Genomic DNA, 144,179 nt, shown 5'->3' with positions numbered 1-144,179 from the left:
ATGGAACTTAACAAGTTCTTAACAAGTCAAAGAAGCCTAAAATATCTTTCTTTTTTCATGTTACAACTGATGGGAATTACTCTATGAATTGCTCCCATATGACTGAGTAGCATTTAAATGACTCAGGCATGTTGGTAGTAAATAATCATGCTTGTCTTTCTCTTCAAATCAATAACCTAGAGAGATCTGTATGTGTTTACCCCATGAGAAATGGTCAAGTAATTAGTCCCCACCCAAGGGTGCCTAAGTTGTTGTATCACTGATAATCAAACTGCCAAAAGCCTGATGTAGGTTAACAAAGGTGATTTCCACACAGCAGAAATAAAACATCCTCCAGACGTTTTGAAAAGATTCATTTTTGCATTTTATGTTCCCACAGTGTGGAGAACACAAGTGTTGCCAGTCAAAACAGATCTTTTTTTCTCGCCTGCTGCATGCTGTCAGTTTCACAGTTGTGCCCACCATTTTGTGTGTTGCTGAAGAGATTGTCCATGCCTCAGCAATTTGGTGAAGGTTTTCCTTGGAGGTTTCCTTTTTCTTGCAGCTCATTCATGTGTGATTTCCATGTAAAAAGTAATTATTCCATGTAATAAAGCTTGTTTTTCCCAGTGATCTTGTGCATGTGACACATATATGGGCATATTGCAACGTCTCCAATTGTATCGCCATAGCTTCGCAGACATCCCCTTCAAAAAAAAACCACCCCAACATGTGCACAGGATTCCTAAACAAAACAAATCTTGGTTGCGGTGGGTTTTCTGGGTTGTGTGGCTGTGGTCTGGTGGATCTTGTTCCTAACGTTTTGCCTGCATCTGTGGCTGGCATCTTCAGAGGTGTATCACAGAGGGAAGTCTGTTACACACTATGTCCAGTGAGTTAGGAACAAGATCCACCAGACCACGTCCACACAGCCCGGAAAACCCACCACAACCAGTTGAATCCAGCTGTGAAAGCCTTCAACAATACATAAAACAAATTTTATTCATCTGCTTTTTACACGGAAATCGTGCACAGATGAACTGCAAGCAGAGGAAACCTTAGTGGGAAACCTTCAGAGAATATCTGCTGCAGCACACAAAATGGTGGGTGCAAATGGCAAAAATGAAAGTAAGAGGTTTGGGTGGGAGAAATAAAGCATTTCTGCCTGCTTTTGTTTGCTCAGCAGGCAGGAAATGTCTTCAACTTGGGTTGGGGACAAAAAAGATCACTAGTTTAGCAATTTTGGAAAAACCCAGGTTGAGAGAAATAAAATGATTTGAAGACATTTTGGGGAAGAGACCTGTGTGAACTCTATCCCCCAAAATGATTTTTAAAACATTCTAAAGATGTTTTATTTCTGCTGTGCAGAATTCACCAAGGGAAGACAGCAGTACCTACATAAGTACTTGTGGCTAGGACAAAGCTTTGCCCTGGTTCCTCCCAGAGAGTAAAAACTACACAGCTTGTTTGCCAGTTTGTTATACTTTAGGATCTTCAGCTATTCTTCCCATGAAATGTGATAAAAGGAGCAATCCTAACCATGTCTACTCAGAAAGATATCCCATTTTATTCAATGGCGCTTGCTCCCCAGAAAGCATTGGTCTTTCTGCACAGCACAAATAAAATGTCTTGCAGATGTATTAAAAAAAAAACTGTTTTGGCTTTTTTTGTGTGTCTGCACAGCGCAGACAAAAAAAGAGTTGCCAGGGCCAGTGGGTCGTGTTGGAGGCAAAACAGATTTTATTCATGTCATTTTTACCCTGAAACTGCATGTGGATGAGCTGCTAGCAAAGGAAACCTCTGTGGGAAACCTTCACCAAATGGCTGGCAGGATGTAGAAACTCTGCAGTAGCACAAAATAGTGGGTAAGAACACCAAAAATTAAAGTGAAAGGTTTGGACAGGAAAAATAATATATTTTCTGCTCAACTGCTCTCCGCACAGCAAGCAGGAAATGACTTGACCCTGTCTTGAGGGGGAAAGGATTGCTAGTTTAACGATTTTTGAAAAACCCAGGTTGGGAGAAATAAAGTGACCTGAAAACATTTTGGGGGACAGAGCTGTGCTGAGTTCCTCCCCAAAACACTTTTTATAATGCCTTCAAGACATTATATTTATGCTGTGCAGAAAAGACCATTGTTTACACTGCACCCTGAATTTTGCAAGTTTGTGGGTTAGATTTGAACATCTCTATTTCAATTTTGCTTCTTTCTCTCTTGTATGAATCTAACCTGGTTTTTTCCTGCCACTTTCTTTCCTTGCACCTAATTTTCTGCTGCAATGCATTCATTTGTCTACATTATTTGTGCCAACAAATTAGCATTGTAAATTATATGAATCTGTATTATAAATGGCATATATTGTTTAGATAAATACCGTATCAATTATATATACATGGTATAAATATACATAGAAGAAATGATTCACTAATGCCAGCAATTAAAAAGGACAGACCAAAACCTTTAAGAAGGACAACATATAGAATTAGAAACAAAATGAAATGAAAAAGTGGTACATTTGGCCATACATTTTCTCCCTACCATAGATTTTATAGACAGGATGGACTCACGGCATAAAGGCAGAGGTGGGGTCCAACCAGTTCTCACCACTTCTCTAGAAGTGGTTACTAATTTTTTCTGAGTGCCGAGAAGGGGTTACTAAAGCAACCTCCCTTTCCAATAGGGACTGGAGGTGCGTGTGTGCGGCGGCGCCACTGTTTGAATCCCACCACCATCGGAACCTGTTATTAAAATTTTTGGATCCCACCACTGCATAAAGGGTTCCAGTTCTGGATCATAAATACATATTGGTCAACTCAGCTAGAATATAAATGGGAAACAGGGAAAGAATAAGATTCTGAACACCATTCTGTGTTCTATTGTGACATTTTGCACTTTTTGTTCAGTTCACTCATAACTTTAATCAATTGTCTGTTCTCAATAATGTTCATCTCCATAATAAAGCAGTATATGCAAAATGTGGATGTTTCATTTGGCTGAACTGAAACAAAAGATGGGTATAATAGTAAAGAGAAGGACTCTAATCTAGAGAGCCTGGCTTGATTCCCTGCTCCTCCACATGAGCAGCAAACTCTAATCTGATGAACCAGCACATGAAGCCTGCTGGGTGACTTTGGGACAGTCACATTTCTCTCAAAACTCTATCAGTTCCACCTACCCCAGGTGCCTGGTTTTTTGGGCCGTGGGGGTGAGTGGGAAGGCTGCTTGGAGCCTCCTTAAATGTGGGATATAAAAACCAATTATTCATCTTCTTAATGGTGGTGAGGGGTAGGGGAAACCTTCCTTAATGGTGGTGAGGGGTCAGGGAAAACATAACTCCTGTTCCGGAAATAATTAGGGAGGCCAGCAAAATAGTGAGAACACATAAGGCAAAACAGAAAGCATCACACTTATTTAATCTTGGGCTGTTTCTGCACGGCAATGGAAACACACCTCCACTGGCTTAAATTATGCCAGTGGAGGCTCAGGGGCTGCTTGCATGGCATTGTGCGAGCAGCCCCACAGATCCGCCACACTGGAGAAGTGGCTCTGCACAGAGCAGCCTCCAGTCCATCGCCTCCACTGACCTGCCTGTCTAGCGTCACTCTGGAGGGCTGCAGGGACCTGCCCATGCTGCCCTCCAACCTCTAGGGGTCGAAGGGCAGCATGGGCGGGTCTCTGCAGCCCTCCAGAGCAGCGCTGGACAGGCAGGTCAGTGGAGGCGACAAGAAAAGTGGCGTTTTCCTGCTGGCGCGGTTCGCACCGTGCTGGTGGGAAGACACCTCTTTTCAAAAACCTCGCTCAATGAGTGAGGTTTAAAGTGGTGGCTTCATGCCGCTTTGGGGCAGTTAGGATGGTGCTACTGCGAAGCAGCAGCACCTCCTGTGCGAACACTTCCCCAGGGACGGCTTTTTTGCCGTCCCTGGGGCGCTGTATTCCGCCCGTGTGGAAAGGTCCTTGGATTCTTCAATAAACCTTTAGTGCCAGAATATTTATTTTCTTCATTTACAGTCCACCTTTCTCACTGAGAAACAAGGTGCATTACAAAATATAGAATTCAATTCAACCAGACAGCACAAGGCATCCAATGACAATGTACTAGGACTAAGATTACAGAAATTAGGAAACAGAGTAAACTGAGAACAGTCCACAATGCCAAAAGTGAATTGCAAAGGTAGAAGACAGTGCTTCAAAGCAAAATGATTAATCAAATAAACAATTGCAAAAGCACCTCCTTAGGCTGTTCCATTATACTCCAATTTTTCCTCCTGAACATTTCTGTTTTGCACATTTTGTGGAATACTAAAAACTGTGGGTTTCTGTCAACTAAATGGGACTTCTCACCTTTGCTGCTTTTGCGAACAGGAGATACACCCCTCCCCAAGAACAGCATGAGAGAGATTGCCAGTAGTAGGCTCTTTCATTAGTATAACTTTTCTGTACACTCCAGTCCTTTGATTTAGATTTGTGATTTTATCATTGGAGATACTGAATCATCTGAATGGTTCGATCAGGTTAGGATCAGTACAGTCCAAGTTTTGACAAGGTGTTGATCTGTATTACAATTCATGTATGTTCCAGATTGTCCTGACCTGGATGGTCAAGAATAGCCTGATCTCATCAGATCTCAGCTGCTAAGCAGAGATGGCCTTGGCGAGTATTTGGATGGGAGACCACCAACAAGTACGGAGTAGCTACCCACAGGCAGCCAATGGTAAACCACCTCTAAATGTCTCTTCCTTTGAAAACCCTACAGAGACACCATAAATTGACTGTGACTTGATTGCAAAAAAAAAGTGTTCTAGCAATGTAAAATATATGTATATTCTCTTATGGCTTTCTCACAGATTTCCCTCATTTGCCAGCTCCCTTTCTTCTCTGTTGTTTGCCACTTTCCTTGGACACATGTAACATTTAGATTTCACAGTGAATGCCTAACATTTATTTATCTATAGAATTTGTATGCCATCTATCCAGAGCCCTGTCTAAGATGGATCAAGTAAAAACAAAAGTACGGCACCATTTTTTAAAAATCATATAAAAACCAATTACAAATGAGTCTTTAAAACAAATAACAGACATTGAAACAGGAACAAACAACCACTGAGCAGCCTAAAAATATCCATAAAACAGATGTCTATGGCCACTTGTGCACTTACCATTGGACTCTGTGGTTTCCCTGTGGCTCTCCGTTCTTAAAGGAGCCTCCCACTACAAAGCTTCTTCCTTTTCCTCAATTTTTTTTGCCAGTTGTTTTTTCCTCTTGTCTAAGTGTGACAGTCCAATGGGGAGGCCTCTTGCAGACTATTTTGGAGTGAGGTGTTTTTGTTCATTGAAAATACTATAGATTCCACTGGTCTATTGCATTTTCAAAAGAGCAGCAGCTTGAAGATTAGTGAAGCTGGTAGCGCTCTTGGGTTAGTGGGAGAAGGTGGGGAAAGAGCCACAAAACCTGGAGAAAGAATTATGTTTCCAGTTTAACAGTCTAGCTTTGTACAGAAAAGCAAAGTGGCAGGAAAAGTTGTGTTCTGCCATAAACCAGATGCTGCAGAGCTACTCTGACCTGCACCCTGGTGGCTTCGGAAAGTGCAAAACAAATACATGACTGAAAGTCTAGGGCAAAGGAAAGGTATGCTGGAGTCCGAGTCTGGAACAACTCTTTATTGGCTGTGCAGTGGAGAGTGGCAGGGAAGGAGGAAGGCCCTCAGTGCTGATCAACATCTTTCTGAACCAGATAGTAGCTATGTAGCACAGAGGGTGGTGTGGGCACTTCACAGCACATTGTGTGTTGGCCAGTGAAAGATAGAGACTGAATCTGGAGTCAGGGTAGGACTGCTCAACAATGTGGCAGTCATAGCCAGGCTGCCTAGTACAGCTTGCTCTTTTAAATGTGTTGGCATATTTATGAGATGACATAGATCTACATAGTTAAATAATTAATTGAATGAACTAGCTAAACCCAGTACTATTGTCTCATGCTTTTGTTAGGAGGAGTGCCCAGTAAAAACTTATTTTAAATAAATGTGGAAGTAGCATTCTTGCTTAACTGCATGCAGTTGCATTTTGATTTTGTACACTTAAATCTAAGTATACCTGTAACTGGAACATAGTCAAGTAATAAGTATACAAGTTTCTAGCAAAATTTGAGGTATAAGAATGTAATAGATATTTCCCATCAATATTCATTGACATCCTAAAATATTCACTGACATCCTAAAATTTTGGTCCTGCATATAATAAGCAAAGGGATATGTATATTTATCATTTTACTGATAAACCACAGTAGATAAATAAATAATCCACGTGCAAAATATGTATCTGCCTCATTAGAAGACATTTTTGATTTAGATGCATTTGCCTTGAATTTGATAAGAGAGATATGAGGTAAGAATTATGAGAAACTGACTTTTTAAACATCAGTAATAAAGGATTAAGTGTCCTTTTTGGCCCCTTTTTGTTCCAGACAATCTCATTAAATCTGGGAAGGGTTGGGTTCTTCAATGATGACAACACTTCACAGAGAAGGTTAAAAGCAATTGGATTTGATAGGATTTGTGCCGCTTTGGAAATGCTTTTTAGAAACCCATTAAATTTGGGTAGGATCATGTGCCCAGGCTGGACTTGGTGCTTCTTTGATCTTGCTGCTTAATCTTTCCAATTGCTGACTGAGTCGCTACATTTTTTTAAAAAAAAGTACCAGCATGGGGTGAAGAATATTCATTCTATCATTTTTTCCAGAAAAGCCACCACTCAGCATCTCTAGGGACTACACAGTCCCACTGTGACTTCATCCTTGGATTGAAGATGATTTCTATTATTATCCTCAGTGAGAAATGGGGGTTAGAGAAGTTCTGCATTTTGCATGCTTTGAAGATGAAATTCCCTCCCCCCCCTCCAGAACAGCCCCAAATGCCCTCTGAACAGACATATAACCCCCAGAAAAATTTGGGGGAATCAGAGGCTAAAATCAACGTCCACTGTCTTGTGCCCATGGAAATTCTAGATGGGATCTAAGCCCAGGTCTTCCAATATTGTCAGGGGCTTATATTTTTGTTAAATCAAATTTCTGACATGCTAAATGGATTTATTTCTAATGACGAGCCACTCGTCTCTGTTTCTCTGAAGGCCAGTTGATACACACTGGTCACGTCTGTCATGCCATTGATATTCTGTCTCCAGCTCACTGACATGTTACACCGACTCCCCCTCATATCAGCAAACTCCTGAGCGCAGCATGCAAGATCATAGGGGGGAAATTAAAATAAAGGTTAATGTCATTTTTTATGGTTGACTGGCGCTTTAAAAGACCAAGGAGGAAAAGGTAGGCTCCGAAGTCGGATATATTTATTAGGCGGCGTCCCAATCACAGCTGTCAAGGTTGAGCTCATCATCAGAGGAGGATTACAAGAGGCTGAAAAGGCAGCAGCTGCCGCCGAGGCTGCAGTGACTCATTTCTCTGGCTCAAGTTGACACCATTGAAGTTGAAAGAAAGGAAATGAGTAAGAAACCTGGAAAATGTATTGCATAATCATGGAACTCATCTGTATGAATCCATCAATTTCATAGTGAATATTAGCAAAGAAAATATTACATTAAAAATCTCTTGTAGTTTTATATATTATGAACATACCATTTACTGCCCTATCAGTGCAAATTGGGGTGGGGGGTAGTTGTGCTGTGTCTGGGGATGGCACAGTCATGATGCAGCTGCACCACCTCCTAAAAAGCTCGCTGTGTTGTAGCCATCAACCTGACAATGATGTTCTCCCACCTCTGCAAAAGTGCTGTATGCACTGCAGCACAATAAGCTGTGTCACCGTTTTTGCCGGTACTAAGTTTGCACTTATGTTTCTGGACTGAAAGGGCTCAGGAAGCCAACTAAAGGCAGTCCTGTCCCCGGGAATGATCCCTTTCACACCAGCACAAGCTCCTGAACTGGATAAGTACTACCACCATGGCTACGCTGGCACCCGGCACTGCACTGCCGTGCAGCTCCCAACAACAAAGTAAGTGCTCCTTATACCAACATAAGTGGCATTTATGCTGATGTCAGAGTTTTGCCACCACCTGAACAGTTTTGCTCTCGCCCTCTTTGGATTGCACTGGAAGTGTAGGAGATTGTATTCTACCCCCACCCCCATTTCTCCCTTTATTTTCTATGTTTTGTTCCACTTTGATTTACTTATGACTTTTTAAAGTAACCAGTGATAACATAATGTTCTTACTTCTGCTAGGGTAACCCTAAACAAATAGCCTGGGGTACATTACTTCTCTGGTTGCACTTTTTTGGGGGGAAGAATGCAGAGAGAAGTGGACCAACAACATTTTCTTCATAGGACATTGGCCGTTTACCCACTTATGAAATGGTGGACGATAGATGCAGTTTCCTTTGCTGTGGGACCATTTCAGCATGGGCTCATGGTCCCCATCGCAGCTTCTGCCCCTTGGTCGAATGAATAATGCAGCCACGCAGCAGCTACACAGGACTCCCCACTCCGCTCAGGGGCTGTCCTGATTGGCTGCTGTGCTGTTCTGGGGCGGGAACTTTTTTATTTTTCAAAAAGACAAATCCATGTCTCCAAATTCTGCCGAGGAATCCACAATATGCATCTGCGCTACAACCATTGAGCTTGCAAAGCTTGGAGGGGAGTGAGAGGAAAGCAGGTCCGCTGTCCTCTGGTAAGCCAGTATGGATTTCAGAGGCTTAACAATGAACGGGAGAAAAATGTCTGAGGAAGAAGCTGCAAAGTAATTCCCAAGGGACATTTTATTGCAAATCTTCTCTACACACACACACGCACACTGTAAATTACAAAAGTCTGCAGGGGAGCAAACGAGGGTGCATCTATAGTGGGGGGGATCTATAGTGGGGGCGGGAATGGGGCGGGTATATGAGGAAGATGGTAAATCTGCCCCTGCTACCCGGTCTCCTCAGCAAGCATGACCAAGTATGTCCATGCCCGTGAGAAGGCTGCACGAAGGCTCTGGCTCCTCCACAAGCCCCCAAGGCAGGCGAACAGGCAGAAGCCTCTTCACTCCGTCCGCCTCGGTCCCTCTCTCTTTCCGCCACCTGGTCGGCTTTGCCTCACCTCCTTCAAGATTGCTGCTGGGCAGGACACCAAAAGCGCAGGAAGGTTAGCCGCGAGTTGCACAACTTCCACACTGGGCGCCTATTAAGAACCACGAGCAGTGCCAGCTCCAGCAACTGTGGGGAGATGGGGACTTATTCCTGCCTGGCCGGTTTGAAGGTTGGCTGCTCACGCATCCGCCCCCTCCCACTGCTTCCTTATTGGGCAAAAGGCTCATGTCGCTACCAGGGGCAGGAATCTCAATCCCGGAGTCACCCCTGGACTTTCCCACTGCCCTGCGCTCTGCGCCGGGTTTTCAAAAAAGTGCACTTTCATCCAGGATCGGAAAAGCCGTGCGGTGAGGGGGAAGGAGAGCAGCAGATTTTGGGTGGCTGTGTTGCTGCCACAAATGCAGTGAGGAGTGCGGCTGGACCCCGCATTACTTGCAAGTAGCACGCATTGAAAGGTGAGTGGGGAAATGGCCATTGTCACTTTAGTAAAAAGTTTCCTTAAAGAAAAGCTACTTACAACTTTACATTATTCCAACAATTTTAAGTGTTCTGGACAACATAACCATTATTGGTAATTTGGAGAGGATCTGCTTGACCACAAAAGATTATGATCTTGGAGCAGAAAAATACTTCAGACGAGCAGTATTTTTAAAAAATGTTACTATTAATACAATTATTGTCTGCCTTTTCTGAAAGTGAGTTTTTAGATTCTGGATATTTGAGTATTGTAAAACACAATTTCTTCTGGGACTACAAAATTTTGTTAGAATTTTTTTTCTGCTCACTAATTCACTGGAATTTGACTTGGGGTAGAAATATACCCCACAATTCAAATACTTCATGGGGGGGTTTTTTGTCTCTGCTGTTCACAAAAGACTAATTAAGATTGGCAAAGGCTGGAGAATCCCACATATTGAAGGGAAAAAATGGCTTACTGCTTTTAAATAGCAAAAAAGTTAGTAAAGGAAAATGTAAGCCCTGTTACACCTTGACAGAGGATTGGTTCCATTTGAGGCAGCCTGATTCATCATGGGGCTGGTCTTGTCATCCTTTGTAGTCAACTGCTGTCTCACCTTGTACACAGCCAGCTGTACATGAAGAAAGAAGCCCAGGTGCTCTCTCCAATACCCTCTGCATGGCTGCAAGGGATTCTGGAGCTTGCTGTTTCTTCAACCTAGGAGGTATTAAACTAGACTAGCACCAAAAAAAAAATGTAAGACTTATGTTTCTAATGTTCTGCCAACAAAACCAATGTAAGAAGGCTCAAAATTAATTAGTACAAAATGTATTAGATTTCTCTCTATATATTAAAATATATATAGTCTTAGGAAATCATGTAATTTACTAAGTCTGCATGTGTGCATACATAGGTACATATAAATATATATATAGAGAGAGAGCTGATGCATAAAAAGTATTGATTTGTTTAAGTTTTTAGATGCTTGCCTTTGTAATAAATTGGTGGTCCGTGATTTGAAGCGATGAAACAACCAGTTCAAAGCATGCTGGTCTGCAAGGCAGCCAGTGCTTTTTGATTATTGCCATCTGGGCCTTGCTAGTTTTGAATTTTAATAATACACAGTAATTGGCTCACATTGCAAACGTGTTATTTGTGGGGGGAAATCCTGCTCCACTTCACTTGTAAACATTTCAGTAAGGTTGAATGGGGTAGGTGAGCTTTCTGAGGATTCCGTTTTATCATCAGCATTCTTATTAGGATTAGTGCATTTTTTAAAATACACCCAGGAAGAAGGAAAGTCAATAATAAAAGAGGGAAACAACCATCACATGAATGTAATAAAAATGGCAGACAGCCAGGAAATTTTATTTTTAAATGATATTGCTTTCCTGCAGAACCTCTCTCTTCCCACCCAGGTATATTTTGGAGTCATGCTAAAACACTATGAAACTTTCCAAATGAACCTCAAAATGGATCTAAGTAATTCTAAGGGTCGGTGAATGCATTCATTAGCTGATGCAGCATTTGATGTGGAAGGAGCTAGGTTTTTTTTAATCAACAAAGCAGGATCTGTTGGGTGATTCCCCTCCTTACCACCATTATTAAAGTTTTATTAATTTCTTGTGTGGGCTCTGTTTCCTTACATAAAGGCCTGCCCAGTCTGGGACCCACATACTTGCAAAGCTGCATCTGTGTGCATATTTCTGTCCTTTAACTTCAGTTAGACCCCCAATTTTTGTTGACACTCCCACCTGTGTGCCAAACTTGGCTTACTCATTCCTTCCAAGGGATGGCTCTCATAATTTGCAATAGTCTCTGAGGAATGTTCCTTTCCGCCATGCTTTTCTCAAGACTTGCAAATCAGTTCTTTTTCAGAAAGACCTGGGGAATTAGGTGGCTGTGCTCTTTGTATTACTGCATTGTTGCTGAATTAGCTTTGCTTTATCATTAGCTTTGCTTGTATTTTTTAATCTCATATATGTGTGTATTTTCATTTGGTAAATATAATTTTAATTTTTCTTTGGGTAAGCCAACTTTGATTTTTTTAAAAAGGCATTTTCTTTTTAAAAAAGTTTTAAAAGCTCTGAATCATTAAGGATAGTTGTGAAGATGTCCTCCAACACCACCCCCATACATATATTATGCCTTACAAAGCAAAGTTAGAGAAGGACAAATCAGCTTCTTTTGGTAAATACCAGCTTTGTTGTGACCTCAGTTTGGTTCAGAGATATGATGCACTGGAAGTTTACCCATTTACCTTGTACCTTTTTTCTACTTCTGACTGCCCGCTGACAATTAGAAGGGGGGGGGGCAGACCTTAAGTTTATGAAAATGATTCAATTAAAAAATTAAAACCCTTTTATGCCACTAATGGTTCAAGTGACTCTAAACTGGGGAATACTAGAGACTCTACCATGATTGAAAAGCCCTGGATCATTACTGACAAAGGATTTTGCCATGTTTTGAACACTTTTAACATCTTACCAAGGTTATGCAATACCCACAGAGTTTTCCTACCAATTTGATCAGATAGCCTGACAATACAATTCAGACTATTGAAATGTCATTCCAAAATCCTTAGCTCCATTCTAATACTGCTTTCAACGTACTTTATCCACTCCTGGAGACCTCCCTGAATTGTTATTTGAAAATGTTACTCAGATTCCTCCCCATCCAATCTCGCCCCCATGCTTTTCAACATTTATGTAAAACCACTGGGAGGTGTTATTTAGAAATTCAGGCTGAGTTGCCACCAATACACAGATAACACTCAAATCTATTTCTCACTACCAGCAGATCCCAATGAAGTTGTGAAAACTGAGAACAAGTATCTAGAGGCAGTTTTGGAATGGATGTGGGTTAAAAAGTCTAAAAAACTGAATCCCAGCAAAACGAGGTGTTAGAGGTGGGGAAGATTTGATACAGGAAATGGGATATCTCCTATTCCAGATGGGGCTGCATTTTCTCTAAAGGAGGGGAATTTAACCTACCCATACACACTGGCAATAGTCCCTCTAACACCAATAGGGAACTGCAGGGAAGCTCCTTACCTCTGCACAGGATTGAACCTGTGGGAGCCCCCCCCCCCCTGCTGGCAGCTGCCTGAACTGAGCAGCACCAATACAGTGTCTGCATGGCCACATGTCTTACAGGGAACGTTGCACACTGGTCATCTTTGGAGGTCCTCCTTTGAGAGTTTGCCACACAAGTAGCACCCTGAAACAGGGCCTTCTTGATCATGGTGCCAAAACTTTGAGACTCCTTCCCAGAGGAGATTCTGCCTCCCTTTATTATTCTCTTCCACCAGTGGGTGAAGATTTTTTGTTTTGTTTGGCATACCCCCAATAGAGGTTACTCTCCTTCCTCCCTGGTTTGGTGCTATGTGTATTTATATGTCTTTTAATTATTATTTGATATGTACTTTATCTTAAACATTGTTTTAATGTTGAAATGTTCTAATGTTTTGATGTTTACTGCTTTGGGAATCCTATTTGGATGGAATAGCAGGCTAGAAATATTTTAAATAAATAAATCTCAAGGCAAGAACACTTGCATATCGGCATAGGTAATTAGACTTTTACTGGACCAGCAGAGCTAAGCTGCCGTTTGTAATTTCATGTATACCCCACCTTTTCCCTGCAAAGGGGATCCACGGTGGTTTACATAATTCTCCTCTCCTCCATTTTATCCTCACAACAACCTGTGGGGTAAATTAGGCTCTTAGAATCTGACTGGCCCAGGGTCACCTAGTTAGCTTCCATGATAATGTGAGCATTCAAACCTGAATCTCCCAGGATTCTACTCCACTACTCTCTTAGGGCGTTTCCCCCCCCACTCTGGGATCCCCCTATGCGTAGCGCTGCTCTCAAGCACAGCATCCCAGTGCAAATCGAGGCGTCCCCACGACCCCGCGCTCTGTGCGGGGTCATCAAAAGGTGCTGTTTTCTCCAGTGCCAGGGATGCAGCTGGCGTATTGCTTGACAGCCTGGCAGCGTCAAGAACACACTGTAGCCACCCTAATGGGTGGGGAGTGCCGGGGGACCCCGCACTACTTGAGGAGAGTAGCGCAGGGCTTCAGGTAATTGGGGAAAGGCCCTTACTTTCTCCCCTTCAACAATTACCTCCCCTTCTTTAGCACAGTACAGTGCAAAATGTTTGTTGATACTTACTCGTTTCTTAATGTGGACATTCTACTCTAGGTTTGATATTACTGTGACAGTTGGGATTTTGTTAGTCATCCAGATTAGACACATACACCATTCCCCTCAAACTGTTTTAAGATTTTACTCTGTCCAGATTCCAGACTTGTAAAGAAGTTTCACTGCTTTGTCAGGAACATCCTTTCCAGCCATTTATGGGATCACCACCATCCAGATTGGGGGTGCTCCATTAAATCAGTTCAGAAACACATACTAGCAATTCTTTTAACATAGGACTGAGAGGTGGCAGAAGGAAAGGGTATTCCTGATGCTCAGGAAATTTTAGTGCAAATTTACAGCAAATTGAAAAGTGGGTCAAATTTACAGTGCAAGCTACGCAGAACACTCATCTTCCAGGATACTCATCAGACAGGATAACAAAAAGTACATGTCACTGCTCATCTGAAAAAGCCTGGGTAGCAGTTTACCTAGGACTATATTTAAACAGCTGTTATCTTACTGTAGTTAGAACAAAGCATAAATATTAACATATCAATAAAACAAACTGCACTGAGATGTAGAATAAGTTTAGAAGGATTATCTGACCCAGGATACAGTGCAGGAAAAAACACACACACCATTTTTAATATTTTGTCTGGTCCCAGCTATTAGCAGGGTAACAATTTCTTTAAATGATTACATAGATACGCATATATTTGTTCCTTGCACAGCAAAGTCATTGGAGGTGAATTTGTTATCCACCCCATTCAGGGCATAGATGTAACCAAAAACCCATTTGTGACAGATTCAGTGTTTTACACCCTGTGATGCCACCATGTGGGAGGTCAGCATCTTGTCTGCTTTCAAGACATCACCCTATTTCATCGTAACAAATAGACTGCAAACCCTAATGAATGCATTGATTCATCTTCCTCTAACAGATTTACCCTGAGATAATAGATCTAGTTCTCTGTTAGCTTTAAAAGGCAGCATCCGGACTAAGCCTTCTAACAGCTTAATCAATCATGGATGTTTTCAGCTTCCACTATTTGGCTAGCCCCATTCTTAACTTAAATCTTTCCAATGTATATATGTGACAGCGTGCAACCAATTCATCAGCCAACTCTAGTCCATATTTCGCATTTAAAATAACATTCCAATTGGCTCTAAATAAGCTCAATTCAAATAAAATCATGTAAACGGAATTGTGCATTTGCTATGATAGTTCAGAATTGAGATAATACACTTGAGAGATATGTGGAGCCATTCACTGTACACCTACTTGGAAGTATGACCCTTTAAATCCAATATAAGCCTCTCTCATATATAAGTGTCATTTAACACTCAATGTGTGTGAACAGATTAAGATTTATTTCATGATACATTATCTTCCTTGCTAGCCCTCTTTTTTTGTATATAAATGCAAACATACCTGAAAGGGGCTGTGGCTCAGTGGTGGAGCAGGTTCAATCCCTGGCATCTCCAGTTAAAAGGATCAGGTGTTGGTGATATTGTTACCGCCACAGGAAAATAAAAAAAAATATTTTCCTGAGTCAGGTTGCCTGGCTACACTATATCCATGCCCAGACCCGGAGACTTGTGTGGTTCAGAAACCTCCACAAGGTTCACAGAGAATGCTTAGGTATGCTTGTGCCAATTACATATGGTTTCCCTCTTGTTCATGCCTTTCTAGGATGTAATAAAAGCCTCTTTAGTTGAATTTATGATGTGCCTGCAGTTTAGGATTTTAGTTTAACATGGTTCTTCAGTTAGTTTAAGGTTTTGTTATTGTTAATTTAGGAAGGCCTTGCCTATAAGTATGTGTGTTTATCCCTTAAGGTTTCCCTAACGTTTAAGTTTAGAAATGTTATTTTTGAAATTTGTGTCTGATGACCAAAGCAGTGGCCAGAAAAGGTTTGATATTAAGGGACAAGAACGTTGGCTCTGGAATGCAGCTTAGACCAACACCCAGCCGACTCCTTAACAAAGACAAAGACCCTCTTTGGACTTGCAGATCGAATCTGTTGCCAGCACCCAGAGGTCCCCAGCCGTTGGAAGACGTGCAGGGACCACCATTGAACAGTTTGAACTTTTCTTTGTTGCAGTGATGGGGAGTGGGAGCCCCAGGGCATTGCTAAAGGAAACAACCATCTAATAAAGGACTCAACTGGGTGCGGTAGCCAGCCCACCTGAAGTTCATGAATGGGCCTTATCTGCTTTCCATTCAGCACACTTGCGAGATCTCGCGGGAAGACGGCTGACAGCGGGATTTGGTAATCCCATTCAAAGGTGTAACTGTATCTTGCTTTTGTCTTGTTTGTTTTGATTGGTGTTTTGGTAAGGGACTTGCCCCCTCACCTCCCACTTTCCTGCCCCTTTTGAAGTTTGGGAATAAAAGTTCTTGCACTGCGTTGCAAGGGCGCGATTCTCCTGACCGAGCTGTGACCATCACTTGCAAATAAAATCCTTTTGCTTTGAAGAACGTCGGCTTCCTGCGCCTCATTAAGTTGCTGAGCTGAAATCACTTATTGTTACCTGGCAAACAGCGGTAACAATATGAGAGATCTCAGTATGAGACTACAGAAAGCTGTTGCCAGTTTGAGTTGACATAACTGACCTTAATGAACTGATGGCCCATCTTATTCAATATAAAACAGCTTCATGTTTCCATGTGTTCAACCAAGACATTATTCTTTTCCTAGTATCCTGTTTTCCATGCTGTTTCCTAGTATTTTCCTAGTATCCTGTTTCCCATGCTGTTTCCTCTTTCTCTCATCCAGGCAAGGTGTCTCCAACGATCCTACTTGCAGAGCTGAGAACTCTCTCTCTCTCTCTCTCTCTCTCTCTCTCTCTCTCTCTCTGTGTGTGTGTGTGTGTGTGTGTGTGTGTGAGAGAGAGAGAGAGAGAGAGAGAGAGAGAGAGAGAGAGAGAGATATTCCTGACCCTACAAAGGAAAGAGGGAAGGAGAAGGAACCATCCAGATTCTCAGCTCTTCCAGGCTATGAGACTGGTTTGTGCCAGGATGAAATTTGAGCAGGCTGGGAGCCACCTTCTCCAGGCTGGGCAAAACTCACCAAATTGAATACAACTGGAGTGAGAAATGCCTAGGCAATTGGGAGAAACAAAGAAAAACAAAGTGCCTATTGCTTCAGTTTGGAAGCTACCAAACAGGAAAAAAACTACTTGGATTTTTCAGGGAGGGGGGATATTTTTCATAATTCCAAAGAATCCCAGATTTATATAACCCTTCCAGAAAATCAAGTTGACAATTTTTGTGCATATTCTCAGCTCAGGTTTTCTGGAATGCATAGCGCTACTAACCTGCATACCACACCAGTTTTTGGTTAGGAGTGGGGAATGTCATTGAACAGTATCAAGCAACCTGTCATAGACATAGCCCAGTGACTCTGACTCCAAAGGCCTCAAAAGAAGAGACTAAGGAGGACCAGAGGATCAGGGATGTGCCTGCTGATAATATTCCAGCAGAGCCAGAGGCTGCCCCCCTCCACCAGAGCCTACAATGGAGACGTCACCACCATCTCCTGAAATAATCACAAGGCTTCTGCTGGGCAAGATGTGAACCCAGATCCATGCCTTTCCCCTCCCAAAAGGATGCTGTCACTTTGCAGGAATGACAGAGGGAGAAGGTCCAGGCCAAGGTGGCCAAAGGAGGCAAAACACTTGACTGGCTACATGCCATCTCATTACAGAACCAGGCAGTGAGAATTATTCACAGGATGCTGGCCAAAGCACAAACTGATTTCTGTAGTCAGGGGATCAGTTGTAATTCTGAAAGATTACCAAGCCTATCCCAGAGCTTGGTCACATTACTGGAAAAATCTAAACTTTGCCACCCAGACAGCTAAGGGCATGTAAGGGATGTTTGTACAGTGGCTAACTAGGAGGACTGTAACCACTAAACTCTAGAGAGGTCCATAAGTAAAACCTACCTCTGAGTGATAGGTATAATTATCTAACAGCTATAGGAGACCTGGTATAGTAAAATTATAAACAACTTCATGATTGTCGAAGGCTTTCACGGCCAGATTCAACTGGTTCTGGTGGGTTTTTCAGGCTGTGTGGCCATGGCCAGACCACAGCCACACAGCCCAGAAAACCTACCAGAACCAACTTCATACGAGAAAGGACCAAGCAAAATACAAGATCTACGAATGCCTTAAAGAACGTTTTCACACTGTTGCTGCTACTATAGTTCTCTTGAGATCCAGGCACTCTGGAGCTGGAACATAAGAAGAGTTCACCTGGATCAGATCAATGGTGCATTCTGTTTCATGTATTGATCAACCACTTGCTCTGTAGGATCAAAAACAGGTCGCAGAGACCAGACCTTTCCCTGATGCTGCCTTCTAGCATTTGCATTCAAATGTTTACTTGCTCTTGAAGTGCAGCTTCAATTTAGTCACCCTGGATGTTAGCCCATTTTACCATTAATCAGTCTAATCTCTTTTTAAGCCACCCAACATAATCTATATACCGGTATATAAAAAGTTAACCATCCGTTTGTTGGTGACTCCCTAACGCCGAAACGGCTGGATGGATCACCCCCACATTTTCACATGACGTCCCACCCTGTTGCGGGCAGGTAATCGGACCTTCAAATCACCAAAAGTCCATACCTGAGCCAGGTAAAATGTCTTTTTTCTGGCACACCAGGCCATGAAGCTGGCTATGTTTAACTGTCACCCTTAGAATGTTCGTGCAGCCTGCCTGTCTGTGGCCTGAGGGCTTGGTATGAGGGCTTAGAATATTCGTGCAGATCGGCAGAGATGAGCATTGAAAACAGTAAATAGGTAATACTGTTGGGTAATACGAGTGGAAGTGAAACACATACACACTTTGCTGTGTGAGATGTCAGGTGGGGTTCCCCCCCACACACACACACATGCAGGTAACTTTCACTCTCTGTGCCTCACCCGCTACTACCACACAACACACATACTCTCATCCACATCCAGCTCATCCTTGCACACCTCACTTTGCCCTCTGTCACATCAAAGCACCACTTACCCACTTCCTCACCCATATTCGCCACAGCCCTCTCTTACTAAAAGCAAGCTGGAGTTTGCCTTTTTCTTCTAAGAAAATCCGCGGGGTGGAGGCGAACCAACACTACTGCCTCTGCTTCTTTTGCATGTGGCCCTTTAAAAACCCAGGGAGCTGGCCTCGATCTGAGCACCTCACCACCCTGCCTCTGCTGCCTGACTGGGATAGCCTCCTTGCCCCAATTCTGCCTTACCCAAGCCAGGACTGTGCGTGTCAACCAGTCTCATGGGCAGCGGAATTCGCACTCTGGACAGTTCCGTTGTGGAATGGAAAGGGTTACCTTATACTAAAAACCAAGACAGCACCATATAATAATGTGAATTGAAAAGGGAAAGAGGGATTTCATTTGACCACCCCAAAAGAAGAAAAAGAAGAAGAGGAAGAGGGGGAGGAGGAGGAAAAGGAGGAGGAGGAGGTTGGATTTATATCCCCCCTTTCTCTCCTGTAGGAGACTCAAAGGGGCTTACAACCTCCTTGCCCTTCACCCCTCACAACAAACACCCTGAGAAGTGGGTGGGGCTGAGAGACCTCCGAAAATCTGTGACTAGCCCAAGGTCACACAGCTGGTGTGTGTGGGAGTGCACAGGCTAATCTGAATTCCCCAGATAAGCCTCCACAACTGAAGCTGCAGAGCTGGGAATCAAACCCAGTTCCTCCAGATCAGAGTGCACTTGCTCTTAGCTACTATGCCACTGCTGCTCCCAAAAGGCTATGCTGGGGATCATTGGACCTGCATGGACATCTGTGTGGGTTGCGGACTGTGATGAGAAGGACAATTGTCACAGCAACGCGTGGCCAGGCCCCGCTGGTAGAATATGGAACTTTAAAATTTTATATCCATCCTTTTGTCCTTTAAAACAAAACCTTACTCTCACTTGCTAAGTGGACACATTTACCATGCAAACTATATCACGTGCTGAACTATACTCAAAATAAATGCACAAATGGCTCTGATTGCATAAGGAAAGTTAGTAAAATGTTTTGCAAAAAGATTATTTTCTACCTTTATATTTTAGGTGAATAAAGGGAATAGACATCCTCCCCCAAACTGTGTCGTAAAATGGAAGCAAGAAGCTAACAAAAGCCAGGTTTTAATATAATGGGATAGAATGGTATGGAATAGAACAGAACAGACTGTTGCAATTGAATCTATTTGCAGCTTCTTCAAGGATATAGAGCCCTTTCCTCAAGGAAGGGTTATTGCCCTTGAAGACAGTCTCTTTCAGGTCCTTATGAGATTAAAACGTGCAAGTCTATGAGCTGCCATTCATGACACAAGGACACAGATTACTCTCGGGTTGCGGTTTGTACTGGTGTTCAAAGAAATAATTGTAGTAGGGTGTTTCACAGGCAGCATGCTCATTAAAACCACGGGCCACAAACCTAGACAATGTCAGGTTGTTCTTGGTATGTAATTCAACTGCATTAGCACCTATTGTAGAATACTGAAGAGAAGATTTAACTGAGAGATGCCTTATTACATTATTGGCACTCCAGAAACAGAAGTTTGAGCAACTGTTTGACTGCATTAAAATGTCATGTCAGGCTGGAGTACACCAAAGTGTTTTTAGCAAGGATAAATTTACTAATAAGGCCTGTGATGCTGGAAACCAACAGAAAATAATGATACTGATAATAATTTATATTCTGCCCTTCCCTTGCCAAAACAGGACTCCGGGAGGTTTGCATCTTTAATACCAGAATAATAGGACATAAAAACAAACAAAAAGATGACAACATTAAAATGTGGTGCCTGCCAGTCAGTCAGCCCCCAATGTTGAGACATCAAATTATATTCTAAACAACATGAAGGGAAATAACAAAAATCCAGCCTGGTTAAAACGGAGAAAGGGAAGCTGGGCATTTTTGTTTTTAGTTGACTTATCAGCATTATCTTTTAACAAGGAGATTGATGGTGTTGGAAGCTCAATATCTGGTAAGATAAGAAATATTCTGTTCACATCATTCTTCCTTGCCTCTCTGCAATCACCACACAAGGTGACTTTCCATCTATCCTAATGAAAATATAATATATAATAAACAAAAGCAACACTTTAAGAGACCTGCATTAAAATGGATAATGGCACAGCATTGAAATTAATGGGAACACACATTGGTCTGTCCCGCACAGCATAAAAAGGACGTCTGTGGGATGTCTTAAAAAGAGGTGACTTTTTTTCACTCCACAGACTCTTTTTAAGACATCCGGGGGACACCTTCTGGTTTGCTTCTGCATTTGTGACCACTAAGAGGTCCTTTGGCTGTTTTCTTTTAAACGCAAGTGCAGCTACAACGATATGGAGACACGACTCTCCACAGCCATGGTGCTTTCCCCTCTCTCTGGGTGCTTTCTGATTGGATGTTAGCATTACCTGTAATCTCATTGGATGAATGAGGTTGGCTACCCTTGCAATGTGCTATATAAATGTGTCACAGCTGAATGGAGGTTTACGTAGTTAATGTGACATCACATGATAATATAATATACCTTCCTGTGCCCCTTCATCAGCCATGGTACTCTCTTGATGCCATGTCCCTGGTATCTCTTTCAAAAGTCTCCATGTTGCATTGGCTTTTCACCAACACTGTCTAAATGGGCAGTTGCCCCCAAATATCTATGAGATCCCTGGTTTTCACCTCCTTCCAGGCTAGCTTTTGACCCTGAGTATTCTTGCTGCAACCACTAGCAATTATCTCTCTCTTCCCCTCTTATCTATACCTTACCTCCTGTAAAACGATAACCAGAAAATCACTGACCAACCCAGGCACAATTTTCCAGCATGCAATTGTTCCCACCCTCAGATGAGGGAAGCCCTCCTATTAGTAGTGACTTTGTACAACAGATCTGATTGTGCCAACCCCCCTTGCTGCAATACAGTACTATAACAAAGTTAACAATTCCCACCTACTTTCCCTATTATAAAAATGTGTGCTCTAGTCTTCCATCATAATAACTATGAGTAATGAATAATAATCATGATCTTAAGAATCTGCCCCCTCTCCTCACAAATGCCCCATCCTGCCTGCTATGCTATGAAGCTTCATATTTTAAACACTTAAAAAAAAGGAAACTCGGGACTGTAATTTGAAGGGAAGGCAAGTATGAATGTATTTATGTACTGCAGAGGGGGACATGGCAGAAAGGACAGAAGAAATGTGTGCTTTGAAAAATGCAGAACATGTTCAGCAAACTTCACAACATGGTGGGCGGGCGGAGGATCCACTTAAAATGGCGTCCAACAGGAGAATCAAAAGTGGAAGGGAAAAAAGGTATGGGCGGGCTGAGAGATTAGGCAGGAGAATTAAGATGTCTCAAGGGCTGTGTTCTGCACAGAACAGCAGGAGATGTCCTGTGGATGACTTGGCCAAAAAAAGAGAGTAAACTTTGAAATGTTTTCTAAAAAAAAAGACATCTTGAGGAGAAATGAGTTTCCTGTGGACATTTTGGGAATAAGGCTGTGTGGAGTTCCTTCCCAGGACACGTAGGACAAATCTCTGTCTGCCTTCCACTTGATGCCCTTGATGGTGACCATTATCTAATGCCTAAAGCAGCCACCTCTCATCATGTTATCATTGGGCATGTTGCTGTTGTTTTGTTTACTATGAAGACAAGGGAGAACATGGAACATTGAGGTAAGTGGTGGCCTGAATTTAGAAGACGAAGAAGGATGCAGTGATGCCTGGTAGGGAGAACATGCAATAATATCCAACCGCTGCAGATAAAATGCTACCAAGGACATCAAGTTCAATGCAGCAGTAATTCAGTAGGAAGGATGGGACACATGTGAAGGCTCTAATTGCTTCAGTTTTACAGGAAAGATGTTGTAAATCTTTTAACAGCTGCAAAGAGCACCTGTTCTTTTGTGGGGGGGGGGGGGAGAAGGCATCTTATGTGAAGAATATGTAGTGTCTTATCTACAACAAGACTTGTTTATGGTATTTTAGCAGCCCCTATAGCTGTTTCTTTTGCACCTATTTCCCATTTCACCCTGTCTCTCATGGGAGAAGCAATAGTGTGAATTGTATGCTGTGCCAAAGGAACACCTGTGCTTAATTGGATAACAAATTCCTATAAAATCTAAATTTGTGCATGGTGTTTTCATGAAACCCATATGCCCATTGGCAACAAAATACCGCCCAAGCCATCTGGCTCATTTAAACCAACCCGTTATCATGGTTTAGAGTATTTTAGGTATGATGCTTTACCATATCTGATCTGCATTAATTTCCTCCAATACTAAGGGCTATCTTCCAGTGAGATCCCATAGTGCTTCTTCAGGTTGAGATGATCGGAACTCATTGTAAACTAGGGATTCTGATAGGGAAGGCACTTCAAACAATGGGTTCTGCCAATTCCATAGTGCTGGATTAACATTGTGATGTCATACAAATGTTTATCTGCATCAGTTATGCACACAGAAAATGCTTCAGCTCATGAATTTATTTTGCTGGGTTGAGATGATTGAGGGAAGGGATTTAGTGAATGATTTATAATTAATCTGTATATCCCATTTTTCTAGCCAGTAAAGTGTTTTCTGGCTTACAATATAGCTAAAATACAATATGAAATGAGAAACTATTAAAATCTGGCAGCTGAAATTAATCAAGTTGGAATGAAAACAACAGCAGAAGTACTGGCTAAACAAACAAGATCTTAGCTAGCCTCTCCCCAAAGTTGTGAGTGAATAAACATGTCAGGCCTGCTAGCTAAGACATTTGAGAAAACAGGAATCACCATCAAAAAGGCCTTGTTCCTTGTAACAATTGCCATACTAACCTGCTAAAGCAGAATATCTCTCTGAGAGATTTTATGTTCAAGGCCTTCATTGACTGTGGACACTTGCTTTGCATTCCCAATCCACCATCTAGAAAATGAATATTTTTGGCCTGCAGGGGGCGCGTTGTTCAGGCTAGCAGCACCAAAATTGCAGGGAGACTCTTCTGATGATACTACCCAGGTTTGGTGAGGTTTGGTTCAGGGGGTTTAAAGTTATGGGCTTCCAAAGTGGTTGCCCCATTCCCATTGTTTCCAATGGGAGCTAATAGTAGATGGGGCTACCCTTTTGAGCATCCATAACTTTGGACCCCCTGAGCCAAACTCCACCAAACCTGGTATCAGAAGGAGAGTCTCCTGAAGATACACTGAAAGTTTGGTGCTGCTAGCTTAACAATTGCACCCCTGACAGCAGGCACCCCTCAAATTTCCCCAGATTCTCCTTTTAAAGCCCCCCTCTTCGGCATGGATTTAAAGGGAGAATCTGAGGTCCCCAGTTTAAACATTGAAAGTGATGCTGTTTCAGGGTGGGGGAGAATCCACCCCAAAACAGCATCACTTTCAGTGTTGTTTTAACTGGGGACCCCAGATTCTCTCTTTAAGGTGGATTTAAAAGGAGAATCTGGGCTTCCTAGTATAAACATCATTGAAAGTGATGTTGTTTGGGAGTGGATTCCAGCATCACAGCGGCCGCCCATTGGGTGTGTGTGTGTGTAAAACTCAAATTTTTCAGCGGGCTCCATTTTCCCTAGCTATGCCTCTGCCAAGAGGGGAGGGCAGAAGGGACTGCTGGCTGCCAGCTGGGAGCCCAGCCGGTGGGAGGGGGGCAGGCGGGGCAGGGGAGTCTGCTATCCCTGGCCTCAGAGAGCTGCTTTTATAAGCACTGAGACTGGGGGTGGGGCATGGCCACACCCCCGGGGGCAGGTGGGATGTGTGACCCCACCCCCGAACCCCCCCATAAAAATCTATACCTACGTCACTGGAACCTGTGACCTTCTGTACATAAAAGATGTCTGCCATGGCCCTCCCTGACTTAAACACAGTGTTATGTTCACACCAGTAGAGGCCTGACTGAAAGAGGTGTATATGGCTTATAAGCCCCTCATTCATCTCTCCACTGACTATAAGCTTTCAGCACCAATAATGCTTCCTGATATCTCAATTGAAAAAAATGGGCCAGGGCAAACAGATATGTGGCTTTAATGCTATGAATGCCCCTTCTGGAAAGATTTTTTTAGATTGGAAAATATGCAGGGAGAAAAGCACACACCCCCAATACTCCTGGGACTATAGACTGAACTAGTTTTTCCTTAGCTGTTTTCTTAAAAAAAGAAAATGTACTGGTGATCCATCCTATGTGTTTTATCAAGTGCTTTAAGAAAATGGGTTTGAACAGAGATGAGCAAGAGACAATATTTTACTCTCTGCCTTGAGCAATTATGTTATGTAGGATTTCTGTAAATAGAAATGTGTACAAGTTGCTAAATAACCACAAGTGAAAACACAGCAACCAGAGCCTCTGCCCTTGAATCCATGTTCAGTTAGAGAAGAAGTCTCAAATCAGGATCAGAAATCATGCAGTTGGGAAACAGGGGAAGATTTGTTGCATCTGTTGCTCAGAGTAGCCCACACCCTTCTTTGTCATCATCACAGGGAAAATGATACCCAACTTGCTTTCATGTTGTGGGGAAACAAAGTGGTCCAAAAAGCTGTTAAGACTCCATCCTCATGGGGTCTTTATGCCTGAAGAGGAGAACAGGAGGCTGTTTGGGACACAGGTAGCAATACACTCAGCATTACAAAGCAACATTGTGTTTTAGTTTCAATTGAGCAAAATCCCAGCTGCCATTTAGAACCACCAAATGAGTCTCTTAGTAGAGAAATTAATTAAAATGTAGAAAGTGTTTATGTCCCTTCTCCAGAAAACTGCTTTTTCTTTGTACAACTTCATCTCATTGCTTTCCAGAACAGGAAGCCTGATATTGGGGTTATTTGAAAATGTGGTTGATACAACAGCAAGATGCACTGAAAACCAGTGCCATTTGTGAAATGCTACATTGTGTAGCAAATGCCCTATGCAGAATCTTGAGAGTGGATAGATAGTCTTTGTACAGACTGTTGTGGGAACAATTGTTTAGGAAGCTTTCTCATTGTTGCTGAATAATACTAGCAATGATTCCATTGGTGCAAAATGCATACTAGTTAATCTGCTTTTAATGTCCAAATAAACGGAGAGCTTTGATTTTCTTTTTATTGTTTTTAATCATAAATACAATCTGCCTAGAGGAAAAAGCACTCCAGAAGCCCAACTTTCAGTATTCTTTACTCTTGCGTTCTCATTTTACTTGGCTACATTTTATCCAGAAGGCAATGATTAACATCAGCTTTTAAAAGTTTATCTCACATCACATCCCAATCCTCTATAATCCTTTCTCTGGTTAGTTTTAAGTGAGTGCAAGCCTGCATATTGGATTTTTTTTTTACAAGTGCCAGCGGCACTAAATAGAAGAAAAGAAAATCTTCACTGGGTGCACTAAAGTTACATGATCAGAATATTCAATTTGCAATAATGACCCTGTTCCAGGGCTCTCTTACAGGCATAGTGGTGCCAGTACATGCCAAATAATGTAGAGCTTGACAAAAAAACAACATAGCCCTAGTTTGATGTGGATGTTATGTTCCCTGAATGTATTTTAATCTAGAAGACCATTTGGTGGAGAGCTATGTTTATGCAAAATCCATAAAAGGAATTCTGAAATGTGGGCCAGGGTACAGATTTCTAGGGAATATCTACATAGGTCCACAACCTTGCACTTACAGCTTATCTTATTAATGCTTGCCATAAGATTATTCAGTTCAGATACTAGCTATGGATGTTTTCATTCATTTTGCCAACTGCCTTAGTGGCTTGTGATCTGCAGAACCAATAAAAGCAATGCTGATGTTCCTATCTTGGCCCCATATTTTTGTGAGCTTCATCAATCAAAATTAGTCTATCAAGAACTGATGCTAGAACTATAGCCACAAGGTCATATGCAGAGTTATACACATCTCAGGGACATTTGAGACCCAGGACAGCTTGAACATTTGCCAGTTTGGTTCATGATAGCAATCAGCCAGGTGGGCTGTTTGGATGTTCACAATCTATTCATGTCTATTCACAGGAACAAGTTACTTGCATCCACCAGAAGCCCATTCCCAACTCTAGGGATCAACTGGAAGTCAGGTTCTTCTAGGATTGTCAATCAATCTAGGGTTGGAGATTCGGACAGTCCGAATCTGGATTTTGACCGAATCTGCACTGATTCGGACAGATTCGGATGAGCAGGGGCCGAATCTGAGCTGTCCGAATCCCATCAGATCCGAATCCATGAGATTCGGATCACCAGCCGAATTGCATTTTTATTTTTTGGTGTTTTTTGCGTTTTGGCCTGCAGGGAGTGCATTTTTAAACATACCAGCACCAAAATTTCAGAGTATCATCAGGGGACTGTTCTGATGCTACCCCCCATGTTTGGTGTAGTTTGGTTCAGGGGGCCAAAGTTATGGACCCTCAAAAGTGGTGCCCCTATCCCGCATTCCTTCCAATTGGAGCTAAGGAGATGAGGGCTACCCTTTTGAGGGTCCATAACTTTGGCCCCCTTGAACCAAGCTGTACCAAACTTGGGGGTATCATCAGGACAGTCTCCTGATGATACCCTGAAATTATGGTACCGATACATCTACAAATGCGCCCCCTTCAGGCACCCCCAGAAATTTGTCCAAGATTCTTTGTTATGCAGTGACTTAGCTGCATTGCTGTCAATGGGGAATTTCTGATAGAGGGCTGTGGAGTGCACATTTCTCATGGTAAACCCACAAAACATTCAGGGTATCTTCAGGAAAGTCTCTGGATGACACCATCCAGGTTTGGGGAACTTTGCTTCAGGAGGCAGTGGGAGATGAGCCCTACCCTTTTTGGGTCCCATAGAATTGAACCCCCTGAAGCAAAGTTCCCCAAACCTGGATGGTGTCATCCAGAGACTCTCCTGAAGATACCCTGAAAGTTTTGTGACCATACCTTCAGAAATGTGCACCTCACAGCCCTCTACCAGAAATTCCCTATTGTCAGCAATACAGCTAAGTCACTACAGTACAAAGAATCTTGGACAAATTTCTGGGGGTGCCTGCATGGGACGTATTTTTAAATGTATAGGCACCAAATTATCAGGGTATCATCAGGTGACTGTTCTGATGATACCCACCAAGCTTTGTGCAGTTTGGTTCAGGTATGGACCCTCAAAAGGGGTGCCCCTATCCCCCATTGTTTCCAATGGGAGCTGATAGGGGATGGGACACCAGAATTTTTAAAGCTAGCAGCACCAAACTTTCAGGGTATCATCTGGAGACTCTCCTGATGATACTGCCCAGGTTTGGTGAAGTTTGGATCATGGGGGCCAAATTTATGGACCCTCAAAAGTGTAACCACATCTCCTATTAGCTCCCATTGGAAACAATGGGGGATGGGGCACCCCCTTTGAGGGTCCATAACTTTGGTCCCCTTGATCCAAACTTCACCAAACTTGGGGGGTGTCATCAGGAGAGTCTCCAAGTGATACCCCAAAAGTTTGGTGCTGCTAGCCTTAAGAATGCACCCCCTGCAGGCACCCCCAGAAATTCCCCATTGACAGCAATGGATTGTGTAAATGTAGAACAAAGAATCTTGGACAAATTTCAGGGGGTGCCTGCAGGGGGTGCATTGTTTGACATATTGGCATCAAAATTTCAGGGTATCATTAGGAGACTGTCCTTATGCTACCCCCAAAGTTTGGTGAAGTTTGGATCAGGGGGCCAAAGTTATGGACCTTCAGAGGGGTAGCCACAAACTCCTTAGTTCCCATTGGAAACAATGGGGGATAGGGGCACCCCCCTTTGAAGGTCCATAACTTTGCCCCCCCGATCCAAACCTCACCAAACTTGGGGGTAGCATAAGGACAGTCTCCTGATGATACCCTGAAATTGTGGTGCCAATATGTCAAAAATGCGCCCCCTGCAGGCCGAAACGTGGAAAACACCCCAAAAATAAAAAAACACCCAAAATTCCCAGATTTTCCCACAGATTCGGCCCAGTCTGAATCTGCAAGGTTCGGAATTCGGCCAATCCGAACCCATTGATCTGAATCTGGGCCGAATCCGAATTGGAACGAATCTGGCTTGTATTGACCAACCCTATCAATGACTGACACCCAACAGGAAATGGGGAGGGCATGGGAGGCACCATCACTGCACACAACATAACATCAGTTCTGCTAAAAACTAGAAGTGATGTCACTCTAGTTAGTCCACAGAAACTCAATGGTAAAACCATCATTTCCAGCAATTCCTAGAACAACGTGACACCACTTCCAATTTTCCCCAGAACTGACATGTTGACGGTAAAAATGGTGATTTTTCTCTCTCTCACTGCCCAGAGAAATGGCAGCAAGAAGCATGGGTTGCTGGCAGAAGCCCAATCCCATATGATCTTTCATTAGATGTGATTTGGGTTGAAATTATCCCTGAAGATTTCTTGTGTCCCAGAACTACAAAGCTAGGGTTCAGGGAACTGTTGAAAGAACCAAATTCAACTTGGAGCTGTTCCCCCAATCAGCTCTAATCCAACTTCCAACCAATTTGTTCAGCAGTTGTTCAAGCTGACCAAGCCTAACATACCCTTGATTGACTCACAGTGCTCCATTCTGCATAAGTCCCTGAAAACATTTTCAAATGCTTTGCAAACATTTTCAAAACCCCTGTTTGTCTGTATTCACCCCCTCAAAATGATTCCTGGCCACCATTTTGTGGTCATTTCATTTCTTTTTAAAAACTCTGTGGATACAGTGCTATGAGGCTTCAAAGCCTTGTTCTGTGATTCTCTGGGAGTCGTGTCTTTGTAGCTACAAAGAAATGACGTCCCAATTTAAAAAAAATGAAAATACAGCACCAAATGTCTGGTACAAGCTCAGAAAATAGTGCCAACGAGGAAGTCTGGGCAGCATGGGGAACGTCTTAGAGATCACATAGCTTGTAGATTTGCTAGGGAACAGCAAGCAAATAAAACATTTTCAGGTTGGAAATAAAATGTTTTGGGATAAAAAAATTGCAGAACTTTATTTCCTGTCTGAAAACAATTTTTTGTTGTGCAGAATGGACCGGTGTAGTTTTTAGTGTTGAACACAATATGTTTAATTGCTATTCACTGCAAAATTTGTGGCATTATTATCTAGGGTCTATTTTTAAATTTAATGCAAAGGTTGTAAATAGAAAAAAGAAAGGTTTAGATTTCTATCCCACTTTTCTCGACCAAATTAGTCTTAAAGAAGCTTACAAACTCCTTCCCTGTTCTCACAACAGACATCATGTAAGGTAAGTGGGGCTGAGAGAGTTCTGAGACAATTGTGACTAGCCCAAGGTCACCCGGAAGCTTCTTGTACAGGAGCAGGGAAACAAACCTGGTTCCCTGGGTTAGAGTTCATCACTCTTAACCACTGCACCATGCAGCTTCATTTTAAAAGATTTGTGTCTAAGGCCCTTGGAACTGAAATCCAGACATCTGTCAAAAGTCCCACACAAAAGTCATTTATTGGAGACAAAGTACTGTGGTTTGTGGTACCTGTCTAGGGTTTTTCAAGCTCCAGGTGGGGTCTGGAACTTAAGTTTTAGAGCCTCTACCATAACTCAGCAGGGTATAATACCATAGAGTTCACCCTCCTAAGTAATCATATTCTCCAGTGGATCTAGATCGTCTAGATAGGCTGTTAGACAGTGCTGGGGTGGAGTCAGCAGTTGTGGTCCACATTGGTACCAATGACATTGGGAAATGTAGCCGGGAGGTTCTGGAAGCGAAATTTAGGCTGCTAGGAAAAAGGTTAAAATCCAGGACCCCCCCAAGGTGCAGACATTCTCCGAATATGCAACCTGTTCCACGCCAAGCAGGAGAGAGCTAGGCAAGCCTGGAGGATACAGGTGGGTCTCAATGCGCGGATGAGAAGGTGGTGGCAGGCAGAGGGTTTCAGCTTTGTCAGGAACTGGGGAACCTTTGGGATAAGGCAGGCTCCTGTGCCAAAAGGGACGGGCTTCATCTTTAACCAAAGAGGAACCAGGCTGCTGGCTTGGCTTTTACCAACGCAAGCAAAAAAAAAAAAAAAAAAGGTGGCAGAAACAGCTTTTAAACTTGATCCCCTTGGGGGAAAGCCGACAGGAGCTGAGGTGACTTCGGGTTCTGGAATACAGGAGTCCATGGGGATGCAGACACAGATGAGAGGTTTTTTTCTAAACTCCTCAACCACATACAAGCCGGTGGGAGCATAGCAATGTGATAAGTGATAGTGTCTCTACAAAAGGCTAGAGGGCAAAACACATAAATCCCAGGTTAAGGATAGAGACAGAGTATACAAGTGTCTCTATGCTAATAGTAGAAGCATCTCCTAACCTAAAAAATGGGGGAGCTGAGTACAGAGTTTTGAAGGAGGACATTGATATAGTGGGCATCACAGAGACATGGTGGAATGAGGAGAACCAGTGGGATGCTGTTATCCCAGGTTACAGGCTCTACAGGAAGGATAGGACAGGGCGTGATTGGGGGTGGGGTGGCTCCTCTTACATCAAAGAGAGCATTAGTGTCACATAAAATAGACAATGCAGGGGAGCTGATTCCTCTACAGAAGCACTGTGGATATCAATATCAGGTGAAGCAAAGTTTAACATTAGGAATATATTATCGCCCCCTGACCAAAGTGCACACAAGAGGATTCTGAGATGGAAAAAGAAATTAGAGAGGCCAACAAAAGCAAAAAATGTCGTGGTAATGGGCGATTTTAACTATCCCCACATAAATCTGGAAAAATGCATGTCTCAGGTCATAGTAAGGAGAGAACATTCCTGGATATGCTAAATGGACTGTGGTTTAGAGCAGATGTATTGTAGAACCAACCAGGGGAGATGTGATCCTAGATCTAATTCTATGTGGGGACTCCAGGACCTGGTGCGGGAAGTCAGTGTTGTTGAGCCGAGAAACAGCCACTCACAATGCTAAGTCGGGGATTCAGTATCTCTGCATTGTGAACAAGTGACAACTACTAATGTAGTTACATTTGCCTTTCAGAAAGGGAAATTTCTCAAAGATGAGGGAGGAATAGCGCGCAGGAAGCTGAAAGGGAAAATCAAGAGAGTCAAAAATGTCCAAGGTGCTTGGAGGTTATTTAAAAACACAGTCTTTAAAGCTCAGCTGGAATGTGTTCCGCGAGGTTAGGAAAGGCAGCCTACCAGTCCAAAAGAAAGCCACCTCATGGTTAACAAGGGAGGTTGAGGTAATTATTAGTAAAAAAAAGCATGTCTTTTAGAAACATGGAAGTCCAACTTAACTGAATCGACAGTTAAATACCAGAGAGAACACAAAATGGTGGCGGTAAAGAGAAGCAAGTTAGCCTGTAAGGGAGGCAGAAAAGGATTATGAGGAACGCATGGCTGCTAACATCAAGACTAGCGTAACAAACAGTTCTTCTCAAGTACATCAAAAGCAGGAAGCCAGCTAGGAAGCTGTGGTAGGTCCGCTAGATGGATGAAGGAACAAAAGGTGTGCTAAAAGCGTGACAGGGAGATTGCAGAGAAGCTGAATGAATTCCTTTGCATCTGTCTTCACCCAAGAGGAGGTGGGAGGAAAATTCCTGCACCTGAACCAAGCTTCTTAGGAGGTGAATCCGCTGAGGAACTAGCAAAGTTAGTGGTAGACAGCAGGAAGAAGTTCTGGCAGCCATTACGATAAACTAAATGCTACCAAATCCCCTGGTCTAGATTGTATTCATCCAAGAGTTCTTAAAGAGCTCAAGCTATGAAATTGCTTGGATGTTCTCACATTGAATATGCAACTTATCCCTGAAATCAGGCTCCATCCCCTGAAGACTGGAAGATGGCCTAAATGTCACACCAATCTTTTAAGAAAGCGGTCTAGGGGACCCTCGAAATTACAGGCCAGCTTCTCAGTTTGACATCTGTTCCTGGTAAATTAGCAAGTAGAATCTATCATTAAAGATAAAATTATTAAACATGTAGAAAAGCAAGCACCTGCCGAGGAAGAGTCAGCATGGCTTTGTAGAGGCAAGTCCTGTCTTTACAAACTTACTAGAGTTCTTTTGAGGGTGTAAACAGACATGTGGATAAGGGGGAAACCAGTGGACATAGTCTACTTGGATTTCCAAAAGGCTTTTGACAAAGTTCCTCACTCAGAGACTGCTTTCGAGAAAAACTCAGCAATGAAGGAATAAGAGGGGAAGTCCTCCCATGGATTAAAAAAACTGGTTGGAGGAACAGGGAAACAAAGGGTGGGTATAAATGGGAAGTTCTCACAATGGAGAGATGTAGGGAGTGGTGTCCCCAAGGATCCGCTTTTGGGGACCAGTGCCTTTTAACTTATTCATAAATGACCTGGAAGTAGGGTGGGTAGTGTGGTGGCCAAGTTTGCAGATGATACCAATTATGTAGGGTGGTGTAAGAACCACAAAGGATCATGGCGAAGAGCTCCAAGCCGGACCTTGATAAATTAGGGTGAGTGGGCTAAGAAATGGCAAATGCAGTTCAATGTAGCGAAATGTAAAGTGATGCACGTAGGGGCAAAAAATCCAAACTTCACATATTGACGCTTACAGGGGTCAGTGCTATATCAGAGTCACAGACCAGGAAAGGGATTTGGGCCGTCTTAGTTGATAGTTCCATGGGAATGTCAACTCAATGCATGGCAGCGGTGAAAAAAGGCAAACTCTATGCTGGGGATGGAATTAGGGAAAGGAATTGAGAATAAAACTGCAAAGATTGTCATGCCCTTATATAAAGCAGTGAGTCGCCGACCGCGACTTGGAGTACTTCTCGTGTTCAGCGTTCTGGTCGCCACATCCTCAAAAAAGGATATCAAGAGATAGAAAAAGAAGTGCAGAGAAGGGCAAACGGAGGGATGATTGAAGGATTGGGAGCACCTTCCTTATGAGGAGAAGGCTGCAGCCGCTTGGGGACTCTTTCGTAGTTTAGGAGAGGAGACGTCCTGAGGGGGGGATAATGATTGAGAGAGTCTATAAAATTATGCATGGGGTAGAAAATGTTGACAGAGAGAAATTTTCCTCTCTTTCTCCACAATACTAGGAACCAAGGGGGCATTACATTGAAAATGCTGGGGAGAATTAGGACTAATAAAAGGAAACACTTCTTCACGCAACGTGTGATTGGTGTTTGGAATATGCTGCCACAGGAGGTGGTGATGGCCACTAACCTGGATAGCTTTAAAAAGGGCTTGGACAGATTTATGGAGGAGAAGTCAATCTATGGCTACCAATCTTGATCCTCCTTGATCTCAGATTGCTAATGCCTTAGCAGACCAGGTGCTCAGGAGCAGCAGCAGCAGAAGGCCATTGCTTTCATATCCTGCATGTGAGCTCCCATAGGCACCTGGTGGGCCACTGCGAGTAGCAGAATGCTGGACTAGATGGACTCTGGTCTGATCCAGCAGGCTAGTTCTTATGTTCTTATGTTCTTATGATCTGATCTTTGAATTCTAGAGATCAACTGTAATTCCAGGAAACATCCAGACTCACCTGGAGATTTATCCAGCCCCACCTGGAGGCTGGCAGCCCTCAGATTTCATGAACACTATATTATGAAGAATAAACGTCCTGTTCAAAAAAAAAGAAACTGCGTAAAATATCTTGTTCCAATGGTGCTCAAAAAAGATTGGCTGGCTTTTTCACCTCTTCATTATCCTTCAAGCCTGATGTCCATTTGTTATATTTCCATGTTCTACAATGCTTTTACTAACACGGGGTGAGGAAAAAAGATTAGATAAAAGGACACTTAGATCACAGCTGCTCTTATTACACATTTTGAGTGCTAAAAATGCTTGTTTTTCTTCCCTCCTTTGGGAAAGAGAATTGAGCACTTTTCACATGCTGCTTTATAATCTCTCTCAGGCCATTTTCATTTCTCCTGATGGCTGTAGAAAGTTGAAAATAGCCAAGGAACAATGCTGTTAAACTCAGGGCAAGAGGCCTTTCTTATCTGTCCCCATACTACCAAACCACTCCTATACAGGACCTGGGTGTAATGCACTGGCTAAGCATGAGCTAGTAAAGCCTGGGTTCACATTCCACTCCTTCCACAAATTTATCAGGGAAGCTTATTAACCTTTGAGTTTTAATCTGTGCCTGCTGTTGGGGGTGGGGGTGGGGGTTAGGGAGGAATAATAGTAGCCTACCTAAACAGGTTGTTGTAAAAATTAAGACAAATGTTTTAATCACTTTAAAGAAATGGGACGCAATGCTCCAAAGCCTGCATGTTCTTTCTAGCTGACAGTAGTGTGATCCCACACTAATGGGTATAATTGAATGGGCATAACAGTGAAAAGTGATGGCATCATGACTCTTGTCTTCCATGAGTGTGAAGTTAGACAATGTTGATCTGGAAACATTTAAAGTACTGGGAAGTTGTCAAACAAAAGTATGTGTTGACATTCCTAAAACAAAGCAATACAGGCTGTTATATGAATTGTCATCAGATGTTCAGGCTTATCAAAAACATTTTCAGGAGAGGTTGGGTTACTGTAAGTCAGGGTCAAAGAATAAATGTGTACTTCCATTTGAGTTTCAGTGAATCCAAATACATTTCAATAACAATAAAGATCTCAAAAGAAGGCAAAGTGATACAAAAAATAAACATTTGCAACCCTAGTTTCCATTTGAAGTCTAAATCTCTCCCTCTGATTTTTCTCTATGGGTTTTGTGACTGAGTGTCAAACAGAGATGATGAGATTCCCCCCCTTTTGGGGGGGGGGAAATCCTGGAATTCTGTTTTAGAAGATTTATTAAAAATTAATTCCAGCATTGAAGCATGCACAGTTTGCCATGGCTTTCAATGCATTTGCATTCTTGCCAATTCTAGATCTCCAAACTTTTATAGCTTGTGGGCACCTTTGAAATATGGCACAGGGAGGTAGGTGAAACCACAAAATAGCCACCGTGGGAGGTAGAGTCACTAAGACATTTATTTTATTTAATTGGATTTATATCCTGCCCTCCTCTCAATCAAGGTTTGATTGAGAGGAAAGGCTAACAACAAAAATATATGAAAGCATTACAAAATACATTGTTTCATACAGACTAATTCAAAGCCTCAACAATTAAAATACTCCCAGCACCTTATAATTACAATTTATTTCAAACTACCTAGTTGATCAACTGAGAAGGAACCTAAAGACAACAACAGGAACTAAATCTAACTCAACTAAAATCCCACAGTAGACTGAATAAGAAAATAATGATACATAGGGAAGGGTAAGAAAAAGGAAGGTAGGCCAGCAATGATGTAACTGTTGCTGCCTCAGCCATAGACCCGGTGGAACATCTCCATCTTACAGGCCCTGTTTAACTGAGCCAAGTCCTGCAGGGCCCAAGTCTTAGTTGACAGAGAGTTCCACCTAGTCAGGGCTGAAAAAAACTCGTAGGGCTAGCAACCACAAGCAGATTGCTTCCAATAAAGTGCAACACCCTCTGTAAGTTGTATTGGGAGAGGCAGTCCCAGGTCATTTGGGGTTTTAAAAGTCAACAGAAATACCTTAAACCTAATCCAGTATTCAACTGGTAGCCAGCGTAGCTGATGAAGAACAAGGTAAAAATGAGATCTTAAAGAAATTCCTGCAAGAACCCTCACCGCTGCATTCTGGACCATCTGAAGTTTCTGGAGCAATCTCGAGGGTAGCTCAACACAGACCAAGTTATGGTTAGAGATGGCGGATTGGATAGGGCTGAACTGCAGTTCGGCCCGAGATCCACTAGTTCGGAGGGATTCAGACAGCCAAGAGTCCGAACTCGCCCCCTCTAAACTTTGCGCAATCCGAACGCCAGTGGTTCGGATCGGGCCCTTCTCCCCGAGCGGTGGCTCTTCCGAGCCAGCCGGGGGGGGGACTTTAAAGAGGCAGGGAGCTGCAGGCGGCAGCCAGCGGCGGCAGCCTCCCCAACCGCTTCCTTCCATCCGGAAGGATTGCCAGGCGGGGAGCGTGCAGACCGGGGCTTGGAAGCTGGAGGGGTGTCAAAAGTGGCCAGGGAGGGTAGATAGGTGCTTGGACTCAAGTCCAAGCACCCATCTACTCTCCCTGGCCACGCTTGACACCCCCCCTTTCCCAAAGTCACCCCTCCAGCTTCTAAGCCCCGATCCGCACACACACACAACTTCTGTGTGCATGCAGACCGGGGCTTGGAAGCTGGAGGGGTGTCAAGAGTAGCCAGGGAGGGTAGATGGGTACTTGGACTCAAGTCCAAGCACCTATCTACCCTCCCTGGCCAAGCTTGACACCCCCCCCTTTCCCAAAGTCGCCCCTCCGGCTTCTAAGCCCCAATCCGCACGCACGCACAACTTCTGTGTGCGTGCAGACCGGGGCTTGGAAGCTGGAGGGGTGTCAAGCGTAGCCAGGGAGGGTAGCTGGGTGCTTGGACTCAAGTCCAAGCACCAATCTACCCTCCCTGGCCACGCTTGACACCCCCCCTTTCCCAAAGTCGCCCCTCCGGCTTCTAAGCCTCGATCCGCATGCACACACAACTTCTGTGTGCGTGCACATCGGGGCTTGGAAGCTACAGGGGTGGCAAGCATGGCAAGGGAGGGTGACACAATTCCAAGCCCCCCCAGCCAAGCTTAGCACCCCCTTCCCATCCCAAAAGTTGCCCCCACTTCTAAGCCCTGACCTGCGCACACACACACACACACACAAGTGTAAGCACCCACCCACCCATGCCACCCTTGCCACCCAGTTTCCCAACCAATCCCCAGTAAAAAAGATACCCCACTTACCTTTAAAAATGCGCCCCCGCAGGCACCCCAGGAATTCCCTCATTGAAAGCAATTGAAAAAATTCAATGCAAACCACAGAATCTTGGGCAAAAATCCTGGGGTGCCTGTAGGGGGCGCATTTTTAAAGGTATAGGCATGAGAACTTCAGGGTATCTTTAGAATACTGTTCTGATCATGCACCCCAAATTTGGTGCAGTTTGGTTCATGGCGGCCAAGTTATGGACCCTCAAAGATAGCCCCTATATTCCATTGGCTCCCATTGGAAACAATGGTTGATTTTGGCTATCTTTGAGGGTCCATAACATAAGCCCCCCTGAACCAAACTGCACCAACATTGGGGTGCATGATCAGAACAGTATTCCAAAGATACCCTGAAATTTTCATGCCGATATTGTTAAAAATGCGCCCCCTGCAGGCCAAAATGGGGAAAACAGCAAAAAAATAAAAAAGCATCCGAGAATCTCGGAAATTCAGGTGTATCCGAGTCTGCCAGGCTCGGATATGGGGGGATCTGACCCCATACATCCGAATTGGGCCCGAATCCAAACCAGGGCCAATTTTTTTTCCCATTTACCAACCCTAGTTATGGTAGTCTAATCTGGAGCTAAGTGTGCACAGATCACAGTAGCTAGGTAGGAGCAAGACAGGAAGGCAGTGACATAGCTATAATGGGGACATCTGGGGACAAACGCCCCGGGCGTTCCCTGTGAGTCATGTGGGGATGAAAAATTGCCCCCCGCAGTGTGATCCATCATGCTCCACTCCCCCGCGGCAGGCCTAGGTCTTTGGGATGAGTGAGAGTTACCACACAGGCGCAGGCCAGGCTCCAGCCACCACACCAGCCGGCCCCTGAGTATTCATCCTTATCCAAAGTTTGGACTTATGAAAGAGCATTATGAAAGAACAGTTGCAATTTCCATTCGACTGGCACAACTATAGCTGTTCCCCATGGAAGAAGGGCTGCCATCATACTGTGCTTGCAAGTTTCTCTAGTGACTGTGGGGAAAAAAATCATGTACTCAGTAGATCTTGGTTTGACCTACTAAGACTGCTTGTGCTCTCATTGCTTTCCAGGGCTGTGGTCTCTGCATTGTTGTGGTCACTCTCTACATGCCATAATGAGCACTGATCTGTAGCCAGATTTCAGCGCTTCAGTGTTTAAACAAGACTAGATAGGAGGCTTTGGTTTGTTCAATAGGGAGCTGTCTAAATCCAGATCGAGATCTCTGTGATGTCCGTAAATAGATTCAATTCAAAGAGTAAGTCAGTCTTTGTTCTCTGTGTCAAAATGTTCAGTGGCTGAGAATGAGAGGGTGCTGTTGGAAAAATTGTCTGGCAAACAAATATTTCTCTCCCGTCACCCCCCCCCCCCTTCACCCAAGGTATAAAACACTAAACAAATAGGCTCTCTAGTCAATCCTTTTCTGTTGGCCATTAGCCCTTCTTCTGGCTGATTTCCAGCCAGCTAATTATATTGCAGGAGCAGTGAAAATGTTAAACTCTCATTAGTCTTCTGCTTCTAAAGGGAGCTTAGCTGAAGCTGTTATTGTTTGTACATCTACATCCTACAAGCATTTGCTCAGGAAGTGATAAAGCTGACACAATTACCTTATGGCCTTCTTGAGAACTGATGCCAAGAGGTTTCCTGCATGCCTCCAAACAATAGCTGAGGAAGTGAGCCACATGACCAGGAAAACCTCATTACTTGCTAAATTTCCCCTCCTCTCAAGTCGAAGTGACAGTAGAGACAATAGATACCATTTCCTCCCACATTTCTAGAAGGGAATTTGAAATGATTTGGAAACATGGTTTGTTTCCACTCAGTGTTGTCTCTGTGTAAGTGTAGAAGAATTTAACATCTAAGGTGACTTTGATTCAACTTTTAGGACTGGATATTTTCAAATTATCTGCTGTTTTGATTTGAAAACGTCAATGTGTGCTTTCCTCATTCCTTGTGCAAATTGAACCCACAGTCTAATTTCTGTGGCATTTTCCATTTTCTTGTAGAATTGTACAATTGTTTCCTAGTTACACAATTTTAATGTTTTCATTGGTTGCATACAAATAGTGAATACAAGTTATACAATGTATACCTCCCTTTAAAAGCATTAAGTAGCCATAAAGTACTGGAGACAGTCATATATTAACTACCTTGACAGTGCCATCTTAAGTGATGCTACAGCTTTTTAAACCTATCGAAGTCAATGGGCTTAGATATCTTGTACTTCGGATTGCACAATCACCCATTGCAATCTGGGATCAATCTGTAATACCTTATTCACCACAGAGCTCACATTTTCATGTCGTATCTGAGTACAATATGGGGCTCAGTTGTACACAGCTTTTCCTGTGGGTCACACAGATTGATATATAGAGTGGGCCTGATCATAAGCAGAAATCTGTCTATCATGTTTACGAAGGACTTGGCTTTCCTGCTGACCAGTTCCTTAACACAGCCAACTTATCAAAAAGACATTCTCTACTGTGGAACATGCCCCATTCACCACACTGTTCTGTTATTCCCTTTAGAGGGTATGATGGAATACCGGCTAAAATTGGGATCCATTACTTTATGCTTGGCTGGAGAACCTCAGGCACATGTAATGTTATCCTCATCCAAATGGACACAAATGTTATCAAAATAAACCTGTCAAGGAGCCCCTTCTTGTTCTCCCACCCCCACCCCACCCCACCCCACTGCCATTCCCCAATTGAAACATTAGACTTGTTCTGAGGGGGTGGTGGGGATAGGACAAGAAGGGGGTTAAAGCCCTCAATTAGGCTGAGCAAGATTGAGATGGAATTTTATATCTGGATGGTATGTTAAGTTCGATGTTGTTATTGAATCCTGCATTCAATTACACTTCAGCTGCGCCGTTAATGATCCCCTATATAAATATACTGTATCATACCATGGACTAAGTGTAAGGTAGTTGTCAAGAGGTCATACTGTTTATAAAAACAGATAAGACACAGTCCGGGCTCAAGCTCGCTAGTCAGCTTGACGTGAGAAACAGACTTTGATTTTTAACTCATTCTGCTCAGTACACAACCCACCATCTACAGTAAAAGACTTTCTAGCATTTGATAGATGAAAATAAGACGGTGTTTGCAGTTCTCATGCCAAGGATCACTATCTGATGTGCATACTTCTCACACAGAGACTGCTGTATGTTTGTCTTCATCGCTATATGCTGCATTGGTTTACTTCCCAGTGTCCTGTTCTCTGCTGACTGGATGCTAAATGACCATTTCTCCATACTATAAAATATAATTCATTGCTCTAAAGCATATTCACTGTAGTTTAACCTATACCGTTGCTATAATATATAATATGTGAAATATTAGGATATGCACATCATGGTGCCTTTGTGTTTATGGGCATGCCTTGACAAGCATGCAGTGGTGAAAAAGGTAAAATATCTGCTAGGGATTATTCAGAAAGGGACTGAAAATAAAACAGCTGATATTATAATGCCCCTGAATAGATCTATGATTTAGCCTCATTTAGAATGCTGTATACAGTTCTGGTCACCATATCTCCAAAAGGACATTGCAGAGCTGCATAAAGTACAGAAGAGTCAGCCAAGATGATTAGAGAGCTGGAACACCTTCCTTTTGAGGAAAGATTGAAGAGTCTGGGACTTTTCACTTTAGAAAAGAGACAACTAAGGGACTGGACATTGTAGAGGTTTATAAAATTATGCCTTGGGAGGAGACAGTTGACAAAAAAATAAAGTTTTTTTCCCTTTCTCTGGATGGCTAGGGAGGCCAGAAGGGGTGGAACCTTCCTTTAATGGGAGGCAAGAAAAGGATGGCTGGGGAAAAAGACCGCATGTACACTGGGGAATCTTCCTGCCAGGACCAATGAGAGTCAGGTAGAAGCCTCCTTTCCTGTCCATTATGAGGCTGACCCCAGTGACAAAGGCAGGGGGAACTGTGCCCAGGGCATGAACTGCCCACCCCCACCCCCTCCCACCCCAAAAAACACCCTGATACGCCCCGCCCCTGACATGTGACTGCAGTGGCAGTGCCCTGGGCGAGCTGCCCCAGATGTCCCCATTGCAGCTACGCCTCCCACCTTGAACCCCAGGAGGTCACAAGGGGAAGCACAGAAAGCGTGATCACAGAGGAAGAGAGCCTCATAGTGTAAGGAACCTCAAAGGACTCGAAACAAAGTAACTGAGTTCAGCTCGTTTATTTCATAAGCTTCAATGATCGCAATACACGGAATGTGGATTCTGACTTTCCCGGGCTTAAGGTGTCACTTTTACGGACCCTTCAGCCACCTCCCCCAAACGTCCCAGCAGAATTCCCACGACAGGATAGAAACAAGCTTCAAACACACAAGATAACCACAGCAAGGTTAAGGCCACAACCACCCCGGGCACAAAGCCCAGAACGAGGAATGCGCCAAGGACAGGCAGAAGGAGCAGAAACTAACCCCCACCCTTACACATAGGCTGGCTCTGCCTCCTATGACAGCCATTTTGTGACAGTGGTTTTGTGCCCAGGACATTGTCTTAAAACTCCAAATGTGACCACAATCTCAAAAAGGTTGGGAACCTAATTTAGATGTAGACCTCCTAGTCCACAACAACCAGTAAGGTCACTCTTATGGGACCCAGTAGCCCTGAAAAGCTGATCTGAGGAAGCTAGGGGGGGTGAAGAACAGCCAAACACAATGCATCTCTGTTTAGGCTGGCACTGACAGTAAGTGCATTGCAGAAACAAGATTTGAACAAGATTTTGTGAATTTCAACTCAGTCGCTTAGCCACCACATTAAGCCAGTTCATCTACTGTAATTATTTGTCTTCAACCTAGACCCTATGGGGGTACATGTATATTCATAATTGCCTTTAATAATCTGGTTAGTTGCTTTAAAATGTTGCCTGTTTTCTCTGGTAACAAATTCAAGAATTTCTTCCCCCTTTTCTTTTGTTGCCTAGAAAGCTAGCTGAGACCCTTTCTGCACGGGGCCAAAAACAGCGGCCCAGGGACGGAAAAACACCGGTCCCTGGGGAACTGTTCGCACAAGCAGAGCTGCTGCAATGCAGCAGCACTGTCCTGTGCAGCCCGAGCGACGTAAAGGCGCCGCTTTCCACCCCCCTTCCCGAGGGAGGTTTTTGGAAAGCGCTGCCTTCCCATCGAGGCTACAGTGTGTGAACTGCACCACCTGCTGCCGCTTTCCCAGTCTTCTTTTCGCCCATTCATCGCTGGCCTCCAGCGTTGGTCTGGAGGGCTGCTGAGACCCACCCATGCTGCCCTCTGACCCGTGGAGGTTTGAGGGCAGCCTGGGCAGGTCCCTGTAGCCCTCCAGACCGACGCTGGAGGACGAGGTGAGTGGGGGGGGACGCAGAAGAGCCGCCTCTTCTGTGCTGACCTCTGCGGGGGTCGCTCGCATGCTCCCATGCAAACGGCCCCCTCCCCTCCACCGGTATAATTTCTGCCGGTGGAGAGGCACCCTTTCCACTGTGCGGAAAGGGCCTGAGATATGTGAGCAGCTTAGATATGTGAATATCTGTTCATTTTATCCGTTTTTATTGTCACTTTTGCTCACTAGAAAGATGCTGATCTTGCTGTTATTGAAATTAATGACACAAGAAATATCACACTGGGTGACAGAAATTTGGAATGTACATTTTTAACACTGAATGATATATTTGATGTGAAGATATTGAAAATAGTTTGTAGGTTACCTTCACTGAAAGACATGCCTCTCCAAAGGCAACTGAGATTAGCTTTAGAGATAGTTTCAGTGTTCTGACCTCCCCTGTTGAATCAAGATTTGCATAACTGTGTACAAACTTCACACACTGGTGTGCAGAAAGTGACTGGTTACTGTCAGCTTTGCTCCCAGCTCTTTGCATACCTCTCAGAACACCTTCACAGATGCCCATAGCCAACTGGAAGCCTCAGGGCAATCCCACACCACTATATAATTTGTGTGAACACAGTAACAGAGTAGATCAGTGGTTCTCAACCTGGGGGTTGGGACCTCTTTGGAGGTTGAACAACCCTTTCACAGGGGTCACCTAAGACTCTCTGCATCAGTGATCTCCATCTGTAAAATGGATAAATGTTAGGATTGGGGGTCACCACAACATGAGGAACTGTATTAAAGGGTCACAACATTAGGAAGGTTGAGAACCACTGGAGTAGATACTTGTATAGATTTCCCATGTTCTTCCCTCTTAGCAAGATGTTGATCTGATGGAAAAGATTTATGAGATAGGCCAGTGATGGCGAACCTTTTTGAGACTGAGTGCCCAAATTGCAACCCAAAACCCACTTATTTATTGCAAAGTGCCAACATGGCAATTTAACCTGAATACTTAGGTTTTAGTTTATAAAAAATGGTTGGCTCCGAGGCGTGTGTTACTTGGGAGTAAGCTTGGTGGTAGTCAGTGGCTTTGCTTTGAAGCAACTGTGCAACTCTTCCAGTGGGTGAATCATGACCCTAGCAGGGTTTACTCAGAAACAAGACCCATTGCTAGCAACTGAGCTTACTCCCAGGTAAAGAATTGCCCTTTCGTTCTTTGCATAAAAATCAGTGGGGTTTAACAGTGCTTAACGGGGTTACCTAAACTGCTTTCCCAAAACTAGGTCTTAGGTTTAATGCTAATAATCGAGCCCAGCAGCTCAGGCCAGCCTAGATGTGTGTGGGGGGCAATCTGTTTGCGTGTGCCCACATAGAGGGCTCTGAGTGCCACCTCTGGCACCCGTGCCATAGGTTCACCACCACTGAGATTGGCCTTCCCACTGGGTGACCTGGGGTATTCATACATATCTCACAACATGTGGGGTTACTATTGAGGCAGTGGTTTTAAGGGCAAGGCTGGCTGGCCTCACTCCTCAGCTTGCCCACCATGCTGCACTCCTTCCTGCCCAAAAGCCTTGTCCTGAGTGAATGTCAGTGAGAGGCCCATGAGCCCTATGGGAAGGGAGGTCCAAAGTTGAGATGCGAGCCAGACAGCACTTAGCCCCCAACAAGTGCCCGAGGGGAAAGCGACAATAGCAATAGGATCTCCAAAAACACAAAGACACATCTTGCCTGGGCTTGGGGGTTCCAATGGGACAATCAGGCTGTGCCCCACCTCTGCCAGCTTCTGCTCCTCCCTCCTGGGCAACCAGCTCATTCCCCCCCAACACCAACCTAATCCTCATAGATAGGGGTAAGACCCCCCCCTCTCCTTCACATACAGTCAAGAAGTCGGCTCGGCTGTAGCCTCTGATTGCTGCAGGAATTGCAAAAAAGGGGACCTTTCTAATGAAAAGTGGGTTAACGCAGGAGAGGTTACCATGGGTCGGATGGTCTGAGGGAAGCAGAAAAAGGGAGTAGGCTAGGAGGTGGGCTGGAGAGTCCATCTTTCTGCTTTTCTTTCTGGCATTCTGGCATTCTCTCTTTATTTCTCTCTTTTTGACTTTCTTGTCTCTGTCTTTCTTTCAAACTTTTTGTCTTTCTGCCTTTCTTTTTTATTTTTCTTTCTGTCTTTTCTTTTTTACTTTCTGTCTTCCTTTCTGTCTTTTTTTCCTGTCTTCCTTTATTTACTTGGCACCCTCCCCTCAATTTCACTACCCCACTGTTGAGACCATGCTGGGTCGGCAGAGCCTAGGGGGCATAATTTCAGTGCTTGCCCTGGGTGCCATTTTATTTAGCTACACCCCTGCATGTGGGGTTACATCATGGGGAAATGACTACCATGCAATTGTATTTTGTGAGTAAAATAGCCCTTGTTAAGTCTGTGAGTGATTATTGCCACCTGATGCTTCTCCCCTAATCTTGACTCTCGACTCCTTTTCTCTCTGTAGCTGGCTTGAAGAGTTCTTGATTGTTAACATGTACTTGCTTGCTCTAGCTAGTTATTCACCAAAGTTGTCCTTTGAATAGGCAGGTTTTGAGGTTCCTGCCCACCCCAAATTATGTCATTTCTCTACTATAAATAATCAATTTATTATATAGGGTACAATGGAACTTTCTGCTCCCCTCTCTTTGATATTTGTATATGTTTCTATAGATATATATTGCACATGCAACTGAGCAAGAGTTGTCATTATGGAAGTAATAAGGAAGGGTACTTTGGAAGAACCTGCATGGGGAAGTGGACAGAATGTTAGACTAGAATCTGGTATCATCAGGTTTAAATCCCCACTAGGCCTTGAAAGCTCAGTAGTTGACCTTAGGCCAGTCAGTTTCTCTCAGTTGAATTTACTTGATGGGACTGTTGTTATTTAGATAACATTGGAGAGAAAAGTACCTTACGAGTCTATAACTAAACAAATAAGTATAAAATTTAATGTGCACCAAATATGTCTGAGCTAAGGTGACCAGATTGTCACCTTTTAAAACCGGGATGGGATAAAGATGCTGCGCAAGCTGTTGAAGCCACAGGAGTGCATTCGCCTTTTGGGGTGCTCCTCGCTTCCCTGCACCCTGTGACAGGGATGTAGTAAACCGGGCGGAGCCTCAAAGGTAGTAAAGCGCCCCTGCGGCCATCGCAAGGCCGAAGGTTGCCATTACTGGCTTTTAAGCGCCCCTGTTTCCTCCTGTGACAGGGTGTGAAAAGGGGAGCTCTGGTAGGCTGCAAAATCGGGACAATTAAAAACCCCCACTGGACATGGGACAGATTGGTTTAAGGCGGGATTGTCCCACCAAAAGCGGGACGTCTGGTCACCTTAGTCTGAGCCTATATAAAAACAGTGCCTTCACATGCACACTAAAGGTTCACTATATCTTTCAGTGGAACATTCATGAGATATAGAATGCTAAACAGACAAAATTATTGAATGAGTACAGAAAGGATGAAATAACATCCAACTATAGTTGTAAAGTGAAATCTCTTCTAACTGCTCTGGGTTTTCTGGGCTACGTGGTCATGGTCTGGTGAATTTTGTTTGCGGTGTTTTGCCCTCATCTATTGCTGACATCTTCAGAGCCATGTCACAGTGCATGACATGCCTCTGAAGATGCCAGTCATAGATGCAGGCAAAACATTAGGAGCAAAAACTACCAGTCCATGGCCACACTGCCTGGAAAACTCACAACAGCCAATTGATTCCAGCCACAAAAGCCTTCGACAAAATCACTTCTACTTAAAATGCCACCCTTCAGACAAGCACCTTGGGTAAGAGCTACGTTAATTCCATGTATGAGAACTGGCCTTAACTATAAGTATAATTGAATTCAATCTGGATTCATATAAACACATTTTAAGCGTTTTCTATATTTTACTTGTAACCAAATGGCAGAGACATAGCTAATTCGGCATTCTGAAGATAAATTTGCCTCGAGTGCTAGTGCTGTTGCATATCAGCCTTAAACACTAGCCTGTTTATCAACCCTGAGAATTTTTCCACCTCGCCTCACTGTGGCTGCCTGCCACCTAGCTAGTGATTGGCGCCTGAGACTCTTCAAGGGAGAGAGAAAACCAACGGGAGCATAAGGAACAAGACCTGCATTGATTGAACCAGACAAAAACACAACTGTATGAAATCACACACACACACACACACACACACACACACACACACACAAATCAATAGCCTGCCCTGCACAGCTGTCCAATGCACAGACACCAAGAAGTCAGGCGAGACATGCTCTGTTTATTTTTCTGATAGATTCCCCCATAATCTGTTTCGGATTATATTTGTTTGTAAAAATATTGTGGTGGAGACCATAGAAATCTACAGGAGCATGCAGATGCACATATACAAAGCTCTCCCACCCCATGTGGATGTTAACCTTAGAAATAGTTTTCCTTTTCATTTGCCAACCTCCAAAGTAAATCGTCCTTTAAATTGCTTTGGGCTGTGGAAATGTAATTTTAACAAATTAAGACATCATCCCGATGGCTTTATGAAACGTTCCCAGTGTTTAGTGCCTTTTCTTCACTTGCCTGTGCAATCCTAGACCTCTGTAGATAATGCCCCTGACTCAGTGCAATTAAACTGAGTGGGAAACACCTGGAAGCATCTTTGGAGGGACTGAAAAGGAAAGTGTTTACACACATGGTCACTATACATCATAAAGGTTCTCAGGTTAAATTCAATCAATGGAGAACATAAGAAGCACCCCTGCTGGGTCAGACCAGTGGTTTGCTGACTCCGTCCACCCATTTCTCACCATGGCTTTTCAGATGTCCCAGAAGTGGAGGCACAGAGGCCAAAGTCCCCTTTTGCTGCTGCCCTCCCAGCAATGCAGTGGAAGATGGAAATTCTACTCAGCTACTAATGGACTGTTCTTTCATATAAGGATAAAATCTCTTTTAAAAATCATTTAAATGAGAGGGCATCCCTGGCCTGGGCCTATGTCTTACTGCTTCACTGGGCACAGCATGAAGTCTTTCTGAAGCCCAAAGAGGCTTTCTCTAATGGAAGGAGCTGCTGAGTGCAATGATGGGATAGAAGCTACTGTGGTTTGGATCGTCAGGAAGGTTTCTACAGATGGAAGGGTTTTGATTCTGAGAGCACAACTGTCTTGCTTCCCCTTGCAGCCCCAAATATCTCCAGAAACACTGCTCCTGGCTGCACTGAATGTGGGGAGTGGAAAAATCAGGTTTTGTTGTCAGAAATCTTCCTGTCCATGAATACACTCTGGTGGATTGAACCCTATGTCCTGTGTCACTTAGTCAAGAAGTACTTTTGTGGGTCTGTTTGGAATCAGCATTATTATTTAACAATGGATTTAGATCGTGGTCATTACATTTTTTATTTGCACACCTCAGATTTGCCAAGTGTAAATGTAAAAACGTGAAGGAATGTACAGTTTGAAAATGGTTGCAGAGTACAAATATGCTTGAGGTGTCATGTGCCCTTTATTCATGCAGTGCTTGCCCCATGACTGTCAGCTTTCCAATAGTTTTTTCCTGCTTTTTTTGTTCAAAAAGATTCTCCTGCTACAAAGTGTTCTCAGCCCAGTCCAGCTGCTATTTTACCTACCCATTCTTTCTATGCAAGCTGGGGAGGTCCCTCTCTTCTGCCACTCTGTGTGTGTGTGTGTGTGTGTGTGTGTGTGTGTGTGTGTGTGTGTGTGTGTGTGTGTGTGTGTGTGTGTGTGTGTGTGTGTGTGCACGCATGCTATCCTAGGTCTAGTAGTATTTTGTTAGACCCTGTATATTTCATGTAGATTTCACTGGTGTATAGCTCTAGAAATAGACTGTCAGTGTTAATTTTTTTTAAAAAAAAACCAAGTTGTTCTGATCACTCTGAATTGCTGCTCCAAAGAGCGGGAGGAAATTCTATTGATTGGGCAGGAGAGGCAGGGAGCAGCAAGAAAACTCAATGCAAGCCAAATACATGCTATCTCCTTCCCTTTCCCTGTGAAGGGAGAGGAAAAGTTGTGCTTTCAGAGGTTTTGGAAACTGTGGAGATTCTCTGACCTGAAGTGCTATAAGTTTGAGGAAGGGTAGGTATGAAGAATTTAACCCAAAGGGAATGTATGCTCAATGCCAAGGGGTCCACAAGTGCAAAAATGGCCTAAGAGTATTGGGACTCATTGGATTTCCATTAAAGCAGTGACCATCTGGAATATCAGAACATGAAAACCATGATGTTGGCTCACATCTCACCATTCTGTCTCACAGCACTGGCCAGCCACTTGTAACAGAGTGTGTAAATGGTATATAGTAGTGACAGTCACCCCTTATTTTAATATCCACCCTGATGGTCAGAAAGATACTACCTTTTAAGAATGCACCTTGGTGATTTAGTCCACCTTTTTTTGAAATTAGGCTCATGATTTGTAGACAGGGACACTCCTAACTTTCACATGACACCTCAAGGGCTTTGAATTAAATAAAACTAGGGATGCCTTGTTCTTTGCAAATAGCAAAAATATAAAATTAAAAATTGAACTTCCCCTGTTCATAATGCCTGCTTTTCTCTTCTCAGGTTAATCTCCTGACTTCTCAAAATGTTGATATGCACAATGTAAATGAGACCGGTTTCAAGTGTTTGAGTTGAGGATGTTGTTACCATATGGACTAGCTAGTGGATGGCCATTGCTGAGCATGATCAAAATGTGTTGGATTGCTAACAAAATTATTTGTGTCCCAAAGTCAGGGACAGAGAATGCATCATTTTAAAAGTGATGGGTTTTGACATTGTGTGCTAGGTTTTTTTTCCCTGGTCTGGAAAATCAGTTAGGGAGAAGAACAATAATCAAACCATGGTTATAGTTAACTCTTTTCATCTGGTGACTTCCAAACTTTGTGCAAGTGATATTAGTATTGTCAGGTCTCCCCTGTCAATTTGGGGATGGACCCATGGGCGGACCGAGGTGGAGCCGGGGTGGACAAGAACCTTAATAAAGTACGATGTGATAAAGCTCACCCTTTGAAATATCTATTTTCTCCAAGGGAACTGATCTCAATAGTCTGCTACTAGACCTGTGGAATTCATCATTCCAGTAAATGAAAATAAATATCAATAAGAATCAGCAGCCAATCATGGGGCAAGGCATTGTGGAGCATCAAATGTACAAAGAAATGCACTGCAAAATAATTGAAGACATGAATATAAAATACAGTTGCACAACATATTTGCAGTCAAGTTTAGAACACTTGATAAAAATTTGGTTAAAGTATGCACTTGCAGTGTGCAATCAAATTATGGTTTGAGAAGGTTTATGGGCCACACAAAACTCTTTCACTAATTGTTTGACCTGTATTGATAGTCAATCCAAATGTTGTGCATGTTAGCTTTCCAGAAATGGAACACACTTTGGCAAAGTGTATTTGAACTCATATGATTGTTCCAGGATTAGAAATGGGACAGTGATACACACTTGCTGAAGAAGTGCTTCACACTTACTGGACCTTGACTCTACAACAATGAGTACATACCTGAGAACTCCTTCTAGATTCTCTTCGGTTGGATTCTTTAGTAACAATGCACTTAAGACTACTTCCCTACACAGATACTTTCTCATTGGTTATTGGGAAAGACTGGTGTTGTTTGCCAGCTTTGCTGCACCTTTATGTATTTTACTGATTCACACAAATATTGTAGCTGTTCACAGTTGTACTGTATTATACAGCCAGGATCTTGTATTTTGGGTTGTACATTCTGACCTATATTGATTGTGAGAGCTATCAAATGGTACAGAAAACTAGCCACAAGAAATGCTCTTGAAATATGCATAGTATTGTCGGCCACTGTCGGAATACAGGTTGTGGATTGTCAGTATTTAGTTGGGGAAGTGATGCTGAATTTAAAGAGTACGTTAGCCAGATCTGTGGCTGGCATCTTCAGAGGATCCTCTGAAGATGCCAGCCACAGATGCAGGCGAAACGTCAGGAGAGAATGCTGCTAGAACACGGCCATACAGCCCGGAAACCACACAGCACCCAATATGCATAGTGTTTCAATATACCCAAGTATATATGCTGTAAGTCTCACTTTACTACACTGTTGTCTCTGTTATCCACATTTAAATGTGACATGGCACCATGTTGAAGAGGTAAGAGCTGGAGATTGAACTGGACCTGTTTGTGGAGATGTTTACACCCAGCTTTTCTGGAACATCCGTGACATTTTACAATAGGAGTTGACCTTCATCCAATACGGGTCAGAATACAAGCCATTTGCTCTTGGCTTTGAGTTTGCTATTAATGCTAACTGGGGAACAGTCAATTCTTTGTGAGAGACCCTCCACCCTACTCCACTCTACTACTTAGAGCATAAAAGCAGAAGGCCGAACAACCAAACTCTTTATTTTATGATTTCCTGTGGTGATATGTTCTGCCTCCACACTATACAGGATGCATTACTCTAGTTTTAAGTTGTTATAAAAGGAAAGAAAAGGAATGGGTTGAAAGATCTCAGAAACTCAGGAGATTATTATTGCTGCAAAGGTAGAATTTGCTTTGCTTTTATTTCATTTTCCTAAAATTTGTTCTGGTGTGCTCTGTTCAGCAAGAAAGTCTGAAATGCATTTTATAAGAGTTTCATATAGAGCTATAATTACAACTTGTGATTAATCCTACCCACGCAGTAATGCTGAGGTTCTTTACTAGAGGGTATATTTTTCCTTCTATTTCCTATGTCATCTATGAATGCTAGAACATGACAAGTTGTCTTGCCAGGGGAGAAAAATAAAGAAAAGAGGTTTGGGAAAAGGAGAAGTAAAGATTAGATGAAGACTAGGTATAACTTCCCCAAAAATGAATTGAATGATTTTTTTTCTCAAGGCCAGTGAAACTGGGAAAAAATAACCTGCACAAAGACTCTTGTTTTGAGAAACAGTAAGCACTTAAGTAGGCCACATTTGCAACTAGAATTACAAATAAGAACTCAATAACTTACAAGCTGATTTATTGTAATGTGGAGAAAGGCTGTGGCTTACTGACTTGCATACAGGAAATCTGTTTTAATCCCTTCCTTTTCTAACTAAAGAATCATAGGATCATGTGTTGTTCCCTGAGACCCTGGAAACTTACTGCTATTTATCAAGTCAGATGTATCAAAAGTCTGACTTGATATGCAATGGATCCATATGTGAGACTACCTCTGAAGAGAATTATGACAATTTTAATATGGTAGCCCAATGAAAGAAAGGGTATGTACTTCTAACTGGCTTTCTTCACTGGCTGCTGAAGACCTACTGGCTCCAAGTAACATTGTCAGCTGAAAGGAAACTCGGGGAGGGAGGACATGGGGTGGGTCATGGAAATGCTGTGATATCATTTCTGGGGTGAATCCAGAAGGGATGTCATCAGATCACCATGATACTCTGGGATTCACCCAAACTCTATGGTTTTAGCATGGAGTTTCCACTGAATCCTGCACTGTTATGCTGGCACAATGAGGTCCATTATAGGTTTGACCCAGAAGTCATGCCACAGTGTAGCTGCAACACTGAATTTTTTTTCATAATTTATCCCCCTACCCTATAGAACGTTGGTGTGGGTCAGAGGCTATCCACAAGAAATTCCCTGCTATAGCAAGAGACCTAGCAGTTCCAGTTGCAGGTGACTGCACCATTAGAAGTTATATGGGTGGCTACAAGAGACAGCTGTGACTACCAGCAGAATACCCTGCCTAGGAACACCTGTGAGGCACTTATAATGCAATCAAAAAGTCATTTTCCTAGTAGTGAATCCAATTGAATAAAATTGTACTTATTTCTACATAAACCAGTTTGGGATTTCTCTCTAAATGAACATTCGGCCTAAAAAAGTTCAGTTGGGCTCTTCTGAATGACTTTCCTTGCATGGTCTCATATAGCAGCTTTGTTCTTCAAAGCAGGGCTTACTGAGGCCCTTACACACAGCAAATGTATAACTGGTTGCAGTCAGGATAAAGAAACCTGTTTTCCTACTTTTATGTTCACATGCATCTGTGCAGGCAGCGACTGGAGCCCACGGAAACTATCCGGGTTGCTGTTGCACCTTCTCATGGAGACACATTTCTTTTTTTATTTACTTCCCACCAATGCGTAGCTATGCAGGCATGCACAAATTACCCCCACAGCCATGCTGATGTCTCATGATACGACTATCTACACCTGTGTAGCTAGGCAGGTGTAAGTGGCAAAAAGTTTTTTTTAAGGAATAGGGAGCTGAATTAAGTTCCTCCTGCCCTGCTGTTTATTTATTTATTTATTTATTGTTTAGTTTTATAACCCGCCCTATCCTCGAAGGGCTCTGGGCGGCGTACAACAAAGTTGAATCACAAGTCGACTAAGTACAATCAAAACTAAACAATTAAGATCCAATATAAATAAATTACTAGCTCCCCATTTAAAACAGGGGTTAATAAAAGTTTAAAATCAAATCGGGCGCCCAGCAAACCCATTTTTAAAACCCTCCCTAAATGGGAAGACTGCTGACTCCATCAATAAAAGATGTAAACAAACAAAGATGGGAGGGGGGGCACCATCAACGGCTGGTTACTCCAAAGGCCCAGTGGAACAACTCTGTCTTGCAGGCCCTGCGGAATTCACCAAGGTCCCGCAGGGCCCGGACAGCTGGAGGAAGAGTGTTCCACCAGGCTGGGGCCAGGGCCATAAAAGCCCTGGTCTGCGTGGAGGCCAGCCGTATCATTGAGGGGCCAGCTGTATCATTGAGGGGCCAGCCGTATCATTGGAGGCCAGTCGTATCATTGAGGGGCCGGGGACCACCATCAAATTGGCCTCTGCTGAGCACAGAGGCCGAGTAGGGACATATGGGGTAATGCGGTCCCGAAGGTACAGAGGTCCCAGGCCGCATAATTCCCAACCTCCCCCCCCCCGTGGCCAAGCCAAAGAATCTCCGTCTTCGATGGATTCAGTTTTAACCTGCTCTGTCGCAACCAACCAGCAACCGCCTCCAAACAATGCTGTAGAGCCGCTGGGGCGGCGACCGCTCCCCCCTCCATCGACAGAATGAGCTGAGTGTCATCAGTGTTCATTCGTGTTCATTCGTGAGCAGCTGCAACCCAGGATTTTTGAAAAGACTCACTACTAGCGCGATACTAAAAAAACATGATTTGGGGAAAATAACACAGGGCAGACTCATTTTAGGGGCGGGATCTGTGTGACGTTCCCCTCTCCCAAAATGTTTTTTTTACCATCCTACACCCATGTTTATTGGCCTGTGCGGAAGGGACCTGAAAGTGCACCAATTGTCTAGAATGTGCTTTATAACATGTATGATTCAAATATTTTCAGTGGCAATTTTCAGGGATTTTTGCCCACCACAACCAGTATATATAATATATTTTTACATTCTGATGTATGTTGCTGGAAGCCACCCTAAGCCCAGCATAGCTGGGGAGGGTGAGATATAAACTGAATAAAATGAATAAATAAATTTCCACACAACACGAGATGTCAGCATAGCTGTGAGGATCCATTCCTGCCTGCCCCGCATAGCTACACTATGGAGGGAGATAAGTTAAAAAAAAAAAGACGTGCCTCCATGCGAAGCAACCCACATTGTTTAAATATTTAAATAAAGATGCTTAAATAAACTCTCCCAATGGAAGTGTTACCTAGCGCAGTACTTAACAAACCAAACAATCAAACAGTCCTAAAGAAATACAGTCTGGCACTGATTGTCCTTAAGAAAATTAAAGTGACATACATTCAATATGAACACTGAAAGCAAAACCTAAGCACAAAATACTCTCACAATCTAAACACAAATAGCACCATTTGTGCTGAAATGTAACAGAAAATACTGTAATCACTGTAAACAATCACTAAGAAATTCCTCTATGTGAGTTAGCTTACAAAATGCCTCTCCTAGGCCGTTTCCGCACGGCCAAAAGCAGCGACGCGATGACGTCGCAAATTGCGACGCATCCCAAAAAAAGCGTTCACACAGACAGGCGGAGCTGCGGGCGTCCGCAGCCCCGCAGAAATGTGACGGTTCGCACGGAAGCGCTGGGCGAAGCGGGCGTCTCGCGACGCTGGGCGCTTCATGACTTATGGCCGCAGGCCCGGACATTTTGACGCATAGCCCGGCATGGCGTTCGCATCGAAAAGGCCGAAGGCTACATGGGAAAAGAGTGGTTTTTTGCGCGCTTTCTGAATACACCGCTCGCCGGGTTTAGCTGCTGACGGGCGCCGACTGGCAAGACTCCTCCTGCATACAAGCAAGGCATAACTCGCTCTGACGCTTCTTTTTCCGTTGCGACGACGTCATATTTTGCCCGTGCGGAAACGGCCCAAGCTTGCAAATTCCAGCTATGCTTGCATCGTGTTCTTCTCAGGCTTAAAGGAAATTGACAGAAATACTGCTTAATGATTTAATATTAATCAAAATCTCTACAATAAAAAGCAGAAAAAATTCTGTCATAGTTCATTTCTGAAAGTGTGTACCATGTAAATATCCAACTACATAAAATTAACACTTACAGATTTTAAAGAAAATTGCTTTTCAACCACAAACTGCTGGCATGGGCTGATGGGAATTGTAGTCCATGAACATCTGGAGAGCCGCAGGTTGCAGACCCCTGGGATAGATCTTTTGCAGTACAATGCAACATTTAAGCAAAATGAAAATAAGACTGTATTTTCAAAGGCTTTCATGGGCAAAATCACTGGGGTGTTGAGTGGTTTCCGGGGTGTATGGCCATGTTCTAGTAGCATTTTCTCCTGATGTTTTGCCTGCATCTGTGGCTAGCATCTTCAGAGGATCTGATGTAATTAAAAAAGTGGAGTATATATACCTGTGGAATGTCCAGGGTGGGAGAAATAACAATTTGCAAGCTTGATTTGAATGCGTTGGGTAGAATCCACCCATTTAGCATATGAGTAACCATGAAGATAGCATAATCAATAGTGAGGGCATCTGCATTGTATAGCCTTTTGAGGACATCTCCATAGCACGGCCTTTTGATTCATTTGATTGCTTACTGCCTAGGAGTGGTGGGTGGTGTTCTGGGTGGTATCCCCTAGGGAGCACCAATGGCATAGGAGGTTAAGAGCAGGTGTACTCTAGTCTGGAAAAACCGGGTTTGATTCCCCGCTCTGCCGCCTGAGCTGTGGAGGCTTATCTGGAGAATTCAGATTAGCCTGTACACTCCAACACATGCCAGCTGGGTGACCTTGGGCTAGTCACAGTTCTTCAGAGCTCTCTCAGTGCCACCTACCTCACAGGGTGTTTGTTGTGAGGGGGGAAAGGCAAGGAGATTGTCAGCTTCTTTGAGTCTCCTGCAGGAGAGAAAGGGGGGATATAAATCCAAACTCTTCTTCTTCTTCTTTGACTGCTTATTGCCTTGAGACATCTTTCATCTGGGTGGTGTTCATTAGTCATTGTCTTGATTCTAGTGTTTTTCAGTACTGGTAGCTATTATTAACAACATTCAAAACATAGAAATCAACTATACCTAGAAAATTTAATAATTAGAATTACCATCCTGGGCCAGTATTGCTTTACAAATCAACAGTGTTCACCCACTTATGTTCTTGAAAAGTCCAAGAACCTAGCATGCTAACTTCAACCCACTTTCACAATGGATTGCAAGTGCATTTTGCTATTCTGCACAATAAAATCTGGCTGCAAAGTGGATTGAAAGTGCATTATTCTGTATATGCAGAAAGGGCCTTACAGCAACTTAAAGATTTAGGGATAAGTTCAAATTTAGACTGAGTTCAAGGGGTTCAACACTTTTGAGTCTGTGAATGTAATAAGATTCCATCTGCAGTAGTCTCCACTGGATGTTCACTTGTTTATTTATTGAAATTTTTACTTATGCCAGAAAAAATAATATTGTTTGGAGATGAAATGGTTTACCAGAAATGTTTCACAGTTCCCATATCTGATTCTGGATGCATGTTCCAATACATGCGTATTTACACTTCAAGCCCTACAAAGAGAGACTTAGGGAGCTGGGGATGTTTAGTCTGGAGAAGCAAAGGTTAAGGGGGATATGATAGCTATGTTTAAATATTTGAAGGGATGCTATATCGAAGGAGCAAGCTTGTTTTCTGTTGCCTCAGTGACTAGGACATGGAGTAATGGATTCAAGATGCAGGAGAAGAGATTCCACCTAAACATTAGGAAGAACTTTCTGACTGTAAGGGCTGTTCGACAGTAGAATTCATTGCCTTGAAGAGTGGTGGAGTCTCCTTTGGAGGTTTTTTAACAGAGGCTGGATTAACATATGTTGGCAGTGCTTTGATTGTGTGTTCCTGCATGGCAGGGGGTTGGACTTGATGACCCTTGTGGTCTCTTCCAACTTTATGATTCTATTACTTTAACTCACTTCTGACTCATGGCAATCCTATGAATCAATGTCCTGAAAACATCTCATCATCACCAGCCTATCATCACCCGGCCTTGCAAACTATATAGGCTATGCCTTCTTCTATCAAATCAATCCATCTCACGTTGAGTTTTCCTCTTTTTCAGCTGCTTTCAACTTTTCCTAGTATTATAGTCTTTTTGAGTGACTCTTTTCTCCTTGTCATGTGACCAAAGTACAATAGCCCCAGTTTAGTCTTTTTTAGGGTTGATTTGTGCAATCATACATGGACTCTCCTCACTGTCCAGGACAGCCCCACATGTGCACTGGTCCTGAAAAGAAGCCTACCAAAATCATGTATTTCTATTATGCTTTTAAATGGTGACAAACACCATCATTCTATACAACAGCATGATTGTGTTACAGCAGAAATAACATGGCAGGAGTTCTCACACATTCCACTCAACTACTAATTCATTTTGAAAAGAATTTGCCACCTCCAAAAGTATATAGCACCAGTGATTACAGAAACAAGATGGTTAATTAGCCTAAATTATTGTGAGTTCCAGTTTATAGCTTCAGGAAGTCATTACCAGTTTATCAGCTTAGATTGCTGCAAACATTAATAGATATCACCTCTAACAGTGGTTTTGAAGGGATGGGAGAAATCCACTTAAAGAGTGTGTACAATCCCAACATGTCTTGATTACTGCTAAAGAAATGTGTAAGGGAATAAACTCTTATACCAATTCCCTGCATTTTCTTTTAGCTCCTTGAATCTTAGGCCCCTTCCACACACGCAAAATAATGTGTTTTCAAACCACTTTCACAACTGTTTGCAAATGGATTTTGCTATTCCGCACAGCTTCAAAGAGCACTGAAAGCAGTTTGAAAGTGCATTATTTTGCATGTGCGGAATGAGCCTTAGGTATTTCTAAATGGTCTTGGTTTTTTAAAATTCTTTTATTGAGAGAATTGAAAAATGTAATAAGAATACATTTATAAGAAAACAAAACACTATAACATCTTGATAATGTATATAAAAAAAGAAAAATAAGATAAAAAGACTCATCAATATCAATACTCAAAATTCCAATGTAATACTTCAGGACAGATTGCTTCCAACTATCTCTACTGCTATATATGGATTGAAGTTTATATCAATACAGTCTGTATATAGTTAAACAAAGTTTGCCATTCCTTTTGAAATTCTATAGTCCCTTCAAGTTGTGTCAGATCACATATTTTCATAACGAAAATCGTCCACATATTTCCATAACTTTGTATTTGCCATTCCAATCGAGTTGGATATTTATTAAGTTTCCAATTCTTAGCCCAAACTAACCTGGCTGCAGTAAGAAGATACTGGAATAGTTTACTTCGATTTTCCTCCAGTCCTTTGTTGACCAACCCTAATAAATACCAGTCCGGTTTACAGATAATTTTAATAGCCACCATTATTGATAAAAGGAGCCACATATCACATTTCCAACATCTATTGGAACAATTCTAAATCTTGGCCAGCTTATCAGGTGTAATATGCCATCTTAGTCACATTTTATAATAGTTTTCCTTTATATAATTACTTTTAGTGAAGCTAACAGTATTTTTCCAAAGATATTCCCATGAGTCTAACATAATTTTATGGCCTAGGTCTCTAGTCCATTTTATCATGTATTCTTTAATATAGTCCATTTCTTGGTCTAAATCGAGACATAATTTGTACATATCCCCAATTAGAGATTTATCTGATTTTAAGAGAAGTTTTTTCAAATCTATCTAGTTCACCTATCTGCCTGAAATTTACTCTATTCTTTAAATAGCAGTTCCTCAGTTGCGAGTAAAACCATCAATTTATTTTCAAGCCCTCTGTATTCAATTTTTGAAGAGATTTCATTTCATATATTATTTGACCTCTATCATTAGTTTTTAACAAGATATCTGAGTATGTAATCCATCTCCCAACTCTATTACATCTTCCCAACAGTGCTTCATGAGGAGAGGCTCACATTGGTAAATACAAATAAAGTTTTATTTTGTATTTTTTCCAGATACTGAATAGCGGAAATGTTCTAGAGTGATTTAAAAAATGTTTATTTGCGGTTACCTTATTGTACCCTAAGTATGCATGCCATCAAAATCTTAGTCCTTCTGCCTCCAGGGTTAGTAATCTTGAGTTAGTTAATGAGAACAATTCTTTGAGCCACATTAAACATGCTGCTTCAAAATAAAGTTTCAGATTTGGAAGAGCTAATCCCCCTTTATTTCTTACTTTGGTCATATATTTAATTCTGGGTTTTCTACCTCCCCAGAGGAATTTGTGGAGATTGCTTTGACAATTTTTAAAAGGACCATCTGATTTTATTATTGATATACACTGAAACAAATGTAAGAACCTAGGTAATAGATTCATTTTTATAGCTCCAATTTTACCAAGTAACGGTAAATTTAATCTTTCCCAATTTTCAAGTCTTTTTAATCTCTTTCCAGAGTTTCCATAATTATTTTATGAGCCATGAACATATCTCCAAATATCTGTAAGACTTAGATTTTCCACTAGGTCAGAAAGAGTTTTAGCAAGCTTTTGATTTTCACTATGCTTCTCAAGGGCCGTTTCCGCACAGGCATTTAATGGCGGCCTGGAGACGGCCTCCCCCCCCCACTCCCTCCTGGCACTTACCTTGTCCCCAGGCCTCCGGTGCATCGCCGAGGCCCGGGGACACGCCCCCCTGCCCTGCGCTGCTGGAGCAGGTGCGCAGGGCTAGGGGGGCGTGTCCCCAGGCCTCGGCGACGTGCCGGAGGCCTGGGGACATGCCGGGTCGGCCAGGCGCCGGCGCTCCGCGGCGCCGGCTGCCCGGCTGTTTCCAGGACCGTCCATGCGTTTCTGCATTCGTGCGACCCGGCTGTTTCTGCATTCGTGCGGAAACGGCCCAAATCTTTACTTCTATTTTTATCTAATTTTGGTTATGTAATCCCATTTAAATCACCAAGCAAAATACAATTAACATAATCCATTTAAGAAATTTTATTTAACAACTGATTAACAACATTTTGCCATTGTTTGGTGCATAAACACCAATCAAGAGCATTTTAATAGATTGTAACTTAATTTCTACCAATGAAAATCGTCCACCTTCATCTGTATACTTCAAGACTGATTCTAAATTTCCCTTAACATAAAGTGCAACACCACATTTTCCTTTAATTTTCTTGCAGATATAAATTCATTTCCCAGTTTCTTATTTATCCAAAATCTAGAATCTTTTTGTATTATATGAGTTTCTTGGAGGCAACAAATTTGAATGACCTTAATCATGTCACCAAAAACCTTCTTCCTCTTTATGGAATAGTTCATTCCATTCACATTCCAAGTTAGACAACTCAAAGATTTATACATGCTTAAAAACTAAAGGAAGAGAACAGAAGAGAGAGATAAAAATAAACAAATAAATCAATTAAACCAGTAAAATTATTTCAGCTCCCTCCTATATTTTTTAAGAAATTCATTTGTGTTAGCTAAGCTTTGAATTCTCTTTCTGGTCCCTTTATACTGAAAAGGCATGCCCTCAAGTATTTCCCATTTATAATAAACATTATTCCTCCTTAATGTTTGTGCTAATTCAGCATATTACTTCCTTGTTTTTAGTAATTTGTTTGGAACCTCTTTCATAATTTTCACCTTTGTCATTAATTCTTAATTTATGTTCATAATGACTATGCAAAATATAATTTCTGAAGGATTTTCTCAGAAAAATTACATCTCCAGGCAGTTTTCTTTCTTTAGCTATTCTTGAATTAACTCTGTGTATTTCATCTATTTCAGCATCTACATCCTCAATTGATTTTCCCCAAAATTTTACAAGTATCACAACTATTCTTTCCATAATTGTTCATTATCCATTCAATCTATGCCTCTAAATCACAAAAGTATTCCCTTCTGTTTAATCTCCAAGAACAATAAGTCTTGTCCTTTCTTCTACTCCTCCTTCTCCATTAACAGTAATCTTCACCGCTAAAGTATCCATTCTTTTGTTTATAGTTTTAAACTCCTCCCCAATTGTGTTCATTCCCTCCACCAATGAAGCAATTGTATTCATTTTCTGCTTAATTTTATTCATTTCTCCATCTATTTTCCCCACTTCAGTATTAGCACCCAGCACAGTTGTAGACATTATATCTACCTTGGATGACAATTCATGCATTACATTCTTACCTAAAGTTGTATTAGTTCCAAAAGGAGGATGTTTTTTCCTTGTTTTTTTCATTACTTTCTGAAAACAAGCTCCTTTCTCTGCTTTGGGTGAAATGGTGTCACTTTAAATGCAGGAAGATTTATTCTTAGTCAGTCAATCAACAAAGAATCTTTAATTGGCAGAGATTACTAGAAACAATTCTCCTAGAAACACTGCTTAACTTTAGAGATAAAGGACAAAGTATAGCAAATAAAATTTCTAGGAAGTGGAAACCAGCCTCAGGACTGCCTATTTGGCTCTATAGCAGTGGTTGGGCTTCTCTCTCCAATACTGCACCTTCAGGCATGGCAAGAGTCAACCGTCCAAGCACTGCCAGGTACCAAACACTGACTTTGCACTCGCTCCCCAGTACCCTGTATCTGCTCAACAACTGCAGCTTGTGCTGAAGCTCTTCTGCATCCCCTTTTCGTACACTCCAGTGTTAGCCAAGGTATTTACTTACATTAACAAATTTGGTATCTTCCCCAAAGGCTGGAAATTAAGTATAGTGATTCCAATCCACAAAAAAGGTGACAAAACCGATCCAAAGAACTGTCGACCAGTAAGCTTATTAAATACGGCCTCAAAAATCTATGGCAAATTTTTATATCAAAAATTAGAAGATTGGGTTATAGACAACCATCTAATATATCCACATCAAGCAGGTTTTAAAAGAGGACAATCTACCATTGACCACTGTCAAAGCCTTTACAATCTGGCATTTTCAGGAATAGAAAGCCCTACCAGAGCCTTTATATATGTGGCTTTGTAGATCTTTTGGCCACTTGGCTTTTGATTCAATTCGACAGAAACAGACTCCTGGTCAAAAAACTAGAGAAATTAAAACTCGACTCAACGCTTGTTATTCCTTCTTCTGTGAATTACAACACAGACACCCAGGGCTAGGGATTAGAGTTGGTATGATGGGCTCCTCTAACAAACAAAAATATCAATTAAACGAGGTGTAAAAGCACAGGCTGTCCTAGCTCCACTACTCTTTTTTAATCTCTATATAAATCGAAGCATTGTACAAAGGTTAATATCAGGACCAGAATACATAGCCCCCCTCTATTAACTCAACAGGAAAATTTCCATCCTATTGTACGCAGATGACATGGTCCTAATTTCTCGCCAAACCCATTGGGATTAAAAAAAAGACTGCTCAATAAAGTTTGGGTGAATACTGCAAGGAGGAAGCACTTTCCATCAATTATATCAAAACAAAGGCTATGGTATTTAGGAAAACCAAAAAAAACACTCCTGGATCTATACAAGGGAATTCCTATATGAGCAATGCAGCCTCATTTAAATATCTAGGGAATTAACTTTAGTGAGACCTTAAATTGGAAAGTACACTTAGGAACTTTAAGCAATCTCTCAGCTATAAAAAATAATATTAGGGCAATTATGAGATTCTCATTACTCAAAAGGTGGTTGTACACTTGTAGATCCAGCTATAAAACTGTTCGAAGTAAAGTCATCTCACATATGTTATATGGAATAGAAGTTTGGGGCTGGAATGACCTTTATACTCAAGACACTGGAATCCATTCAGAACCTTTTTTTTGAGACGGATTTTTGATGCTGCCAAAGGGGAACACCGGCTGCAATCTAATGAGGGCAGAGTTAGGTTTACCATCAATTGAACTCCACGTGCCCATCTTGCAATCTTGAAGGCCTGGGAAAAAAACAGCTCAGATAATAAGGAAACCTTTGGTCATCAGTCTTTTACTCTTTTGATGACAAAAAATAAAAACCGCTCTACCTTTTTCAAAAAAATTCGATCTCGGTACACTATTCCAGATGATCTATTAAGAGTTTCAACATCCAATGCTGAACTCCGAGACTGGGTGTACAGAGAAGATGCCAGAATAAACAGACAATTAATAGTTCAGACAAAAACTGCTCCATGGTATAAACTATTTAAAAGAGATCATATTAGAGCTACATATCTGACCACTACACTAACAAGAAATCTAAGTATTGTCGAAGGCTTTCACGGCCGGAATCACTATCTTGGTGTATGTGGTGTTTGTTCTTCCTCCTGTATGACGTCCGTATTCCCAAATCAGCAGCATTCTCTCCTGATCGTGCCAGATTCCTGCATCTGTGGCTGGCATACAGAGGATCCGATGTTGGGATCCGCAAGTGCTATGTACATATCTGTTGGAGTGTCCAGGGTGGGTGGAGAAACATAGTCTGTGAGTAACAAAGAAGGCAAACCAGGTCAATAGTTGAGGGCATCTGAAATAGGGAAGTATGAGTAACAATGAAAGACTATAGCATGGGAGTGTCAATGGAGATATAGCAGGTCAGATTGGTGAGAGAGCCTGAATAGAGTTCTGAGTTTTGTTCTTTGTAGCCCATGGTCATCTCTCAGGCTTGTGGAGCTGTTAGGATGACTGTCTTGACTCTAGTATTTTTCAACACTGGCAGCCAAGTTCTGTTCATCATAGACAAATAAGAATAAGCCCTTGGCTGCCAGTGTTGAAAAATACTAGAGTCAAGACAGTGTCTAACCAGCTCCACACAAACACAGGATGACCATAGACAAAAGAAACAAAGGCCAGGATACTTCTATTCAGATGCTCCCACCAGTGGGAGTCTCACAGACTATGTTTCTCCACCCACCCTGGACACTCCAACAGATATATATACTCCACTTGCTTTCCCAACATCAGATCCTCTGAAGATGCCAGCCACAGATGCAGGCGAAACGTCAGGAGAGAATGCTGCTAGAACACGGCCATACAGCCCGGAAACCACACAGCACCCAAGAAATCTAAGAATAGCTTATACTTCTATTAGATTTCAATCAATGCCTTCAGCAGTGCTTAGTGGCAGATACACATGAGTACCATTTTCTCAGTGCTTTTGTATCTGTGGAAAACAAGAGCCTGAGGATCTCTTCCACTACATGCTCTCCTGTCCTTTATATTCTGATATAAGGAAAGTGCTAGGTTTTGGAGCCAATACTACCTAGGACAGCTTTTTGTCCCCATGATGAGAGAAACTGATTTTCTTATTATCTGATATTGATTCCTATGTTTCTTTATAAGATGGCTCTCTTGCCCCATGGGCGGCTAGGAAACTACAAGCAAAGCAGCATATTTAAAGCACTGTTTGAACTAATGTTGTAAAGTACTGGAGATTAACTTAGACTAGCTGAAGAAGCTGCAAAAAACATCTGACGTATTTGATGGGGCATTTTAATTTAGAGATTGCGAATACTAATAATTTATATTTTAATGTAAAACTAAATTATTTTAATTTTAATTTAAATTATTGTTTTAACTAAGTTACTGTTTTAACTGCATGTATTTTTGTATTGTTATAGCCAATGGCTCAAACAATAAATACTTGAAATACTTGACTTGACCTTTTCGTACAGGATGTATGAGAAACAGGTTTGTAGCCACAGAAAAACCTGTTTAAACTGCTGCCTAGATGCTCCCACTCTCTGGAGCTCCTGTCCTGGGCAGACATTCCCCTCTCTAAAGGATCTTTGATGAGGTGCAAGGGTTGAAGGTCCACAAACCATTTTATGCATTTATTTAGGCTTTGTGAAAGGTACATGTTTAAATTTGTTGATTAGACATATATGTTAGTAGGAAAAAAGGACAATTCATTTAAAGCATATATTATACTAACTTTCTCCCTAATGAGGACCCAAAGTAAATTGGAAATAATCCTCATAGTTTAAATACATTCCTTAAATTAATAAATGGAGGATGGATGACAGGAAACACAAAAGGTTTACAACAGTGGTTCTCAACTTTCCTAATGCTGCAACCCTTTAATACAGTTCCTCATGTTGTGGTGACCCCCAACCCTAACATTTATCCATTTTACAGATGGAGAACACTGATGCAGAGAATCTTAGGCGACCCCTGTGAAAGGGTCATTTGACCCTCAAAGGGGTCCCGACTCCCAGGTTGCGAACCACTGGTTTACAAGATCCTGATCTTGAATCTGCCGGGTGGACTATGAAAACATGCAAATACATAACTTTTTCCTTACTCTCAAGCCTTTTTGTTGTTGTGGTGGTGGCACTCCTTGCAACTAAGTACCAGCACTTTGTGGGAGGGACTTCCCCAAGTCTCAAGGGGGAAATTGGTAGATATCAATGCAACATGATATATGTGTACTGGCAACTGTTGTTGTTTTTTTTAAAAAAAACACTGCTCAGACCTAACATCTTCTATAATAATATCCTAAAGATTTCCACCTCTTGCTCTTTTCCTGTTCATACTTCCCTCTTGAACCAGCCTAGGCAGAAAAGGTACTATCAGAAGACTGAGCAGGATGAGAAATGAATAGATGGAGCTTAGAGTATTTGAAACATTTCTGCTAGGAAATATGTTTACAAATGGCCACTTTCTCTGGGAACTATACAGGGATTATCACCTGTTCCTACATGTTTAAGTAGGAACATCGGAACCTACAATTCCAATGGGGTAACAGTCATTAATCAATTCTTATCAATTCAGAAAAATCTGCATGCTCATCAACTCCAAGGCCATTATACAACTCCCAAGTCATTTCTGCACAGTGGCAAAAATGGCTGTCCACTGGCATAATTAATGCCAGTGAACGCACAAGATCATTTGCACAGTCTTGTGCAGGCAGTGCCGAGGCTGCTGCAACTCGCAGAGGTGACTCCACACGAAGCTGCCTGTGGGTCATCTCATTCTCCTACCTCTCCTCCTTGTGCTGCTCTGGATGGCTGGAGGGACATGCCCACATGGCTGTGCGAACAGTGCCCCAGGGACAGTGTTTTTACCATCCCTAGGGCGCTGTTTTTTGACCGTACAGAAACAGCCCAAATGGGAAAAAAAACTTCAATAATGTTTATAGGCAGGTCTGGAAACAAAGTATTCAAAAATGAACAGGGTTGTACAAAGGAGAGCAGCTACTGGCACAGCAATGTTGTACACATCCTCATTATTTAATAGATATTTCACTGTTGGTCCAGTATTGCCCAATTTTGTCATATCTTGGAGATACCATAAAACAACAAAGAACTCAAGCTGTTTCACATAAAGGCTTAAAACAGTAGGCAAATTATTAAAATGCCTAATCCTGATACCTGTTGAATACCCCAACCTGGGTTGCCCAAGCTAGCCCTGTCTTGCGTAATCTCAGAAGGTAATCAGGGTTGACCCTGGTTAGTATGAGGAAGGAAGACCAGTAAGGAAGTCAGGGGTTGCTATGCAGAGGCAGACAATGGCAAATCACCTCTGTTAGTTTCTTGAGAACCTGATGAGAGTCACCATAAGTCAGCTAAGACTTGATGGTACTTTACACACACACATCATCTTGAAAACATGAATGGAAAATAGGTTTATGTTTATTTCTAACATTGCACACATCATTTCACGCAGCCAACACTTACTTTACAGTTGAGTCTACCGTAACATCTGCTGCTACTTTTTCAGTTTATCATTTGCCCAGTTTGTATTACATAGTTTTTGTTCAGTCCACAAACCCATTGCTTCTAGAACAGTTGTTGGGAGGACATAAATGGTTTTGCATTTCCAGTGCAAAAAAAGGAACAAAAAAAAAAAAACACAGTAAGCATGATTGACTGAAGTTTGCCTTTTCAATTTCTTTTAATATTTGCTTGTGTTTTTGTCAACCTTTTCACTTCTAATATACAATCCATTAGACAGTATTCATACTATGACATTTATAATTATCATGTTGGTACACAAATAAAATGGAAAATGTAAACACTTGATGAGGAAAATGTGGTCTGAGGAAACAGAAAATAGAATGAAACCATAGAATCATAGGTCTGAATTAAACACAGGAATCAAAATGAGAATTATTAGGTTGAAATAGCAGGAATTAAAAGATCCAAGACTGATCTCCAGTGACAATAACTGGTGTGGAAAACTATTCCAACCAGGAGGTAAATTTAAGGATATAATTTTTTTAAAAAAAATAACACATACCAGTTGTATGTTTTCAGTGACCATCTATGATCTAGCTGTGCCTTCTACTTCTTAGAAATGAAATTAAGCTGGCTGCAAATCATAAAACATGCATCACTCATTACTCAATTATGTGTAGCAAAATACCAGATTTCCTTTTGCAGATTCACAATCCATCTATGAAATGCCAGTATAAAGAAAATTAGAAGTGATTTTAGAAGTAAAGACGTAGGATTCTCATATCCCTAAACATCCAAAAGAATACAGAAAAAAAAATGGAAGGGGAAAGCATGATGAATGGAACTTGCTTGCATCCTGACTGTGGAATTCACTGTCAGTAGATATAGTAATGGCTGCGAGCACAGATGATTCTCTAGAGGAGGATTAGATTCATGAAGGAAAAGTTCATCAATGGCTTCTAGCCCATGATGACTAAAGGGAACCTCTACAGTAAGAGGTAATAAGTGCTGGAAAACAACTTTAGAGGATAACTTTGGTCTCTCTGATCTGTTTGTTGGTTTTTAGGGCACCTGGTTGATTATGTGAAACAGGATGCTAGACTAGATGACCCACTGGCCTGATACAACAATGTCACACTTTTTTATGCCTAATAAAGGTTTACTGTACTATTAAAAAAAAAAATCGTCAGCTAATTTGTGACAATATGGGAGTGTAGTTAGATTTCGCATGGGCCAAAAAACAGCAGCTGGAAAACGGTGCAGGAAAACGGTGTAAAAAGGGTTTAAAAATAGTGCTAAAGGGTTTATACCTCGTTTTCTACAAATCTCCATTTTCACACTGCTGTTTTTGGCCCATGCGGAATCAGCCTGAGAGTTATCATGCTGGACTAGAAACTAGGAGTCTTTTGGAATCTACATTGTTCAGTGACCTTGGGTAAGTCACACTTTCTGAACTTAACCTACTTAATGATAAAATGGGGAAGAAAGACTCATGTGTGCTAACTTCAGCTCCTCGAAGGAAGGGTAGATTAAAATATACATAGACAGATAAAATGTAGTTTGTTACTATGTCTAAATCACAAACAATGGTTTGTTCTCCTTGACTCAAACCAGGAATAATACTGGTTTGCAGGGACAGCATAAACCATCATTTGTGGTTCAAACATAATGAGAAAAAATATTGTGTGCAGCAAAGCCATCTGCTTTGCTTTTGGTTGGTCATGGATTCAGTCCCCAGCATTTTCAGTTAAATGGCTCAAGTAGTAAATGAGTTCACAGATTTTAGCTTGAGACCTAGGAGAGCTAGTGTAGATGATAAGGGCCTTGCCAACCCTGCCAATGGTATGATTCAGTATAAGGCAGCTTCACATATTCAAAGCAGAAGGTGCAGGTCTCTGGAGAAGCAGCCTATACATTTTCTAAATAAATGCATTTCATTAGCAGGCCATGCCTGAGAGGGTAGAAGAAGAAAGGGGAGGCGAAAGCATGTAAGCCTGAGGATTCCCTGGCTCATTCACATGGCAGTCAACCATGATTTGTCATTACATCTGAATCATGTCACTAAACAGCATCTGAAGCATGCCGTTAACCCAGAATTTAGGGGATTATTTAGATCCCATAGAGATGATTCCTAGAACATAATGACTAACAAAAATGCCTCTTAGTAGCCAGATGGATAAGCTACTTCTGGGGTCACAAAAAAGAATAAGCCCTAGGACATTTCACTTGGAAAATTCCACTTCTCTGAGCAATAGTTGAAATATTGGCTCAGAAGAGAGTGGTTAACTGTAGGGAATTTCAGCATGTTGGGCCTTCTTTTCCTTTCATATATCCACATTATTGTTTTTGGCCTTGACACATAAGAATCCATTATTTTTTATCCTATGGCTGTGTAATCCTAGGAGGGAAGAGGAATGCCATCAGTTTATATGGATTTCAGTGACCATGAAAACAGAAACAACAACTAAGGTCAGGTGTTCAGCCTGTTGACTGAATTCATCAAGGACCTTTTGAACTGATAAACGTTGGTTTTGTAAATGTGTCACTTCAGTTGGTGGTAAGTTCAACCTGGATATGATAGAAAACGAAGTTTGATAAGTGAGGTAACAGCATTATAAAGACTTTAAGAACATAAGAACATAAGAACAAGCCAGCTGGATCAGACCAAAGTCCATCTAGTCCAGCTCTCTGCTACTCGCAGTGGCCTACCATCTAGTCCAGCTCTCTGCTACTCGCAGTGGCCCACTTTATATGGAATATGTTCCTATGCACATGGTATGGCAGTTGAGGTGCTTTCATTTATGTGCTTTATAAATGCAACTGTTGTTTCATTCCCACAGAAGTTGTGGCATTCCCACCGAAGTTGTCCAAAACTGACATTCAAGTTGGTCAGTGAATTCTGTTCAGGCTAAACAGTGTAAACAGTGGATACATTTTAGAAAATAACAAGTTTGGATGAGTAGAGATGTCTCAGGGGGCCTCTCCTTTTGGATAGGTTCAGGCAAACGTGTGGCAAATCGAGGAAGGGAAGCAAAAAAAAAGGCTAAGATCAGGGAGCTTTCTCAAAAGTTTATGCTCATGTCACTGTTTCGAGTCATTCTAATCATAAAATATAAACAGTCTGTATCTCTTGTAGTCACGCTCCATCATTCACTCATTACAAGCGTCACTGAACTGTTTGGATGAATTCAAGCCAATTTGGATACAAACATCCATTCACACAACTACAGTTTCCCCCACTTGATTAATCTTTTCACTGCCTCCATCACATGTTCGTTACTTGTGCTTTTGATTTTTAAAAAAACCCTTTAAGAAATGAGGGTCAGTTTGCAATTATTTTCACTTAAGATGGGCAGTGCAATCCAGAGGAAAGCTAGGGGTTCTGCAGCTGGAGATGGCACAGCCATAGCACAACCACACCATCTTCTAAGTGACTTGCTCAGTCAGAACTATCAACCCATCGGTGATGCTTCCCTTACCTCTGTGAAAAAGGCAAAGAGCCCTATGCTGGTCAGTGGGCTCTGCCAATGTTTTTGCTGGAGTAATTTCACACTGGCAGGTGGGGGCATTCTCAGGCTGAAAGAATGCAGGAAACCAACTAATGTTTATCCTGCCCCCATGAATGCCCCCCCCTTTGGTGCCAGCAAGAGCTCCTATTCTGGAGGAGTGCTGCCGCTGCTGATGCACTGGCACCTGAGCATCATGCTACCATGCAGTTCCCCAGCACTGGTTTAAGTGCCCCAGAGATTGCTTAAATTTATGCTGGTGTCGGGGTCACACTGCTTCCTGTGCTCTTTTGGGGCCCCCTTGTGGATTGCACTATTATTGTCTCTGGTGTCTGCCCATGAAACCTGCTAATATAGATGCCAATGACTATATGAGCACAACTGCAAGTTAAGCAAGACAAGCAAATTACATTTATTCATTTTTTGGTCATTTAAAGGATACATGTACTGCACAGGCACAAAGAAAAGACAAACTGCAATCAGTCCATTGTTTTACATAAGCCAATCAAATTTAGTGATCTAAACAATCATTATACAAACAGCATTGCTTTTTCTCCAGTTATTCAATTCTTAGAGGCTGGTAAAATGCAGCCATAAGCTGCAAAATGACCAAGTGGCTCCTGAACAGGTGCAAAGCTGTTTGATGTGGTGCGGTGCTGGAGGTAACTATTAACAGGGAATTTTTAACTGATCCAATCAGAAACTCACCCTAGTAAAGATTACAGTAAGGGTAAAGAGTAAGGTTCAGTGGTAACAAGGTTCAGAAGCAGAAGAGGAGGGAAGGAATGCAGAATCTCACTTGTTTTGTTCATATTCATCTTAAAAGTGACAGATAGGCTCATTCTGCACATGCAGAATAATGCACTTTGAAACTGCTTTCAGTGCTCTTTGAAGCTGTGCGGAATGGCAAAATCCACTTGCAAACAGTTGTGAAAGTGGTTTGAAAATGCATTATTTTGCGTGTGCGGAAGGGGCCATAGATTTGTTAGAAAATATTTTAGGTTGCCAGTTTCCCACGCGGATGGGAAATGACTGCAGCAGTCAGCAGGATGGGGGAAATAAAAAAAATACCCACAGACAATATGATGTCATTTCTGGGGAAAACATAGAAATGGTACCACACATCTTCAAAGTATAATGTAAAATCATTGCATTTCCAGAGATTCCTAGAGAAACATGACATTACTTCTGAGTTTTGCCCAGATGTGATGTCACACAGTCCCCAACTGTCTCCCCCATGTCCTTGCCTCCCAGACTTCTGTCTGTTGTCAACCATTGGTTGACAAACCTAGGAATATTTCACTTAACTGCCTAGAGCTCATATTTGTGTTAGGACATTGGGGACGAGACCAGACATGGCCGTAACTGTTGCTCATCTCAGGAAAATAGTCTCAAGAGACTAAGGAGATTGGAGATGTCCTCAAAACAGACTTGTGGTAAGAAGCTACTGAAAGCATATAAAAACACCCACTTTTGCTGTTTTCTAAATATCCAGATGCTGATTCTCAAAGGTTAGTTAACAAGCATTAAAGGAATAAACAATCCAGCAGTAAGGATCTCGAGCATGCTTTATTAGCATCTTGTGTGTAAATGTGTATAAACGAGCTTGTTCAGGCAAACTTTGTTTGTTCTTCTCGGCACCTTGTCATTTTTTTTTATTTTTCCTACTGTTAATGCCAAGTCCCTGCAAGAGTCTTCTTAGAATGCTATTTTAAAATATACAAATTAGATGTCGTGGGAGGCAAGGATAAGAACATGAAATTTGACAAAAGGGTTCCCACAAAAATTAGTTTAATGACAGCAGCAGCAAAATCCCTGGCTTCCTCTTGGCCTTCTTTCTAAATCCTTGCTCTCTAGTGATGGCATTTTTTTTAAAAAAAAAAGTTAAGATGACTGAATAAAAGAGAATTGCTGATGCAGAAAGTACAAACAAAAAGCAAAGCATTAGCTGGTACAAGAGCTGAATGTGCTTTCCATGTTCATTTTCTAAGCAGTTGCCTGGGGCCATTTCCAAGGAGTAGAAAGTATCATTACACAACATGTAATTACTTAGCTTGCCAATTAAGTGGAGGCAGGCCAGTAGGTCCCATTTGTCTGCACAAAACAGCTAATAAAATGGGATCTCTCACCTGCTGGCTTGCAGGAACAATTGTTCTTCTTTTTTTAATAGCATTTAGAGACCAAAAAGGTATGCACTGGATATCTTTGGAAAATCCAGATACTTCTCTACCAAGAATAGAATGGCTAATTCAAATGATCAGGAGGCATGGCAACATAATTAAGATGGTCAATTTGATGTTCTCTACCCACCACATCAATAACTGCAGTCTTCTTTGTACCAGTTATAAAGTTCATTATCACAAATTGTGGGGAAATATTATGGGAATTGAAATAGAAAGATAAAAATCTAAATCCTATTCTCGAGCTTCATTTTGTCTGCTTTGCCTTTCTAAGTCAATATTTTCTCATATTTTAACATTCAGAGCACACCACTGGTGAACATCATTAGAGCATGAAAAGACAGTAAGTTGTCTCCTAATCTTACCTCTAACACAAACTCCCCAGGGAAGTCACATTTTTAACCCCAGCACTGCCCTCCCACTGGGTTAATGACATTCTTATTCAATAGAGTTGATACAAGCATTACAATAATGCATATATGCTTTGAACACTGGAAGTACTATATAAATGCAATGTTAACAATAAAACCAAATTATCATCATTGCATTTATATAGTGCATTCCTACTTTGTCAAGTTAAAAAAAATCAATCTGGAGATTCAAAAATCATATCAAAACAATTGAGCAATAATTCTAAACTTCCAATTAAAACAAACATAGTGGGCAATCCTAAGCAAGTCTACTCAAAGAAATAGAGGCCCTAGACTTAATGGGGGCCACCACTGCAGCAGGTGGGAGACGGATGGCTCCTTTCTTCCCGGCTGGGAATAGGGCGCTGCTGTGCGTGAGCCAGCATGACTCGGGGAGCCCGAGTCATGTGCCAAGGGGGAAAGGCCTGCCTGCCTTAAAAGCCGGCACGTGACAAGCCTCAGCCTCTTCCTTCGGCCAAGGATCAAGGATCCTCACGTGTCGCATTGCTTCGCCCGGTCGAGCCTTACAGCCTAGGGCCGTTGCAGCTGGGAGAGCCTCTTTTCTTAGCAGATTGGATCAACAGGGCTACTGGGAGGAAGAGCATGCAAGGCTGGCTCCTTGTGAGATGGAGCAGCCATAGTTCTCACACTTGCCTGTGCCCCCCCTTTCCCCCCTGTACTTCAAGGCCTCTCCAATGCCCTCCTGCAGTTATCAAATTCTGTAGGGTCTAGGATCCCTCAAGCTCTTGTCCTGGAGCCTGCCCCTGTCCCTCCTAGCAAGTCTGGGTCTTTGGCACCAGCAGCAGCCTTGCCCAAGCCCCTGGCCTCACCCAAAGTACTTCTGCAACCTCCATGGAGAGGGGTCAAAGATGGCATCATTCCTCTTGGTGGTCCCGATCCTTCAGAAGATCCCCTAGCTCATACTCATCAGGTGAGTCTTCTGACGAGGACTCAGCTCAGGCCACCGGGGAGTTTTGGGTCCAAGGGGAAAAGGTTCCTTCCCTGCTCAGTTGGCTAGCCAAGAGGCACTGGGTTGCCAGCGTTGAGCGGCCAGGCATCTCGGACTCATCTTCAAGCCTTTCTGTGGTGGTCGATGCCGGGGATCCTACCGGGTCCCACCTCCCCAGGAAGATCAGAGAATGGGCATTAGATTGATATTTCACTGACATTTTCTGATGCCTTAAGCAGGAGGGTGATCAGGGTCTAACTGGTTCCCAATCTGACAAGAAGAAAGGAGCTAAAAAAGGCCCAGAGTGCACTTTTGAGAACTGGCAAATAGATTTTGGGGAAAACCTGGCACTCATAGTGGCAGTGTAACTGCTGAGGGCATGGTATTTGACAGCGCATATGACTCATGTCTTAAGAGCTAAGTCTGGCTGGCTTGAAAAGGTTGCCCACATGCTCCAAGGGGTCAGCCCACCAACCTTTTCAAGCCAGCCAGACCCCTGGCTCTGGCGGTCAGTATGGAGACGCAGGCGGCCAGGGAGGATCAGCCGCCTCCTACAAAGTTTGAACCACCTTGTCCTCTATGTTCTCTCGCCCCTTCCCTGGTCTGACTTCCAGGTCCGGGTCCCCATCCTACTGCAATGGTTACGGGATTATCCACCCTGCCACAAGGCGGCTTTTCTGGCCAGAGGGTTTTCCAAAGGCTTTCGGATCCCCTTTGCCAGCCCCCGAGTTGCCACATCCTCGCCCAAATTGAAATCAGCCAGGGAGCTCTCAGGTGTGGTGGCCTCCAAGATTCAGAAGGAATGTGCAGTGGGCAGGATCGCAGGCCCATTTCCAACCCCTCCATTGCCAAACTTGCAAATATCCCTGATTGGGATGGTACCCAAGAAAACTTCAGGGGAGTTTTGGATGATCCAGCACCTGTCGTACCCTGGATGATGCCATCTATCTAATTCAGATTGCAGGCCAGGGCTCCCTGCTAGCAAAATGCGACATCCAGTCAGCGTTCCGACTGCTGCCCATTCACCCACGGGACTTTGAGTTACTAGGTTTCCAGTTTGACAAGGTTTGGTACATAGACAAGGCTATGCTGATGAGGTGTTCTGTCGCATGTGCAGCATTTGAAACCTTTAGCACCTTTCTGGAGTTGACCTTCAAAGTCAAGGTTCCGGGGGCCTTAGTGACGCATTTCCTGTTTGTTGGCAGGGTGGGCTCGGTAGAATGCGGTACTAGCCTTGGGGCATTCCAGAAGTTAGCCAGCTAATTGGGGATCCTGTTGGCAGGGGGAAAACAGAAGGCCCTGCAGTGTGTCTTACCTACCTGGGGGTCTTGCTAGATACTGCAGCGGGCACATCAGCATTGCCGCCGGATAAGTTAGCGGCATTATCCACTTTGCTTCTGACAACCATCAGTAAGAAAAAGTGCAGGCTTAGGGAGCTTCAGTCCCTTTTGGCCCACCTAAACTTTGCTTGCAGAGTGGTAGCCCCCAGGAGGGCCTTTTGTGCCAGATTGGCCAGGTCCACGGCGGGCTGGCTCGCCCCACACCACCGCATCAGAATCACAGCAGGAATGAGGGAGGACCTAAAGGTGTGGCAGCATTTCATTGACTGCTACAATGGGATAACCATTTGGCAGACCCCTCTAAATTTAGAGGATGACTTCCAGGTTCACACTAACGCTGCAGGGGGGACAGGATTTGGGATCTACTTTGATAGCTGGTGGTCCTGGGGTGTATGGCCTCCCGCTTGGTCCTGTACTGGGATTCTTAGGGATATGACCTTCCTGGAGCTGTTCCCGCTAGTGGTTGCCATCCATTTGTGGAGGGATATTTTAAGGAACAGGACGGTCAAGTTTTGGTGCAATAATCAAGTCGTGGTCAGGGTGGTGAACTGGCAGTCCAGCAAGTCAGGGCGGGTTATGTGTTTAGTGCGGGAATTGGTGCTGAAATGTTTGCTTTACAATATATCCTTTTGGGTGGTGTTTATCCCGGGTCTTTGCAATGAGATTACTGATGCCTTATCTCGCCAGCAGGTGGATCGCTTCCGCAAGCTGGCCCTGGAGGCTAACCAGCACCCGGACAGCTTCCCTGCCCATCTCTGGGATCTTGGCAGCGATTTATAGTCGAAGGTGTCCTGCATTCCGTGGCTCCGACTACCATGTCCACTTATGAAGGGGTTATGAGCTACTTCCAGGAGTTTGCCATGCGAAGCGGTATTAGGACGGGGCTGGGTATTCCGAAGGCCTACTTCTCCAGTACCTGGCTCACCTTCAGGGATCGGGCTTAGCCCATAGGACTATTCGGGTGCACTTAGCTGTCATAGCCTTCTTTTGCAAGGCTATGGGGATTCCAGACCCCACTATTTCCTTCCTGGCACGGAGGGCTGTCGCAGGTTGGCATTGAATGAGCTTGCAACCCAAAGACCCCAGGTGTCCCATTTCCAAAGAGTTACTCCATTCCCTAGTGGGGGTGACTGTCTCCGTGTGTTCATCCCCCTTTGAAGGGTTGCTTTTTCGCATTGCCTTCACACTAGCCTTTTTTGGGGCATTTCGCACTAGTGAGTTGGTAGCTCCTTCTAGGTGTTCTGCAGGCACCAGGGCTATTCAAGTTCATCATGCCATGGTGGGAGACGGGGCCCTCCATGTTTGGCTAGTATATTCCAAAATGGACCAATTGGGTCAGGGCTCCTGGGTTTTCCTCTGGGCCATGCCAGGTGACCCCATTTGCTCTCTGGTGAATGCCTTGGCGTTTATGTCTGAATGTCCGGCCGTCCATGGACCGTTTCTAATTCAACAGGATGGTAGCCCTCTGATTCGTTTTCAGTTGGCAGCCATTTTACGGCTTTGCTTGTGTGCCCTGGGGCAGCCTGACAGGGAGTATGGCCTTCCCTTATTTTGTATCGGAGCAGCCACGTCAGTTGCTCAGGAAGGGGCCTCCCCAAGCCAGATTAGAGCCTTGGGTCGTTGGTGTTCATTGGCTTTTAGGTCCTATGTTCGACCTCACCTTTTTGTTTGAGTTTTTCTTAGTGCTGCCTGACTGTCAGAGGTTGGTTTGGATAGTGGGCCATAGTATCGTCCACTGGGCCAGCCAGTATGCAACGGAATCAGGTTGGGGTCAACACCTCGGTTTAGAAGACGCCATGCAAGTTTGTTGGCTCGGCCATCAGGGAATGAAGTGGGAAGAGTACTGCCCACAGTTAACGACGCAGTTTTTGAGTTTGGTCACCCACAAGCCATTGTGATACAGTTGGGTGAAAATGATCTCCCCTCAACAAAAGGGGTGGAACTATCTCTGTGGATGGCCGCTGACCTGCGGGAGCTCCAGTTTGGTTTAATCAGAACTAAGTTATTCTGGTCCCGCTTGTTCCAGAGTTTACTCTGGAGGGATGCTGAGCACCCAGCCAAGGTAGATCTGGCACAAAAGAAGGTGGACAAAGCCACTGCTAAGGCAGTGTGGCGCCTCTTCGGAGAGGTTATTTCACACCCAGACATCACGCACAACCAACCAGCTTTGTACCATTCAGATGGGGTACACCTATCTGAATGGGGATTGGACTTTTGGTTGCATGCCGTAAGGCAAGCAATTTTGGATTGGTTGCAGGCTTAGAGGCTGGTGTGGGAGCTGAGGGGATTCAGCTCTGTGGCGGTATTGGGCAGAAGACCTCATCCTTTAATGGAAAACCGAGCCTGCAAGCCAGACTTTCCATGGTTGGGGGCCTCCTTAAGGGTATCTGTTGTGGAGAGAGGAAGGGAAAGGGTTTGTAAGTCATTTTGAGACTTCTTATTGTTGAGAAAAATAGGGTATACATCCAAATTCTTCTTCTAGGCCCTAGACAATTTATTATAATTTTGCTTTCCACAAGGCCTACGGTTGAAGATTGCAGCAGTGTCCAACAGGCTGGACTTTCTCTCCCCCCCTTTACCCTTTTCCTCTCTCCTTCCTTTTCCTTGTGTGGTATGAATGTCTTTCTGGTTTTATGAGGTGTTACTGTTTATAATTTCAGAACTTTGATGTTGTTCTATTCTCCTTGGCTGATACGAATGGCACTGGGCCACTGAATGACTGGGAATTAATTATTCATTGATGTTATTATTTTATAGCAACTGACTGTTGTAAGTCTCCCTGAGCCCACAGGGCGATGGGCGGCTTATAAGCCAAATAAATAAACAAATAAAAGCAATTTGGAAGTGGACTTGACTGCACATAACACACACACAGTACTAGGCTCACATTTCTTCCTCCCCCCTGCCCCCTCATAAGGCTCCCGCCTCCCCCCCATAAGTTCACCTCTCTTTCTCCTTCCAATGCCATAGGAATGCCTGGAATAGCCTCCTCTCCCAGTAGTAATTGCAGTTACCAGAAGAACATAAGAATAGCCCTGCTGCATCAGAACAAGAGCGGTGATCCATCCGTTCAATAATCCTTTTTCTTAGATGCCTCAGAAGGCCTACAAGCCAGTACATTGTCTCTGAACTTGGTAGAATCACTCACTGTATTTCTTCAAGCACATTTAGGAGCCATCCTGAGGAGACAAGCAGTTGGCAGAATGCATGTTTGAATGCATCACCTTATGTTATTCCCATGAAATAAACCTTCCAGGGACAAAGTCTTGAGGAAAATAATAAGCAAGACTCAGACTGTAAGGTACTGCTGAGTATCATCCATTGAAATTATTAATGAGAACAGGCATGACTTCAGACCAGGAAGCTCTATGGAAAAATTGACTTAGATGAATATGGACTTACATCATAGAGGAAACCAGTAGGAGAGAAATAGACTGAACCCATGCCAGCAAAATGTAAGCCTCTTAACCATCAAAATGTACTTCCTTCCTATTAGAGAGCCTTATGAAATCATCTTTCTCTTTGTTAGATGAATATCTTTAGGAAATGAAATATCGCATCATATGTAAAATCTAATGTACAGGCATATCTAAAACTCTTTCACTCACATGTGGGCGTCTTTAAAAAAGCTGATTAATTTGGTATTGCTTTTGCCGGGAGCTCATGCTCTAGAAATATCGATGCCAAGAAGGTTGGTATCAAAACATCCCTTGCTCGTATTAGTTAGGGAAATCACATTTTTCCTAGCCTTCATCTCTGTGTAAAATAATTCTAAAGTTGTTATACATTTAGTGAAGAACATCTGGATCCCTGGATAAAAGCACACAACTGTCTTGTATGATTTATGACACCATTTCTCTGCCTATACCTGGGGCCAAATTTGTTTTTTCCCCTTTTATTCTATCTAACCCACACCCCACCCTCCAATCCTCATTCATATAATTTTGTCATTTTTAAGTATTTTAAGATGGCTTTCACTTTCTGCCTGTCCTAATAAATCCAACTTAAATGCCTTATGCTTGTTACTATAAGCATCTGCTCGTCTAGTAGATTTATAGCTCCTTGGATGGAAGAATTCCAAACAGAGCTACTTTAAAAATAACAACAATAATGGACCCCCTAGATAATAATGTGAGGTGTCAATTGAATGTTTTCTCCTTTTAAAAAAAGAAACTTGGGGGTTTCTTTAGCGTTTTACATGCTTTTTCATAACAAAGTTAAGGAAAGCGAAATTTAATGTTTCCAACTAGGGGGTGAGAGTCAGAAAAGAGAAAATCGAATACGCAAAGTGACTTTACCAAGGTCAAGAAATGCTGTAAAATATGAGAAAAAATGAGAAAAAGAAAAGCTGACCTCCTTGGTGCAGGTTTGGTGAATGAAATCTTAGCATTACATTATATTATCACTGTATATGATCAATGGGGCTAGACAGAGATGCATGGTAACCTGTATTTATGTGCCCTTGATTGGCTGGTTCCAATATACCAGCTCTATTGTGCACTAAGAGTCACAATGTATATACTTTTGTCCAGTTTCTTGTGTATCAGAGAAACATTATCATGTGCCTTTTAGGGGTTTAAGAATACGCCAATATTTTTTACATGTTTATTGCATTTTCATCTCATCTATTTTCTTGGCAATTCTCTTGTTTTGCTCATTTTTACAGTATGCCATTTTTATATGTTGTACACTATTTTAATATCACATACATTTTAAAGCTATTTTATGATATCCATAAGCTAAAAGGCACACATTTTGGCTATTGTGCGGCTTCAGCTTGATAGTACAACTTCTTTTAGCATGTCTGCTGTTCCAGGTTCCAACCCCGGTATCATCAGTTAAAAAGGATCAGTGTTCTGCCCCACAAGTGAATCTGTTTTTGTTGCCTTGTACTTGGCTAGGACCGAGTGGGGGAGACACAAGCCAGGTTCAATAGTTCAACAATAGGTTTATTACTTAAGAGAATTAAGACCCTAACTCCTCCCTAGGGTCTGTCTAAATCAGAGTACTTGCTTGTCTTGAGCAAATTTGAAGCTGTAGACTGTGTCTTCTCTTGGCTGCTTTCAAGAAAGTCCACTGTGTCTTGCTTCCTGTCAGTTCTTTCAGTTTTGTCTGGTTCTAATTGCTGTTAACCTTAACATGCTCTATGGACCACCATATACGTCATGAATATTCCAGTCTCCAGCTACCCTTGGCACCTCGCTCTGACTGACTGGCTAGAGCTAAAACAGGGGATTGCTGGATAAAGAGTGAAACTGCCTTTTGGGAAATGTCTTAAAGGGACAGGGGCTAACTAAATTCCCTCCCTTTGAAGACTTAACAATTAACTAAACCCATGCTAACTATGGGGAAACTGAAACTTAATGGGGAAATAACAGAAGCCTCTGTGGGGGCATGACAATCAGGGAGTAAGTGATGTGAAATACCCTGGAGAGAAGCTGCCCTTGATATACCAATAGTTCAATTCAACATAATACAAAATCATGCTTTGTCATTTTTGTTAGCATGATCTGGGGAGGAGGGGCAGGATCAGTAATTTTATTCCAAGAGGGGAGAAGCCATGTCAGAAATGTGTTTTTTTCCACATAGAAATGGGGTTTGACTAAAATTCTGCAACACCCCCAATGAAGTGTTGGCCATAGCTTCATTTCTGTCATGCTCATTCTCAACCAATCACTAACTCACTAGGTGACCTTGGTCAAGTACCCCTTAGGGATTCTATTCCCAACTTGTGATGTGGAAATAACACTGTAATGGAGATGAAATAAGTTATCCAAAGCTTTAAATGTAATAACACTTATCAGTTAATATACTATAATAACTTTCAGGTCAGTTCTTTTGGGATCCAAAATAAACCCTGCAAATATGTTTCTGACTGAAGCCTTCATTACACTTGCTTTACAAATGTGATAAAATCCATCTTTGAAGATGGCGATAGCACACTCACTCTCCTTCATGCATTTGACTAGTTTGGACAGATCCCAACCAGAAAGTTTAGCTATCTAAACAACAGTTCAATCATATCTACATAGAACGTGGACAAACCCTGGAGCCATTATAGTATCTTTAAATGATTTTGGCACATGGACGCTCTAACCCTGAAGGCTGATAAAAGACATGCTCATTGACAGGTGCTTGCATCACTACAAACTATGAAATAAGTTATCCAAAGCTTCCAGGCTGGTTAACTTCCAGACTGGTTGAATGTACCATAAGGCTGCACTGGGTGTAACTCCACATGGTTCTTGTATAATCAATGGAATGGTGCCAATCTAAACCAGCTGAGGTCTGGCCCTCTGTTTTGCTTTGTGCTATCTAATCTCAGTCTCCCAGTCTACCAAGTGCAATGTCAATGTCTAGAAACAACAATGTCACAATGTCTTTGAATGTTACTCTATTGCATAAAAGGCTGATAAACAGATTTTTCAAAGTAAGTGAAGGGGAAAGGAACACACACTGATGCTGTTTGACATGATTCAACATGATATGTGCTTGTAACCAACCTTCCATTTAAATCACTAGGATAAGCACTTTAAGGCACTGATTGAAGCCCAGAGTGCTCCCCACAGGAAATAGTACTAATGTTCTGTAAGTTGTCACTGGAAGCACTAAAAAGAAAAAAAAGTTACCCAACTCAAATGAAGGTACTTGCACGTTAATGTCGAAGAAGGTATTTTAAAGGAAAACACATACTCGTGTTTGTCTGGGTACTTTTCTTTTAGTTCTTAAAAGCAAAAAAGAGAGTCAGTTTGAATAGCTGCTTTCAGAGCAGCAGGCATTAGATGCTGTAATCACGATGCTGGATGAGAGAAATGGAAATGCTTGAAATAGGTTTTCATAAGCTGTGAGTTCTTGTTTGTTTGTTCAATTTGTATCCTGCCCTTCCCGTCCGAGGCCACAGGTTGTATGCTTAGGGATCCTAATGAGACAAAAGTGAATTAGGAAAGTCTGGAGACTACTACAACGGACTAGCCAGATATGGCTGAAACAAATAAGGATGAGGCAGTCCATGATAAGATATGTATATTTTCCCAGTGACATTGGCCAATACATTCAGTGCAAATATAAGCAGACTGTTAAGGAAATCTAGGGTTGCTTTGCAGAGACAGGAAGTGAAAAACCACCTCTGTATATTTCTTGCCTTAAACCTCTATGAGGTTGCCATATGTTCAACTGCAACCTGGCAGAAAGCCAACAAAGGGCGGGGAGTCCTCACTCAATAATTTAATTGTGGAATTCACTGCCAGTGGAAATAAGGATGTCCGCTAGTTTGGGTAACTTTAAAAGGGAATTAGACAAAGTTGTTGAGGATATTTCAGGTGAACATCTGATGCTGCCTTATCTAAATCTGGCCATAAGTCCATCAAGGCCAATACTGTCTACACAGATGGTTGCAGATTTCCATGGTCTCAGTCAGATATCATTCACAACACTTACTACCAGATCCTTTCAGCAAGAGATGCCAAGGATTGAATGTGGGGTCTTCTGCATGCAAAGTAGAAACTCTACCACTGAGTTATGGGCCCTCCTCTAGTTCCATCAATGCCTAGTAACCATGTTGACTGAAACAAACTTCCACATTCAAAGGTTGGAAGCTTCCAAGTATCAGTGCCAAAAGGCAGCATCACAGGGAATCCTTGACCTCTATGCTGTGTTTGTTAGCCCTCCAGGGCAACTGGTTGGTCACTGAGTGAAATAGAGCAAGTCTTTTTAGTCTGGAGGAAATGTCTTCAGCCTAAGGAAGGATATATGCCTATCTGCCTGTTGTGGCCATTTTCTGTACAGTCTTTAATGGTGACTGCATGGCCTTTGGTGCTGTGGCTGCCAATGCAGGGGCCAGGTGTGCTGGGCCAAGTCCATCTACCCCATCCCCTTCACTTTGATGGCTGCTACCTGTGCAGCTGTCCCAGTACAGATCTCCCAGATGCCTCCTGGTAAGATTCTCTCAGGTATTGCCTTCTCCACCATTTGCTGCCAAAGTTGCTTCTTTTGACTTAACTCTCAGCAGCTGTGTTTTTCCCATTCTTGGCATGGTCCAGCCAGGGACTGTGGACAGCAGAGAAGACAGTCCTCTGCACCCTAACCTACAGCCTCATGTATCACCACTTCTAGAAAAGAAAGTGTCAGGATGGAAGGAAGAGGAGTCATCAGAGAAAGCTGGGAGCCAAGGTTAAGTGTGGCTATTCCCCCACCCCCAGCTGAATTCTGAATAATATTTCCCATTGTAGTAAATCAGTCTCTTTCTGAAAAGGATGGTGAACTATCCAGATGCAATCAGTCAAATCAAGCATCACGGGCATGCAGCCTCATCTTTCACTAAAAAAACCCCAAAAGCACATATCAGTGACACTCTGGAACAAGTGGCTGATCATTACTAGTACTCATGGTATAGTGATAACATTAATCACAATGACTGAACTCAGTTTTACATGAGGGATTACTTAGTATACCAGGGTATATGCAGCATCACATGGTAGGACCTTTGGGACAATGCTGTTGAATTTGTAATGCAATGATCCATAAGATTTTGTGGATCACTCAGCAGACAGTGTTTGATCACGAGCAGCATGTGCAAAATGTCATCAGTCGGTTGCTCTTTTTGTTATTGCTCAACCCATTCTTTTCCACGGATATTTTAAAAATTGTTGTCATTAATTTACAAAAGCATCTACAGCTTTTCAGTCCCAGGGAACTCGCCAAAGTGGATTACAAGCATAAAATTAGTTAAAATACATCAGATCACAAGAAATTAACACATATCAAATACATCTAAATGGCCTCCCAGAGGAAAGCATGTAAGTGAGCAGACTTAATACAACGCATCAAAAGCAGAAAAACAGTGGGAGAGGAACAAATGAAATTAAATGAAGAGCTCACATTCATTACATAGCTGACTCAGTCTCTACAAAATTTGCCAATCATGGAAAGAGACATGTTGTTATTAATTTATTAAAGCATCGCTAGGTTTTTTTTTTTTGGTCCCAGGGAACCCATCAAAGTGAATTGCAACCATAAAATTAGTTAAAATACAACAGATTATAAGATTAATGGAAGGGGAGGGATAATAATATCAGTAACAAACAGGACATGGGTGATCATTGCCTTGCTCTGAGGACTTCAAGTTACTCAGCACTAGTACATCTGTATGATGCAGCTTCATCACCCTCTTGCTGCCATATCCACCCATGTGAGATTTGGGTCTTTTCTTTTTTGGACAGTAGCAGTAGTCTCTTATCCCCTTCAACTACACATCACCAGTTGCTACTGTTGCTAAATATGTATGTCCACATCTAGGATCTCACAAATCCTAGACTGCCTGGAATTGCAAAATGCACTGATTCGCATGTTTATACCCCACTTTTCTCTCCAATGAGCACCCTGAATAGCGTGGCATAGCCTGAGTTTGTCAGAGGCCCTTTCCGCACAGGCCGTATACAGCGCCCTAGGGACGGCAAAAATGCCATGCCTAGGGAGCTGTTTGCATGGGGGGGCGCAGCTGCTTTGCAGCCACGCTGCCCTCGCTCCTCTCCAGCGACGCGAAGCCGCCATTTTCCCACCTTGCTCCCCGAGCGAGGTTTTTGGAAAACGGCGGCTTCCAGACGCTGCCGTGCGAATGGCAGCAGCTGGAAGGCGCCATCCCTCCCCCTTTCCCGATCGACTTACACCCTTCCCTGGCGACTGTCGAGCGATCGCCCGAGAACCTGGGGATACCCCTGCCTCCTGCGACTCCGAGCTGATACAGCAAGAGGAGCAGGGCGTGTCCCCTGGCCTTGGCGATGGCGCCGTCTTCCCTGTTGTTCCCGGGATTGTTCATGCAAACGGTCCTGGGGGGGTTGGGTCGGCATCATGTACACCAACCCAACCCCCAGTGTGGCCGTGCGGAAGCGGCCAGAGTTTGGAAGCAAGGTTGTTTAGTACTTTGATGAGAGCCAGTGTGGTGTAGTAGTTAAGAGTAGGTGGGTTCTAATCTGGAGAACCAGGTTTGCTTCCCCACTCTTCCACCTGTGTGGCAGAGGCTTATCTGGTGAACCAGATGTGTTTCCACACTTCTACATTCCTGCTGGGTGACCTTGGGCTAGTCACCATTCTTCAGAACTCTCTCAGCTCTACTTACCTCACAAGGTGTCTGTTGTGGGGAGAGGAAGAGAAAGAAGTTTGTAAGTCACCTTGGCCCCTTTCACACACGCAGAATAGTGCACTTTCAATCCACTTTCACAATTGATTGAAAGTGGATTTTGCTATTCCGTACAATAAAATCCAGCTGCAATGTGCATTGAAAGTGGATTGACAGTGCATTATTCTGCATGTGTGGAAGGGGCCCTTGAGTCTCTTTCCAGGAGAGAAAGGTGGGGCATAAATCCAAACTCCTCCTCCTGTTCCTGTTCCTGTTCCTGTTCCTCTTCTTCTTCTCCAAAGAAGAAAGGGATTGTCACACAGCTAAAGGCAATGGCAAGCCACCTCTGCTTGTCTCTTGCCAGAATATCCTGTGAATGGGGTTGTCATGAATCAGTTGTGACTTGACAGCATGTTCTTCCTTTGTGTCTTCAGTTAGGATCCAAATTTGTTTACACCATTCTCAACAGGAGGGTTATCAAGCACCTGGTACACCACAATGCTACACTTGGCTTGATGGATTACAAATTGCCACAGATTGTTGTCTTATTTCCACAAAGTCAGCAATTAAACATTGAATTCACAGGCAAATAAAATTCTTATGAGCAAAGCACATTTATGAGAATGAAAAGGGCATGCATCTGTTGCAGTGCCGCATGCTTGCCAAATTACTGTAAGAATTATAAAATATGGACGCTTCAGGGCAAAACCTTTTATCATTATTGGGGTTATGGAAGACCTGTACTCACAAGGATATAGTCATTGGCACTTATTTTCATCGCTGAAATCAGTAAATTTGGACAAACACTCTGGCACTGACCACCCTGAAAGGCAAATCTTGGATTAACAGCGGCCTTCTTGGCTTACATGACACATGGGGATTTCTATTTTCCTTATGAATTCCTTTTATAGAAGGCTTGAAGGGGATCCAGACATTTGGATGGCAACTTTTCCTCATTATTGATTATAGCTGGCACCAAATGGAGAAGGAAATCTGTTTGATGCAACTGGCACATGGACTGTTTGTTTTAGCATGGAGCAAATGCCATTATAAGCCTTAATGTTTTTTAAACTTTTTTTAATTTCAAATTTAAGTGTATTGCCAGAAGTTGTTTAATTTTTTTTAAAGGCCCATTTACCTTGTAGATGAAAAGGAATGGCTATTGAAGCAGTGCTCTGGAACAGTATCTTGAGCTGGTTAATATTTTTTTTCTCAGATAAATTTACATGCCACCAAAGGATGAGATGAAATTGATAATATTGAAATGCAGATAAAACGTTAGGGGCATGGATCAATGTTAGGGCCACTGCTATGCGGGTTTAATCCCTCGTTTCTGTAGTTGAAGAACTGCAAGTTCTTGGAAAGAGCTTTCATTGCCTCACACTCTGAAGTCCGTACATACTACTCAAATGGATGTATGACTGGTCTAATCAGATATATGGCAACATTGTGTGTCAAGCACAAGTAGTGTTCTGCTTATGGAAAAGACTTTTCTCATATCACTTACAGCTTCTTATGTTCCCTGGGCAGTTGCTGCTGAAGATCAGGAGAGCTTTAAGAATAGTGTGACACACAGCATATAGGCCTAGAGTGGGAAAAGGAAATTGGTAGACATTCTTTTACAAACAGAAGTCTCTTTCAGATCATTTTATTCACTTAGTACATTTTTATCTTACTCTCAGGGTGGCATACATGCTTCTCCCTTCCTCCATCTTATTGTCACTACAACCCTGACAGAAGTAGTTGTCCAAGGTCACTCAACAAGTTCCACTGGAAATGGAGATTTTGAACCCAAATCTTCCTGCTGCTATCCAACAGCATCTAACTGCTACACCACTTTGGCTCCCTGTAAATGTATTAGTAATGTTGTGTATGTAAGAAGAAAGTGAAGTTTGGATCCAGCTCCATAACAATAGGTAAAATTGTATGGCATCTCTCCCTTTCAGGGTGCATTCTTTTCTTTTTACATTGTAAAGAAATATTTTCCCTCATCACTGAATTCATGCATGCATCAACATCTTGCAACAGACAAATCATCTGTCTCTTGTCTACGACACACCACAGTAAGTTCGTTAGTGTTGAAGGTGTCTCAGGGTTTGTTGATGAATAAATACAAATTAAATTAAGGGGAGCTCATACCTTTGAAGACACAATTAAAAAGTAACTCTTAATTCAGTGAGTATGGCTTCTCTGGATGCATGTGCTTTCCTCTCAAACAGTCTTAAGAATAGCTGTTCTCATATGAACAAAATTCAGTGCTGGGACTGAATCAGCTTACCAATTGCTTCCTGCTGTGTTGCTGCCAGTTATCAAGAAGCAGCAATGGGTAAGCAAATTTTCATTACTCATGATCATTGCCAGGTCAGGTAGGACTGCCAACTGAGAGCTGAAAACCCCCAGGAGCTTTTGAGGGCACAGCTTGGCATACTATAATGCTATGATGTCACTTTCTGGTGCATAACTGGAAGTGACGTCGCATTCACATTTTAGTAATCCCCCAAATCTGAGGGATTGCTGGAGCATCAGCTTGAGGTATGTCATCACTTCTGGTTATGTGGCCAGCAGTGACACACTGTGGTGTTGTCATGATGGCATTTCCCCCCACCTGTTTCTCAGTGGGAAAAGATCTGGTCCCCTTAATGTCAGCACTGTAGGCCGTACTAAGCTGTTTATGGTCTCTGCAACTTGCCACACTCCAGAGCCATTCCATCTTCCTAGTCTGCCTTTACTTAGGACATGATTTCCCGGGGGAGATCCAAGATGGCGACACTGGGGAAAGACGCTAGCTGTGCTGCTACGAAAAAAAACGTAAATTTATCTTGATTCTGCTGCTGTTATATATATGGTTTTAAACGGCTGTGTGGTTAACAAGTGCAGGTTGTGAGCTGCTTGAATCTGTGTCAGGACAACTGTGGAATTTTGGAGCCTAATTGAGTGTCTGTCTTCAGATTACTGTGTGGGCAACCTGTTAGTGATTCAGCTTGGAACCCCCACGCTGCTCCTCTTGGTCTCTAAGACAGGCCAGAGTTGTTTAAAGCAATTACTCAACTAACAGAGTTCCATCTACCTAGATGGAGCCTCATTGACTAGACTAATGGCAACTAGGAAGCATGCAGAAATGCGAGGAGGAGCTGGAGCCCTCCTGCGTCCAAACAACAAAGAGCAGGCAATTTTCTGTTGCCTCGGGTGAGACTCCACTTTTACTATTTTAAACATCAAAATCGGTTCTCCCCTTTGACTCTGGAGGAAAACACACCCTGCCCCCTCACAGAAATGAAGGTGGAGACAGTGGGAGTCACTAACAATGCTGTCTCAGCTTGACTTACCAGGGAGCCCCATTAACCCAGACTCAGAGGCTGGCAGCTACGACATCACAACCCACCTCAGGGAAGGGAGATATAACATGCAAGGCATGTCTGAGGAAGTGTGTCTGACCTGCCTCTCTTGCAATCTTGTTGCAGAGAACTCTTTAACAACATTTGCAATTGAAGTAGAAAGATCCAAATGAACTTAGACTCATTGTGTAAACAATCTTCTGAGCAACATGCTATGGATTCCAGCTCCTGAGGAGCAGAGAACAGGGTGAACTAAAGTTGACAGAGACCATCTGCACCCACATTCACCTTAAATGCAAACAAATCTGGCTCAATTTTCCAGAGTACCTTTATTACCCAAGCATGTTAACTATCAACAACTGATACTTAGGAACAATAAAATCTGTCTCAATGGCTTTCTACTATAGTGACTTGCTTGCCTGTGGAACTCTTGGAGTCTAGCTAAGCTATACATCTAAAGTGTGTTACTTAAAATCAGAGCAAGGAGAGATAGATCCTGATCTCAGTAGAATCAATCAATGCTTCAAATTACCTGAATGACCATCAGGGGTACTACTAACATTTGTTTTCATAGTTATTACAAAGAACTGTGGAAGCGTGGGATTACCTCTTAAGAGCAAAGGCATTCTCCCCTCCACTTGAGGTTTTTTCATAATATTATTGTGTCTCCATTGGTTCAAACCTCTCAAAAGGGAGCTTAATCCTGATTGGAATTGCCCACAGATACATCTACAAACAGAGCAGTGGTGAGAAGTTCCAGTTTGAGGTCAACCCAGGGATCCCTCTCTTCATTCTATGGCACAGGATGTAGCAGCCCAGGGGGAAATGGGACCACACCAGGAAGTAAACATTTGGAACAAACTAATTTAGAACAGAGACAACCTTCTAGACCTTATGGGAACAAAATCTCTCAAGAACTGGCACATTTTGCCCTCCTAGACTCTGCCTGCCTCCACTGTTATGGAACAGTGCATCCTCTACATCCCTTCTCGGTTGGCTCCTCCAACATTCCCCTTAGAGTTACCTCAGGATGGATTATAGGTTGGACTTTCATCTCTTTAAGGCTTTGCAATTGGGTTCCAACAGGTTACCTGAGAGGGAAAAACCTGGGCCCAAAGGCTGGCGAACTGATGGGAGAAACCCTCACCCCTCAGCTTCTTGGCAATTAGATCTTCACCAGATGGGAGAGATAGAAGGAGCGGAGATCATTAGAGATACACAATAATGGAGACTCCAGATCCAATTTTCTAAGAGCTTGTATTCACGTTTTTTCTTAGATGCCATAAATCCCTGGAAAACTTATAGAAGAACTGGACTAGCTAGCCCTGATGCAATTCCCCTTCCCAAATTTCGTTTGGTAATAGGAACATTGCGGGGTTGGAACAACAAAGTTGCAAGACCTGAGTTTGAGAAATGCTAACGTTATGATGTTATCTTGCTGCAGGGCTTGGTCACATCTCAGATCTTTCTCGGGTTTTATCATATTGTGTCCCAGCCTTTAAAACCAAATTTAAAGGAAGGGCCAAAGCAGGTTTATCAATACTAATTAACTCTAACTTTGATGTCCATGTGAAGGTTCTCTAGCAGCTTCCAAATTTGCACAATCTGTTCTTTAACTAATGAACATTTTGCTGTAATTTTAACAAATGTATATTTACCTCCACTTACAGATAGACTCGAGTTATCCAAGCCAATGAGATTTTTGGTGCTATTTTGAAAGAGTTACTGGTGAAATTCCCTCAGCTGACTGACTTCATAGTAGCTGGAGATTTTTTAATGCCAGACTGGGGGAAGTGACGAACCCTATATGATGCTGTTGGGGTTGACCAGAGTTCTTACCAGAGGGCTGCTGTCTATCTAGAATATCTAAAGACAAGACAATTAATGTAGCTGGAGTTTATTTGACTTTTAGAATTTTGTATCAGTTTTAATCAGCTATTTTAAGTAAACCCGACCAATTTTAACGGATCAATTGAATTTACATATCTCTCAAGAGGTTGCAGTGCTCCTGACAAGGTCTAGTATCCTCTAAGATCGGGAAACATGTTAAAAGAATTTCAGATTGGTTTTAATCATATGAAGCGTCATCTACCACTAGCTATCACCATATCAATAAACCACTCCTTTTCTGAGGAGGCTAAACCAGCCCCAGCCCGTTACAAATTGTTAGAATGAGTTGGCTAAAAATATACTAGGAAGTCAGCACCATGCTTTATTCCCATAAGCTCATGGCCCTAAGATCACTCACTCTTCAAACTATAATCCCTGTTTGTGTTTTACACACATTTGAAGAGCTAGCATGGAGATTATTGCCACTACCTACGACCACCAGTCATGTGGAAAGAACCAAATCAAAAATTAGAGCCTTGACCTAGTACTAAATGATGAATACTATGCAGCACAAAGGGACTCTTCACGGAGACATATGCAATCTTTAGGAATGCCTCCTGTAGTAGCTGCTTAGATTTTATACTTCTCCCCTGAAGACCAACTTCATAGTATTCTCAAAGAGCGTAGAAATTGATACTACTAAGTAGTCACTGGGAGCAACTTGTACAGGCAATAGAAGCTATAGCGACTCAAGGAAGTTTGGTCCCTTGTATCCAATGACTCAGGTTCACTTAGTTTCCGCGCAACATACCCAGTCATATCTGGCAGAAATATTTCCTTGATGTTTTTTAATGAGACCCTTCATTTTCCCTAATTTTGCGTTTCTGCCTACATAAGCGACAGTCCAGAGTGGCCCCTGTCTGTGCAGAAGAAGTCGCATTGAGGTGTGTAAATTAAAGGGACCACAAGGCTCCAGGACCCGGCCGGGTTCCCAAGTTATTTAAAGAGCTTTGTTGACTGGTGGTCCCCGGTACTAGCAGCTCTTTTTTACATCCGTTAATCAAACAGCTCTTGTACCTTCCAGATTGGACCATGCGATTATAATTCCTGTCTTCAAAGGGAGATTTTTGCTCCCAATTACCGTCGATTAGTTTATTGTCCATCACTGGCAAGGTATATGCAAAATATTTACTGGCCAAACTCTCTTCATGGATTACAGAAAACAAAATCGGTGGCCCCAGAACAAATGGGATTTCAACATTGGAAATCTACTTTTAGATCATTGTTTGATCCTTGGGGACTCGTCACAAAATACACCAAAGCGGAAGCAAAATCATCCCTGTTTGTGGCCTTTTTGGACTTAAAGAGGGGCATTTGACTCTGTCTCCAGAGATCTACTATTGGAAAACTTGTTAATCTAGGGATTGACAGAAGGCTACTTACACTAGTAATGGCCTTACATCCACATTACTACCTGTCAGTCAAATGCTCTCCTGATGGTGGCATGCTTAGTCCTTATATACCAATTAGCAGGGGTGTCAAACAGAGGGGTGTGTTTTGGCCCCAACCTATTTAATCTTTTTTAAGTGATCTGGCTTCCTTTTGATGGAGGATTCCTCGCACTGCCCTGCTTTGAATCATATGACCATACCTTTACTTTTGTATGCTGATGGCCGTATATTACTCTCCATTACAAGAGAAAGCTGGCTGAGAAAACACTGGCAGCTGTGTTGAATATTGCTGATGCATAATAACCTGGCCGGCAATTTTGCAAAGTCAAAATAATGGTTTTGCTTGTTCAGGACCATTTAGTTGTAATAAATAATGAACAGCTTGAACAGGTCAAAACATTTTAAATACCTGGGTCTCCACTTTAATTATAACTCCTCTTGGAGTTTACCCAAAGGAAATTAGCCATTGAATCAAACAGAAACTTAGTTGCAAGGCCATTATGCCAACTAACATAAGGTCATGAATTTGTACCCTGCAGCCATTAAAGGCATTTAATGCTAAAATCACCGTAATTACTATCACGGAATCCCACTGTGGATACAAACGTAAGACTGCGATATGGAAAGGTTCCAGTCATGCTTTCTCTATAGTATACTACCGACACCTCCACTCAGTCCCATATATAGAGTCTGTTTGGAGGTGGGTAACATCTACCAGCCACAAGAGCATGGTGCTGACCTTCAATTCTGGATCCGATTGTGCTTTAACAACTGTCCCAAAAGCGTTACCTACCAGGCTCTTTCTGTCATAGCCAAAACCGGTGAGGTGGTCCTTTGTTGGCCGAAATCCATGAAATGGGTCTATCCTTGGATGCATTGGTTTTAATGAATGCCAATGAGTAAAGCTGATGACTATCAAAAGAGATTGTATGATCACGGGTATAGTCACCACCCTGATGCAGCAGGCTAATAAGCGGCTACTCTCCCTTGCACTTGGGTATACCATTAAAGCCCTATACCTTGGCCAAGAGTATTTCCATCTGGTCTTGAGACCCAAATTGCGCCGAGCCCTGACCCTTGCCAGGTGCAATATTCTCCCTTCAGCTACCACTCAGGGCAGAATACAGAAAGTGCCTTTCAATGAATTTTGTCCCTACAGTTCAGCTTCACCGAAGAATCAATCCAACCATTATTACACTGCCAGTTACACAGTTTAGCCAGAATAAATATCTAAACCCGTGGTTAAAACCCCATTGATAATATTAATCTATCAATTGTATTGCTTGATGTTGGATTGTGGTTCTGCAAGTGTATTGGAGCTGGCCCCAACTTTTTTGATAACTCTGTCATCAACAAGCGGTTATAACTGTACTGAAGTTATTATCATTACACTAAGGAGTCGCTTCATTTTTTCTGGTATATTGCTGCTGTTTTAATTATGCCATTAAAGGTTTATATATATAGGACATGATTTCGGGAGATCCAAGATGGCTAATATCTTGGGAAAGACAGCGAAGGTGCTACTTAAAAAAACGAAATTCTTATCTTGATTCTTGCTGCTGTTATATATGGTTTTAAATAATTTTGACTGTGTAGTTAACAAGTGCCTGCAGCTGTGAGCTGCTTGAATCTGTGTCAAGGACAACTGTGGAATTTTGGGAGCTCGAATTGAGTGCCCTGTCTCAGATTACTGCGGGCAGCCTGTTAGCATTTTGAGACCCCCAATAATTTCGTTCTTTGAGCCCCAGACAGTATGGGTATGAAAGCAATTACTCTCCAACAACCAACAGGATTTCCATCTGATCAGTGGAGGCCATCGTGACTGGGCTTAATGTTGTAAAACGCTCTGAGAAATACAGAGAGCTGAGCCTCCCTTCCTATGCTCCAAGCAACAAAAAAAATAGACGATTTTCTGTTACCTCAGGGTGAGACTCCGCTTACATTTACTATTTCAACATCAAACGGCTCTCCCTTTGACTTGAGGAAAATGTTAACCCCTTGGCTCCCTCTGAAAAAATGAAGGTGGAACAGGAGTCACCAATAATGCTGTTCCCAAGCTTGAGCTACTCCACGAGGGAGCCCCATTAACTTAGACTAGAGGAGCTTGGCTACTTAATGATTTCACAACCCACCTCCAGGAAGGAGATATACTGATGCAAGGCATGTCTGAGAGAAGTGTGTCTGACACTGCTCTTCTGCACCTTTGTTATGGAAACCCCAAAGCACATTTCATATGAAATGGCAAGATCCAATGAACTAGACTCATTGTGTAAACAATCTTCTGAGCAACATGCTATGGATTCCAGTCATAGAATAGAGAGTCATGTAATCTAAAGCTGATGCGAACCATCTGCACCATTCACCTTAAATGCAAACAAATCTCTTGGCTCTACCTTTTCAGAGTACCTTTAATACCCGTTATGTTAACTATCAACAACTGATACTTGAGTAACGTACAAAATTCATTCCCAATATTTTCTACTATAATGGCTGCTGCCCTTTGTCTAAACTTTTTTGAGTCTTAGCTAACGCTATCAAGTGGTAGTTACTTAAAACTGGAGTGCTGAGGAGGATTCTGATCTCAGTAGAATCAACTGAAATGCTTCAAAACCTCACTAGAATGACTACCAGAGTACTATTATCAACATTTGTTTCACCAGTTATTACAAAAGAACTGTGGAAACGTGAGGGACGGCCTCTTAAGAGCAAAGGTTTCTCCCTCACGGTTTTTCATAATATTATTGTAGGTCTCCATTAGTTCCACAAAACCTCCTAAAAAGGAGACTTAATCCTGATTTAAACGCCAGTCTCGATACATCTGCAAACAGGAAACTGATGGGCTAAGTTCAGTTTGAGGTCAACCCCCAGGGATCCTCCTCTTCATTCTATGGCACAGGATCTAACCATAGCCCAGGAAATGTGGGACCACACCAGGAATCGCTTGTTGAACAAACTAATTTAGAAACAGACAACACCTTCTGAGCCTGTGTACCTGAAACCTCAAGAACTATACATTTGCCCTCCTCAAGATTCTGCCTGCCTCCAAATTGTTATGGAACAACAGTGCATCCTCTCTTGCATCCTCTTGGTTGGGTTCTCAACATTCCTTAGAGTTACCCTGTAGATGGATTATGAGTTGGACTTTCATCTCCTTTAAAGACTTGCAATTGGGATCTCAACAGGATACAAAGGAAAACTGGGGCCCAAGAGTCGAGTTTTAAACTGATGGATAGTGTCTCACCCCTCAGCTTTCTTCGCAATTAGATCTTCACCAGATGGAGATATAGAAGGAACGGAGATCATTGAAGTGCACAATAATGGAGACCTAGATCCAGTGCATACAAATAACTGTTGCGCTTTTCTTTAGATGCTAACAAATCCCTGAGAAACTTATAGGAACTGATCGACGCCAGCCCCTCGATGCCAATTCCCTTCCTACCTGTTTAGTATCCCGGAACATTATGGTTAGAACAACAAAGCCGTAAAGACCTGAGTTTAGGGAAATGCCAACGGGCTATGATGTTATCTTCGTTGCAGGAGACTTGGTCTATCTCAGATCTTTTCTCCGGTTTTTTTATCATATTGTGTCCCAGCCTTTAAAGCAAATTTAAGCGAAGGCTCCAAGCAGGTTTATCAAATACTACTAAATTCTTTAACTTTGATGTCCATGTGAAGGTTCTCCCAGCAGCTTCAAATTTGCAATCTGTTCTGTTAACTAATGAACATTTTAACACAACTTCAATAAAATGTATATTTACTCTCCACTTACAGATAGGACTCGAAAGCATTCAAAATCCACTGGCATGATTTTGGTAACTATTTTGAAGAGTTACTGGTGAAATTCCCTCAGCTGACTTCATAGTAGCTGGAGGATTTTAATGCCAGATCAGGTGCCTGAATATGGCCCTATATGATGCTGCTAAGCTGACCAGAGTTCTTACCAGAGGGCTGCTGTCTATCTAGAATATCTAAAGACAAGACAATTAATGTAGCTGGAGTTTATTTGTTTAAATTTTGTATCAGTTTTGAATTCGACTATTTTAAATGGCTTGACCAAGTTTAACGGATCGGGTGAATTTACATATCTCTGAAAAAGGGGTTGCAGTGCTCCTGACAAGGTACTAGTATCCTCTAAGATCAGGAAACATGTTAAAGAATTTCAGATTGGTTTTAATCATATGAGCCGCATCATCTACTAACTATCACCATATCAATAAACCACTCTTTCTGGAGGGCTAAACCAGCTAGCCTCGCTACAAATTGTTAGAATGAGTTGGCCTCAAAAATACTGGGGAAGTCAGCACCATACTTTATTCCCATAAGCTCATGGCCCCAAGATCACTCACTCTTCAAACTATTAACTTGCTTGTGTTTTACACACATTTGAAGAGCTAACGAGGAGATTATTGCCACTACTACTTAATTTCACCAGTCATGTGGAAAGAACCAAATCAAGAAGCTCTATTATTTATCTAGTGTACTAAATGATGAATACTATCGCAAAGGGACTTCCTTACGGAGACATGCACCTTAGAGATACCTCCTGTAGTAACACCTTGGGTACATAATTTCTCCCTAAAAGAACCAACTTCATAGTATTCTCTAAAGAACGTGAAATTGATACTACTAAATGATCACTGGGAGCAACTTGTACAGGCAATAAACTGTAACGACTCAAGTTGAAGTTTCTTCTTGGTCCCTTTGCATCCAATGACTCAGGTTCACTAGTTTCCACTTGCTTGTATACCCAGTCATATCTGGCAGAAATATTTCCTTGATGTTTCTAATGAGACCCCTTCATTTTCCTAATTTGCACGCTTGCTCACATAAAACGTATAGTCCAGGAGCGCCTCAACGCAGGAAGCGGAAATTGTGCTTTTAAATTAAAGGGACTTCATTAAGGCTCCAGGACCATTTGTTCCCCCCCCCAGAGTTATTTAAGAACTTGTTGACTGGTGGTCCCTGCGTACTAGCAGCTCTTTTACATCCGCTTAATCAAACAGCTCTTGTACCTTCAGATTGGACCCATGATGCAATTCCTGTCTTCAAAAGGGAGATTTTTGCTCCTCCACCACAATACCGTCCGATTAGTTTTATTGTCCATCACTGGTAAGGTATATGCAAAATATTTGCAATAATAAACTCTCTTCATGGATTACAGAAAAACAAAATCATTGGCCCAGAACAAATAGGATTTCAACATGTGGTTCCTACTTTAGATCATTGTTTGATCCTTGTGGACTCTCGGGCTACAAAAATACACCAGCGAAGCAAATCATCCCTGTTTGTGGCCTTTGGACTTAAAGGGCATTTTGACTCTGTCTCCAGAGATCTACGTGGAGAAAACTTGTTAATCTAGGAATTGACAGAAGGCGCTACTACACTAGTAATGGCCTTACACGACACTACCTGTCAAGTCAAATGCTCTCCTGATGGTATACTTCTAGTCCTTATATACCACTATCAGGGTGTCAAAACAGGGGTGTTCTTTGGCCCCAACCCTATATTTAATCTTTTTTTTTATGATCTGGCTTCCTTTGATGGAGGACTCTCGCACTGCCCTGCTTTGAATCATATGACCATACCTTTACTTCTTTTGTATGCTGATGACGCTATATTACTCAGCATGCTTTTCGGCTTGAAACGCTTACTGGCACGCTGTGTTGAATATTGTAGTCATAATAACCTGACGCTTTAATTTTGCAAAGTCAAAATAATGGTTTTGCTTTGTTCTTGAGACTCATTTAGTTGGCCAATAAATAATGAACAGCTTGAACAGGTCAAACATTTTAAATACCTGGGTCTCCACTTTTAATTATATAACTCTCCGGTTACCTAAAGGAAATTGGCCATTGAATCAAGCAAGAAACTAGTTGCAAGGCCATTAGCAGCTATTTTCGCACTAAAGGTCCATGAATTTGTACCTGTTTTCATTAAGGTATTTAATGCTAAAATCACCATGCAATTACTATCACGGAATCCCACTGTGGATACAAGCATGGAGCTGCGATATGGAAAGAAATTCAGTCATGCTTCTCTATAGTATACTCGAAGCTTACACTCAATTCAGTCCCATATGCTGCGGTTCAATTTGGAGGTGGGCCAACATTCACTCCATACAAGAGCATGGTGCATGACCTTCCAATTCTGGATACGACAGTGCTTTAAATAACTGTCACAAAAGCTTTACCCTTACCAGGCTCTTTTCTTTCATAGCCAAAACCGAGTGGTGGTCCTTTTGTTGAGGCTAAAATCCATGGAATGGGTCTCTCCCTGGATGCATTGTTTTTTATGAATGCCAATGAGCTAAAGCTAATTATCAAAGAGATTGTATGATCTCGAAAAAGTATAGTCACCTGAATTGCAGCAGGCTAATTTAAACGCCGCTTCCTCCCTTGCACTTGGGTATACCATTAAAACCCTATACCATGGCCAAGCATTTCCATCTGGTCTTAGAACCCAAATTGCGGCATTTAGCCCTGACCCTTGCTACATAGGTGCAATATTTCTCCCTTCAGCTACCACTCAGGGGCAGAATACGAGAAAGTGCCTTTCAATGAAAGATTTTGTCCTTGTGTTCAGCTAAGATTTAAGAATCAATCCAACATCGATATTACACCGCCCGCTACAGTTTAGCCAGGAATAAAATACCAAAACCTCGGTAAGGTTAAAACCCCCCCCCATTGATAATATTGAAATCTATCAATTGCGGTAAACGATGTTGGATTGTGGTTCTGCAGAATGTGTATTAGGAAGCTGGCTATTAACTTTTTTGTGCTCTGTCATCAGCAAACGGTTATAACTGTACTGGAGATTGTATCATTACACTGAGGTCGCCATTTTTCTGGTATATTGCTGCTGTTTTAATTATGCCATTAAAGGTTTATATATATATACTTAGGACATACTTCTTAAAGTTAAACCAAACTTAATGTGAAAGACCCGTGAATCAGGGTTTCAAAGGAACAATCAGGCAGGGGGCTTTTTTGGTGGTGGTGATAGAACCTTCCTTTTGAGATGCCTTCCCCTTTGAGGATAAACTGACATCTACTTTTCTGTCCTTCAGTATCAGGCCAAAGCATGCCCCTTTATTCAGCCTTTGAACAAATGGGTTGTCTTTTTTTTTCAACTGTTTTATCATCTGCTCATAGCCTGGCAACTGTTTTGTCAATATGCAACTGCATTTTATGTGTTTTTAATGTCCTGGCTTGTTTCTATTGGCTGTTATGACATTTTAAATGATTTGGGTTTTTTTATTGAGGTATTTTATTGTGATGATTTTTTATTGTTTTTACTGTCTTGGTTTTGTTTTGCTTTTGTGAGATGTCTTGAGCAGGGCCCGAGAAAGGGTACACACGGTTTCTAAATAAATAAATAGATAAAGAATATGAACAGACCTTTCATTCATACATGTTTAGTCTCAGTTTCTTTCCTGTCATTTCCCTTACTTTTCACGCATGTTTTCCTCCTTGCTTTATTCAGAGGCAAGAGATTCAAGCTGACTTGCAGCCAGATGTGTAATGTTTTCACTGTGCCAGTCACAGTCTTGGGATCATGCCAGTAAAATGCCACCAAGTATCTCACATCTCTCCTGTGAAACATGTATTTCCTGGTAAATGCATTATGACTGGCAAGGGAGGGGGGAATTCTCTGCCGTACCCCTAGAGGGAGAGAAAACATTACAGAACACTGAACAACCTATCATCCTATCATCAAAAGTTGATGCAAGATGCCAAATACAGCCATAAGATCACAGATGCAGCCATGTAGTACATTATTGCACAGTTGTCTGCTTGGAAATCAAGAGTCTATGACTCATTTTACTCTAAAAGTCCCCCTGACACACTAAATTGCTTGGGCTGGATGATAATGAGCAGGGAATGCATAATATGAGCAATGAGTAACGGAACAGGAGATGCTTAGCTTAGAGAAAATATCGAAGGAGACTTTATGGATCACTTCAGGCATCCCACCTGACATGCCAGGGCTGAGTCTGTGTCTCATTAGAAGAAGAAGAGTTGGCTTTTATACCCTACCGTTTTCTACCTTTAAGGAGTCTCAAAGCAGTTTACAATTGCCTTCCCTTCTTCTGCACAACAGACATCTTATGAGGTAGGAGGGGGCTGGGAGAGTTCTGATAGAACTTTGGCTAGCCCAGTGTGAACCAACAGACTTCATGTGGAGGAACAGGGAAACAAACTTGGTTCACCAGATTAGCTGGAGAGCATTGGGGACAGAGTCAGCAGCACTCTTAACCATTTGCTGCTCTTAACCACTATGCCACACTGGATCCAGGGTAGGAATACTGGCAAGGTCTCAGTGGAGACAGGGTTATACAATGTCTACACAATGTGGCAATGAGAGATGGTTGTCTCAGGCAGCAGGTTTGGGGCATACCACTAGTTGCCATTCAATCCACCAATTTAATTTTGTTTTTTGTATCACTGTATGTTTTTGTAATTGGTTGTCAGGTCATGTCTGGCAATTGGCAGGACTCTTGGCTTTACTATATTCTGCCAATTCTTAGAAGTACCTGACATCATCACTTCAAAGTTCTGATTGACAAAAGCATATAACACAGTGAATATGTTAAGGTACCACGAAATTCTCTCTCTCTCTCTCTCTCTCTCTCTCTCTCTCTCTCTCTCTCTCTCTCTCTCTCTGTGTGTGTGTGTGTGTGTGTGTGTGTGTGTGACTAGCAAAATGTGTCATTAAAAATCCTCAGATTCTACTCTGGGACCCACAGAAAACACTTATTTGTCAAGCGATATTATGAGTCTGATGGGCTGGTAATCTCTCCAGGCAGGGAAAAGAGTGTCATCTCTCTTGATTTAGCATCTACTGGCTTGGCCTTCCTTTTACTAAGTTGGACCCTCTGATTCCCTTCCATCAAGTTTTCCTCCTGCCAAAAAAGACTACCCTTGACAAAGCATTTTCTTCATTAAAGGAAACCTTTTTCCCTTAGAAAAAGCCATTCTCTATGGCAAAAACCCTTTGCCTCTTGAAAGAAGATGGGAAGTCCCACGCAAGCAAGAGGCAGCGGGATGTGGTGTCAATGTAGTGATGTGAGGTGCAAGAAAAAGCTCTGAACCCCTCCTGTCATAAAAAACCCCCATAGGATTTACAAGACTCACACCACCAAAAGGGTAGCACAAGCTTGAGGGCTGGGGCACAGCCCTTAACCATGAGAAGGAGTCAACTAATGTCAGCTGCACCCTGATGATATTTGAAAGAAATAAAATATTAGTGATTTTGCCAGTGAGGAGAGGTCTATGCATCTCTAACATGGGGCACCCCTCTTTCTTGAGGCTCAGGGGAGTATATAAGGGCACTCCCCATTTTATACCTAGAAAACCTGAGAAAGAGGGATGGCAAAGAAGTTTTTGCCCTACTTACTGAGTAATGTGTTTCCTGCAGCTACTACATAGTAACATGCTGTACATAATATGCTGTTTATACAGACCTGACTTGCAAGGAGCTAACTGAGTTAAATCAGCTCATCAGAGTTCTCCAGGCACAGCAAGTTTAATCCACTTTTTCTCTAATATTCTCCTGCTGTCTTTTATCTCTATACATCTTGGTTATCAGCATGCTGGTTCAAGCAACTGCTGTAGGGGTTAAGCTGGAGCTATTTATAACAACTAAATTCAAACAAATGTGAGATAAGATAGAACTGCCCCTGAAGCTTAAATATAAAAAGGCCAATTGCTGGCTTAATTTAAATTAATCAGAAATAATGGATTGTCATCAGAAAGAATAATATACATAAACAATACTAATCATGCAAAAACTCTTATTGTATCATACACAGAGGCTCTGAGTCACACTGATTTAATTCTGAATTTAGTAAAGAAATGGAAGCTTAGGAAGAAAGAAGCCAGTTGGCAAAAGAGATTTATACCTTGATTTGGACCAGCAAAAATTCTCAAAGGAAGGATATAGCTTCTACATTTTACAGTCCTCAAGCTTGATAGGTGATGATAAGTTTGGGGTGGGGGAGAGAAAGGGAAGGGGAGATGCTGCTAATGAAGGGTATGGTAGAATCCCCATCTGCAATCTATTGTGTATGTGTGAAGCACTGTCAAGTCATAGCTGACTTATTGTAACCCCAGCAAGGGGCTTTCAAAGCAAGTGAGAACCAGGGGTGGTTTTCCATTGCCTTCTTCTGCATAGTCTTCCTTGGTGATCTCTCTTTTGAATACTGCTTAACTTCTGAGAACTGATGAAATTGGGCTATGCCATGCTGCCCTCCTTCTCCTACCCAAAATGGTGGCATTTAAGGGGCACCAAAAATAGATCAAACTTTCCCAGCATGATCAGGGACACTTCAACTTTGCTATCTTCCTTTAAAGGACCAGGAAATCCCCTCTTCCACTCCCATCTCCCTCTTTCTCCCCCTGATAGCCACTGTTGCATCCAAGCTCCATGTGGGACTTGAAGGCAGCAGTCAGTGCAGAGCTGCACTCAGGGCTTGGCCCAGCCAAGCCTGGAGTGTAGCCCTGCTCCAGTCACCCTCACTGCCTCAGTGGTCGATTCCGCACTGGCAGGTTTGGAACCTAGGGTCTTCAAACCTATAGGGTTTGACTCAGAGGTATTTCCTCACAGCCACTGAGTTCCTCGGGACATTACGTTCCAGCCTCCCATTTCACTCCCCCCTCAAACTATCAAATTCCAACTCCATCAGGGAGGTACAACTTTTTCAGCGAACTTAGGTCGAACTCCGGTTGAAGCCGGTAAAGTGGGGAATCATCGAGGAACTGTTCCCTCCGGTCAGCCAATCACAGTTCAGTGTTTTGGGCATGCTCAGAACAAAAGACTCACGGCGGGGAAAAGTGCACCCTTAAAAAAAAATCTTTCTTGTATATGAAGCGATGGCCATACTTATAAACAGCACATATTTACCCGCTGCTTTTAGCTACACAGAGCACTGATTTGTGGCTATGTTGCCGTTATGTTAAAAAAATGGACTCATGTTCACATTCCCATGGTAACATGACAGCCAATCGGGAACAAAGAGCAGAAGAGGCACTGAGGTGATCCCACCCTCTGAGCTCAGCTCTAGTGGGACGAACTCGGCTACTGTGGGGAGTAACAATGGAGTCGACCTAGGTCAATTCCTTTTCAGGAAACCGGGTCAAATCTAGTCAACTGCAGTGGGGAATCAACCAGTGTTCCATATAGAACTTGGAGTCGACTCGTGCCACCACTTGACTAGAGGTAAGTGAGAGGAGGGAGGGTAAAATTCAGATTTTGGTCAAATTGACCTGAAATTTTAAGGAATCCTAGATATTCCTGATATGGGGAATATCTAGTGTTCCTCCAAAAATTCAGGGCTATCGGATCCAAATCCAAAATTTACTTTTTTATTTTTAAAATTCCCCTGGTCAGGTCTTAGAAGCTAAGCCATGGCCAATATTTGGATGGGAGACCGCCATAGAATACCAGGGTCTCTCCACAGAGGCAGGCAATGGCAAATCATCGCTGAATGTCTCTTGCCTTGAAAAAAACACTGTACCAATACTTGAAAGTTTTTCACCTAATACATATATTCTTCTAGATACTTCATTAAAAAAATTTAAAGGTGCATGGTGCTGGTTCCTGGAGAGGTAGAACTTAAAAAAGAATCTTACCCTAGGCATTAAAATGCCTAGCTACTAGTTGATATTAAACCATTGTAGAGTGGAGCAGAAGCCATGAGACAAATCAAGGATCTTTTCCTTTCCTTTCAGGGATGGGAAACATTACACTGGTGGTACCCTGCAGTTTAAACAGTCAGATTTCCCATTCAAATCTGAATTGTCCAAGACATCAAGAGCTGATTAGAAATCAAACCATGACCCAACTTGTATCATCTCAATAGAACCTGTTTCCAGAGAATGTATTTAGGACTAAAGTGTAAATTACCTATTTCTTTCCTTTCCACCACCCTGTAGCTTGTTGGCCCTTATTTTGTATGTAAGTGCCTGGAAAAACTAATTTAGGCATTCATAAAAGAATAAGTATTAAAAAAATCCACATCAAATCCTTCAGAAATGTAAATATTGAACCTAGTTTAAAAATCCTTTCCAAATAACAAAGGGAACTACATCTAAGTAAAAAATTCATATTAAAACACAACCACCTGCAATTATTATTTTAAAGAAATATGGTAAAGATCAGGAGGGGTGCAAATCTGACCTTTTGTATTTCCATGTTTCCAAACTTCTTTTTTTTTTAAGATTTGATTTTTTTCCTTCATTACAAGGAAAAATAAAGCTTGGGAATCTTCAGAAACGGATAAGGAATTTCAGCTCAGCTCAGCTCAGCATTGTACAGCCATTCCAACATCTCTACAATGTCACAAGCACATATTCTAGTATGCATTGTCAAAGAAATAAAATTAGGCTAAAGAACTATTTTCCCTCACTACACTAAGGAGGCATGGAAGTCTAACTGTGCTGGTGAAAACAAAATATTTGTATGTAGGGAACAACACATTACCTTCATATCAGAGTGTACATGATGCTTGTGTGTGAAGAACTCATTAAAATTCACATCTACCACCCAAGTTTTATGAAGTCAAGATATTATCCTGTTTGGTCCTCCTAGATCAGTGGTGGCGAACCTTTGGCACTCCAGATGTTAAGGACTACAATTCCCATCAGCCCCTACAATTTGCCATGTTGGCAGGGGCTGATGGGAATTGTAGTCCATAACATCTGGAGTGCCAAAGGTTCGCCACCACAGTCCTAGATCTTTGGCCTGTTTGGTCTAGTAGATCTTATTTCTATTGTTTCACCTGTGGCTGCTGGCACACTTTTCTCTGTGATACACCTCTGAAGATGTCAGCCACAGATGCAGGTGAAACGTTTGGAACAAGATCTGCCAGACCATGGCCAGACAGCCCGGAAAGCCCCCAAGAACCAGCCATGAAAGCCTTCAACAATACATTCTAAGTTTGATAAAGCTGATATATAACAATAGTTACTTACAGGAGGGAAGAAAATTAAGCAGGGGTGGGAGGGAGGCCAAATTGTTGGGAAATTGTAGCTGCTTCAACCGTATGTCCGGTAGGCCAGCTCTGCCTTTCAGGCCCTACTGAACTGCATCAGGAACTGGAGCCTTCCAAGTCCCCTGCATTTTCTAATGGCAAGGGTATATTTTTGCAGTGCTATTGGTGGGGACGGGGGAAGATGAGAAGCTTACTCACATCTCCCCCTACCACCAATATTGCCAGAGCAAATTCCTGAAAACATTACAATGGATTAGGCCTTTATAGTGCTGTTGATGAGGGGTAATGTTCAGTCCCCATAGGAGAAAATTTGTGTTTTTCTGCACACATTAGGAATTCTCCAGGTTTGGACAAACCCCCCAATTTTTTGTTGGTGGCTCTGTTTTGTGACCTGTTTTAAGGCTACCAACCTCAATGGTTTAAACTCTAAACATAAAATACACACAGAATCCTCAAAATCTTACGCATTAATACTGCTGACCAGATGAACCAAAGTAGTTTTCTTTCCGCAAACAAGATTGTGCTGCTTTTTAGAAGAAGCATGGTTTCTCTGCCTCATGGGATCAGAACTGCTGTAAAATGCCTCACTGTCTCTCTTTATGAGATTCTGCTTCTCCACAGAAGTGTTGTAAACTCACATTTATAGAAGGGATGCTACTTTTGAATCATGAATGTCTGGTATGGGACTAGTATTTATTAATAACATCTCCCATCCAGAAGAGGACACGAAGGATAACGTTACACAAAATGAGACGTCATTTACCTCTAGAATAATGATGGATTTATAACAAGCTGGAGCCTACTAAGGAATCACAGGAGGAGGGAATTATTTAAAAATCCCACTCTACTTGTCAACATCTCCCCTTCAGAATTCTATTAACTGAATTCCCTCTCCTTTTCTTTTAAGTCTCAACGTCCTGTCCTACTTGACTGCTTTCAGGTCATTTTGAAAACCTTTATTCTCTGTATTGTTTTCAATTGAAAAAGTCATATGCTTCTATATACCTGGGGAGTTTCCTGAGAAGACCTTGACTGTGGGTGACTCAGTTTTACTGTTTTCATCATCTGCAGTACATAACGTTATCTGTACACTACTACACACCTGTTACAGTGCTGTGTGGTGAGATCACTCAGGCAGTGTTGCAGGTATGCAGGAATATCCCTATTTTCATTTGTGAAACAGCGAACAAGATGGAAACAGCTATTGTTTGTCTATATGTGTAACAGCAATGTCTAGTCCACATCTGCAGATACCTAAATCAGTGGATTGGGCAAACATCAACACTAAGCAGATTTTTGTATAAACGTAGCAGATTGCCAAGGTTTGCAGAAAAATCTGAAATAAAAAATTATATATATGGGTGTATAGATCCCCCCAAAATACAAAACACAATTACCAGAAGAGAAGGGAGCCACACTGGCCTGGCCCAAGTGGCAGAGGTGAAGACTGACAGTTGCTCTGGGCCTGGCTTTGGCATTGAAGGATTTGAGCATCTGGTCAGGGTTTGGATGATGAAGAGGAGGTGGAGGAGGAGGAGGATGCTGGCAGCCAGGCTCAACAGTAAGTGGTTGGTACTGGAGCACGTCAGGCTAAACAATCGGGGGTGGGATTTCTGGCTTGGTGGGGGGCAGCAAGAATTGAATCTGATGTGGGGTGGGACTCTTTGCTTGCCCCCCACCAAGCCAGAAAGGCCACCCACCTGTCCACCTGCTGAACTCAAGCAATCAAGGGAATCAGGTGAGAGGATGAGTCTTTGCTACCCACCCCCTGACACCCAGCTGGCAACCAGGGAATTGGGTGAGGAGGTATAGCAGTCCTTGCTGTTCCTCTCCAGCTGACAATGAGGCAACCAGATGGCAGCAGTGGTAATGTGGGGGTGACTGGGTGATGTACTAGCCTGGCAGTGACAGCAATGTGGGGAGGGATTCTCCCCAATATTGTGGGCTCCTTCTTGTATAACTCTATTGCTGGAAAGGGGGAAAAGAGATACTATACACAATCCAAAGGCTAATTTCTCTAAACAAACTTGAATGGGAGTTGTAAAAATTCCTGACAGAATTTTTGTTCTTCATCAGTTTCCTGTCTTGGGCAAAAGGGGATTTACAAATTAGGGAACTGGAAAATGTCAAGCATTTCTCTCTAAGCAAACCATGTAGAAACTTGCTTCACGTGCTTGGAATACAGACCATTCCCTACAGTAAAAGCTAATGATGGGTGAACTGTACTCAGTTGACACCTTGGGAGTAAAAGCCTCAATTTATCCATGTACTTGGGCAGGCCAAGCAGAACCAAGAAGGTGAACCTGTCAGAAATCTCTGCTGTCTCACTTTCCCTGTCAAAATCCTTCCCATTTGATTTATAGTGTTTTTTATCTTATAGAGATGCTTTTTTTCAAATATTAATTTCTACCCACTTATGCACACCACTCTTAAGGCTGAGCAACTCCACTCACAGACATATAATACTGACCACTGGTTCATCTACCTTATTTTAGCTAATACTTTTCACCTGATTGTTATGGTAGGAAGGGAGAAATGGTTGTCTTTCCTTGCTGGGAAGCTCTCTTAGACCAAGGGTTCCCTGGAAAGTACCCTGATAACCACCTGCCACTGCTCAGGACCTCCAGAAAACCTCCAGATTGACCTGCCGAGAAGGTCATCTTCTGTCATAGTACTAGAGCAACAACAAAATAACTTGGTAGCTCCTGGGCAGTCTAGCACATGGGGAAGAAATTAAGAGAAATATCTCAGAGAGATAGATTGTACTAAGTGAAGCTAAACAAACATCTTTATAAAAAAGTTTATTGTGAAAGAGAGAAAAGAGAAAGAGTAGGCAAAAGAAAAAAAACAGGAAAAAGCACACAGCAACAACACAGAAGTATTCCAAAGAAAAGCAATACAATCTAATGAACTAAGCTAAATATGCTACTTCTGCTGCATCTGATTCCTTCAGAGCATATGCAGAGTTCAAGAAGTTTTAGGAGTCCTTAGCACCTACCCAACTTTCTGTGGACCCAATTTCCACTGGAGTTTGAAAACTGTAGACAAGGGGAAATCAAGATATTTTTGCTAAATGGATATGGACCAAAGCTGCCTTCCTTCCTAAGAATGGCAAGTGGGTTTCTTTTGTCCCATGCATATCTCTGTCTCTGATGTCAGATGCCATTTTTACCAATCAGAACATTATACAATATTGTCCCATCTCTGTCTTTATCTTTTATCTTTATTAACCTTTAATAGGCATAAAATCCCATCTCTGTCAAGCACCCAGTAATGGCTCTCAACCCATGACGAATAAATGGTCTGATACACACCAGATTATCATTTGTCCAAAAGAAATTAAGTCTGCCAGGATGGTCCAAAGTGGAATGGAAGTGAATAGCTTATTCTAATGGAATCTAAGGGTCTAAGAACATAAGAACATAAGAATGAGCCTGCTGGATCAGACCAGAGTCCATCTAGTCCAGCACTCTGCACTCGCAGTGGCCCACCAGGTGCCTTTGGGAGCTCTCATGCAGGATGTGAAAGCAATGACCTTCTGCTGCTGCTGCTGCTCCCAAGCACCTGGTCTGCTAAGGCATTTGCAATCAGAGACCAAGGAGGATCAAGATTGGTAGCCATAGATCAACTTCTCCATAAATCTGTCCAAGCCCTTTTTAAAGCTATCCAGGTTAATGGCCATCACCATCTCCTGTAGCAGTATATTCCAAACACCAATCTCACGTTGTGTGAAGAAATGTTTCCTTTTATTAGTCCTAATTCTTCCCCCTAGCATTTTCAATGTATGCCCCCTCGTTTTAGTATTGTGAAAAAGAGAGAAACATTTCTCTCTGTCAACATTTTCTACCCCATGTATAATTGTATAGACTTCAATCATATCCTCCCTCAGACGTCTCCTCTTCAAACTAAAGAGTCCCAAAAGAGTCTAAGATCCCAGGTGCTCTAGGTGGCACTCTTGATCCTTTTCAATTTTTCGGATTTCTGTCACACTGCTTTCCTGAACTTAAGTGCGGTGCCAAGGACTGAACCTGGAATTTTCTGCATGGAAAGTAGATGCCATGGAACTAAGCCTCAACCACAATGGCTCAGGTTTGCTGGACTTCAAGAAATGTTCATTTGAAAGGCTAGAGAGATTACAGTGAAATTATGCAAAATGCTGACCTACAAGTCCTGTTCAACTGTGCCTTGCAAGGTTTTTCCACCACCTGGAGAGGCTTTTCTCTTCAACCACTGCCACTACTTGGCCTTTGTAGAAATTACCCACTGGCAAGATGAGGATCTCCAGCTTTCTCAGTTCTGAGGCCTTGCCTGTGCCTCCCACTATCCAATGTCTAGCTATCACAGGGAAGGCTTACTGTCTTGTCCACCTCTGGGACTATAGCCCCTTGCCAACTGACTGTCCCTCCCATTCTGCCTGGCACAAAAGTGTCCAAGGTGATGGAGGTCTATGTAGTATAGAGAATCACAGCCTAGCATGAAAAGTTATAAAGCATTTATTAAAAAGAAAACATCTACAAGCATACTCTCAGCACAGCACTACATTGAGCAATGGACTCAAATGAAAAGGTACAAATGCTATTCCTCTATTTTTCCTGCTATACATGCCTTAGCACATGTTAAATATAAAGCAGACTTTTTAGCTTAGAAAGTTACAGATGTTCTAAAGGGTTTCCAAACCCCTGCTCAGTGCAGGCCAGTACATGGCAATGGCTGCCTCCTCCAGACCTCATGTAAGATTTCTGCTTGCCTCAATGAAATCAGCACAAAAAAGCCTCCTTCTGACTCCCAGGAGTTTTATCATCTCCATTTCTCTTCCCACTGACCAGGTCAGGCCAGGTCAAAAATGATTTTCCTGAAACCTACAGGAGATTTTTTTCCTGAAATCTTTCTAACACCTAATTCCTCCAAATCTCTGTTCTCTACAAGATATCACTTGTGAAGCTACAAGTGGGAGAAGTTGGACCATCCCATTGTCTTTGTGCAGGTCTATTAACCTTTCTAAAAGAGTGAAAGAGAAAAATTGTCCTTTTGCAGTCCATTTGTTTAAAAAAACAGAAAGGGAAAATGGAGGGGAAAGGTCTTCACACAGTTTGAGAGCTTATTAAATCCAGCTACGCATTCATTCAAGCCCTGGTAATCAAAATAATTTTAATGTCCAAGGAGGCCACAAAGAAATTGGTGTGTAGTTAATTAACGTCTCTGAAAAACAAAGTATTTGAAAAATAAAAATGATAATCTTTTATTAAAAGAAGATAAAATAAAAATGTAAAAGAAGATATAGAAGAATTTTTTTTGGAGAACATTAAAACCGATATTCCCATTACAGCAATTTGGGAGGGAAGGAAGGAAGGAAGGAAGGAAGGAAGGAAGGAAGGAAGGAAGGAAGGAAGGAAGGAAGGAAGGAAGGAAGGAAGGAAGGAAGGAAGGAAGGAAGGAAGGAAGGAAGGAAGGAAGGAAGGAAGGAAGGAAGGAAGGAAGGAAGGAAGGAAGGAAGGAAGGAAGGAAGGGGTGCAAAATCCTCTTTGACCACCAGTGTGTGGATGGGGGGCAGAATTGCCAAATCCATGTTGGAAAACTCCTCAAAATTTGGGGATGGAGCTTGGGGAGGTCAAGGAACTCAATGGGATATGATGTCCTCACAAGCATCAATTTCTGTCTTGGGGATCTGATCTCTGTAGTTTAGAAATAAGCTGTTATTCCAGGGAATCCTTTAGCTCCCACCTGGAAGCTGGCATCTCTAGATACCGGAATTAAAACTGTTTAAACCATACTGCATGAACAAGTTCTAGATAGGATTGTGGGGCCAGGACCGCGTTTCTGGTCCTACACAGCTGAATTAGTTTAAGAAAAACTTAGTTAGGAAACACCCAAGAAGCAATTTTGAAACAGAAGATAAGTTTACTGGACAGCATAAGTATCTGACCAGGGTGTCCTCTTAAGGGCAAGAGGCACACCCCCCATACAAAAGGACCCAATTTTATAGACACAAAAATACAGAAAGTTACAGGAGGTTGCCCCTCCCGGGTGGCTCTCGAAAGAGACACGCCCAGTAGAGGAAGAACCTTAATTTTTATAGATGCAAAGAGTACAGACGTCACACAATCCATCCCCTTACGTTCCACGTATTATGATCCATACCCCTTTCACGTGCTACAAGCATGTACCTTTACCCATATGAAAAGGACAGCCATAAAGCTAGCCTCTGTCTTCAAGAAAAACCCGTTTTTCTAAGTTTCTCCCAGAGAGAGAGATATATCCCCTTCAAGCAATGCAGGCTTGAATCTACATACATTCTTCTGGATCATAAAACTTCCTTTTGCCAGCATGAAATGATTTAAAACATTTAAAAGATTTTACAAACACTGATTCTAACACAATAGAATTATAGTGAAATACTAATACATGTGAATCTCTCATTATCATTTCTGTGTTCATTTAACTATATAGAAAAAGCACGGCCTTTTTATGGCGCCCTGGGAATGGTAAAAACGCCGTTCCCAGGGAGCCATTCGCACAGGCGGCGCTCCCCCTCCCCCAGGGCGGCGTCAGGCCACCCTGAAAAACAACCCTTTAAAGGGTTGTTTTTCCTGCAACAGCGTGTTCCCGGCGGCACGGTGTGAACAGAACCGCAGGGAACTCGCTGTTTCCCTTCCCCGTCCGACTCACCGTGACCCCTGGAAGTTGGAGAGCAGCGTGGGCGGGGCTTCGATGGCCAGCAGGCTGACGACGGGGACACGGTGAGTCGGACAGGGAAGGGGGCAGAGGCGGCTCCATGCGGAGCCGCCTGCCGTCCGGCGGCCTCTCCTGAGGCCGCCCGCATGAGTGCATGCGAACGGCCCCCACCTCCACGCCGGCAGAATTCTTGCCGGCGTGGAGGCGCATTGACGGCCGTGTGGAAACGGCCTTTGTAATTTAACTAATCACATTCATTTCTAACCCAAAAACCAAAGTTATAAATTGCATATGTCTGCTGTCACGTAGTAACCTGTAGTTACAAGACCCTAAAGATGTTATCTTGCTTGCCTGCATACTCACTGACAAGCTGATAACATTCCTTTGACCTACTGCAAAAATGCAGGCTTTTGGTCACTTACACCGAAGCTCCCATTTTGATTCTTCAAATCCTTGGTTCTATGACTTCCCTGTTTCTTGATTAAATACAAATGTGTACACATTCTGGTCCATCTCCACAGGATAGTGAAACATGTTAAGGATACATTTAGAACTTTGAATGCATTTTAGTTAATATGTAAGAGACAGAACGCTCAAAATAATGTCATTTTTATTGGGACCTATATCGTTGTTTTGAAACAATTGGAAAAGAAAATAGTTTAAGCAAACATTTACATAGCTTAGTGTATTAATGCTAACAAGATTTCAATTTTGCAAATCAAAGGCTCATTCCGCACATGCAGAATAATGCACTTTCAAACTGTTTTCAGTGCTCTTTGAAGCTGTGCGGAATAGCAAAATCCACTTGCAAACAGTTGTGAAAGTGGTTTGAAAACGCATTATTTTGCGTGTGCAGAAGGGGCCAAAGTTACAAGTGATTATCTTTTTTCTTCCTTCATTTTAGGATGTTTTCTCTTTGTTTAATAAATTAAACTAACATCAACAATGTGGTCAATTCATGCAGCAAATGCAAGTAACGTTCACTGGAGGATAGAAATAGCTCAGAAATATATAACAATACTTTTTGTAGACTGGTTCTTCTACTTCTTTAATGTAACATAGGCTTAAAATTCAGAAACATTTTTTTCTTTCTTTAATAAACTGAAAAGAGGAAAGAAGAAAGAGGGAGAATGCCAGAAGTTGAAATGTGTAAAGATTTACTTCAGAAAATGACAATATGGGCTCTGTTGACAAGTAAAATGCAATGAGATTGCTTGGAAGGTAAGGATAAACATGAAGACCATTACAGAGTGAAGCATCCCTTGACATGTAACAAAAAGAAACACAGTACTAACCAAAGGGGAGAGTGTTTGCAAATGTGTGGAAACAGAGTAATCAGTTCTCGAGACAGAAATGTGTTGTCTAGCTGCTTTCCTGAAGATTACTCACAAAGCATGTGGGTATTGCAAAATAAACACTTCCTTTGAGGGGAAATTCCTTCAGGATTTATAAAGTGTTAAATGAAGTGGTTCTCTACAGAGGCAAGGAGAGGGATGTATCTGAAACTGTCATGCGAGATATAGGAAAGTCATAATCTTTCACTATTTCTTTTGAGACCAGATGTTACTTAAATCGCATGGCTGTAAGAATGAGCAAAACTGTTGGCACTGACTGCTGGGGCCAGGCATCAGCCTTCTCAGTCGGATCCTGAACAGTCTCAGCCAAAAGGGAGAAAAACCCGTCACCTTGAGAAATTGCCCTCCAATTTGGGGAGGGGTTGTGATTCAGGGGTAAAGAATCCCAAATTAGATCCCAAGTTAGATCCCTAGCATCTCTAACTGAAAGGATCAGGGAGTTTGTGATTTGCAAGACTTCCACTCAAGACCCTCAGAAGTGGCTGCCAGTCAAAGTAGACTATACTGAGGCCCCTTCCGCACACGCAAAATAATGCGTTTTCAGAACACTTTCACAACTGTTTGCAACTGGATTTTGCCATTCCGCACAGCTTCAAAGAGCACTGAAAGCAGTTTGAAAGTACATTATTCTGCATGTGCGTAATGAGCCTGAGCTTGTTAGACTAATGCTCTGGCAGTCTAAGGCCATTTTGAGTGTATGTTCATGCTCAGAAATTGCAGGGGAAGGGGGGCACAGTAATGCTCAAATTGCCATTTCCCGAGGTGGTGTTTTTACACTTGGTTTCTAATGCTGGATTTTTAATAGTGTGTAAATTTGTAAATTTTATTTTGTTTTATGTGTTTATCATGCTTTAATCTGCATGCTGCCTCAAGCCAGTACTTTGGAGAGGCATCATATAAATTTTGCAAACAGCCCCCCAAAACACTATTGCCAACAATACTTTGAAATTCTGAATGCTTGCTTTTTCTTTATTAAAGAATTCATTTAACATATCAGCTTTATTCATGAATTTAGATCTAGGGATGCTAAAACAGCTACTGGTTCAACCAGAGGCATAGGAAGGGGGAAAAGCGCCCATTGCACTGGTGCATCCTCCGTTCTGTCCCGCCCCCAGAATGCCCTTGCCACACCCCCACAGGGTGGCATTGTGTCCCCACAGGGTGGCATTGCGCCCCCTTCCCCCTTGGAGCTACGCCTCTGGGTTCAACTCACAACCTATTTACCTACCGCAGTCAGCTCGCCAATGTACTGACCAACATCAGCTGTTCAAAACCTGTTTATGCCTAATTGGCACAAATAAACTAGGTGCAGCATGGGTATAGAAGCTGGCTTCTAGCTGAACTCCCATGCAGGGAAGTTAAAACCTTTGCAGTAAACACTCATGAGTAAACTCACCCTTACTATACTGAGAAAGAAATGTCTAGTTTAATTCACTTGCTCATACCTCTCAATTTTCCTTCATCTGATATTCCTGATTTGGTTCATTAAGATAAAACTGTCCTCTGGTCTGTTAAGGTGAATTCCATGTACTGTCCATGGAATAGAACTTTTCCAGCTGCCTCTTCCAACTACATCCTTCCTTGCTTCCCAAAATTCAGATCAGGTATGTTGGCGGAATCTCCAAAACACCCTAGTCTGGAATGCAGGGTCTATTTTGGGAAGAGGGGATCAGTGGAACTCTCCCACAATGGAAGTGTTGCTCACATGATCAGAATGAGACTTTGGCTTAGTGAAGCTGTGAATTTGGCCAGAAGCATGTTCAACAGTAACAACCTGAAAAGAGCTGATCACCTGGCATGTTCCGTGCTCACCAGGATTCAAACACCTGCAAAATAGGTTTGCATCAAGGAGTTTTCAAAATTCTGTATGTGTAAAAATGCTGTCATTACAAACACAACATCTATCAGTGTAATGAAGAACTATTTAGCTAAACTCTGAACAGCAGGAGATTTTTAAAAATATATATGTTTGCTTATCTTTTTAAACAATTCCCTGTGGTGCAGTAGTGACACAATAAGTAGGAGTGGGGTAGAAATGGGTCAATAAGCAGATGAAAAAGCTGTTGCCAAATAAACTTTCTTTATATTACTGAAGAACGTTGATGTGAAATAGTGGGCTTCTATCTGAAACCTTGGAGAGCCACTGCCAGTCTGAGCAGACAATACCATCCATGATGGATGGATGGATGGTCTGATTCAATATAAGGCAGCTTCACAGACAGACAGACAGACAGACATAGAAACTAACAAGCAGTTGAGCATTCCTACCAAGGATCCAATCCATTATCACTGGAGTTTTATAGTCTATCCCCTCCTTTATAAATCATAGGGCGGGGTACAAATATAATTGAAATGAAAAATGAAATGAAATAATATCATTTTGTTATACATCAATTGGTTGATTCTGGAGTGTGCCTGAGAGAGGTGCAGTGCTGAAGACAAAATGTCTGTGTGAGAGAGAACAGCATGTGACAGAGTGTGTCCAAGAGAGAGCAGTGTGTGACAGACTGAGTCAGAAAGAGTGTCAAAGCTCTGTCTGAGAGAACACAGGTAGATTCTGCACAGCGTATGTATAACAGTTTGCAGTCATTACAAAGGAACCTGTTTTCCTTTCTCCTGTTCACATAGTGCCCCTCACCGTTCAGGCAGAAATTGAAGCCTATGGAAACAAATCATGGCACTAGAATCAACTAGGCCCGTGATTGTGACAGAGGGCAGGGTGCGTGGTAATAGCTCCGAAAGCAGGGAGAATGCATGACCCTGGGCAGGCCGGGCAGCTGAGCCTCATCACCCGGCAATGTCATGCAACACGCACGTGGGCTTGAGGGTGGAGCAGGCTCCCTATAAATTAGGCAACACGCGGTTGCCCCAGGCTTTTCGGCGCCTGGAAGCAAACTGACCCACCCTCCCTGAAATAAGGGTTGGGGTTTTTGTTTTTGTTTATAGTTGCAGCCCTGGGCAGTTTGGGCTGAGGAGTGCATCCTTGGGGGGGGCGAGCTTGCGTGCTGGACCTCCCCGGGTATGGAGGCCTCCATAAGAGGCTTGGGGTGGGGTGGGCTCAAGGCGCATGCCACGGAGGCCTCTGCAGGCGAGCCTGACACCCTAGCAGTTTGGGGGCCATGGGGACAGGCGGATGCCTCCTGGCCCAGTACCTCTCTGTCCTCCCCAATAAGAATTGGGGTTGTCGCCGGGGGCAGCCAGGGGGACTGACCGGCTCCTAACGATATGCTCCTTTTGCTTGCCCAGTTTCTGCACATCTGGCCACAAGGTTGCTTTTGTACCTTCTCACGGATATGCTTCTCCTTTAAAAAAAAATCCTGCAACACATGCGTAGCTGTGCAGGCACACAGAAATGAACACCCGCAGCCATGCTGATCATCCCACAATATGATTGGTTGCACCTGTGTAGCTGTACATGTGCAATACACAAAAGAAAAGAAAAAAGGACCATCCTGCAATGGCTGCACAATCAGAAATGCGTTGCTGTAGATCAGTCATACTTGCTGCCATGGGAAGAAACCATGCTTTGGAGACTTTGTACCATGTTGGGCACAGTTTAGTAGAGCCTGACTTCGTCAGAAATTGGAAGTTTCTCAGGGTCAGTACTTGAATGGGAGACCACCAAGGAAGATTCTGCAGGAAGGCAATGGCAAACCACCTGTGCTTCTCACTTGCCTTGAAAGACCCTTGCTGAGATCACCACAAGTTGGTTGTGACTTAACAGCACTAGCAAACATAGAAAAGCTGAACATGTTCGTTGTAAGGAAAAAATTGAGGCAAATTTGGAGTTAGGAAAGTCCTTCCAGGAAGTTTAAGAGAGACTTAGAGTGTTGATAAAACAAGCATACTTCCCTCAGAGGAACTTGTTCATTGGTCTTGGAAATTCCATCAAAGAATTTTGTTACAGTCTAGAGAAAAGCACCCATACGGGAATTCTTTCGCCATTAAGTAACGTAAACAGCCTCAGTGACGGCTTCTATTAAAATAATAGTATAATTCAGTGAGCATTTTCTTTTTATCTTGGTGAGAAATTGGTTACACATAAAACTATTTCAATTTTTTTCCACAGGGCTAATAAATTCTCTTCCTCTGCTAAAGAACACCATGTACAAGTGTCACTTCTAAGACTGTTAAATCTACTTTAATGCTGCGCACACTTCCTAGACTTAAAACAACCTCACTTGATCAGATATGACACTGGCTTCTGATGCTGGATTTTAGCCAAGGTTTCCAGTCTGCTGCCTTTAAAAGAGAAAAAAACTGGAAAGTTAATAATACAGGGTAAAGATGAGCAAAAAGGATGAATTGAGAAGAGGTGCTTGGGGCAACACATATAAGGTTACTTCTCCATATAAAGGAAACGCATACTGTAAGTCCAGATTTTTGGACTGAAATGAAAAAAGTGACAGAGCTACAGAAGGGAAAACTGAGGGTATAGTATTGAAATGATAGCTCACTGAGGAGAATAAGGGTTAAAGTGAAGGAGTCAGGGCAATATTTCCATCCATTTCAACACAGTAGTACCCCTCTTCAGCTGTAAATCATGATTTGTTTGTGAATGTTTTAATGCAACTTTTTTGCCATCAAATGCAGATAACTATGGTGACTCTATAGGCAAGAGATATTCAGAGGTGGTTTGTCATTGCCTGCCTCTATATAACACCATTAGACTTCCTTGGTGGTTTCCTATCCAGGCTGACCCTGCCTAGCAGTCAAGATCTGATGAGATTGGGCTGGCTTGGGCTATTCAGGTCAGGACAAAGCAACTTATAGCCAATATATCTCCCTGAACTACCCTTTGTCCCACAAACCTCACCCCACCAAGTCCAATACCCTTCCTTCTTCTCATTGCCACCACTAGGGCAAATATTTCCAGGAGAAAGTAGTCACCTGATTATTTGCTTTGAACCACTTCATGAGGTAAGAATCAAGGAAGCAAAATTCAGATGTTTATGCAAATAACAGAAGTGTTAATAAGGGAAATACATTTTTGGAAAACTGTGTGTGAATGTCCTCATACAAGGACATCAAATATTGACAAAAAAAAGGCTTTCATAAACCCAGGGAAGGTACCAGCAATTGTGAATTATACTGCATGGGTTACTTTGTTGACCTTTTTGAATATTTTTTTCCTTTTTAAAAAGGATTTTTATTGATATTTTGGATCGATATGTTTACATGTATTTTACAACCTTTTATTACATCCTTAATATCATTTTACCCCCCTTTTTTCCCTCTCTCCCTCCCCTTTATATTTTTCTTTTCTTCTTCAAATGTGCAGCAGCAGGTTCATTCTTTCAACTCTTCTTTTCCATTTATCTTCTGTAATTCCAACTTCAATCAACCAGTCTGTGAATTCCGACCAAACCATCATCATGTCCATTTGTTTTTCTTGCCATATCTGGTTTCTTGACATTATTCCAAATATTTCTAATTGTATTTGTTCCCATACATATTCCAGCCATTTCTCTAATGTCCATATTTTCTTATCTTTCCATCCCAATGCTATTACAGCATGGACTGCTCTTATCATTATTTTAAACAATGACCTCTGTCTTTGTTCTATTTCTTTATTATCAATTGTTCCTAGAAGTAATAGGTCTACATTTATCCTTAATCGTACTTTTACATATTTTTTTCTATATACGGCAAGACATGTTTCCACATTTGTTTAACCTCTTCACATTCCATCCACATATGAAGATATATAGCATTTTTATCCCCACAATGCCAGCACTTTGGGCTGAGTCCTTTTATCATACATGCCAATTGGTTCGGGGTTCTCTACCATTTTAACATTAATTTTTTCTCCAATTCTGCATACGTCTCAATTGTTATCTTGTTTATATTATCTATTATTTTTTGAATAGTATCTTTATCTTTTACCCCATCTTGTTTCCATTTATCCGAGATGGCTCTTACTATGAATTCTTTATCGTCAACCATAAATTTATATATATCCCCCCAAATTCTTCCTGCCATCTTATCATATTTAATTACACATTTCTGCATTATACATTCACCTGTAATCCTTGAGAATTTTATCTTTTCCCATATACCTCTGAACACCAACCAGTTCTCTAAACCTCCCAGTTCTGTAAGTGTTGAGAATGATATTATTTCACCTCTTTCATTATACAAATTAGCTACTATATTTATACATTTTCTTTGTAGAGATCTTATCACATTTCTCCCCTCTTTGCCAACCATGCTCCCCAGTGGCGCCATGTCCTGTATTCCTGGCATCCATATACCTTTCTATTTCTCCCAAATTTCTAATATCACTTTTCTGGGTCCAATCAATTTTTGTTTTTCCATTTTTAAATAATTTGTATATATCCCAAAACAGCCTATCATCTCATTTATCTCATTTTCATATTTGATCCATCTTTAACTTTTGGTTTCTTGAATTCCCATTAAACTTTTTATTTGGAAAGCCTCATCATATTCTTGTAATTTCGGGATCCCCCAGCCCATAAGTTTCTTTGACATATATACTATTTTATCCATTACTCTTGACCTTTTTTGATTAAACACCCAAGATTTAATTTTGGCTGTTTCCGCATGGGGGGAATACAGCGATCCAGGGATGCTAAAAACAGCATTCCTGGGGAGGGGTTTGCAATGCAGCAGCTGTGGCCTCGCAACCCCCGAGCAGCGCGAAGCCGCTATTTCCGAACCTCGCTCCCTGGGCAAGGTTTTTTGGAAACAGCAGCTGGAAGGCACCATTCCCCCCTTTCTTGAACGCCTTACCTTCTGGCGCGTTGCCCAGGCCAGGGGACATGCCCACCCTGCTCTGCAACTCCAGAGCTGTCACACAGGGCAGGGGGGCATGTCCCCTGACCTGGGCGACGCGCCAGAAGTTCGGAGGGAAGGGAAGGCATTCGAGCGACAGCACAGCCTCTGCGCAGCCTACGCCATCTTCCCCACCCCTACCAGGACCGTTCGTGTGAACAGTCCCAGGGGGGTGCATCGGCGTCATATACGCCAACGCACCCTTGAGCGTGGCCATGCAGAAACGACCCTAGTTATCCCAAACTTCAAACTGCTTCTTTTTAATCTCTATAGGTAAAGTGTGGAATAGGTAAAACATTTTTGGAATTACACACATTTTTACTGCCATTATTCTTGTGATGGATAGGTTCTTCTCTTGCCACAATTTTAGTTGCTTCTCAATTTTCTGCCACATTTTCATAATTATATTTGAACATCTTCTCCTTTCTGTTTGTTAAAGTTATACCTAAATATTTTATTCTCTTCTTCACCAGTTCCTTTCCTAATGTTTTCTTTTCTATATTTATGAATAAAGTATTTTCCATTTTTATATCAGAATGATAATACTTTTCTTCAAGTCCCTTTGAGCAATTCATAGCTGCTTACATGTTATATTTAGTGTATTAAAATGAACTGTAGTAGCTACTGCTAGTTGGATGAAACTGAAGCACTGCAACTGGAGTGCAGAGAATGAATAGGTGCCATCAAATATGAAAGATGACTGTTTTAGCATTATTGAATTTTTTTCTTATTTACTTTTCCGAATGTCGCAGGAATTTATAGGTCAAGTAATTGCTTTACTAACAATTTATTCAGCTAAAACTGTGGTGTACAGTATAGCCTTAAGAAAGCATTTCAGTTGAGTAAGTTGGTATCAGGATAGACAAGTTAAAATGTATTTCCTTTTTTTAACTTTTGAAAGAGAATCTGTCATGCTAAACACAAGCTTACCATTTATTGAGAAAAGGTCATAAATATCACAATGAAGCTGCCTTTGCTTTCCTAAACATCATTTGAAAATATGACAGTGAAGAGCATAACCTTATTGCTCTGTGAAATGCATGCTGGATCCCCTGCTCTACATCATTTGCCGAAGCCTACAGAAAACATAAATTTGTAGATACCCAGATAGCTTATTCCTATTAGTTGTTTTTTAATCTTCTCTTTTAGAATATGGATAGTCAGACCTAAAGCACAGAGCTTAAATTATTGCTTATTGAATTTGCTATCCAGTAAATTAACATATTTAAGACCAACTAGTGACTTGGATCTTGTGTTAAATCTCCACTAATGGAAGAGATTTCCACAAGTTGAGAACATTTCTTAAATCCTCAAATCCTTCCCAAACCCTGCAGCCCAAAATGTTCCTAAAATGCTTCTTCAGAGGGACAAGGAAATTACCACCCCTTTATTTGTTGAAAATTATTGCAGGACTCAAGCCCTGTTAGAAGAAGAGTTTGGAATTATACCCTGCCTTTCTCCCCTTTAAAGAGTCTCAAAGCAGCTTGCAAACTTCTTCCCTTCCTCTCTTCATGACAGATACCTGGTGAAATAGATGGAACTGAGAGAGTTCCAAGAGAACAGTGGCTAGCCCAAGGGCATCCAGCACTTATGTGGAGAAGGGGGGGGGATCAAACTTGGTTCGCCAGATCAGTGTCTACTGCTCTCAGCCACTGCATCACACTGAAAAGCATCCACATATCTATAGAAATACATTTTTGCCTTCCTCCGGGGATAGAGCAAGAGTCACTGGGGGAGTAGGGGATGATTTAGCTGTGAATTACCTCCATTGTGCAGGGGTTGCACAAGATCACCCTTGGGGTTCCATCCAGTTCTATGCTTCTATATTCCTATCTGGGTGTTTTAGTCACATTATGAGAAGATAAGAGTCACTGGAAAAAATCAATTATGCTAGGAAAAAATGAAAGCAGCAAGAAAGGATAAGATGGAATGACTTTATAAAGGAAGCCATCGTCCTCATTCGGCAAGACCTGAGCAGGGCTGTTAATGATAGAACATTTTGGAATATATTGATTCATAAAGTCACCATAAGTCAGATGAACTTGATGGTACTGAACACACATACACACCTTGATGGTACTGAACACACATACACACCCTGACACAAAAAATAACAGCTCACTGAGGTTATCTCAGGTCAGGATCATGGCAAAGGGGAAGGCTTAACTCCACCCACTTCCATGTATGCCATGGTTTTAATACAAATGTGCAGAGGTGTTTTAGATGCCACAGGCCCATTTGAAGAACTGGCCCCAGGAAGTCTAGGAAATCAGCTCATGTGTAACTACACAACTACACAAACAGAGTCCTCATGGGGCAAGTTTGGCTAGGGAGGAAAATGGCACAGGGGGGATGTTACCTGAAATGGTGGGTATCGGTCCCTTTTAGAGTGGGGAATTAGTGAGAGCAGACTCTTGGCTTAACAAAAAAAAGGGAAAGCTCAAGATTTTTGTTGCCTATATATACTCAGGTCACCTTTTGCAAGAAATTTGCAAGAGAACAAAAATAAAGTTTAATGCATTTATTTAGGAATGATAGGGGTACACAAGAATATGATAATCAAATCAGCAGGACACACACACAGCCCTAGGATATAAGCAGTGCTGAGAGGACAGATTTGGAATAGATGGAAGAAATCTGGGGACTAAGGGTTATAGTCACCTGATCTTGGAGCAGAAAGGTCCGATGAATAGAGCTGAGCAACCAGCGCTAGCTCTGGTAGAAGAAAGAACAACTGTTTGGGGACTATATCAACAGACAGAGATATATTGAACATTGGCTACTGGGAGAGGGGGCTTCTTATAGGAAAAAGGGACCCTCAGGGTTATGCAGAGTGGCCTTTAATCTCCCAGGACAAAAGGGAGCCTTGACTTTCTGGGGGAAGACAAGAGACAGACATCAACTTTAAGTATTGAAAAATTAATCTAACGGTTTGAGTGCTTAGCCTGATGGGTTAGGCTGGGAGTTCCCAAAAGTGGGCAGAATGTTGAGTCAATCATAGCTGTAAAAATGGCAATATAAATTTGAGAGAGATTAGTCAGAAAAAGAAGTTTGGGGTTAATACAATACTGGCAGGAACACTTGGGACAAATACATTAACAAGTCCTTTGTCTTTGCAAGGAGGATGGAGATGGGAACACTTTCCAAGGCAGGGGTACTCTTAATCCCTTTAGGAAGGGTGTGAGGCAGGAATTTTGCATGGCAGATATTGGCCAGCAGCAACTCCAGACAAGCTTTTATTGTGTCCTTGTGAATAAACTAGCCAGAGAATGGGCTCCCCATTTTGGCACAGCACCACTAGGCAACCCAAGGGTTGGCAGGATGGGTAAAGACTCCATTGATTTAAAACAGAGCCCCTACACACATGGATAACATGGAGGTTAAAGCCCCATCCCTCCTGTACCATGGTTCTGATGTGAATTGAGGTCCTGTGCATTTAGGAAATGAGTTCCCAGCCTAACACGTGACTGATTTTATAAAAGAGACCAGAAAAACAGCCTTTGCCAATGCATTGGGAACAGGGGTGGAGCGAGGGGGAACTGCGCCCAGGGCATGCCTATGTCCTGCACCCCTGCTATGCCCCTGCCCGCCCTCACCCCAGAACGCCCCTGTGCATTGCACCCCACCCCATCCCCTGGGCACTACGCCACTGATTGGGAACCAGTGTTGCATACATAGTCGCAAGAGTGTTCAAATTTCCTCACTGTGCTGTAGAAGCTCATGGGGCGATCTTAGGCTAGTCACTTGCTCACAGCCTAATCTACTTCACAGGGCTGTTGTGAGGATAATATAGAAAAGGAGAAAACAAGGTTGTAAGCTGTTTTGGGTAACCATTTGGAAGAAAAGTGAGATATAAATATCAAGATAAATTAAATAAATAAACCAGTGGAAAAATAATCTTATCTGGTTTGTCTTGATGACCGCTCTTGTGTACTGATAGTCATCCTTCATAAACAAAAGAGAAACCACTCATTCCTAATTTATCAGACTTGCTACATTTTACAGACAAGAGTTCAAACTGAAAATTGTTAAGGGAAAGGAAAAGCCAGGTATGTTGGGCAGAAGGAAAAACTACCTCTGATTCTTGATGCCGTGCTTCACAGTTTGTTTGTTTGTTCAATATGGTTCTTTTAATACTATGGTTGTCCTGACTGGAGAGAGCCTGGTCTCATCAGATCTCAAAAGCTAACCAGGGTCAGCTCAGGTTAGTACTTGGATGAGAGATCACCAAAGAATACCAGGATCATAATGAAGAGGAAGCAATGGCAAACCACCTCTTGTCTTGAAAACCCTATTGGGTTGCTGTAAGATGGCTGCAATATGACAGTTAAAGCCCCTTCCCTCCTGCACCATGGTTCTGATATGAATTGAGGCCCTGTGCATTTAGGAAATGAGTTCCCAACCTAACACGTGACTGTATAAAAGTGAGACCAGAAAACCAGCTTTTGCCAATGTATTGGGAATAGGGGCAGAGTAAGGGGGAACAGGGGTGGAGTGAGGGGGGATGTTGTGGTTACATCATTTCATGCTTTGATGTCTTCCCCCACCTTCAAATCTTCCTTCCTCATTTTTCAGCATGTATACCCCATTGCTACCTATAATCATCATTTAATAAAAGTTGCAGATTTCACATTTTATGTAATCTTTGCAGACCCAGAGCACAGATGCAAATAGTGATTTTTCTTTTAAATTCAATAAATTCTTTCTGACAGTCAATTATGGGCACACAAGATGCAATTTTTTTCTTCTTACAAACTCACTTAGAGTGGTCAAATGGCATATTAGCTTTGTGTTCTTGTTTTCTCATTGAGATTCAAAGATGAGGTTCACTTTAAGGATGCTCCGAAGCTGTGCCTTCTGTCCCAAGAAAATAATGCAGAGCTTTTAATCTGGATCTCACAGCCTCTATGAATTTTTGCATAAAATTGGCAAGAAAACACAGATCAGTTAGCATCACCTACATGTATGAATGACTGATATCTGCATAGTCCCTGGTTTATTTTGCCTTGCGCTGCTCATGAAGCAAAGGAGTAGAAAGAATTATGAATGTGTTAAAATCATGGTTGTGTGTATCCTTAACTGACTCATAATTAGAAAAAGAGATTTTTCATACCCTGTTTTTCTCTACTTTTAAATAATCCCAAAGTGCTTCCTTTCCTCTCCCCACTACAGATGCCTTGCGAGATAGGTGGGGCTGAGAGAATTCTGAGAGAATTGTGAGTAGCTCAAGGTCACTCAACACTTTTATTAGAAGTCTGGTTGGTCTGGGTTAGCCCAATCTTGTCAGATCTGAGAAGCTAAGCCAGGTTGGATCTAGTTAGTATCCAGATAGGAGACACCAAGAAAATCCAGATGACTGCACAGATGTAAGCAATGGCAAACCACTTTTGCTAGTCTCTTCCCTGGAAAACTCTTCAGCTACTATTTGACTGCACTTTCCACCACCAGTTAAAATAAATAGCAAGGAGCTGTACTGTCTAGGTTTAAGAAGGCAACACAATTCAGAAAGCAACACATATGGAGTTAACTGATCCATTAACAATTTTTTTTAGTGTTTATCTTGAGTCTGATTAAAATGTTCGACTTAAACCCATTGTAAAGGACAGGCCCTGAACTTCATTACTTACTTGTCTTCCAGTATTGGATAATCCCTCAGATTTCAGAATAGCCAAACAAAACAATTTCTGGGGTGCTGTGTGGTTTCTGGGCTGTATGGCTGTGTTCTAGCAGCATTCTCTCCTGGCGTTTCACCTGCATCTGTGGCTGGCATCTTCAGAGGATCTGATCTTCGGATCTCCTGACCTCCCGACCCCAGTGATTCCGGCCGTGAAAGCCTTCGACAACATATAAAACAATTTCTTCCTTGAACTGTGTTTATAATCCCATGCCATGTCTTCCTGCGGCTGGATCATAATGAAAAGAGAAAAGAATGGGCTTCTGTTCAGTGTTCTAACATGCCAGATATTCAAATTATACTGTTGTTGGCCAGATATCAGCACCACTATTTCTTAAATGGACTTAATTACCGCTGTGGTGTACATTAAATTTGACTGTTTTATTGCAAGATCAATATGACTGACATACGAATAAATATTGTTCATTATTTTACTGTGCTGTACAGTGTCTGGTATGTCCCATTAATGGGAGACAGCTCTGACTATAGTCTATTAACTGACTCTCAGTCCACCGTACATTTGAATTCATTCATGAACTCTCTTCATTCATTCAGATTGGAGGGCGTGGGCTGACAGGCACCAAAATACATTGTTATTGGGAAGAGAAAGGAGGGAAGGCAGCATGGTATATCCTGATCTTATCAGATCTCAGAAGCTAAGCAGGATCAGTACGTGGAAGGGGGACTTCCAAGGAAGACTGCAGAGGAAGGCAATGGCAAACCATCTCTGCTTCTCACTTGCCTTGAAAGCCCCTTGCTGGATTGCTGTAGGTCAGGTGTGACTTGTTGATACTTTACACATACAAACATGGGGAAGGGAATTTCATGTTCTGAAATTAACTTTTTAAGTGTAGCCATTGAGTCCTCTTATTTGTTCTCTCTCTCTCAAAAGAAGAATTTCTGTTTTGATTTCTCTTGGAAAAGACAAATGCACCTTAGCCTTTGCTGTTGTTTATGATATACCCTGCATGGTGGGGTTCTAGCAGGAGAATCAAAAAGCCTGGGAAAACACTATCTGCCTCAGAGCATTAGCAAAACCTCTCTTTGTGTCCCTCCACTCTTTGAATTTCTCTGTCATCAAAAAGGAATTGATTTGAAACAGACTCCAAATTTCTTTAAAAGAGAAAAATAAATCAAGTGTTGCATTTCAGAGAGAACTGGGCAAAGGAAATTAGAAGTTCTCTTAACATTGCTATATCACAGTATATTCTAACTATTTTTACTGAAATATGTGTATGCAAAAAATTGTCAAGCATGAAAAAGAAAAGAAAAAAAAAGATAAAAGACGTTTGGGGGGAGAAAGAAAGTAAAGAAGATATATATAAAGAAACTTCCAATGTTCTCTATGACAAATACAAGTAAATATACAAACTAAATACTCAATAGTTACAGAAAACCCCACTCATTTTTCTGTTATCGAATTAATTTTTTCTTAATTATCAAATTCATCAGTTCTTTTTTATGTTTCATGCAAAAATTCTGTAAGGGATTACCAGTCAAATTTTATCTTCACCAACCATTCTTCTATTGTAAGTAATGAGCCTGTTTGGGGGTTCTAGAAGAGGAGCGCAACTATATATATATGGGGGTGATCAGGGCCATAACAACTCCATGTGTGCACTCCCAAAGCTGCGTGCTCAGTGGAAGAGTACAACCATCCCAGATAGAAGGAGTTTACTGTTCTTATATATATTATTGCAATATAATTTCTTTAAAACCATATTGGCAGAAGCCAGTTTTCACAGCACCTCTCTGTGTAGGTAGCAGTATGTCCAAAAGTCACAGGTCTGCTTTACAAAATCTAATCAAGAGGATGAGTTACTCCTGCATAACCTGGAGGTCTCATTTTTGTTTAAGGGCATGCTTTGTTTAAGGGCATGATCTTGCCCCAACCCTAAACAGCAAAAACTCTTATTGTCCTCATTTGGATAATGTTCTGGTTTCAATCCTTTTATATGCTGATGATGCAGTTCTACTGTCCTGCTCAAGGGTTAGCCTCAAGAATTTCCTCCTTAAATGCAACAACTGTGTTTCTAATCAGCTTCCAATTAGTCTAACAAAATCCAAGGTCCTGGTTTTCTCAAATGCTTGTAGTCCTATGACTTGGTCTATTCAGGGCTCAGATATTGAACAAGTCATATCCTTCAAATATTTAGGGCTAAACGTAGAGAGAATGCCTTGAAGGGTAGCAGCTTCTGCTGCTGTTCTGAAAATTTTTACCCTTAAGGGGGCAGATTTATTCCAGCAGCCCTGAAAGTATTCAACACGAAAGTTGTTCAGCATCTAGTGCATGGGGTTGCTATACGGGTCCAAGCACGGAAATTCAAGCTTGAATAGTTCAGTCCATCTTCTTATATAAAATCTTTGGAGTTCCTCGCTGTGTCCCCTATGCTATCCTCTGCCTTGAAGCAGGACAGCAACTTTTGGAAACCAGGGCGTGGCTGCCACTTTCAAATTCTGGGTGCGCTTCTGTTTCCATTCTGACTCACACAGCCTGGTCTAACTTGTGATGCATGAACTCCAGACCTGTGACTGGTGACTATTAATTGAGGCTAAGATTTCCTCCTTGGGCCTTTCATGGAACTCCTTGCTCATGCTCACTGCCAACAAGATTTATCATCAATTAAAAAATAAACTATTTGAGCAGGAATACCAATACCTTTTGAGCAAGGCACAGAGTTCCTGTTCACCATTGTGCCTTGGGATTATTTCCTGGACGCTCTGTGTTGCTCATTATCAGGACCAGCTTTTTAATCACAGATGGGAATTTTCAAGAGCAAGATGCAATTTTTTTCCATCATCACTACTTCAAAACCGGTTCTCAAACGTCCCTCGGCATGATCGACACTGTTCTTTCTGCCCTTTTTTTTACTGGCTCCATTGAACACCTCTTGCTCTTCTGCCCTCAGCACAACAGCTTTAGGCCTGACTTCCTTAACCGCAGTCAGGTTCTCAGATCTTCCTACCAATGCCAAAAAGGACTTCTTTACTCAACAATCCTGAGGCTGAAATACCTGAAAATGTAGTCAAATTTTTGCTGCACATTTTGGATTAGGTTCCCTTGGCTTCTTTTCACATGACTCACACTGTTCTTTACTGGATTTACTTCTATCCTTTGTCCCTATGTTGTATATGCCTAATAAAGGTTTCTGAATCTGAATCTTGTAGGTAATGTTGGACTTTTCCATTTTTTGGAATATCATCATTTTGCTGCCATAGACATATATAGAAACAGAGTTCCATGACTTTTTAAAAGTCATTTGCCCATTAGTCTCAAAAGAAAAGCCTCTAGTTTCAATTGTACATCTTTGGAATCTTTCAACAACAATTTACACATTTTAGCCATAACATGCTCATCATTTGTACACATTTGCTCTACTTCAAATTCAGTCTTGACTTGCTCAAAGTCATAAGAGCTTTTGTCCATTTAACCTTTTTTTGATAATTGTACATAAGAAAATAATAATTGGCAAGTACATCCTTCTGTTATCAAATTTTCTTTAAATTTTTACATTCCTCTTGATATAATTCTAACTATTGATATGGAGACCTTAGTTCATCCTTGCATACAATGTGAAATAATGTTCCATTAATTTGTTTACACAGCTCCAGAAGGCAGAAGAGACTCCTGAGTGGATTCTCATTCCTACCTCCTAGTCTGCAGAAGAACTGCATGGGTCAGTACACCAATTCCTAAAACACAGGGCATCAATTGTACTATTTTTACCAAAAACTATTCAGAGCTGCCAAATCAGATGAAATATAGAAGGTTTTTAAGGAGTATAGAACACCTGTTATAAAACCATTTAAGTGCTTTCTGCCCAGCAGCAGACATGCCAAGGGTCAATGGACCATTAGAAATCACTTCCTCAGTCGGATGGTATGTAAATAATTGCATTTAATTATGTGTTCTAAGACTTTGCCATTTGACAGACTCTGAAGCACCAGTAGGAAAAATGTCATCTCTGAAATATTTTGTTTTGCCTTCTCTGCTGCAAATGGTGCCTGTTTTCCAACTTCTTGTTATAATGTCTGCCTCAGGTCTCTTCTAACTTATTGCACCCAAAACTACCACAAGAGATATTTAGTACAGCTGGCTCCTAGTGGAACTATTTTCCTTATGTGATGTGTGGACTTTATGGGCTTGCATGTGGGGGAAATATATAAATAAATTCTGCTTACTTTTCAGAGATGAAAAAGACTAGTTTTATCCTATACTCTTTGGTTTCCCTCCCTATAGCAAACCAGAAGTAATGTTAATCTATGATCTAGAAATCAGTGAGGGTTAAAAGTATCTATGCTAGGTGCTAGTGGAGGCTTTTGCTATGTGCCTGTAGAGGTCATTTCCTTCATTCCTCTTCTGGATTGGGTCACATCTTCCAAGCTACCATGAGAGAGCATCAGAGAACATCTTTATTTGTGTGAATTGAGAAAATATCAATCAATTGCTTTGAGTCATTAACCTAACAAAGATATGTTCAGTCAACATTAGCAGCATGACTATTACAGAGTCCTGGAAGCCCTGTTCGCTTAAGGATGCTTTGGGACAAAGGAAGGAGGATTAGCTGCTCTGGGTGGTGGAAGGAAGGAGATGATATAGAGGTGGAATTCAGCCAGTTCAGCTCAGTTTGGCCAAACTAGTTGTTAAAAGTCCTCTTGCCCCCCCTACCCTGGGGAAGGGAGTGATGACAGGGCTTTTAGCACCAGCCCAGAGCAATTAGGAGAGCTCTGGCTTGGCTCTCCTCCCACCCTGGGCTCCCGAGGCAGGGAGGAGACTTCCTGAGCCAGGAAGTGCTGAGGGAGTGTGGAGGCAGCCAGGAAGCATAGGGATGTTGGCCGGCCCAATCTGTGGCCGGCCAGCTCCCTGTGGGGGGCTCTGGCAGCCACAGTGTTGCTGGAGGTCGCCCAGGCAGCTCATGTGGCAGTGGCCTTCCCGGACTTCCTAGTGATGGCTTTCCCAGACAGCAGCCACCCACCCAGGCTGAGAAAGGGCCCCCTGGGCCATGCAGCCAGCCCCCAGGTGCATGGCCCACTCCATCGGCAGTGGCCCTAGAGCTCGAGGGAGAAAGTGGAAGCAGCTGATGGCAAACCATGGATCCGCCGGCTGCTGCGGCCTGGCCTCCTCCCTTGATCCCCATCAGCCCCGGCCACTGCTGATGGAGGTTGAACTGGGGGGGGGTGGCAGCTGGTTCCAATTGAGCGGGGGGGCATCCAGCCACCCCCCTGCTCAACCAGAACTCATTGTTAAATTTTTTGAATCCCACCACTGAGAAAGTAGCTTCAAAAAAGCGACTTCAGGTGGCACCCCTCTCAAGCTGCTGTTGACAGTAGCTTGGCAAAGCGAATTTAGTACATCTATCACTAAACAGAGATTTGAAATGGAAACTTCTCCACTCATAATCTGTCTCTTACAGCCTAGCACAGTACCTATTTACTCAGAAGTAAGCTCACTGATTTCAGTGATGGTCTCCAACATGTGAGTGGGAGGCTGCAGTTCTAGCAACTAATGCTACAGAAGCTCTTAATGTCTAGCTGTCTTAAAGATGGCAGCATTTGTTGCTCACACACAACTTTTATTGATTTGTATGAGGATTAACCATGCCTAGCTGAGCTCTGGGTTTCAACCAAAGCTAGAGTACATATTTGTGGGTGGATGTTTTATATCATGGCAATGTTTGGGGTTGTTTTATATTATGTTTTCAGTTTTTTTTTACAACTCTGTAGCTAGGACTTTATGAATTTTCCATAAATATCAGGGAAAGAAAGCAATAACCTTGATATTTGACAGAACGAGTGAATAAAACAAAGAGCTTCTGGGGAATAGTACAATAGATTTCTTCCCTCCCCTTCTTAAACTGAACTGGGTGACATTTCAGATATTCTTGACACTGAGTCTAATCCCTTTTGCTGATAACAGGCATTACTCACCGTCTTCCACTTTGCTGCTTTAATAAAAGGAGTGTCACATCAGGGATCTTTTTCTCTCTCTCACTTTCCATTCCTCTTGTTCTTGTGCTGCTGTGTAATTTATTGACAGAAGGAAATATCAGCTCAGTGGTTGTACTTTTCATGTCTCTTACCTAGGTTCTCCTCCTCTACATTCACACCAGTGTGAGTGAACACACAAAAAATCTTGATGTGTCCATCTTCAGTAATTTGGTCTGGTCCATCATGGCTTTTCTTTCTTTCTTTCTTTCTTTCTTTCTTTCTTTCTTTCTTTCTTTCTTTCTTTCTTTCTTTCTTTCTTTCTTTCTTTCTTTCTTTCTTTCTTTCTTTCTTTCTTTCTTTCTTTCTTTCTTTCTTTCTTTCTTTCTTTCTTTCTCCTTCTCCTTCTTCCACTACCACTACCACTACCACTACTACCACTACTTCTAAATGGATGGCACCCTGCCAAATTTGGAGGATCCTTCCCTAGCCTAAGGAGCTCTTCCATTGGACAAAGAGCCACATAGGTTGGAAAGAGACTCTTTAGACTGAAAATAATCTACAAACTTTCAGCAAGCATTAAAAATGACCACAATATCTCTGTCATTGAAAGACCCTCCTGAAATCTTCATAAAAATAAGATTTAGCATGTCCATTTTAATCCTCTATTCTGTGAAAGTCCAAGCTCATGAAGGGCTATGTTTGTGATTACCAGTACCTTCAACTGAACCCAGCAACTGATAGGTAATCAATACAGTGACTGTAGAATGGGTGTAATATTAGGGTTGCCAGCTCCAAAGTGAGAAATACCTTGAGATTTGGAAGATGAAGCTTGAGGAGGGAAGGGGTTTTAAAGCCATTCCACCTTCCAAGGTGGTCCTTTTCTCCAGGTGAACAGATTTCTGTCAACCGTGGATAAGGAATAATAGTGGGATATCTCCAGCCTGGAGGTTATTAGCTAATTAGTGGAGGACAGTATTGTATATCACTCTGTACAAACTTAGCTTTAGTAAATACTTGATTGGAGAATCTTAACTGTGAAGGAAACAGACAATAATTAACCTTGAGTTTAGCAATTTGAAATATTTGGTGCGATTATTGGTCTATTCAGACCTAAAGCTAAGTTGGTGCAGAGAGGTATTCAATACCACCTGGAGGTTGGCAGTCTTACGTAATATGCATGTTTTGCCTAGCTCCTGATAGTAAACAAGTTGCAATATTATGTACCAACTGCACTTTCAGAATTGACTTCAAGAGTTGACCCATGTAGCTGATGCTTAGGCATGACCCTGGAGATACTGATTGGTTGTCATGAGTGATGTTCCTTGCTCTGGTCTTAAAGAATGAGCTTCAGCAGTTTGTAATCCTCATTTGCATAACCACCTCTCGAAATTTTTTCTAGTCCAGTGGGTGCATCTGAGCTGGAGAGGACTCTCCCTTTCTCTCTTTTTTTCTCCCTCCAACCTTTCTCCAGTGTTCTTGCTGCTGTTGCTTCTCTCTTATGGCAGCAATGGCAACAATGAGCCACCTAGCCCAGTGGTTCTCAATCTGGGGGTCGGAACCCCTTTGGGGGTCAAATGACCCTTTCACAGGGGTCGCCTAAGATTCTCTGCATCAGTGTTCTCCATCTGTCAAATGGATAAATGTTAGGGTTGGGGGGTCACCACAACATGAGGAACTGTATTAAAGGGTCGCGGCATTAGGAAGGTTGAGAACCACTAGCCCAAAGCAGATTCCCTGACACATCTAGTGTATACAGAGTTATATTATCTCCTGACTGTTCCCGCACATCCTGGGAACTACATTTCCCAGTATGTACCCAGTACCTTAGTCACCGATAAAATAGACAAACCATTAGAGACTAAAAGAATGACAGGAAGGGAGACTCTTCCCCCAGGTCACCAATCATAATACTAATTACCATGTCACAGAAGGAAGGAAAATGGCATATAGTTGCCATGGTGACTCACAATATCTCACCATTATGCCATCATAAGAATGTACACCCACAAAGCACAAAACAAGCAATTTGTACACATGTCTACCAGTAAGGACAGTAAGTGGAGACGCATTTGTGATTTAAACGTAAGCTAGCTGATATCCAAAGAAATCCAAAGAAGTGGGGGAGAAGCCGCATTGGAAGTGGGATAACCCCTGCACTGGTGCCATTGCCACCAGTACCTCATAAAGTGCCACAGATGCAGATGTGGGGCACCATGTAGTTCTGCAGTGCCTGAATCCAGACCTTTTCCCATATGCTGTCACTTCTGCACCATTGGGACCTGCACCAGCATGAAGGGGAGCATTTTGGCAGCATTCCCTGGAATAGCACTGACTTTACTTGGCTCCCAGTCTGGAAATTCCCCCTTTTTGTGGTACAAACTGATGCCACCCAAACCCAAAAATGGGTTTTCCCAGAAGGAAAAAGGTTTTCTCCTTCTTCTCCAGAACCCAAGCTACCAATTACCACTTTAGTTGTGGTGCCATGGTGCTGTTTCCAGCCACTGCTTTAATGCCATCCCCTTTGGATTGGGTTGCTTCCGTGCAATCCTGTGCAGAGATACTCAAGTCTAAGCCCACTGAAATTAATGGTAACTCTCTTTAGAATTGCACTGTAAATCTCCATGAATTTTTTCCTGTTTTTGAAAAAAAACATTTATATTAAGGGACAGTAACACCATTACATCTTTCAGCAGTGGATTCCTAACTTAATTACATATTGTTTGAAATTTTAATTATTTTTGTGAATCTATATTGAGTTAAAATTGGTGATTCTGAATTCTAGCTTTTTGATGGAGGGTAAGTATTCCATATTCTTTCTCTACTATTAACAATTTTATGAAAACTTCTTTCAGGCTGCACCCTAATCATCCTTTTTGTGGAGTTCCAAATGCTTTAGCTGTACTTTATATAAAGAAAGTGTTCCAACCTTTTGATCAGTTTAGTTGTGCTTTTCTCTATCTTTTCTAGTTTGACAATACCTTTTGAAATGGGTTCGCCATGTAGTACCCAGTATTACAAATCTGACTGTGCTATAGATCTATATAATAGCATTACAGTACTTGCCACTGTGTTTTCAATCTCATTCTCATAACTCCCAACAGTTAGATTGCCTGTTTCACTTCCATCATATACAGCAAATTGTGGCCTGTGCATTCTTTTCTGGCCATCATAGTCTTTACACCTCTACCTGCATGTGCATTTTGAACTGGTTTGTTTTGCTACGATACATGGACCAGGGTGTGCAGCATCTTTATTCTGCAGCACTGCAGAAGAGCTGCCATATCTCATATGCAAAGGTTTCCATATATATAATTTACATTATTTACTGTTCACTTTTAGGTGCATTATATAGTGTACATCAATATAATCTGTAAGATGGGACAATCAAAAAGAAACTCAAACAACCCTAAAGCAAAGCATAGATAGTAATTTGACTTGTGAAAGTTGGGGGAATTGCTTAATATGACAATGCATATAATGGCAGATAGTATACAAGTAGTATAGTCCACATTCCCTTTATTATAGCATCTTTTCAAGCCATTCCAAAGTAGTATAGTTTTATTACTTTTGTAAAAAAAACATCCTCCTGAATAATTCAAAGAACCACCTTTCTGCCAAAGGCTGATTCCGCATGGGCTAAAAACAGCGGCGTGAAAACAGTGTGAAAACAGTATAAACCCTTTTACACTGTTTTAAACCCTTTTACACCATTTTCACACCATTTTCACACTGCTGTTTTTGGCCCATGCGGAATCAGCCTCAGTTTCTCCAGAATGGAAAACTTGACCTCAAGTGAATGAACCTGCTCCCTGAATGAACCAATCTTCCTCGCTAAATTCCCAAGTTCCCAATATTGGGTCACAAGTCCCAGGAGCAAACCCCACAGGGACCTCCAGTGCCTCTTCCAGAGTCTAACTTTTAATGATTTCTGTTTTTCAAATGAGAACTGTGGCTCCGCCCCCAGGAGTCAGATAATGGCAGGAAGCTGACTCACCTTACTCAAGCAGAAGTCCCTAAAAGCAGGACAGTGTACTTGGAGTGCACTCACCAAAAGCTAGAAGGAGATTTTCACGCAGACATATCCTGAACTGCTTAGAAACAAACCAGTCTCAAGGAAACAGCCACACACTTACCCCCTTGCCTCTTGCACCTATCCCAAGCATGAATCCACCAATCCCAACCACAATCATGAGCTGTAATGCATTCACAAGTAATCAGTTCTCCCCATTCTGTAGATGCTTGAGAGAGGATCGAACTGATCAGAATGCCCTAATAGCTTTGTGCTGAAGTTCTTTTTTATTTTTGATGGAGGAATTACTTGGATATCTCGGAGATGCACTGCCAGACAAAGTAGACCAGTGGCCTGTCCTAGTTTCATTTGTACAATAATCTTATGTTCTTCACATTTTAATTCTTCCTTCTTTCCTATTAATCTGTTGACCTTCTTAAGGCTACCAATAACTGTGGCATATATGTGAGATATTCTATTACTTTTGATATGCAGGAAATCTTTCCAGCAGTGTCTAATAAACATGGAAACCTCATTGCTTTCCTTGGGGGAATTCAGAAGGCTCAACTATTAAATATAATTTACAGTGTGTTTTGGCTTCTGCACTCAAACCAGATCTTGGCACAAGGATGGCAAAACATTATTTTTCAAATTTTATTTTCATTAGTAAGCCAATACCCTGTACTTCTTTTTTTGGAATTTCATATTCCATGCCATTGATAGAGTTGCCAAGGCTATAGACAAGAGGACTAAAGTTACCAAACTCTTTTACCACAAATGATGGTGCCCAAGGCAACAAGAATCAGAGAAGACTGTGATTGTCTCAACTGTGATTGTCCCAACTGGATTTTTGCCTTTACTGCTTGAAAAACTAGCTGGAGACTTTTAATTTTCAAAATATCCTGAAGCTTTAAGGACAAAAGGAAAACTCAGAAACACTTCTGAATGTTTATGCTTCTTCCATAATGGTAAAGATCTTGGATGTCTGGAATGATTAGTCTGCATGGATTCTACTGTACTGGTTTGACTGTCCAGTGGTCTCAGGACGAAGAAAGACACCTAGACACCTAGTATAATCCTTTTTCAATCCCATGACCTTTGCCTTGGAACTCCTTTCTCCTAATTCCATATTTGTATTGCTTTGGTGTACTTACTCTGAAATGAAGGAAACACACACTTTGCAAATACTCAAAGTTGTTATCTTCTTAATTATTACTTACTCGACATGTCCCAGGATGAGTTCTTGCACTTAAAAAAACTCTTTAGTTCTTGGGTAGTACAATTTCCCAAATTGTATTCTCAAAGATAATACCTAGTAGACTGAAAGTATTTAAGTCATTAAAGGCACTACAGGTGAGTCCAAACTAACCAACTGTTGTATGCTACTGAAACACAGGTTGCTGGACTAGAAGAACCATTGGTTTGATCTAGTGGAGTGCATAAGAACATTCCTGAGTTGAAGATATACATGGAAATTGCTGGTTTGGAATTGGACAGCGATTTCTTGGAATGGTAACACAAACCTGGGGTTTTTGGTATAATGAAATCTCCTTCCCTGAAGCAATCTATGGCCCTTTCTGCAACACAACAGTGTGGGGGTGCGTTGATGTAAAAGACGCTGATGCACCCCCCCCCCCCGGGATTGTTCGCATGGACAGTCCTGGGAGGGCACCAGGCAGCGGCGCAGCCTTCGCACAGGCTGCGCCGTCCCTAAAGCTTGCCTTGTTCCCTGGCCTCCAGCTCGTCGCAGAGGCCAGGGGACATGCCCCCACAGGCTGGAGTGACGGCTGTAGAGTCACAGGCCAGGGGGGTGTGTCCCTTGGCCTCTGCGATGAGCCGGAAGCCAGGAGACGAGGTAAGCTTTCAGGGATGGTGCAGGGGACAGGGCGCCTTCCAGCTGCTGCCATTCACACGGCAGCAGTTGGAAGCAGCTGTTTCCGGAAAACCTCGCTTGTGGAGCGAGGTTGGGAAACGGGGAGCAAGGGCAGCGCTGCTGTGATGCAGCAGTGCCTCCCATGTGAACAGCTCCCTAGGGATGGTGTTTTTGCCGTCCCTAGGGCGCTGTTGTTGGCCATGTGGAAAGGGCCTATGTTTCTTTTTTTTTTTAGTTTGGGTGCTTACCTGCAATTTATTTATTTATTTATTCTTTAGACTTTTATACCGCCCTATCCCCGGAGGGCTCCGGGCGGTGCACAACATACAGTCATAATACAATCATAAAATAGCTAAAACCTTTAAAAACAGCGATAGAAAAAATGAAAGACTAAATATAATAAGTATGATAAATATAAGTGGCGTCCGACAGCCCCATTAAAAAAAAATCCTCTCCCAAGAGGGAGGGACGGCGAGTCCCATTAGATGACAGGAGGCCCAGATGTAAGGGGCCAGGAAAAATGGGGGGCACCATCAGCGGCCGGACCCTCCAAAGGCCCGGCGGAACAACTCCATCATACAGGCCCTGTGGAACTCCCCGAGATCCTGCAGGACCCGGACAGCTGGAGGGAGAGCATTCCACCAGGCCGGGGCCAGAGCCGTAAAGGCCCTGGCCCGCGTGGAGGCCAGCCGCATCATTGAGGGGCCAGGGACCACCAGTAAATTGGCCTCAACTGAACAAAGAGGCCGTACAGGGACATATGGGGTGATGTGGTCTCGAAGATACAAGGGTCCCAGGCCGCGTAAGGCCTTAAAGGTCAGTACCAACACCTTGAAGATGATTCGGAACTCTACTGGAAGCCAATGCACCTGGCACAACACAGGCTGGATGTGATCCCAAATGGCGCTGCCTGTGAGCAAACGCGCTGCCACATGTTGGACCAGTTTTAGTCTCCAGATCAAACGCAAGGGAAGGCCCGCCTAGAGCGAGTTACAATAGTCTAATCTGGAGATTGCATAACACACAATGCATAACACACTTGTTTTTTTCTGATTCCACTGAGTTCTTGGACAATGGCACTTCTCCCTTCCAATCAAACCATTGCAAGGGAGGCGAACAGACCACTACCAGCCAATCAGCTTTTCAGACAAGCTTTTCAGACACTCTGCTTCCCCATTTGTGGGGAGGGGGGCTTTTTCACTCTGCAAATAGGATGTGGGAACTGTCATTTGAGCAGCTGTAGAATGGGAAGGCTTTGTTCAATTTATTTAAAACTGGGGGCAGGTTTTTAGTGCACAGGTAGCCCTCACTCCTTTGGGATTTCATTAAGTTATTATGCTATACCACTGAATGAATCAACTTTCTAGTTTTGCTTTTTCCCCAACAGCTTCAGATGTGATTGGGTAAAACTAAATTATTTCATCAAACACCTCCACCAGCACATTGCTGCTAGAAGAACACTTTTCCTCAGATCATGGCACTTACTGTTTCTATATAGGAGACTAATTCTAGATATTTCATTGTGGGGGATATTTCAAGTTGATAACCCTTGTAGGTGGAGGTGTTATGGAAGTGTTTGACTTGTTTATCCTTCTAAATATATGGTCAATTCCAACTCCAACATAACTTAGAAAGGTCCATTTTCAAAAAAAAAATCTTCCTTTGTGTTTTCTTAGCTATGAAACATCTGAGTATTAGACAATGTATTCTCTCCTACATGTATATACTAAAGTATACAAATACTCATATATGGTGTTAAACATCCTTATGATTCTGATAAAGAACTTGTTGTTAAAGTAAAATTTCACATTTAAAAAAAATTCTGTAGTCCTTTTGATTATGCTTAGTTGTATTTTGACCATTCTTAGTTTCATTTTTCCCTCAACTGTTTCCAGAGAATACACATGCCAGACCAAAATAAAGGCACCCGAAGCCAACCTGGTGATTTTTCCCAACAGTAAGCAATTTTTTTGCTTTCTAATTGAAAAAGAAATGTTTGGGTTGCTTTTGAAGGAAATGCTATTAAAGACTGGGCAAAACTATCCTACTGGTCACTCGCAGGACATGTTTCAGATGTGTTATTCACAACATCAAGACAGCAACTATGGGAAAGTAACAGCTACATCACTCCAGTAACAAAGTTGTCCTCAATCTAGCCTGAAGTTAAGATTAGGAACTTCTTCACCAGTGTTTGGAGAGTGAGATACAATGATGCTTAACACTATTCACTATTACCTTTCTGCTTTCTGCTCCAGTGCAGAACAGGAAAGAGAAAGGTATCCATGGAACTGAAGTAGTAAGGGGGAAAAGAACTTTACAGAAATGTAATAAATTATAGAAAAGTTCAATGTTATAAGGGCCGTTTCCGCACGGCCCTTTAATGGCGCCCTGGGGACGGGATAAACGCCGTCCCCAGGGAGCCATTCGCACAGGCGGCGCTGCTGCTAAGCAGCAGCGCCGACCTGCCGTCGCTCCCCCTCCCCCAGGGCGGCGTCAGGCCACCCTGAAAAACAACCCTTTAAAGGGTTGTTTTTCCCCCGACAGCGTGTTCCCGGCGGCACGGTGCGAACAGCACCGCCGGGAACACGTTGTTTCCCTTCCCCGTCCCACTCACCTTGTCCCGTTCGCAGCCTGCTGGCGCCGAATTCATCGCTGTCCTCCGACCCCTGGAGGTCGGAGGGCAGCGTGGGCGGGGCTTCGACGGCCAGCAGGCCGACGACGGGGACAAGGTGAGTGGGACGAGGAAGGGGGAAGAGGCGGCTCCATGCGGAGCCGTCTGCCGGCCTCTTCGGAGGCCGCCCGCATGCTTGCATGTGAACGGCTTTCGTCTCCACGCCGGCAGAATTCTTGCCGGCGTGGAGGCGCCTCAACGGCCGTGCGGAAACAGCCAAGGTGATGAGCAGTTGCTGGTTCAGATTTCATTCATCTTGAACTGCTTACCCCTATTTCTGACGTGGTTTTTTTGACAGTCATCCAAAAATAGAAAACTTAGGCCCTTTTCAAACAGCCTTTATAATCCACTGTAGCAGCTGGTTGCTAATAGATTTTTGTGTAATTTCAGACACAACCCAGCTACTAACAGGTTATTTTTACCTTTTCATACAAAGCCGTGTGTGTCCCATTCAGAAAGTGGTGCTGAGCATGGCTGATCTATTCAAAAAGTGGTGCTGCTTTCTTCTGAATCACCATAATGTCCCCCTTTTTGTGGTGGGTTCTTTTCTGGCTTTTTAAAACTCAATCTAACTTTTGCACTATAGTGATAGACCAATATAGTAATTCAGTGCTGTACTGCCAGCATTCAGATGCCTGCTGAATGCTGGCAATAGGGTACCGAATTGGTACATTGGTCTAGCACTATAGCACAAAAGTTAGAATGTTTAAAAAGAAAAAGATGGAAGAGAATGGGCCATGAAAAAGCAAAGGAAAAGAAGTGGTGCAGTTTGAAGTGGGCAGAGTACTTCAGACATGGCTCATTAACGAATTTAAATGCGCTATATGAAACCTCCATCCCAATGTCATTTTACTTGGAATAAGGCCAACAACAGATAACAACTGGTTTAGAATGGCATTGTGAAAGGGGTCATTAAGTGTGACCTCATTTATACAAATTGCTCGTCTGGGCAGCCAAAAGATTCTGATCAATTCCAGAAGATTAACTAAATTGAAGTGTGTGTATGTGTGTGTGCACGTGCGCACACGCATGCATATGTGCACGCACGCACTTGTGTGTGCATGTTTACACCAAACACTACTACAACAGTCCATTTTGGATTGAGGGTACAGCCAAGTGAATATAAAGAGTTCAAACATTGTGAAATGACCATATGATTAACGGATATACGGTAAACCACAAATAATGAGATTTTGAATTTAACAGCACCACCAGTCCAGATAGAATGGATCTGTGGATGTTGGTTTGTGGATATTGTTTCTCAGAAACAACCATTAGGAAAACAGGAACAGGTTAAAGAAGTAATTCTACAAATAGCATTCCAACAGTGGCATTCCAACAGTGCTGCCCACCATGTCAGCTCCCCACATCAAGTTTGTCTCTGTGGCGTTATGATTGCCATAAAATCATTGGAAATTAAGATAATCAATAAGGCTGTGGCTCACTGGCAGAGAAGGTGCTTGGCATACAGTAGGTCCCACTTTTGCTTTCTGACATCTCCAGGTAAGAGGCTTCCAACTGGGATCTTGAAGAGCTTCTGCCAGTTTTAGTAGACAATACTACACTAGCAATCTGATTCAGTATATGGCAGATTCATGTGAACATATGAATTCCAACCTTTTCTTCTACTTCACAATAATCAAAATGGAAAGAGGGGGGTTGGTATCACAGGATATGACTGCAATCCAAATCCAATTTGTGTTGGTTCTGGTGGGTTTTCCGGGCTGTGTGGCCGTGGTCTGGTGGATTTTGTTCCTAATGTTTTGCCTGCATCTGTGGCTAGCATCTTCAGAAGTGTATCACAGAGAAAAGTCTGTTTCACACTGTGTATAAGTGAGAAGGGAAAGTTTAGTGGGGTATATTGTACATGTCCCAGGGTGGGGAACCTATCACCCTGGGACATGGACAATATATACCCCACTAAACTTTCCCTCCCCCCCCTCCCAAGCAGGGTCAAGATGTTTCCTGTTTGCTGTGCAGAGTGCAGGAAACATCTTATTTTTCCTGCCTGACTTCTAACATCTCTTACTTTCATTTTTGCTGCAGCTTGCGCCCACCGTTTTCTATCATTTGTGATTCTCCCTGTGATTTGAAGTTACGATGACACAATATGAGAATCTGCAGTATGTGCATATTTCACTTTGAAGACACCTCAAATTTGTTCAATGGTCACCTATAAAGGAGAAAGAAACAAAGAAACCAAGACAACTGAAATCTGAGGCAAACTATCCATGGGCGATTTTCCACTGAAAATTACAAGTAGATTAATTCAAGTTTCAAAATGAACCACAACTTTTCATTGCAGATTCAACATCCTCACTGCACCTTTTTTCCAGGGAAGACTTGTAGGCCTGCCTTGGATTCCAGAAATGTGACAATCCCCACTGCCACGCGATCGGCTTGGCGGGTCTCTCCTTATTGGCTGTCGTGCCATGTTGGGGTGGGAACTTTTCTTCACGTCATCATGTCAGCCGGAGAAGAAATGAGACCGTGAGCAAGGCACCCCCTCTGAGTTTAAATGTTATACCGAAACAGAAGAGTAGAAGGATCCGAGCGTCCCCTTGCTCTCGTTCCCTCGCCAGAGAGGTTAAACGTTAGACCGAAACAGAAGAACCCGTGCAAAACAAAACCAAATGAAACAAAACCCAAAATAACTGTGTGCACATCATGCGTGGGCCGCCACGCTCTGATTGGCTGGCAGCATTTGCATCACTGTGAATGGTGGGAAATTGAACTACATCAGGCCCCCGAACCTCCCCACCAATGCGGATTGGTAATGTGTTTTGCCAAAAAGTAGCACAAGCAACCAGGTACTGGGGAAACGCGGGAGAAGGGAGAAGGGGAGCAACAGAGCCAGGATTGATCTGTGTTCTGTGGTTCAGCAGTGGGAAGATCACAAGGAAATCTGGATATTTCGGGTGACTATCCCAGAATTAGTCGCCAGTGGAAATCGCCCCATGAGCAGTGCTCATGTGCAAAACATGGAAATAGACTAAAATCATAGAGAATTATTTTACCACTCTTGCAAAAAAGAAATGCTAACAAGCCCCCCAAAATAATTATTCTTACTTGGAATAGCAAACAACAACAAAAAAACCCACACATTCTTACTTGGAATACTTGTTCTGCTTTCTTGTTTCTTTTCTGGCTAGTCAGTTCGGTTTTCTCCTATCTTCATTATGCCCTTCAGCAAACAGCTAACTGAGCGCAGCTGATGACAAAACCCTTGGTTTATTGTTTCTCTGCCTCTGATAACCTATAACCAGAGATATTATATCATCCTGCAAAAAAGAGTTTTCCTCAACTGACAGGAAAGTACTTGAATGATTTGATATTGACCTACTTGAAATATGCTAGGCACATGGGATAAAAGTTGTTAGAGGACAAAAACTGATTATTTGATCAGAGAAAGGGAGAAGCTTCCTTGTTAAGGTAACAAAAGTCACCCTGGGGCTGTTGGTAATTTTCTTGTGCATGTGTAGAAACACACCAGTTCTGAAAAGGCTATAGATTTGGATGTGTGTGTGTGTGTGTTTAAGAAGTATTCTTGAATAAGCAGATCTTTGTGTGTGTGCACACGTGTGTTTGCACCATTAAGTCAGAGCTGACTTATGATGACTCCTGTAGGTTTTCAGGACAAAAGAGATTCAGAGGTAGTTTGCCATTGCCTGCCATTGCCTGCCACTGTGTGGGCTTAGACAGTTCTGAGAGAACTGTGACTGGCCCAAGGGCACCCAGCAGACTTACTGTGGAGGAATGGGGACTCAAACCCAGTTCTCCTGATTAGTCAGCTGTTCTTAAACATCATGCCACGCTGGCTGTCAAGCATATCTGTAATCCATGGAAATATATGCAGACTCTTGGATACTCTTACATACTCATATGCAGTTTAGAAACCTTTCACTCTTTAATTTATTTGTAGAAGAAAAAGAGTTTGGATTTATATCCTCCTTTCTCTCCTATGAGGAGACTCAAAGGGGCTTACAAACTCCTTTTCCTTCCCCCCTCACAACGAACACCCTGTGAGGTAGGTGGGGCTGAGAGAGCTCCAAAGAACTGTGAATAGCTCAAGGTTACCCAGCTGGCATGTGTTGGAGTGCACAGGCTAATCTAGTTCACCAGATAAGACTCCACAGTTCAAATGGCAGAGTGGGGAATCAAACCCAGTTCTCCAGATTAGAGTGCACCTGTTCTTAACCACTTAACCACTTAACCACTTAACCACTTCACTCACTCACTCACTCACTCACTCACTCACTCACTCACTCACTCACTCACTCACTCACTCACTCACACATCTACCAGTGTAATTTCAGTCTGTTTTCTGCACCCATACTTTAAGATATGGTATTGCATTTGTTACATCCCACTTCATAACTCATGAGATAGATTAGGCAGAGGGACAGTGACTAGCCCAAGGTCACCCACTGAATTTTCATGGGTGAGTTGGAATTTGAAATCCAGC

The sequence above is a fragment of the Sphaerodactylus townsendi genome, linkage group LG02, assembly GCF_021028975.2.
Source record: "Sphaerodactylus townsendi isolate TG3544 linkage group LG02, MPM_Stown_v2.3, whole genome shotgun sequence".
NCBI lineage: Eukaryota > Metazoa > Chordata > Lepidosauria > Squamata > Sphaerodactylidae > Sphaerodactylus > Sphaerodactylus townsendi.
The sequence above is the reverse complement of the archived record's forward strand: the minus strand, read 5'-3'. Positions refer to the sequence as shown.